Source organism: Gobius niger (assembly GCF_951799975.1).
Source record: "Gobius niger genome assembly, chromosome: 2".
NCBI classification, from domain to species: Eukaryota; Metazoa; Chordata; class Actinopteri; order Gobiiformes; family Gobiidae; genus Gobius; species Gobius niger.
The window spans coordinates 31,336,763-31,480,941 of record NC_136853.1 but is presented as its reverse complement, the minus strand read 5'-3'; the positions used below and the strand labels follow the sequence as shown (position 1 = coordinate 31,480,941).

Sequence of the window (144,179 nt, the reverse complement as noted above, 5' to 3'; positions counted from 1 at the left end):
AGATGCAAAAAGCCACACAATCCACCATGGGCCACCCTAAAAGAGCTACTGTTTAGCATTAATTTTGCACTTGGTTAATAGTGCCTTGTGGTTTTTGGGAAGAGCCGTAGATGGACGAGGCAGAGACGGGGTGGAGGTGGGTCGCAGCCCAGCTGGGAAGCTGACGAGCCATGAACACTGGAGCTTAAACGCAGGGCCACAGGCGATGATTGGCTGCGACAAAGGTGTTAGGATAGGTGATAGGCTGAGGCAGAGGTGTGACCCGTAGACCCGATCATTGGCCGGAGGTGATGCTGATATCAAACTCATGTTGAATTTGTGCTGTGGTCAGGCTTTAGCACCACATTTGTAGCTCTTTCCAGCTTTTGTTTTATCCAGAATTAATCAAGTGTAGTCTTCGAATATCTCTCTCCCTGTGTGAGAGCAGCAGGCATGAGATGGGAGTAGACGCTGTTTTATGGTGTTTATGGTGTAAATTAATGGCTGGGTTTGGAGGCCTCACCACTGAAATGCTGATGTTGTGTGTACAAATGCTTTTGTTCCCTTCTGTGTTCTCTCTAAGCACACTGATACTGTTCAGAGAGAAATAACTGTGTTTCATAAGCAGAGGTGCTGACTAATGAAGTAAATGTACTACTCTTCTAGTTAAGCAGAGTTTTAAAGGATTTGTACTTTACTGGAGTAGTTTTTTTGTTGTTGTTATTGCTTTCACTCCACAATACTATAGTACTTTCACTTAGGCATAAAATTGACCGAGCAAGTTTTATTTTATTGGAGTAATGTTTGACAAATGGTATCTGTACTTTTACTGAAGTAATACAATGCAGTACTTTGTCCACCACTGATCACACGTGAAAGATTGTGGGGGAAAAAACGTGTCGGTGTAAATATGGGAGTACAAAGGCTCCCAATACAACAGAATTTGGACCATACTGCTGAGCGACACAGACGATACAGAATAAAACAAATATGCTGTACATATGGAGGCACAAGGACATTAGATACAGTTTGGATCAAAAGGCTTGAGACTGATGCAATACACTGGTTTGCAAAACAATATTTAAAAACAGCATGTTCCTTTTCTAATCTCTGATGACCGGGATTACAGCGTTTGACTCAATTTACAGAGTCACAATGGATTTACACAACATGAATAATTACTTCTTTGACTTGTTTGGCTTTTTGCATGGAAAAAGCAACTGTTTATAAGTAGCCCGAGGTCAGGTCACTGATTAAAAAACCCACCCTCGACCCAGCAGTTTTGTCCAATTTTAGAGCTGTGCACCATCTAACACCAATTTCTAGACCAGAAGAACATTTTTGAAAAATTCCAGTTGGGCTTCAGGACATGCCACAGCACTACTATAAGTGCAAAATGACATCCTGTTGTCTCCACAAACCACTCCATCCTCCTAACCCGCCTGGCACAGCGGGTGGGCGTTCATGGACCCGTGCTGCAGTGGTTCAAATTCTGCCAGACGGACAGGTCTTTTTCCGTGGTTATCAATGACATTTCCTCCTCCACAGCCTCTCTGTCCTCTGGTGTGCCACAGGGTTCCATTTTAGGTCCAGTTTTGTTTTCACTATACATGTTGCCCCTTCAATCATCTTTCGCCATAACGTGTCCTTTCACATCTATGCAGATGATCTACAAATCTACCTCCCGGTTTCGTCATACTCCTCAGACAAACCTCAGTCCATCCACAGGTGTCTGGACGACATTCAGCTCTGGCTCTCGAAGAACTTTTTGTGTTTAAATGAGGGCAAATCCACTCAGCACCACTGTTCCTGGTCTTCAGTCTCTCGTCCCCCACACTGTCATCAAAAATCAAGGTGTAAATTTGGATGCAAACCTTGACTTTCACAAGCAAATTAACGCTGTGGTTAAGGCAAGTTTTTTCCAGCTTCGACTTCCTGCAAAAAGTGAAGCCTTTCCTCAGCCGCTCCAACCTGTAAAAAAGTATTCACGCATTCATCAGCTCACGATTGGAGCCCGGTATATTGGACTCCATACACAGACTACAGCTAGTACAAAATGCTGCTCCTCACCAACTCTCACAAACATGACCAGATCACACCTGTCCTTTCATCCCTGCATTGGGTCCCGGTCCCTTTCAGAATCCAATACAAACTTTTGCTTTTCATTTTCAGTTCCATCCACGGCCTTACACCTGCGTATTTATGTGAGACTCTGACCCCTTACCAGCTTTGCAGAACCCTACGTTCTGCCCAACACCAGCTGCTGGAGGTGCCCAGGTCACGTTAAAAACAGTGAGGTGATCGTGCTTTTGCTGTGGCAGGTCAAAAACTCTCGAACTTGTTTCCGCTTGAGTTACGTGCTGTTTCAGACCTGCCCCTGTTCAAAGCAAAACTAAAGACTAACCTGTTTAAAAGGATATTCGACACATAGTTCTGTGGCAGCTGTTGTAAATGTGATAATGGTTTGTTTTTAACACAATTGTATTCCTTTTAGATTTCTTTTTTTTTTATTATTGTGTACATTACTTTGGTCAACTTTGGTTGTTGTAAAGCGCTTTAGAAATAAGCTATGAGTGAGAAGAAAAGCCCGGCAGCGCTTCTCAGGCAGCTATAGCACAACTGAATTAAATCACGTTTCTATGTGTTTCTATTTCTGTCTCAAGTCATATTCTTCAAGGATTTGAAAGATGTCACTCTGCCCACACGACAGCTTTAAGGGCTCGTGCTTCGGCTGTGCATCTGTGGTGCATTGGCAAAAGGAGTAAAAATAGAACTTGACGTTTCATTTCATTCATTGCCATTTGACTGATGAGAAAAGAAAGGTCAAGCTATTTATACAGAAAGGGCCTGATTTACTAAGCCAGGTGCTATCAATTGTAAGTAGTATTTAAAATTAGCAAAAGCTATTTTATGGGCGTGTTGCACCTGACATACTATTAGAAGCTGTGTATAGTTTAAGTGCCACAAACCTGGTACGTAAAGTTAAGGTAAGTTTATTGAATGAGTATTACGCAAAACTGCTGCTGCTCTTATTCCTGACTGAGAGCCTTTGAGGGAACATTTAAAAAGTTATGATGGATAAACTTGCAGGAAACAGTGATCAGCGCTACTGAATGTTTGTCCGAAGATTATGAGGTTTTTATCATAGACTCTTCAAAAGAAGAGAAATATCGATCCAGCAGGTGACCAGCAAAAATCTACGCCTCGTACCTCCTCATCAAAAGGCCGTCCTGCACAGACGCTGCGAGTTTCGTAAGGATTAAGGACTTTCAAACGACGTGGGACAGACTCCTGGAGCCGTTTGATGGACGCTGCTGTGAACTGCAGCTCAATGTGGGAGACTCAGGGGGAAAAGATTTGTTGCAGGATAAATGCTTATTATCATTATGCCATTGTGTCAGTGAAGTACAAATACTGTAAATTAGCACATGCCTTATCACCATGCTTCCCTCACACATACCTAACGTCCTCTTTCACAAAGTCCATAAATCTCTTTGGGCATCATATCGCCTTTTCCTTTAGAGGTAAAATCATCCCAATTCGCCCTCATTCACCTTTTATCCAAAACATGAACTACCCTCTCATGCCTCATTCATGTCACTGCAAGATGTAAGTCCACCCAATATTAATCATCAAAAAAATCCTTTGACTGCAGCGCAAAACAAGGTAAAAGTTTTGGCCAGTCACTTCCAAAGTTATGCCCATATGGAGAAGCATTTGCTGCTTGTTTTTTTGGCTCTTCCACCGTAGGACATGTTAGCATGAGCTAAACGTCTTGAAAATACTGACACCTCCCTGTAGTGGGCTCACAGATGTACCACAGAGAGATGCCAGCTGGATAGACAGACACATAGAGACTACAGGAGAGAGGACGACATTTTGCTGGGGCATTACTCATCTCAAACTTCATTGGGTACAAGAGTGTATTGAAATAAATAAATGAGTAGGCTTGTCTGAGCAGATGCGTTTCGATTTTGGATTTGAAATGGAATTGAGTCATTGTTACAGAGATTAGAAGTGAGAGAGTTCTGGAGCTGGCCGTACTTCCCATCATCCCATGATGACGAGGCGGACAGGAAGGACTGAGCGCCGCAGAGAGGAGGAGGAGCACAGTGAGCGGGCAATATGAAGGTCATTCAGGTATGGATGGGAACGGTTGGCGGCGGCTTTTAGGTTGGTCACAAACAATTCATGTTTGTTGGTTGGGCAGTGCTGGTGGAATTTTATGTTCTTGCGTGGTCACACTTCCGAACTTCCATCAGATAGTTCGGAAGTGTGACAAACGCACTTAACATTCTCTGTGAATTAGTACGTCGGATAAGGTATATCTGGTGGTATGTCATCGCCATTTTTAAATCTGAGACAACGTGACCGTCCCACCAGAACATCAAATGCGGATTTTAAGAAACTAGAAGCTTGTAAATGAGGTATCACACTGACATATTAGGCTGTGAACTCTTTTTAGCATTTGGATAGTTAGAGAAAATAACTCTTGCTCTAAATCTAACCCTAAACATAACCCTTAGACGCCAGACCACAGGTTGACATTGCATTAACTTTGAATGCTGTGTGAAGTCTGTATTCTCTTTGTGGTTCTGGTTCAGATCTTCCTCTCTCAAATTCACTTGAATATTTTTGATTGACACGTCGTTCTTTATTCTCAAAAGACCATTGTTCAGTTGTGCAGCGTTTTCTCCTCTGAACGGCTTGATTTCTTTGCTGTACATTGTCTTCAAAGATATGTGCCATAGCTATCCCACAGGCGAATACTCCACCTAACATCGACGGGCTGACAACAGACACAGGCTTGCCAATTTTGTAGCACTTCGAGAGGGGCCGACAGGTGGTTGGTCAGACGCCCTGCTCCAGCGCTACATATCCCCCCAACCTCTGAATTCTTGTCAGATATTTGGCAGCGCTGTATCCCCTTCCCCACAGCACATTTATATTCTCTATATGTTCCACTAACAGCTATATTTTGTACTGAGATTGGAGGCAGACAAGTGTTTACTTCTACGGGAAAATATCAATGAGATGATTTATTTTGCAAAAGAGTTTTCCAAGGTTGTCTCAAAAATAAGCAGTATAGTCTGTGCTTAACATTAAACTTTAAAAAAAATCAACAAACAAAAAAGATATACAAAGATACCACATTATGAAATACATTAATAAACTAATGAAAAAACAAACTAATTACTAAAATTAATAATGCATTTGTCGTCATATAACGACAACTGCGGATATGTATGTGAGAGCAACAGGACAGAGATAAAGAGGTGTGTCTGCTGCTGCTGCTACAGCATGAAGGTCCCTTCCATCAGATAGACAGTAAAAAGCATTAGTGGTCCAACGATGAGAGGAGGCAGAGGTGAAAAGGGGGTGTAGAGGTCAAAAGACTTGAGTGTAATGGAAAGTCACAGAGGAACTTGTGATAGGCCAGAAGTGAGCAGTGGGATGAAATAAAAATGAAAACAAGTTTCATGTTAGATACATCCTGCCAAAAGAAATGCCATTTTAGGAAGATAAAGTGAATAGAACACAACACATTGCAACTAAGAGCAAAATTCAAGCGTATCAAACTGGCTGTTAAAAAAGTAATTTAAAGATTGTTCTTTTTGTTTACCTGCTTTAGTAGTTCGGCTACTTCAGTCTATGGAACCACAGCTGCAGCTCACATCAGAACATATAAGTGGGACGTATAAGAATGTGAGCCCTTTGGAATTTCTTACATTTCTACCTAAATTGGTCATAAAATGAGGTCTGATCTTTACTAAAATCACAAGAATGAATAAACAGTGTCTGCTTGACATGTTTTTACTGGCCATGACATGTAAACATTCACAGGACAGGGAGGAAAAAGTAAGTGATTAAATAGCTGGGGTCAACCTTTGGCAGCAATAACTTCATCCAGACGTTTCCTGTAGTTGCAGATTAGACGTGCACAATAATCAGGATGAATCTTGGACCATTCCTCTTACAAAACTGTTGTTGTTCCGCGAGATTCCTCGGATGTCTGGTGTAAATGGCTTTCTTGAGGTCATGCCACAGCATCTCATTGGGGTTTAGGTCAGGACTTTGACTGGGCCATTCCAGAACGTGTATTTTATTCTTCTGAAACCATCTGAAGTGGATTTGCTTTTGTGCTTTGGGTCATGATAGCAAGTTGTCCAGGTCCTGGCAGCCCTTGGAGTCCTCCTTACAGGACGGCCACTCCTTGGAAGTGAAGCAACAGTGAAGCCAAATGTAAATTTTTCTAACCGTGGATTTATGAACATCAAAGACTTTTAGAGATAGTTTTGTAATCTCTTCCAGCTTTAAACAAATCAACAATTCTTGATCGTAGGTCTTCAGAGAGCTCCTTTGAGTGAGGAATGGTGCACAACAGACAATGCTTCTCAGCAAGAGACAATTCTTAACTACACCAGTTAAGAATTGTCTCTTGCTTTGAGCCACACCTCAGTGACTGGACTTCAGGTCGGCTCACAGCAGAGCATGACCAGCTGTACATCAAGGCAGTGTCACAAGGCAACCAAGGGGCATGGTCAAAATGGGACGCTGTTGCAAGCAGGAGCATCAGCTGGGCAGACATTTGGCATCTCCCACAGGCCCGCCTAAGCTTCCTACTGAGGGCAACGTACGACATGCTTCCATGCCCTCGGAACCTTGCCCTTTGGTTCGCATCAGAGAACAAGTGCCCTCTGTGTGGAAGTGGTAGTGCAGGCCTTCGGCACATTTTGTCAGGGTGCAAGGTGGCACTTTCCCAAGGTCGCTACAGGTGGAGACACAACCAAGTCCTGCGTAAACTGGCGGAGTTGCTGGAGACCTGTAGAGTAGCTGCAAGCAACACCAGGAGGATTCAGACACCATACCTTCAGTTTGTGAAACCAGGTCAAGGGCACCAGGGACAAGCAGCCAGAAGGCATGTTCTCACGCCAGGACAGGACTGGGAGATGACCGTGGATCTCGGCAAACAGCTGGTCTTCCCGTCGGAAATCACACAGACAACACTCAGGCCCGACACGGTGCTTTGGTCGAGGCAGCAGAAAAAGGTCTTCATCATAGAGCTAACTGTCCCGTGGGAGGAGGGAATCCAGGTGGCAAACGAGGTAGAGGTAGGCAGCAGGGGCTTTGTGGGGAAATCCATGCTGCGCTTGCTCAGAGATGTCGGGATCGCAGGAGCAAAGCTGAGGAGGACCATTAAGGAGTTGGCGAAAGAGATGGAGAAGGCAAGCTTCTGGTTGTGGGTGCATAGGAAGGAGGAGATCTGGGGGACAACACCAAAGTAGAGTTAGCTGCAGGGGGTGGCGGGGAGACGTCCCTATTCAGCCACTGCCCCCCCACCTGGAGATGTACTGGCTAGGGGGCGAAACATCAGTGAACGGTGGTACCAGCTGACAATCCTGCAGCTGACCTGAAAAGGCACCGTAGGAGGTGCATCAACCGAAAGGATGGAGCAGGAATAACATCACCTGTATACTCATAAGTATTCTTGTGATTTAAATAAAGATCCAACCACATTTTTTGACCAATTTATGCAGATATGTGAGAACTTCCAAAGGGTTCACATACAGAGACAAACAATAAGAAGCCTGAATCTGCCAGAACTGAGCGGAAGATTGAGACTACACATTTATATTCAAAGTTTTAATTCGTTTTCAATTACTTCTGACCTTCAGTAGTTACAGAGAAAGTTCAAAGCTGTGGGTTGATGTGTTTTGAAGGCCACTTTGTTTTGACTTAATGCTCTTAAAACATATAAAGAAATAGTATCATGCACATTGCCTGCACATTGCTGCAGGGGAGAAATGCAAATTTGTCATTATCTTGTTTTCCCAAACTTAAAGAGTTGTACCTTATGCCTCTTGCTCTCACCATATGTTCCCTTTGATCGGGATGGTCCTGCCGGAGCCCCAAGTCTGTACAGGAAGCAGGCAGAAGAGCCCAAAGTCACAAGTGACACAAAAACCCATATGCAGCACAAACTATGGCACATCTGCTAAATAAGTTTGTTTATGGACTGTTTTCTAACTTGATCTCTGCAGCAGATTTAGTATTGTTTTATTGAAAGTGTTTTTATATCATCCATAGAGAAATCACCCTAACAATGGGCTCATTTTTAGCCATGAACCTTTTTTCAGAAGGAGTTCATCCCATCCAAATGATTTGTAAATGCAAGTTAGACATCTAGGGCCCGATCTTCCACCTAGCGGAAAATCTGAGCTGTTAGTGCTTTGCTGCTTGTATATTGTGTATACGTGTATATATATATATATGTGTTTTTGTACTGTAGACCTTTTGTGAAGCACTTTGGTCAACAACTGTTGCTTTTAAATGTGCTATATAAATACATTTGATTTGGCACAGCAAGGACAGTGTTGGTCGAGGTGAGGCTGCTATCTTGCGCACACACACCGATACCTTCGCCGGTAGCCTGAGGGCGTTGCTTAGGGGGAAAAAATGGGTCTGCGGAGGCATGCGCTACAAGCAGTGATGCCTTCAATAAGCGCTTGCTGCATTACCATCGCTCAATCTCTTCTTACATTAAACGCGCAGAACGTGCATGGTATTAAGCTTTTGCAGGACAAACTACAAACCAATTCCACCACTGTGAGTTAAACACTGTCCATGTCGAGTGAGAGAGAGAAAGAGAGCAAGAGCGAGAGAGAGAGTGGCAAACTCCATTTAGCAGACACATGATCAAGCACCTAAAGCTGGCCTGGTCCGCCTCAGGATCCCCGAGAGCAGCCGGAGGAAGTGTGCGTGGATGTTCATACTGCTGCCTCCATGACAGTGAATAACAAGGATATTGTGACTATCAGTACATTTGGTATAAGGCCCATGGAAACTAGGATTCCAGCCCCTCACGCCCCTTAATAACCCCTAATTAAAAATAATGGGAGTGGAGAGAAGCCATTTACAAACACTGGAAACCATGATGTAGCTCAATCAATGGAAGCACTGAAGAGGAGCACCACCTCAGGGCCTAACTAGGTGCAGCAGTTAGCGCTCATGCTTCAGCTAAGGTCCCAAATTAATCCCAAAAGGAGTCGATTGGATAATTCAAACATACATTGCAACAAAGCATATCTCCAAAATATATATTTTTTTGTAATGGACTTGAACAACATTATACTTAATAGCTTAAAAAAGTCAGTCTTTAGTTTTTATGTATATCCTTTCTAAGGGAAACAGCAAACCCGGGCAGTGTAATAAGGGGATTACACAAACACAAGGGGGATAGCATTACCCCTGCATCATGGGTTCACTCTGTGGTGGCTCTGTAAAGTGCTACTGCTAAGTCCTCCGACAGACCAGACTACACAAACATATCGCACATCTGAGATGCCAGGACATATATAAAGGGCAGTGGATTGTGTTAACAGGAAGCTGACATTTTGTTTGACGTCAAAACGAGCCTGCAGCACAGTTTTCTGTAAGCGAGGGACACAAAGTTACAAAAATAAACAAAAACAAAACATTCAATACACAACTTTCATTTCACTGTTTCTTTGAAATAAACTTGTTGCCATTGTCAGCAGTAATTGAAAGATGAAGAGGCAAGTTTGAAATCAGTTTTATTTAATTTGTGAGCAGTAATGCAATCGTAAACTGAAAATTAGATTTTTCTTATTATTAAATCAATTGTTGTGCGCTTCTTCAAAACAATTAAGCCTATACAGACTATTAATACTGCTAGATTATATTGCTCCCTCAGGGATGTTTCCTTATTTCATAAAAATCCATTAATTTAACCCAACAGGAGTGAGATGAGTTTCTGCGGTGAGTTTCATAGTGCTCGACCAGATAATATCAAAGGGAAATGGGATCACTTTCAATATATTACTAGATCAATACAATCCTCCACAAAGTATGTCTCAGACAATTGTCAGCAGGATGTTCATATACTGCATGTGAGCTTGGACATTTGTGTATTGATCTCCTCTGAATGAGAGCATTCACTTTGTCAGCAATTTGATTTGCATCAGAACCTAAAGGGGATCAGTACAGATAGTAAAGACAGACTTCTTGTAAAGAAGAACTCCTCGCCATCACATCTTTATCTCCCAGATCTGCCCTTTTGAAGATGCTCTTCCCTTATTTATCTATAACATGATTCAAAGCAAAAAAGGCAAGGCAACTTTAGTTACAGTATACCGCATATTTCATACACAAGGCAACTCAAGGCCTAAATAAACAAGATTAGTCTTGGTGAATCTTTAGGTCAAAGTCATTCCTTTGCTGCTTTTGTATTTCAGCTGCAGTTGGATTTTTTTAAACAATGACCAATAATTATCACAGTCGTTGATCTGAGTTCTGCTTGTATAAGAACAGAACTGACTGGCCAGACTATATGTAATGACAGGGGAAGGAGCAGAGTTGTAAACTGTACTGTATGTCTAGTGCAGTGATTTGAGTTTTATGACTGACAACATAAAACCTCCCCCGTGTCCAGCTCCTTAACTGTGTCTTTTATCTGCCCTCTGAGAGCAGTCCAGCTCCTGACCTGCACTCAAAACCTTTTTATAACCAAGTTACTGCCCACTGTGGTCAAAATATCAAAGACGTGCCAGTGGCAGAGTGAGTAATGCTTTTGCTTTTATGTGAGAACCATGCTGAATCAATGCCTGCCAAGCCTCACACCAAAGAACTGTATGTATTAAGGCCTTATATCTGACCTTTAAGAGCTTCCCGCTGAAGATAGGTGAATGTGGTTACAGGAAGAACTTACTGTGATTGACTCAAAGTAATACAGTGCTTGTGGTGGGTTTTAGGAAGTGGTTCTAAAAGCTTGAAATGCAATGTTGAAAAAATATAATATAATGCAATTTAGGTTCACAGGAAAACTGCTAATGGTCTAAGTGCAGCATAGGGATATCACCAGGCACCTGTTTTCATTTATTTTGGTTTGGGACTTGAATCATAATGAACCTGCTTTACTTCCTTTGTCAGGTCAGAGGTCAGAATATCATAACAGATCAGTATCCCAGCTGTTGCTAAAACAATATCTCAAGAATATTCCACCAAGCCAGAAGCAGAATTATTTTACGAGCTTTAGATGTAGGTATTTTTTTTTTTCCTTGCACGGAGGCCAGGTGGCAGATTGCTGGAGTTCTGAGATGAAAGCAGGAGCGGACCACTGATCTGCTGCACGGAACATGGCTGTGGGAGATGGAGAGCGCTATTTTCTCTCCTTGTGTTGTTGTGCGCTCGATGCCTGTGAGCCAGTGATGCATCAGGGTCAGGTGTGGCTGGCGGTTGGGGGATCACAGCAGCTGGAACCCACTCAGGAGGTCACTGAAGGGCCTGTCAAGCTCCTGTAAAAAAAAAATATATACATACACAAGTCCCAAAAGTGTCTGTTGCTGATGTGTTTTTAGCTGGTGGTTTTGAATATGGTAAAATTCAGGGTGTTGAATCATGTGCTGATGGCAAAACACACTGAACTTTAACCAGATACAAAATAACTAAATATACAACCAACCTCTGTCCAATAATAGCACTTCTCCCTTGGATTCATATGATATTCAAGACAAACATGCATTGAATGTTTTATTAATTTGATGCAGCAAAGTTTTATAAAAAAGTTGAGACATATGTGGTTCTCACAGTGTTATAGCATTGATATATAGTGAGGTATGTAAAGATAAAGATAAAGTTAAGCAATATCCATTAATGCATTCATTTGCATTTTATAGCTGTAATCTCATTGCATAGAAGGCGTGTATACCTTTTCTCGTCAAAGAAAGTCCTGTATGAATTGCCTTTTATGATGAGCTGTAGGCCATGGGACCAAACCGATAATTCATATAATTCAATGCATGGAATGGAATCCAGCAGCAGCATGTGTATTATTTCTAGGGGTGTAATGGTTCAGCAATCTCACGGTGCAAAAATAATATGTTGCTTTTGAAATAAAACAGCCGAAATGTTCATCATTAGGCGGCAGTATTTATATTGTCAGAATAAAATTGGCAATGCTATATCATTTTTCAAAGATGCTTTATGATAAAAATGCGCCCCTGGGCTCACAATGCTAAACAAAATTGTAGTGCTCTAAAGTGTTAACCTCTTAACCCCCGCCTGAACCGAGCACATTTTCTCTCCAGTTTGGCTTAACCCAAAACTAAAAGCTTCGTGAAAACAGCGACAAAAAATGAGGATGAAAATGCAACAAAAAAAGTGACCCAAAAAAAAAGGGCAACAAAAGAGCGACAAAAACACAATGAACAAGTGAATGAAAAAGTGATGAAAAAGCAACAAAAAAAAGCGCCACAAAAACACAACCAAAAGTTGCCAGAAAAGCAACAATAACACGAGTAAAAAGCAACAAAAACATGACAAAAAAACAAAGAAAAAAGATATGTGGCACGGTGCATTGTTACACCCCTAATTATTTCTAAGCTCTGGTATGGTTTATCATTTATCATCGTATGTACTCAACATTCTAATTGGGTACATAATAATAATCATCAACAGCCAATTTTCACACGTTGACATGCATCTCTGTTATCTCAACTGCTTATTTCTAGTTGTGGGCAGTACTTTCAAGCTCCTCCAGTTAAAAGGAGGTCAGCACATGTGACAACTTGATCATCTTACAATGGAAAACTCCTGCACGATTGGGAGCTTGTAAAATTTCACACATAATGCTCTGATTTAAAACAATAAGAACACCGCCATCGCCGTCTAGAAATTCCAGTGCGTTAAAGGGACTATACAGAGTTTAAAAATGTTAAAATTATGTATTTTCCTCCCCCTACATGTTCCAACAATGCCCTAATGTGTAGAATGAGCCCAGGTCTGCTCGCACCACAACTGCTGCTAAAATCCTGCACTGTTACTCAAAACTGTATTACATCGGGTTCGAATTGCCGTCATGCACGAGCTTAATATAAAAGGTGCAGTTACATGTATGACCTGAGGTGGCAGTAGTGAATATAAAAAGGCTAACTTGCCTCTAGCCCCTTTAAAGCAACTGCAACCAATCAAAACTAGGCGATACTAAACCTTTCAGTTCCAAACATATATTAGCACATACGGTAACTCTTCTATTGTATATATCTTATCTTATAGTTTAGGATAGTAATGTGACAACCTTTGCTAATTTGAGTTTTGAAGTGTTGTCAACAACGGCAGTCCGAATAAATAGATACAAATAAAAATGACTAATTAAGGTCCCACAGGATTGATGACAGTCACATGTTCATGTCACATTTATTTTACAGAGAATTTATGTTCAATTGATTGATTCATTTTCCCCTTTGTTGCCTTTTTGTTTCCAGTTACAATATAAGTACATCCACAAACACAATGGGCTCGATTTTGTGTTAGCGCAGATGGGTGGTGCTATGTGCAATCACAGCTTCATACCGGGCGCAGTAAGTGGGCTGGACACACTCCCATGGTGATGTTATGCACAGCAGCAGCCCCTCCCCATGCTTCTCCTCCAACAGACTGTAATATTTTCTGCTACTGTGGGTGGCGGTGGGGGGATCGCACGTACTGGTGTTTTGATGACATTTCTGTTGCAAGGAGTTTGCCTCGCGCTTTTGAATACTAGCACTAGAGCTAGAGCGGGACCCATCCATATCTCTTTCTCTCTCTGGACAGTGTTTAACTCACAGTGGGAGGAATAGTTTGTCCTGCAAAAGCTTAATAATATGCACAAGGCTACACACGATGTTGATGTAAGAAAAGAACAGAGGAAGCACTTGTCATAGTCAGCGCTGCTTGTGGCACACACCTCAGCTGACCCCTTTGTTCTCTAAGCGACGCCCTCAGGTTACCAGCGAAACAATTGACTCTTCAAAGATTAGTGCACCTTAATGAAATAAATGCAAAAGCAGAATAAAACCAGAGCAGAGTTTAGCAACAACAGCTTCTCGCAGTGCCTCTGGCTCCCAGGACCCGGGGTACCATACAATCTGCCTTGGCACACAACCCAAAACAAGCACACAGCCCAAACAGCCACAACATTACAGAGGGGCGCCAGAAGGGGATTTTCTACACAGGCACTGAGAGCGCAGGGTCTAGACCTTTGACTCCTGCTGCTGCTGGCCGGCCACAGGGGACGCAACAGGCATCACGGTACATGTGCATCACAATGAAATACAGAAGGGTGAATTAAGATTAAGATTAATTATTGCAATGACAATATAATGGGCAGATACTTTACGAAGTGAGGTGAGCGCAAGTGCAAATCACTGTCACTCTATACACACTGTGTGAAACTTTTTATCCCATTGTGTTCAAGTTTGCACTAATACATTTTATTATAAAAACACTGCACTATCTACTATCTGGTACTATTTTTGTAATCTTAAATGTAGTAAGGAAGATCCTGCGACCCCTATCGCTTGTGACAAGATTGGGCCTAAACACTAATCTCGTGTGAGCCCCCTCACTATTGTTAATTCATTGTTGGCGATCAAAGTAGCTCTGAGTTACTGTCAGTCACAGGAACAAATTTGATCTCCCATATTACTATAACAATAGTATTTGATTCATTATTTAGTAATAACTGCGCACTTTGAGACAACTTAAAACATCACACCTCGTAATTACCTTGATAATTTGTATTTGTTTTCAGCTATGTGAGCCAGTTTCTTTTTCACACAGGCAGCTCTGAAATAGCTGCCGGTTGTTTTTTTATATGGGGTGATGAAATGCATATCTCCCTGCCTCACTGCTCATGGTCCTCAGGGTTATGGCTTGTCTTTGCGGATTACATCACACCGTAGCAGACAGAGAAAAAAGTCTGGAATAGATTTAGCTGGGGAGATTAAAATCTGTGAGGGGCGATGGAAAAACGACCTGAGGGAGACTTTATTGTTCTTTTTTTATATATATATATATATACAGTATATATATATATATTAATGATGGGCCTTTTTTTTATCTCAACATATAGCCTGACCTGGGAAACAAATAAGAATCACTTTATCATCTGATTTTGTAAATAGAACAAAAACAGTGTCATTGGATGTATGATATTAGCCTCTGATTTATTAATATCTATTTAACTGCTATATTACTATTTTTGCTTTAACTATTTTCAATTAGTAAATTCAAATATTTATAGATGATTAACATCCGCCTTGTTTATAGCTCATAAAAATACAGCGCCCAAGACTCTGTGAGCTGAAAAGGCAGTCATATATTTCACTGGAGGACACAGCACTGAAATATATATGATAATATGATGCTGCACATCACAAATGATGATCATCATTGGTGTGTCACAGCTATTGTCAACAGTCACTAATTAGTAAATAAAGGCTGTTGACACAATGCTGCACAGTGTAATGAACACAAGAAGTGTTAAGCCACGGGAGGGACATTCACACATATATTGTGGAGGTGGGTGGTGAAACAAAATGGCTAGGCTGTTCAATGTGTTTGAAGCCTTAACAAATACGTAAATACCTCCAATGCTGATTGGATGCAACCACAATGGCCCATCTAATGTAGTACATATATGAAAAGCCATCAGAGAGATAAGTGTGCTCTCGCTGGTTCATGGAGGCTGCTTCCCATGTGGACACAGTGAAAAGAGCACTGATTGAGATTGTACATTGGAGCAGAACGTGTTGGGAAAGGGAAGCAACAAATACCACTCAAGGAATAAATGTGTGATATAGGAGAAAGTAGACGCAAGCAGAGAGATAATGTGCCATGTATAAGGATGAAAAAACAAACAAACAATAGTGGCAAATGAGGAAGAGGGCTGCCTTGGAGCTCACTTCTCTCTGACAATGACTGAAGGCTTCATCAGGAAGCACTGTCTGCAGGGAAAGAACAGTGGAGGGGCCTTGGACAGTATGGTATTCCACCTCCACCTTAATACCGCTGACAGACCCAGTGCTAAACCACGCAGATGCACATCTAATCAATTCATAGGGAAATTTAAATGTTTAATATCTGTATATGTTTCACTTAACATTAAAAAAAAAAAAAATTACAGCCCGTTTTATAGACCAGAGCATGTAGATTAGATTCCCAGAATCTCACCAGTGTTGGGATTTTCAGCTCTTTTTGGTGAACAGGAACATTTGAATTGGCTCATCAAAAAGTTCACCTTTTACCCCATGGCTCGCCCCTTGTTGTTACCTACGGCTCTTTGCACCAACTCGTTTGCGACTGACCCAGCACTAATTCTCATTCATGTACCCACAGTATGTACAGCATCTGGCCATATGAGCTGTGTAATGGTCCTGCGCCTGCCAGGTGAGGAGGAGCGCGAGGAGGAGCGCGAGGGGGAGCGCGAGGAGGAGCGCGAGGAGGAGCGCTCCAAGAAACAGGTAGGGGGAGGGCAGATGCCCTCCACACTGCCACATACCCTTGGAATGCATGTATCTATTTATGTACGAAATGGAAGCATAAATGAGCCTTTAGCCGTGTTCAGCCACTATAGCCTATTGTTCATCCGGATTTCTGACAGCCTGGTGTTAATGTATCGGAGTGCTATGGAAGGATTATGGAAATGTATTATTACTACATTAAATAATAGTTCTTTGTTTTAACTTGAAGTTCATGTTTTATTAACAGATATTAATTCCCTGTTATGAGCACAGAAAGCAGTCCACTTTGAACTGTTGTGTAACAGCCAAAGAGCAAGAAGGAAAGAAGGAAAGCAAGGCGGCTGCGTACTGCCAGGTGAATTAGTGACGTTAATAACTTTTATTTGAAACCATTGAGAAGCACGTAGCTAACGTGACCTACCACTTTATGAGCTGGGAGATCACGCAATTTTAATGAACAACTGTGCACTGTCGGGCCCAAATGACACACTAGTGACCCAATGCAGGACAGCAGACTCCCAGCCAAACCAGAGCCACTGCACACCACGGCGCAACAGGAAAACATTATAGTTATATAGTTATAATTTCTACCTGCATCAAGACAGATGGCCCTCATGAACAGAGACAGAAGTGTGCAAATCAGGGAATGAATCAAGAGAAACCTTGGGCTTTTATTATCTAAGACTGGCGCCACCTGCTGATGACTCCATCCTACTACCTTCAGGTGGTTTAGATCAAGGCAAGGTGTGTAGGTAAATACTAAAGACTTATGTAGTGCACCTATAAAAAGTGTACCTATAAACCTGAGTTCATAGTTCTAATGTGGTGCTGCTGTGGGTCCGGGGAGTGCTTCAGGCTCGTTGCTAAATGGTTGTACTGTAGGTGGGATGTGTGGTCCCCCACAGGCCTGTACAAAGAGCATGATTTCCCCTACGTGTTGAACGGAAGATCCAAAAGTGCTATGCGCGTTGAATCGTAGCGCACACTCAACCGAGTGCAGGGTTTTAACAATTTATTAATTTTCGGAAGCTGCATCTGACAGTGGGGGTTGTACCAGCTAACCATGCTGCTCTGTCTACACACTGAAGCTGCAACGGCTGTAACAGAGTTTGTCTTCACATGTTTCCCAAACGCATTGCCTTTCCTTTGAAGGAAGTGCCTCCAAACTAATTTTCTTCCATTCCAAGACAAGTCTCCTGCTGTTAATGGACCGCAGTTCACTACAGAAGACGGTATGTGATCAATGCATGCTCTGTTTTTCCTCAATCCATTCTGGTCATACGCCAGTATTTGATTAATTTCTATAAGTTCACCGAGCCGGTTATTCAGGATAGCAGAGAACACCTTGTAAACTGTACTTAACAAACTTATGCCTCTATTATTGAGAGGGACTTTAGAGTCAGTTTGCAAGGACTTCGAGATAGGATTGATAATAGATTTATACTGTATCCTCCTGATGATGATAATACCACCCCTAAAGATATGTTTAAACAAAATGGGCAGAGGATACAACAACTTTGGACTTTTAATCTCAGTAGACAATCGATCCACACCCAAAGCTTTCTGTGGCTTAGTAGTATTTAGTATTTTCAGTGACTTTCTGCGCCTCCTCCACAGTAATGTCTACTGAATAAATCACATGACAGATAGAGATTTTCTTCAAGTATAGGACTTTTACACTACCGATATCAGTTAGAGACTGGACATCAAACTGGTAGGAGCTATTACAGGCAAATAGGTTTCTGTAATCTGTTTCCCACCGGTTCAAAGCCTGGTCTGAAATACAGTAAAGGTTACCCACTTTCAGTGACTATTTCAAATGTAATTGTCTTATTGATATTCCTCTCCAGAACTGTTGTGAATTGTAAGTGTTCCAACTGGAGCGCTCTTATTACAAGTTTTTTATCCAAATTAAATGGGCAGCTTTTAACAGTATTGTACAACTCTCTTCCATAAATCTTCTCTTTACATTTCAGAGTAAACCCCATAGTCTGTTATTCATCATTCGATACGGCTGTTTGACTTTGGGTTTCCTTTGATTCCCTGTTTGTATCAACTCATTTCCTTATCCAATGGTGTACAAAGACATCATAGCAGTAGTTCATATAAGTCTGTACCATTATTACTGCTGTATGTGCTCATTTTTTTTCTGCGTTCTAATTGTTCTGTAATATTCTTAAGAGCTGTACAACCTCAGAATCAAGAAAAAATCTTCAGAATTCCTTAGGAGTGAAGATATTACTGCGCGAATGGCAAAGTGCTCCTAAGGTGTTATTACGCCTTACATTATAGTACCCCTTTTTATCGGCATTTTGTTTGTTTCATTTTGTGTAACTAGACTTGGATCGTGTAGCTACTAATGCAACCGTAATTAAATAGGGGAAACATGGAAGAGCTTGGTCGCTTCTAACTTCAGCGTAAATACCAGACAGGTACGCATCAACTCGTCTAAGCTCAGGTAAGAACATATCTCAGTATGGAGAAACGGTGGCCTGTTCCTTCAATGGTCTTTTATTTTACAAAACAAAACCAGTCCAGTTTCCTGGTCATATCTCCTCTGTCTGAAACCGAAGATAAAGCACAGAATGCTCAGTAGGAGTCTGCTGCTCTGACTCAATTTCTGTTCAAGGGCCAAGATAAGCCCTGCACAACGTGGAGCAGGGCTGACTCATACCTTCTACTGTAAAACAATACAGTTTAGATAAATATTGTTACAAATGCAGGGGGTTGGGGGGTGTCACTTAGCCAAAGGATCTGTCTGATGGTGATTTGGCAGAAAACAAATAAATGTTTCAAGAAACAGGTAATTGATCAAGTGGCCAAGTTTAATTAAGAACAAGTGACTCACAGGGGACAGGTATCGATACCAATTTATTTTGACAAAAATTGGCAAAAGCGATTGTGGTGGAGTCTCAGCGAGCTCGTGTCCAGCGTGCCCTTCTAACAATCAACGGTGCTGCAGTGGAGAGGGTGACAGCACTAAGTTCCTGGGTGTTCACATCACAGGGAAGCTCTCCTGGACCATGCACACTACATCACTGGTCAAGATAAGTAATCAGCGTCTCTACTTTATCCGTAAGTTGACAAGAGCCAGAGTTACAGCCTCCGATATGTGCAACTTCTACAGAGGAACTATAGAGACTGCGGAATCCACGGGCCAGGTCCAGTTGACTGTTGTCAATTGTCACCCGAATAAAAATGCTTCTGCTGAGAAACTGTATTGGATGAGGTGCTTTTGACTGTGTTTTGATTATATTGTTTCTTGTGTGTCATACACAATTATTTGCTGGTGGCTCACGTGATTTCTTCACACTATGTCCACCGGGTATTTAAACACACCCGTTTTTCCCTTGTTATATTACTAGCACTGATGAAGATCGAAACACATTGGCATCCCTACTAATAAAGGACCTTTACAATCAGAGTGCCTCAGACCTTCTATTGCCTTCCTGCTGATGTTTGTTACCCTCACAGGACTTCTGTGTCTTCCAAACTATTTTTTATTTAAATTTATTTTTCTACAATACAATGCATAGAAAGGTTTGATTGGAATGTTAGAGGCAGACATTTCTTACCGCTTTGAGCTGAAATGCAGCTCCCACTGGGGAGAGGTTTGGTTGGAGAGGTACGCGTCGCCTACAGCAATAATAGAGAGAATAAGTTAGTGCTAACAGCTAAGTGAGCCCTGAAGACCAAGAAAAAGAAGATAATCTACCATCAACTGACTGTCATGACTGTCCGGGATAAAAATATGATTTATGATTAGCGAACGAATACCAGACTTTTGGGCAGAGTGCGGGTCAACACGGAAGTGAAATGCCAGAAGGCGGGCAGAAGTGCAAGTGACAAATGAGATCATGGATCAAGGGAAAAGTTCTTCTTCAACCATGTTTTATGACCACCGGCTGGTGAGGCCGCCACCAAGAAAAGGGCAGATCACAGACGAAGTTTAAGCCCTTATTTGGGCAGTTATTTAAAAAAATAAAAATAAAATCAGAATAGTTTTTATTGCCATTGTTTGTAAACAGGTTCACAAACTAGGAATATTTCTTTGTGAGACGTGCAACCTGTGTTGGGAAAGTTCATTTTCTACATTAACTAGTTCAAAGTTCAGTTCACAAACTTCAAAATTAACTAGTTCGTTCATAGTTCATAACTGTTTATAGGTTATAGTTCGTTCATAGTTCCAAAAATGAACTAGTTCATAGTTTTGTTTTGTTTTTTGCTGCGAGCTATTATTCAGGCATGAAAACAGATCAGGGGTGAAAAAGGTGAGAAGTATATTTCTCCTCTCAGGGAAATACTTTTAAATTCCATATATTAAAGTTTAGAGCCGCTGGTAAACTCTGACGTTTTATAATTATATTCACTGATCCGCGGTCTTAAATCACAGATATAAGAAATCTGGCACCACATTGAACGAACGTAAAAAGAACGGGAAATGCCGTTCACAGACACCAGAATGAACGCGTTCATGGTTTCGTTCATCAGGCAGTAACACTGTGCGTTCAGTTCACGTTCGCCCAAAATATGAACGCGTTCAGGTACATCACTGCGTGCAACATTAAACAAAAAAAACATATAACACAGAGTAAAATAGATAAAAATAAGCTAGAAACTTTAAACTATAAGGCTTTAGGGGCATGCAGAAGAATATTAAATTAAATAAGATAAAAATAAGAGGTAAAATATGGTAGACGACAACAATTGACATAGAACAACAGGATTGGATTTACATATGGTGCATAAAGTGATAAAGTGATATAAAGTGATACAGTGAAAAGTGGTGCAGTGGATCAAAGTGCGGACAGACCACATAGTGCAATAGAGCAGATTACAGTCTGTACTGAGTTATTAGGTCTCTTTATCGTTCCTGAGTCTGATGGCTGTGGGTAAAAAAATGCTCAAGTGGCGGGATCTATGGGTCTTGATAGACCGTAGCCTCCTGCCTGAGGGGAGATAGGTGAATAGTCCGTGTCCAGGGTGAGAAGGGTCAGCAGTGATCCAACCCACATGCCTCCGTGTCCTGGAGGTGAACAGGACTTGGAGAGATGGGAGCTTACAGCCAATCATCCTCTCAGCAGCAGCACAATGCGCTGCAGTCGGTGCTTGTTCCGGTCTGTAGCGCCGGGGTACCACACGGTGATGGAGGAGGAGATCATGTGCTGTGGGTGCTGGGGCGTGATGCGAATGAGAATTAGTCTGACAACATTTGTGTGTTGAGAGTACGGTGTTGAAGTGCATGTGAGTGCAAAAAAACAAAAACAAACAAAGGTTAGCGTGGTGGAGGTGTGGCTGGACGCCGTTTGGTGTATATTCTCCCATAAGTGACCATTCCTTATACACGTGTATTTACACCATGTTATAATTGAAAATATAAAAGGGAAAGAAAAAAAAATGGTGCCTGAACTGTGCCTTGAGGTGCTCCAGTGCTGCTCAGTACTATATTTCACACAGCTGCCCAACCTGGCAGACATACAGTATCCATAGTTAGTTACTCTAAAGCAGTGGTTCTCAACCTTTTGGAGCCACGACCCCCATTATAACAGTTTAAGGGTTTAAGGGATTAGCTTACATAATTCTTAAAAAACAAAGAAAAAAACAAATGGTTAAAATAAAGTTAATCAAATTACGAACATATAATGGCACTCTGGTAAAATAGCACACACATGCGACAGTAAAATGTTATAATATACGTTAATAAAAATATGTATATTTTATCTACATGATCTTGCGACCCCCCAAATTTGTCTTGCGACCCCCTTGGGGGTCCCGACCCCCAGGTTGAGAACCACTGCTCTAAAGCATCATATTTATATCATTGGTAATTCTGTTTTTGTGATTATACCATATATGGCACAACTAGGTGTTACACTTGTTTAGTTTAGTTGCATTTTTCAAGTCATCTAAGCCCCAATGCTTTAGTTTGAGGGGCACATTCATAATGAACTCATGAAGAAATAATGATAATTTTTGCTTAAGTTTATACAAAGCTTGGTCCTTGTACCCGTCTCTTTCTTCTGCACAAATTCCTCAGGATCATTAATAATTATTATCATTTTTCAATTTAATTCAAAACTTTATTAGGTCCCCGAGGGGCAATTTGTGTGCAACCAGCAGGAACATACAGAGACACAAATGGTCGACAAATGGAAACAATAAAATACAAAATGTATAAATAAAACACTACCAAAAGTGAGAGTAAGCAAGTGCGGAGAGTACATTATGATTCATATAGTGTAGCTACCAGGAGGAAAAAGGTACAAATATCTATAACTTATTAAAAAAAAACAGTAACAGTGTGATAAAAGAGTTCTTTACTCTATTGGTACCCCGGAGCAATCGGTGTCTCCTGCCTGAGGGTAGGAACTCAAACTGCTTATGCAGGGGGTGTGAAGGGTCAGCAAGGATTTTCTTTACTTTGTTTCCTGACAAAGACTTAAAAATGACAGGTCAGTCGCTTGATTGAGTTCCAACAATTTTGCCACATTCTTTTACAATGCTGTGCAGACAAAACCGATGTTTAAAATGTATCACGCCAAACCAGCAAAGACAAGATAAAGTAAGGACTGACAACAAAACAATTAGAAAACATCCTCATAAAAACATGGATTGTCCAGTGTGACATGTGTTGACAGCAGATGGAAATTAAGACTCTGGTACAAAGCCTCTTTTTACGTGCTGATTAATGCTCCTGCACATGGTCCCTGTCAAATACATTAAATTGGGGGTATTATGCTTTTTTCGATCACATAGCACCAGTCTATAGCACACTACAATGATGACGAAACCTTCTGTTGGTCTCTAAATGCAGTAAATTAGAATAACTGCCTTGTATAAAATTGCTCTCTCAAAATGGCTGTAGCGAATGTCTTGAAATAGGCCTCTGTCTCTTTACGACCCTCTGACCCTTTCAGACACGCCCCCTCCACACGCTGTCTGTGGCATCAGTGGGGAGGGGGCTCTGCTGAGGAGCAGTGGTTGGTTACTCGGCTGGTGATGAAAGCTCGGAGGCGTGACAAACAGCAACCCTGCAGTGCTCCAGTAGAAGCCAGAGAGTCAGACAGAGTGCCATGTACATTAATTTGTTCTGTTTGTTAAAAAGTAGTGATGGCCAAAAAACTCGACACTCCGGAGCTTGTATCGCTCTCCCTTAAGCAGATTGCTTCGAAACACTGCGTCGGAGCCTCTTTCAGTAACATCTGGTCACGTGACTGTCTCGAAAACTGCTTCATTCTGTGAGTTGCGTATCACTGTGCTGCCTTTAGCAGCGAGGCGCTAAACAACAGATGTTTTCTCGTCCAAATAGTGATGTAAAATCATTAGTGATAGATAAATAAATGAGCTGTATTTCACCCATTTCCCATTTAACCGCGTTCATGTGGAGAAAGTGGCCAGAATACAATTTATATGTTGTATATTTTCTTATTTTTTACAAAGTCCTGCTTTTGAACAGATACAAAAGCAGATGTGGATGGCTGATCAGGAAACATAAGGAGCGCCATCTACAGCAAATTGTGCCAAAATTAGCTCTGACTGAACTAACTAAAAAGATCGCACATTAATGTCCTGCCTTTTGCAGCAGAGCCGTCTTATTAACATGAATTTAGGACGGCAAAAATAACGCAGCTTTAATCGAACTATAAGCGCCGGAAATGCAGTGTTCCATTTATAGCATTGTGAATGCTGTTTTTATGGCAGGTTTTCCCTGCCAAAAACGGCACTACAAAAATAGCACTATATTTTTTACAGCGTGATTTCTGAATTAAAAGCATTGGTGCAGTGTTTTTTATTTACAGTCATGTCAAGGAGGGCATCTCCAAGTGTCCGAAGGCAGAAGGAAGCTTTTGCGTTGAGTGTCGGAGGAAGGTAGTACAACTATTCTACGATCATCAAAGCACAATCAACTTAGTGCACAAGAACAACGTATGGGCAAAACCCATTGGTTTTGTCAGAATCAGGCAGCAGCAGTAGTGCCTCCTGAAGTGAACAGATCACCCTTTGGAAAAAACAGCATGTAAATGGTTAGAGGTGGAGAGCTGCTGTCACAAGTCCACCGCCTCTACAAATGTGTGAAAGCTAATGTGATTACTGCAAGCCTGTTTCTCCCTTTTAATCTTCTGTACAGTATTTGCCATGCACAGCCATCTACTGTATGTATGTCACAGAGAAGTATATGAAAAGTACTTACCTGGCCAGAAACAAACATTTAATTATCCAGAGCTTCAATCAATCAATCAACCAATCAATCCAATCAACCAATCAATCCAATCAATCAATCAATCCAATCAATCCAATCCAATCAATCCAATCAATCCAATCAATCAATCAATCAATCAATCAATCAATCAATCAATCAATCAATCAATCAATCGTTTTGTATAGCCCAATATTACAACGGGGCTGCACCAAACATTAAAGCAATGAAACAATAAAAACGACAATGTAAAGTTCAGGTGAATGAAGTGTCCAGGCAAACATAATCCAAATAAAGGTTGGCAGCAGGTGGTGACGAGCCGCGCGTGGATGCCCCCTGTCCTTCTCCGACACGGCGAGGAAAAACTCCAAAACCCAGTGGCAGAAAAAATAAACCTCGGGGAGAACCACAGAAAGAGAGGTCCACTCCCATTGACGGACAGGCTATAGAGACCCTGGGCCGATGGGAGACCCTCAGCAGACGGGCCAAGACCACAGAACGTCCGTTCCGGACAGGGCTGAAGACCATGACATCAATGTCCCAACTGAAACAGATACTCCCAAGTGGAGTTCCATTACTATTCACACCATGTTAATAGTAATGGTGTCCCATGTCCGTGAATATTGTTTCATAATAAGACAATGTCTACAGTACGAGTACCGTACTTCCAACAGCAGTGTTTCTCCTAAGGCAGCTTTGATTTATGACGGGTGTACACTGTGCGATTTTGGCTGTCTGTGACAAAAATCTTAGTTCGTAGCTGAAAATCGCAGGTCATAGGCCGTACAATGAGACAGGGACAAAGATTGGGAAAAGGACCGCCGTACGACCAAAAATGAGCTACGACTGACATCAAGCAGTGTCTGATGTTTTGGAACACTCGTCGTAGAGTGAGCCTCCTCTCACTGCAACGAGGATCTCTGTCAGTTTCCCGTCAACACATCAGTGCACAGGATGCCAGAGTCAAAGCAACAGAGGCCAGGCATGAGCGGGTCTGACTACGCATTTTACAGGACTTTCCCTGCACTTTTCCTCAAAAATGAACCCCGCTAGCATGCAGCACTTGTCTCAGTTAAACGCACGCCTTCTGAAGCCTGAAACTGGAGACAAGTGCAGCTCACGTCGTGCAATGTTACATCTAAAAATCTTATAAGACAAAAATCAATCGCACAGTGTACACCAGCCATTAGCCTGTGGGTTAGAGCTTTACCTAACAGACCAGATCATAAGCTAATTCGAAGAGGTGCGTTTTGAGCCTAGTCCTAAATGTAGAGACTGTGGGCCCGATCTTGTGTCTCAAAACACAGATGATAGCGTGATATTTTGCGCTCAGTAGGAGCCACTCGAGAGTTATCGCATTTAAGTGGGTGGAGACACACATTTTCCTCCAACCAGATCGACACCGCGTCCAGGTGAGTGGTTGTGTGGTTGTGTGGGGTGAACATGTGCTTTTGTTTTGTTCACGCCAAGCGCGGGCCGATCCGCGCAACAGCGGACGCTGTAGCTCTTTTTCTCTCGAGACGTGAACATCGTTTAGCTCACGATGGGGTAAATAAAGTTTTTAGTTTGACCTGTGAGAGCCTAAGGCTTAAGAAAGAACGCAAGACAGCGCAATGTAAACGAGGAAGTGAATGTCAGCCGTGTTTCCATCAGTGCAGTCACCACCTCTTGTGACGCCCCCTCACAGATGGCGGAGGCGAATGGCACATATAGCGCCGCCACTCGGAAAATAATTCGCCAAGAGCCTGCGCCCCTCCGTGCGCCGCCACAAGATCTGGCCCTGTGTCTGCTTCTTTAACATGAGCTGGAAGTTTATTCTATATAACCCGAGCTTGGTAGCCAGGGTTGCCAGGTATGGGCAGCCAAACCCGCCCAAAAATATCTGAAAACCGTGGAAAACCCGTGGACATACGGCGCGGCTAGAATTTTCAATATTGTTTACTAGTTAACAGAGCCCATGTGCTCCTACGATGATGAGAAACCGCCCCTACTCCCCTCCCTTATTGAAAAAGCAGCTTACAGAGCCTTTTATTTGCCTTCGAAATAGTGATTTTGATCAATTCAACATTGATTACAGCAAGGCAAAAAAACGTGGACAGTTTTTTTCACCCGCGGCCCAATTCCGCGGTTTAACCGCGGACCTGGCAACCCTGTTGGTAGCTAAAGGCTCTACCTCCGACAGTGATTTTGGAGACTCGAGGAACCACTAGTAGCCCTGAGTTTTGAGAGCGGAGTGCTCTGGTTGGCTGATATGGAAACTACTTATATTGTCATTCATTTGTTCCCACAGATATTCGTTTTTGTCATTCACTTACATCATACAGTGACGTTTTATGATTGTCAAGACAACAGTAAATAACCAAATGCAGTTTCTGTCCAAACATGTTTAGTAAGACGTTTGTTTTTGTAGAAAAAGCACAAAAAAAACGACAAAAGACAATTGAACAGACTGTGAGGTTAGTAAAATTTGACGCATTACACTACGATCCTGAAACCTTTGCTCTTTCAGTTCCATTTCCAGCTTCGAAGATATGATGGAATGAATGGACAGATACACATTTGAACATGAAAGTGGTGTCACACTACATCATAGGGATACAGGGGTGTGCATAATATTTAAACACAAAAAGAGTTTGGCCTTAAGGTGAGCGTGCAGATAGGGCTCAGCAGAACAAGCAGACTAAACTACCCACAATGCTTTTCTCACTTCAAAGAGACATTTCTTTTGTTTGCCCAGTTGGATGCAATCATTTATATTGTCAGAAAGACTGCCACCTGTCCTGCTTCTGGACTTACGTTGTTGCAAAAAAAAAATATGAATGAATCGTGTAATAGAAAAAGTAATTTTAACAAGTTCTAAAGAAAGTGAAATAAAGAAAAAGAAGAATGACGTGTCTTTGATGTCTATAGCTTCTCAGCCAAGGACAAACCTCTTACACCATGTAATTAGTGCTTGTGGTCCCCGCAGTGCTGACTGAGAGGTCATCGCGCCGTTCATTTAAGCAGAATGACACTGGACTTTACTGAAAAACTAGTATATGTATGTATTTGCTGATGACACCACCATTCTTTGTAGTGGGAAGGAGTTACAGCAATTAATAGTCGAAGTAACTTCTGAAATGGGAACTATTGCTCCTTGGTATTGCTGTACATTACCTACTGCCTTGAAGTCTGGGGGAATACTTAGAAGTATGAACATACTGCAAAAAAGAGCTATTCACACTGTACATAATGTAGGAATATAGAAACCACACAGGCTCACTGTTTCTGAAATCTAAAATCAACCAACATTGAAAACAAATTATCAAATATCGATCAGATCAAATATAATCTTAGTGGAAAAAATACTTTCACAAAGCAATATGTCCGAACCACAGAAAAGTAAACGTTTACCACACGGTGTGGAGTCAATCTACCTCCTTGGAGCAATTCAAACTCAGGTTCAAGCAGCGCAAACTGCATCGTTATGCTGAAAATGACAGTGAATTGATACTCAAGATCAAGAAGAAGAAAAAAAAAAGAGAAAATGAAATAATAGATAAATAAATTCTTGTTAGTGTATTTTGAAGGGCTGTGCACATTAATTATATTTATATTGTTGTATGTATGTATACTGTATAAGCTTATGAATATGTAAACAATATGTGCATATATAGACTCAATATTTTTCCAACTTTATAAAGGACTGTCTAATACATTTATTTATGGTCATGGACTGATAGGAGTAATGGTATTGTCTATGTTCTCCTCATGTCATGATGATCGTGTATGAAATGGTACTGGATGTACTTTGATTGACACACATTTGAAACGTTATAGCATATGGTAACTGACAGTAAACTTTCACTTTCAAATATGTCAAGTTGCATTGGTCATATTATAGCCTACTCCTTTTGGCCGTCATACCTGTTATTTGTGTATGTCATGTCATCTGTGGATTACTCAGCTGCTCAAATAAAAAAGATGAATGAATGACGTACAAACCTGGGGCTAATGTAACATCTGGTACAGATGAGGTAAACTGCTTAAGATGTGTGTTGGATGATGTAATCGAGTGCTTTCGTAGGTCAGTCATTTGTAAAAATGATGCCACCCAACATTAATTACTGAAATCAAATGATTTAGGCCACAAGATCATCTAAGGCTGAAACAGGTTCACTGCAGATGACAAGAGACTTAACGAGAGAAAAGGCTTCGGTAACGCATTATATTAAGGGTCATCATGAATTCATCATGAATTAGTTTATTGCCTTAATTAACGGTGTGAATTCATGAGTATTTTATCATTAATCATCATGACCTCCCATGAATTGATAATGAATTGAGTCATGAATTATGATGAATTCATCCTGAATTAGGATGAATTCATGCATGAATTCATGTACCCCTATTATAAAGCGTTACCAAGGATTCAGTCTACCGCCATGATCAGGCCTGATGAAGGCTGTGGCACCAAAACGGTGAATTAATGTCATTATAAAATTAAATGAAATTAAAAATTTTTTTTTTTTTTTTTTTTTGCAAGTTTTGGCAGTGTGCAGGATTATTCCTGATAGAAGAGACTTAACTGCAAAAGTGACAATTAATTGTAACATTAGGCATGAAATATTGCGATAATCCTGTTTGAATAATAACGCAAAAAACGCTAATAATGCTGCTGACTGCCCTTCCCTGATTGGTTAACTTTGCTTCCTGTTTGCTTGCATATGCTCCGCTGTAGAAATCAAGTTGATGCGGACTCTTACCAGACTCTTATCCCATGCACCCATTAAATAGCGTCTTTAGTTATCTGTCATCAGGGAGGAGACAGGTCCAGCCGACTGAAGGACAGCTTCATCCATCAGGTTGTGAGATGAAATCTGTATTTGTGATTCTGCTCTGTATAGCAACTTTTGTTGTTTTCACAGTAACACTAACTTCATTATTTGTATGTGCTTTCCAGGTAGAATTAACAATACAGTGAACTGAAGTTATTATTGTGATTTCCAATCTAAATTGGCCAAGAGGAACACAATTTATGAAACATTTATGTCCATAAGCACATTAAAAGCTTTCACAAGCTTGCAAAGGTCTTAGCCGTAAAAGTGCTTGGCTCTTGCATTCCGCTTTACAAATCTGCTAGAATTTTATATGAGACACTGCAAATAACAAAAATTTCCCCCAACTTCCTCTAGTTCTCAGTCAGCCGTGTGTGAGCCATAATGGATAGATAAGCACTGAGAGAACAGTGGCTGAACATCTATCTTGAGTGTAATTTAGGAATAAATCTGGTTTATGTGCCGCATAAAAGGGAGTTTGCTCGGCCAGATTTTAGGCCCGTATCTGATTCTGTGGAGCGAAGACTGAGCTGGAGGGCCTGTGCACGCTCACATTGCCAAGAAACCGGGGTAGGACAGCTGTAAAATGATAAAAGTGGAAAAAATGCTGATGTGGAGGCTTTCAGATGTGATACAGACTGTCCAGAAACACTTCAGGGCATAATTGCTGAAGAATAGTATAAGGTAAATGATATAGCAATACTTAAGAAGTAGCCTCAAGTTGCACTCTATAATGTGTGGGGATCAGTGCTGTTACCGGAGGCGGGGCTCAAAACAAAGTGGAAAACAGGGAGCAAGAGCTGGGACTTATACCTTTAGAGACCTTACATCGAAATGGAGAGGAGTAAGTTGAGTACTACTCAATTTTTTATGACATTTTATGAAGAAATATCTTGTGTAAGACCACAGTGAAAGAAGGGAAAGAATTATTCAATTTATTAAGTTAAAAGACTTTTGATCTTAGACTTATCAATATAAAAGGTTTTATTTTCTCAAAGACATTTACTTGAAAGGTTGCATTTTTATCATTTCCATATCTGTGATATGTCAGGCATCAACAATCAACCACCCAGCACAGCTGCAATTTTCCAACTCAAGACAATGAAAATATGACGTTGCATCTGATTAATTGCTCTATAATTTCTGTTTTGAATGTGTCTTTCTTCAACCACTGTTTGTGATTGTGAGGCAGTTTTTTGGAGTGAGAAAAAAGGATGGGGAGCAGATGGTATTTTTGCATGCTGGGTATTGTGCATGTGTGGAAATGTGTGAAAGAAAAAAGTTGGGGAATGTCCCAGATTTGTCCAATGCATTATTAAAAATGCGTTGCGTTAACACCTGTCACAGAGCTACAGTGATGCTACTCGGGGCATCTGGGTTCGAATCCCCACTGGGGCAAAATGAGCAAATACCAACTTCCAATGTGTGTCCTCAGGCAAGAACCTTCATGCTACTGCCTACCTCACGCAAGGATGAGAGACAGTGAAACATGTGAGATGCCGGCTCAGACGTCGCCCAGCCAAACCAGGTCTGCGTGTAGTACAGGGGAAGAAGAAGACCCTGATGCTACTGGAATAACAAGGTTCTTCACTAATCCAATCTCTCAGCTCTCACATTCACAGCCATCTCAGTCTCTGCACCCATTCGCTCCCTCTGTTTCACGGCACCGGTCAAACCTCCCCTTTCTACAACAGCAATTACTTTAGACAGCCATGGCAGCAACACCAAAGTCTGTGTCGCAGCAGGAGGCTTGTTTTTAAACTTAGAATAGAATCTCATGCACGTGCAGGTGGCATGGAGTTAACTAGCGCTATAGCAGGACCCATCTATACATTCTCTCTCTCTCTCTCTCTCTCTCTCTCTCTCTCTCTCTCTCTCTCTCTCTCTCTCTCTCTCTCTCTCTCTCTCTCTCTCTCTCTCTCTCTCTCTCTCTCTCTCTCTCTCTCTCTCTTGACATGGACAGTGTTTAACTCACAGTGGGAGAAATCAGAATTATATTATTGATGGCCACACCACAGAGTCGGTATAGCACATCATGGTCACATCTCCTGTGGCTGTCACATTCATACAGATGGACAGACAATAACAGATTTAAATAATGGTTACTTTCACACTGAATTGGTTGACAAAGACCATTAGCGCCTCCTGGTGGGCAAGAGTGTAAACAGTGATTTTCAATGCTCGCTGTGTGACGCATCTTTGATACAGTGTCTATGGATGGGAGTGTGTGGTCAGTGATTTTGGATGATTTGTTTCTTTACACGTTGTATTTTCCTGACTGTTCAAGTTTCCGTATCGGACTATTATTGATAATGTGAGGATACTTTCGATTATGGCTGTGTAAAACTCAAGGAGGATGTTAAAATTTTTGAACTGCCGCAAGAGAAGCAATCATTAATGTCTTTTTTCAGGGTTCCTTATGCATGCTCCTTTCATTTCAATGTGTTATTTATGTGTGTCCCGAGGAATTTGAAAGAGTCCGTGATGGCTGTGGCTTCAGGGCTGATGGAGAGGGCTGTTTCGGATGTGGGTGTGAAGTCTATTATGAGTTCCTTTGTTTTTGATGTGTTGAGCTGTGCACGATAGTGGTTATTATTATTAGTGATGAGTCCATTATTGTTGCGTCGTCTGCGTATTTAAGGGTAGGTTTACACATAACAATGAACAGTCACGAACACCACAATCCACGTTGATGATTGAGGATCATGAACGTTATTTGATGATTCAGGGCAGAGAGTTCATGCGCCGTTACAAACTGTTACCACATGTTACAATTGATGGCACAAATTAATATTCATTTCCACAAATATTGTCCTGACACTGTTGGCCTCTGCCGAGCGCTTTGGAAATAGTCGCGTCCTGTCAGGAATCTGTAAAGAATGTCAAGAATCGGGCGGATGTGGTACCTATAAGTATAAATAAATACAAAATAACATCGCTCCCATTCTTGTTTCCAGTATTTAGTCAGAGTTCATGCAAATTAGCCATGCGGACATGCGTTTATAAGCGAAAACAAAAGGCCATTTGTTTAAGCAAAGGCCTTTGCTTCTGATTTGTTCTATTTCACCAGCGCCTCTGCTACACACCGTGCTGCACGCTCCCTCCATCGCCTTTTGCTGCTCCGTGCCTTCTCCATCGGCGCAACGTGGGTTTCTATCAATTCTGAGCGCAAGCGTGAGAGAAAACAGTGATTCCTACACTACAAATGCTGTAAGAATGCTATCACGCTGAATTAGGAATCACCTCTAACCATCACGGAAGGACACGATCTGTTGTGACCTCCACGAATTGAGGATGAAGGAGGGTGAAAGATTTTTTGGCTGAAAAAAACATTCCTACATGAACATCACGAATGTCAGGAGCCGATGCACTCTGTTTAGAACCCTATTAAGATGCATTAGGTAATGTTATGAATGTCATGAATGACGGTGTCAGCAGCCAGTACTAACCTGAGCTTACTTGGGGACAACTGGTTCCCATACAGATGGAAAAATGTCATTGTAGCACATCGTTCCCATGTGTAAACCTAGCATTAGGATGGATACTGCGTTGTGTGAAGATGTGATAGTGTTTGTATGAAGCAGACCTGGGCAAACCCTGGCCCAGCCCGCCATGCACGTTAATCCGGCCCACTGCTTAATATCCATGAAATTATATTTTTTTGCTGCATTTTCTGCACTGCTTTTAAGACACAACCTGCTTTGAGTATCGCTGTGTTGGCGGCGTGATCATCAATTGCCAAATTAAAACATGGTCTTTGGTCTTTAAAGTGGTTCTCACCTCCTCCTCCAGGATGTAGAATGGAGGTGATGTAAGGGGAGGTAGGAGGTAGAGGGCAGCTGCTCGAACCTCCCATAGAATGTGTTTAATTCATCAGGGAGGCCTTTGTCAGTGTCAGGTGAGGGAGCAGTACTGCTTTTGTAGTTGGTCATTATTATCAGTTTTCTCCAGATAGCCCGGGTGTCATTTCTACTGTCCTAGACTGTGTGCACAACAAAGTTTTTTCTTTTCTAATAGCAGCCCTCAGTGTCACCCTCAGTAAAGGCCGGGCACTTTTTCCTGCATGTGGTTTGAATATCTTTTGTGAACCACGGCTTATGGTTGCCGTGGATTTTCACAGTTTTGGTGGGGATGCACACTTCGACGCAGAAATTAATGTATGACGTCACCGTATCCGTCATCTCGTCGAGAGTAGCCGCAGCTGCGCTAAACACCTCCAAATCAGTGATTTTGAAGCAGCCTCTCAACGTGTCGATGGCAGCACTTGACCAGCACTGGACAACTTTTGATTTTACACAGTTGGATTTTATTTTTTGCCTGTATTTTGGGACGAGAAGAAGCACATCTGACCTGCCCAGTGGTGCCCTCGGAAAGGACCGATACGGGACGCTAATGGGGGCGTAGCAGTGGTCAAGGATGTTTCATGCACTAAAGACACCTGTAAACTGAGTTGATTTGTTTATTTACTGGTTCTGATTTGTTTTTAGAAAACACACTTTCGCCTTAAATGTTACCTGCCATGTTTATGTCACACACAGCATTGACTTGGGAGATAATGGAATGCTGTGGGGTTCAAAAGTTAAGCCTGTGTGTTTTGAAACAGGATGCTACATGATTAAGGTCACGTCACCCTCTGTACCTTGCAAAATACTGGATGTTATCTCATTTCTATGGGCTGCTGTGAACTAAATGGAACTGTATATTTCTGATGTCTATTGGACCAAAATACGATGTTATATACAAAAGAACAGACATTCTTAAGATATTTTTTAATAATCTATAACCCATACCCTGACCATAAGGTCTCCATATCACCTTAATATTCATAGTAAAGCGCTGAGGAACAGGCTACATTTGAATTTCACCAGGGCAAGTCGCACCGGCCCATGCATGCTCAGACGCCTTTTCACTGTGTCCCTGCACCCTTGGGTAAAGGCAAAACTCTATGATCACCACGGCCTATGAATGATTCAATAGCTCACACTGATTTAGATCTCTCAAGACTTCGGCTATACTGTACTGCCCTAGGAAAGAATCGGTCAAATGAAGACATGTGACCAACGACTCCGCTGGAGGTCGTCATTTCGGCTGCGTGTCATATGACACCTGTCAATTGTTGTGTTGATTGGTTTGCAGCACGGAGACAAGAAATCATTGCACCCCACGGCTGAGATCCAGGCTAACTGGCGTCCTCTGCTAATTTGCTCAACCTGCCCTCCATGCCATCTTTTCCACCTAGGAAACCTATAGAAACGTAGGTTTCGGTGTATTTTTTGATCCGAATTGCCATAGCAACCTTTCACACCGCAACTGTTCACCATTGTTTTACCGCTCTCTCTATCTCTTCTGTTTAGCGGTAGCTAATGTCTACCCTCCACAATGGCGCACTCCTGAGCCGAATGCAACGTGACCATTTTTTACCGATGGTCGCCAACACATCTTTTTCGTTATATAAATTATGGATAAGTTCACATTAAAAATATATATCAAAAATGCAATAAACTTCAGAATAATGTCAATGTAGAGTACTGAGGACTTTGTTCTACCAAGGAGGATAATCTCTTCAAATAAGTTAGTCCCCCAAAGGTATTGTCCATGAAAATTATTATGATTATCCGGGGATGGAGGAAACATGAATTATTACTATGGAGACCAACTGCCGGGACTGGCCATCTCCGCTAAGACTTTGACAAAAATGCACATCATTGAAACATCACTCTGGCAGGCTTGACTAAAGGTGCATTCAGAAGTAACGCGGATCCCGCGGCAGGTGCGGGATCCACGTTAGTTCTGAATGCAGAACTAACATTCTGCATTCGATGTGAAAGGCTCGCCGTTCAATGTGTATTGTCAATATGAAAGGCGCGCATGGCACTAAAGCACAAGCAAAGAATCAGAGAACATCTTTCATTCACATCTTAGTGCATTGCAGCAACAGTACAGAGGTTTTTTCCAGAATTGTGCAGCAGCAGCGGCTCCGCCTGAAGTGGACACACATGAGCGACTGTGTTTCAAGCGACCAAATAGAAGCGGCAGCGTGATTCATGCGAGAGACTGGGAAAGCTGTTCTTTCATATGTTTATGCTTTATTTATTTTAGTTTTGCAATGTTAAAGGTGCATTATGTAACTTGACATGTGGAAAAAAAAAAAATAATGGATAGCATATTTTATCTTTTAGTGACCCAGAGGCTGTATGGGTGGTTTGCATGGCGCCTTTACTTTCCACCATGATGCATTTATATCAAGTTTGTTTTTCGCAGAAACAGTTCCTTAATGCACCTTTATTGGTTATAAATACATTGATATTTAAGCTTGACAGTTCTTATGGTGTACACATACCGGGTCGTCGAGGCACCTGTGGGCAGAAGCCCGGCCACCAGGCACTCGCAAGTGAGCCCCAACCCCAGGCCTGGCTCCAGAGTGGGGCCTCGGCTGCGCCACACCGGGCAACGCCATGGTCCTTGATCTGTCACTATCCATTGGGTTTCTGAACTGCTCTTAGTCTGACCCATCACCTAGGCCCCTACCAGGGGCATAAAGCCCCAGACAACATAGCTTCGAGGATCAAGGCACTCAAGCAACCCCACCATGTTAAGGAGGCAGTTCCTGGGAAAGACTACATTATGTCTCTGAGCTGGCCTGGTGTCGCCTCGGGGTCCCCCCAGAACAGCTGGAGGAGGTGTGCATGGATCGAGAAGCCTGGGCATTTCTGCTCAGACTGATGCCTCCGTGACATAGTGCGACAGGAAATGGATGGATGGACTTCTCATAGTGCTCTGCTGTTGTCATTGTTCACTCACTCCATAATCTGTGGTGGTGAACTACAAGTAATAATAATAATAATGGCTTGCACTTGTATTGCACTTTTCAAGCCTGTATTATCAAAGCGTTGTTCCCGCAACGACCAGGAATAGAACCTGGGACCTGTAGATGCGAAGCACAAAGCTAACCGCTGCTCCACTGTGCTGCCCATCACCATAGCTGTCCCTGTTGACCACCAAATGGCCCGCTGTACCACATGGCTAGTTGCGTGGTTGTTTCACTGTGACATACATACAGACATAGAGGGCTGCACCCTGCAGGGCTTACCCTGGGTTCTACAGCTCAACCTCTGATTGGCTTTGTGCACATGACATCACAACATTCTAAACAGCCTATTGAGGTGGAGGGCAGCTGAGAATGCTATTGTGGTCACCATGGCAACTGTTGAACTGCTGATTTTTTTGTCTTAGTTTTTCAAAGTTCAGCTCATCTTGAGCTTAATGTGAAGCTAATGAGTTGGGGCAGTTTTCTATTCACATTTGAAATGGTAAAAATAAACACAAAATACAATAATGCACTCATTTGTGAAGTGCTTTTCTTATCTGTATGATATTTATTTGGCATTTTTGTAGATATATAGTTTAATATATGGAAAGGGAAACTGCTAAAGCTCAAGACTGTCATATTACTTTGTTCCTTATCATGTCAGCTTTCTTTGTTCTAAATTTCATTAATCTGTGACTCTGTATGTGACCACAGCACTACTTTGGAGAGGATCACAAAGTTCTGTCTGAAGCCTGTCCCATTAAAGTGGTTTTTGGGGTCCCACAGCCGAACGGGGCCGAGTTGCAATGGGGGATCCCCACTGGTAATGACCCAGGGTATACTCTAATGAAAGATACTAGTTTGGAGAAGGTAGCAAAAATATGCCTGGGGAGGTGTCTGGCTCCCGGACTACAATGTCTCCTCTGTCAGCACGTATAAACTAACGTCCAACCAGCAACGACCTTAATTTGGGTCGGGGTGTCTTGACGGACAGCCAGTCGGATCCTCCGGCTCAGGGCTGGTGACATTTTTTGGGTCTTCCACATAACTTTTTTGTTCAATAACCCTCAGGATTTTTTAAGAAATTCAAAATGACTTACTGCGTCCGACCTCAGCAGTGATGGTGCACTGCTAGAGGCCCTGCTTATGCAGCTCAATAACCCGGCCACGTTCAAAACAAGAACGTTTTTTGCCTTCAACCTAAGGACGTCGTGACAGTGTGAGTACCTCACAGAAAATGACACGGAATGCACATTTCTGCACAGTTCAAGTGTTTTAAAGGGATTTGGTCATTTCTGTTCAATTGTTTTTTAATAAAGTTTACTCTTTTTTTCTCTCTCTCTCTTTCTCCCATTTCTTCTTGTTGCACATTGAAGTTCTACTTGGAATCTTAATGAAATAACAGATTGATATTATCATTGAATCGTACGGGGAGAGGTCGGCCGTTTCAAGCTTTTGCTGTTGATTGGATGAGGAACAACGTTCAATGTTTAGTTTTGAAAAAAAACTTTTGTGTGTTTCTGTTATTTGTTGCAGCATACCTCGTGTTTGTCTTTTTTGCCAGAATCAATTTTGATCCCTGTTCCGGGAGCGGTTCAAGAGTGTGTTTGTAAACTCAATACAGCAAGAATTCAACTTGCTGGCAAGGTAATCGAAAAGATCCAACTATGCAAAATGTTGATTTCTCCATCTTCCAACTGGTCTTATACTTTGACTGGGACTATATTAACTGTTTGACTGCCAGTGGTGGAAATTTCCATAATTTAAACTTTTTAATGTGAACAATAGCTTGTGATCTGCTGTTGGCTTCTGACAATAGAAAGTGGAGTTCTAGATCAGACTTCACTATAGCATAGCATGTGTTACCAGCATAGTGCAACATTTTATGTGGGACAGCCAAAACAGTTGAACAAAATCCCAAATTCTACGAGTTCAATCTCGTAGGACACGCCTGTTTTAGTGAGGGCCGTATGGCCATATGATAAATCTAAGGCCAGCGATTTCTTCACGTCATGTAAGTATCAGTTCAAAACCTGTACCTGGCTCACACTGGTTGACCCTGGTCTGACCGGTGGACACACATGGGTAGACTTGGCACTTGGCTGGGTAGGAAGTGCCAGTGGAAGAACGGCAATACTGTGCCAGTCTCTGCCCGTCCTGCTCTAATGTTAGGTCTGTGTTACTCTGCATCCAGCCTGTGTTGTTGAAAGTCTTGACAGAGCCCGTAAGGTGCCCAGGGAAAGTCAACCCTGCCTCCCATCAAAGAGTGAGTGTGTTTAAGGCTGGATAAAAAGATAAGCAGGAAGAGCTTTTCAGATTAGAGAAGAGGGAGCAGAGTGTTTAAAGGTTTAGGGCTGCTTTATATTTGTGTGCCCAAGAAAGCTCTGTATTTGAGAGAGAGATCTGTGGAGCAAGGCAGATTCCAAAATAAATACCAAGTACATGTCAGTTGTGCTGCATTTGCTCTTGACTGTGGTAGGACTAGATTAACCTTTGATGATACACATAGATTGGTAATGGTGTTGGTGGTCGGAGCAACAGTCTTTGTGTTGGTTTATCAGTGTCATGTTTAAACTAGTAGTTGTAGTTTTGTGCTTTGAGTGTTGGAAATGCATTATTTTCTTGAACCTAAAGCCCTCAAATCGAATCAAACCCTTTTCAATTCAATAAAAGATTGTAGATGACAGTATTTGATAGTAATTTTAGCAGTTTCCCTTATGTGTTCAACTTCCCACTGAGAGGCATGACACACAGCCGCCTCTGAGCTCGCTGCCTGTGAGAATCTCCTCCCTGCAAACACCGACGTCCCCCGCCTGATCTGTCTGGAAGACAGAGAAAAGCCTGCGCTTGCTGCTGTTGTTTCTAAAGCAGACGAGACTGACACAGGGCCAACAACTAGAACTTGTATTTCTTGTTCAACACATTAAATGTATCAAATCAAATAAAAATTGTGACCTTGAAATGATAAAACATAGATGCAAGTATTTTGTGTGCCAGGTTGAAGCTGTCACACACATGTGTTGATTCATGTGTGCAGTGAAAAAAATCTCACCTAATGGGCCCTCTCATGTGTGAACGAAGCACTGTGGAGAGTTTTTGTACCAGGTTTATATTTGCAGCCCCCCACTGTCAAACTAATGGATGAGACAGTTTCTGGTTCTGCTTGACCTAAAGACTATTTAGAAAGAATCGGCTCAGCGGACTTAGCCAGCGGGATAGTGAAATAAAGATAATGACCATTATCTCCTCTCCGCTTGCAGTAATGGGCAGATGCCCGATGGAACTCTGACAGGTGTAGACTGGCTGCCCTCCCCTGCTGCTCCCGCTTCACTGCAAAACCTTTTTTTATTGGGGTATGAAGTGTCTAAGTAATGATTTGATGCTATACCTCCTACAAACTCCATAGATAAAACCATAGTGAAAAGTCAAATTTCACTTCAGACTTTGTTGCTGTCTATTGACGCCTGTACCCAGTGAACAACTTTTTGGTGAGCAGCAGATGTCAAAGTACCTTTCAGCCCGTTGGGCCCACCCAGGGGCCCAAACTCCGCCCCCTGATTTTTATTGTTGTGTACATGGCAGATAATAGTAATAATGCTTTACACTTGTATTGCGCTTTACAAGGCTGTGTTACCAAGCTCTCAAAGCGCTACACTGTCGTCATTATTCATCCATGCTCGCTGGTGGTAAGCTATAGCTGCCCTGGGGTAGACTGACGGAAACAAGGCAACCAATCTGTGCCATCAGCCCCTCTGACCACCACCAAACGGTCTCCCATCAAGCCAGGCTACTAGCCAGGCTAATTCAGGGCTACTAGTGATTTGTTGAGTCTCCAAAATCACTGTAGGAGGTAGAGCTACCAAGCTCCGGTTTTATAGAAAACTCCCAGCTCACATTAAAGAAGCAGACACAGTCTCTACATTTAAGACAAGGCTCAAAATGTACCTCTTCGAATTAGCTTATGATCTGGTCTGCTAGGTAAAGCTCTAACCCACAGCCGGAAGTAAAGCTGCCTTAGGAGAAACACTGCTGTGGGAAGTACGGGACACTGACCTCTAGTTCTTCTTACTGCAGACTTTGTTTTATTATGATACAGTATTTGTTTTATCTGAAGTCGGTTCATTACTATTCACATGGTGTCTCCTGTTCCAATCCCCTTTGGGAGTGCCTATTTCAGATGGTGGGTCGTTGGTGTCCAAAGAGGAGCAGAGGAACGGAGGGATCCCCCCTACTGTGATTGGACAAGACGAACTGAAGCTCCAACATGGACTGGAGGTTCTGTGGTCTTGGCCCGTCTGCTGAGGGACTCCCATCAGCTCTGGGTCTATCTAGTTATAGCCTGTCCGTCCATGGGACTGGATCTCTCCGTTTGTGGTTCTCCCCGAGGTTTCTCTTTTATCCCACTGGGTTTTTGAGTTTCTCCTCGCCATATCGGAGAGTCTAAGGACAGGGGGGGCCACCATGCGGCTCATCACTACCCGCTGCCAACGCTTATTTGGACATAACATTTGCCTGAACTTTACATTGTCTTATTTACTGTTTTATTGTCTTAATGTTTGGTGCAGCCCTGTGAGGCAACTCCTGTTGTGATATCGGGCTATACAAAAACATAGATTGATTTTTATTCCAAGTAATAATTGTTCATGCATTGTTCAGTTGTGTGCGTCTGAACAATGCATGTACATGCAGTTCACTTTTGCCTGATCCACTTCTGCAGACAGATAGGAAAACTGCAGACTTGCAAAAAATGTGCAAATGTCAGAGAGTCCCCAGATACTGGCAGATTTACCAGGGGGAAAACAACCTGAGAGGTACTGAGCAGTGCACAAGGAATATATTTCAATCCCTATGCTCACAGCCCTGTCACGGGAGGTTAAGCTGTTCAGTAATTACCAGAGCTCAAATGTTGTGTTGTATCAAAAACACTCGGGCCCCTCAAGTGGAAAGTCCGCTTCCAGACATGCAGTGCCACATTAAGTTCAGCAAAAAGGCAAAGTGCGGCTTGTGTTTTACACACAAAACATGTAAAATGCGTGGAGATTCAAAAGGACTATGGCTTTTATGCACTATCAGCTGGCAGAGTGCAGCGGGCTGGTCAGCGCAAGGTTGGAGTCCATCAACCACAAAATGTCTTATGTAAAGCACTTTGTGACTGACTATGTGAAAGGCGCTATACAAATAAAGTTCTTCCTTCCTTCCTTTTTCCACCCCAGTTGCAGCCAATTAAAAAACATCTCTTTCAGTCACGGAGCCTTCCAGATGAAGAATGAGCCTTCAAGAGTTTAGTTCAGAGTGAGACCAAATCTCATCTGTCACTGCCCCATAATATTTATAATTATCATGTAACATCATGACTATGAACGATGAATTGGATGAGCAATATATATTGCACGTTGTTAATTATTGGCAGTGAATTCTGTCTGTAGGATCCTTTAAGACATTTCCAACGGTGTGTGTCTAAATTATGTCCGGGTGCACCTAAGTGAAAATATTTGTGTGTAATATTGCATACAATACTATATAACCCTGTCAAAACACTCCAAAGCACAGTATATAAAGAGTTTATAATAAATGTCATGGAGAGGTTTGTTTTGCTTCAAACATAAGTCCACATGTGTTCATTCATAAATCAATGTCTTCAGTGAGAAGCTACAATGTAAATGGTCTTGGAACATAATACATCAACGTTTCCAAACTTTCGACCAGTACTAATCCTTATGTTAATTGTTCTAGGCAGGGCAGACGACAGACTTGCTGAGGCCCGGGACAAGAAGATGTCATATGGGGCCCTCACCTGAGACTACGCTACCACGTCATCCATCCAGTCATAAAATCAAACAATCGTACACGCTCCAAAAATATTGTAAACGGTAAAAAAAAAACAAGTATAGCAATAACAACACTATCAGATGAGTCGTGCTCTGATAGCAAATCTAAACCCCTGCAGTCTTAGCGGCTGTACCTTGTTTATTTACCACCAATGCCATCATTGGGCTCCACAGCCAAGTGAAGCGCCGGTGGTGCTGTCACTTCTTGGACTTCTCTCATATTCTCTTGTTCTCCTCTATGATCTCCCTCTCTTTTTTTCTGCACACCTGATTTGTGTCGACTACAGCCATGTTTTTTTCTGTCAATATGCCTAACATCAACAACAACAGTAAGCGAGATTGACATATGCAAATGCCACGTGGGTGCTGGGCCAAACCATTTTCTTCTCGAGCGGGGGGAGGTGAAAAAAGGGAAACCATTTATATTCGCAAAAATAAGGGTGGTTTAGCAGAGTGTTCTCAGTAACTGAACCAGTTGTGACCTCTAGTGTGGTCATTAAAAAGCATCTCCCAGTATAGACATGCATTGTATATAGTAAATGCCACAACGGTAATGGTGTTATTTGTCATGCCAGTTCCTCTAAAGTAACTTCAGAAGAAGAGATTCAGTCTGAATGCTGAATCAGTGGGAAGATGTTATCACCTTAGATAAGAGCTCTCTGTTGTGTCTGCAAAGTGGTAAAAGTGTGACTCTTTTATGCAGTCTAAAATTTGTTTGACTGTCCATGAGTTCTTAGCTTCCTAAGCTCATAAGATCTGCAAATAAAGTGAAGAAGAAATTTCCTGAGATTGCAGTAATTTATATTAACATAACATTCATGACAATGTCAGCATTTCTTGCACAATTTGATATAATGGCATCCCTGATCATCAGCCCGTCCAGTGTGAGCGAATAAATGGTGCAGTACACACTTGACCTTCAGTAATGAAGAAGGCTTGATTGTCACACAACATATTTTAAGTTGGCATCTACAGTGGCGTGGTCTTTAATGGCTAAATCGAATCATTGTGATCAAGAAAGACAAGCAATTTATGTCCACCCAGTACCAGTAGTCATGTGTAGGAGATAATGAGTGTAATGTATGGGTGCCCTGGTGGGCCTGGGTAAGACCTTGGACTATATCTTTCAGCTCGGCAGGAAACACCTTGGGAAACACTGGGTACATTATAGAAAGTGTTTTGAATAAATAAAACATTCTTTCTGCCTAAATGCATATGTTATGTACATATTTTTCAACATATTGCAATGTTACTGTCATCATCTAAACAATGCCTATAGTTGCTCCTCCAAATACTGTAAGTTACAGTGTTTAAAGTCTTGCTCCTGTCATTATGTGTTAATAAATCAGATTATATAGCGAATGTAAAAGCCAACTGGAGGGCGATCCGCAGCTGTCTTTCACCTGTCACCCAGGTTTCCCTCAAGTAACTTACTCCATTATAATCACTCATTTTAAATTAACTGTAATTTAGCACCAGAGTGCACCTTTATTTAGAATTTCATTTACATATCTGCCTCCATTGCACTATACCACCTGCCAGTTTGATGATGTGCCATTTAAGGCCTTCCCCGCTGATACCTGACACACATAACACAGCAGTGCAATGTAAAACTTTCTCATGCCCCCATCACACACACTTTATTACTTTTAACTTAAGGGAAATGAGATTGGAGTGAGCTACTTTCAGAAAAGTGGAAAGTGTAATGGCAAGAAAGATGCTTTTTTGGCCTTTACTAATCACTAGAGAAAAGATAATGAATCCTAACCTAAACATAATCTCTTGTCTAGGGGTGCCCAAAGTGGGGCCCGAAAAATTTCTGTTGGCCCGCCTGTGTGAGTGACGTACTTTTGCGCTGCATCTGGTTAATACTAACTCTCTTCCATTCATTCTCAATGGTAAATATGGGTACAGTACACTTTTTGACCACCAGCGTCAAATTGGGGGCGCTGTTTAAGGTTGTGGTGTTGTGGTGTCTTTGTATTATCAATGGCTAGGCTTTTGCCATAGTTGCCATTTGTTTTAATATAGCTTGTTATTTGCATGGATACAATTAAATGCAAATGTCGGCTATGGAAAAAATAAAAAGTAAATAAAATAAAGTAACTATTATTATTTGCAGTTATATGTGTTTCGTGCTTGACATTGCTGTGTTTGGCCCGCGACTCACAGGCACTTTTTCATTTTGGCCCTCGGAGACAACAAGTTTGGGCACCCCTGCTCTAGTCTGAAATGGTGCAATTTTGCCGATGCATCTAGCTTGCCATCAAAAACAGTTTATGGCTTAAGTCAAAGTTCACATGCCAATATTAGCATCTATATTTACTAGCTGAGACCCGGCCTTCGGCCGGGCCTCGCTAGTCTCCACATGTGATATTCAGAGATTAAATGTCCAGTATAGTCCCTATAACCCATCAGTCAGAATAGCTGTAGACCCGCAGTAAGTAGACCAGTGGTTCCCAACCCATTCCTAAAACTATGGCCACTACAAATGTGTAAAATAATGAATGCTAAAAATAATTTCAAACAAACTGCAATTGGAGTGTTTGATGCACCTGTACTCCTTTCGTATATACTACAACGACAATATGTTCCATAAACTCAGGGAATAGAATTCAAGAGACAGTGGAACATGTAGGCCTATGGATTAATATTAGGGGTTCAGCTGTTACGGTTCGGTTGACGGTGCAGGAGACGTGGTTTGGTGCATCACGGTGTAAGTGCAATCTAAAAAAGAATACGTTGTTTTTTATTAGACAGTATTTATATCCTTAGAATACAATAGGCAATGCTTGCAAAGGCGCTTTATAGAATGTAAAGGAGGGAAGGAAAAATAGAAATGAAATGGTACAGCAGCAAAGTAAAAAAAAATAAAAAATTAAAAAAAAACGCTACAGTGCAGGCCATGCGCTCGTTAAGTGGTAGTTTCACTTTCGCTTTCTGCAAACGGAGGCTGAAGCTCTCGGAGCAGCGCGTTTCATTTGAAGCTCGTGTTTCTGCGTGTACTTTTTGTTGGAGACATAACTTTGGAGACCGAATATGGCCAGGATTGGATCTTACGCATTTGTGTGCGCTCTGACATGACGCAGCACTGGATCTATAATGAACCACAGCCTCGGTCACTGCAGGAGAGACGTAAACAAAGAGACGCAGATGTGTTGTGGAGGAGGTAACTGTACCTGTGCGGAGCGTCTGCAGCTGCAGTTTAGCGGTGAGTGACGATGACACACATCGCCCTGTTTGGATGTGCGCACACAGGCACGGCAGTCAGATCTCGTGCACTCGCGTTGTTGTGACGGCGGGTTGTCCTCGGCCAGCAGCACCACGGTCCATATGGACCCGTGTCCAATGCCCGCGGCGGACGGTCACGTGGTGGCCTCTGGCCAAAGCCCGCGAGCGGAGGGACCGCCACGTGGGGGCCGGCCGCGGATTTTTGGGAAATGAACATGGGAGGTCTTATATAGCGCTTTTCCAGACGCTCGTCGGTGTACAATTGGTTGCAGTATTCATTCAGGCCACTGCGCTCCTCAGCCCCCACCACCAACCACGCACACAGTCAGTACTGTCGCCAGGCTTCCTGGTGTTCCCAAACGGTCTCCCATCCCAGTCCTAACCAGGCCCTTCCCTGCTTAGCATCCGAGGAACGGTCTCCCATCCCAGTTTTAACCAGGCACTTCCCTGCTTAGCTTCAAAGTCGGTATGGGAAATAAACATGGCGGCGCCCAGGCGGCGGCCATTGAGATAGCGTTTTCTATAATAGACTAGCTGAGACCCGGCCTTCGGCCGGGCCTCGCTAGTTTCGACATTTGATATTCTGAGATTATGAGTTATTACAAAGAAACGTCCAACCCGTCACACAGTTCAGCTGTAGACCAGTGGTTCCCAACCCAGTCCAAAAACTATGGCCACTACAAATGTGTAAAATAATTAATGCTAAAAATAATTTCAAACAAACTGCAATTTGAGTGTTTGATGCACCCGTACTCCTTTCTTATTAACTACAACGACAATATGTTGGCTAAAAGGGAATAGAATTCAAGAGACAGTGGAATAATTATGGATAAATATTAGGGGTTCAGCTCTAACGGTTCGGTTCACGGTGCAGGGCCCGTGGTTTGGTGCATCACGGTAGTGTACAATGTTAAAAAAAAATAAGTTGGTTTAGAAATGAAATAGCCTAATGATCGTTGTTAGACAGTATTTATAACCGTACAATAAAATTCGCAATGCTTTCAAAGCTGCTTTAGAATAAAATGTACCTCTGGGCTCACAATACGTGAAAGCAAATGACACACATCGCCCTGTTTCGATGCGCGCGCGCACACATACGCACACACGCACGCGCGCACGCACACGCCGCCCTGTTTTGATGCACACGCGCACACATACGCACACGCGCACGCGCACGCGCACACCGCCCTGTTGTGATGCACGCGCGCACACATACACGCACCGACGCACACACAATCGCGCGCACGCGCGCACACACGCATCGCCCTCTGTGGATGCGCGCACACGCACGGCAGTCAGATCTCGTGCACTCGCGTTGTTGTGACGGCGGGTTGTCCTCGGACAGCAGCACCGCGGTCCATATGGACCCGTGGTCAATGCCCGCGGGCGGCGGGACCGCAACGTGGGGGCCGGCACCACGCACACACTCAGTACTGTCGCCAGGCTTCCTGATGTTCCCAAACGGTCTCCCATCCCAGTCCTAACCAGGCCCTTCCCTGCTTAGCTTCGGAGGAACGGTCTCCCATCCCAGTCCTAACCAGGCCCGTCCCTGCTTAGCTTCAAAGTCGGTATGGGAAATAAACATGGCGGCGCCCAGGCGGCGGCCATTGAAATAGCGTTTTCTATTATAGATGTCTTCCAGGTACTTTTCATTTTTTATCTTCAGTGGGTTGTATAGAGCTGAGTACATTCTATTGTGCAGGCAGAAGAGCTCAAGAAGTCTAATGAGAGAGTATGAGAGACGAAAATCTAAACAACACAGTCCAAATAACAGGGCTGCATAGAAAAATATCATAATCACAATTATTTTAGTAATAGTTGAAATCATGATTATTCGATTATATGTTGCATTTAAAAAAAATAACTTTATTATATCTTTTCATTTTTTTAACAAAAAAACAACTATGCAAAACATTTTCTTTCGACAATATATATATGTATTTTTTTTTAGTATGCTCAGGTTTCTAAACTAATCCTCTATTGAGAGATACCTGCCCCCTGCTGGCCAGCCCTCACACCTGTCCAAGCAAACAGAGCGACACACTGTGTGACATCATCACACAGTGCTAATGTTTATATGTCTGAGCAAAGTATGAGCCTTTAGCGCGTGAAACGCGAAGGGAACAGAAACAATCATCACAGCAGCATGAAATGATAAGAGCTTGCTTTGAGCTCCGTTGAGATCTGCTCCTGAAGAAGAGTTTTAGATGCTTCTACTAGACAAAACCAAAGGGCAAAGGATATCAAGGCTTCTTAACAGCAGTTCTCCTTTCAGCACAAGGTGAGCACTGAACACTGGCGATATCTCAAGAGCTATAAAAAATATTAGTACGTTATTAACAGTTCTATCATGCTGCGCGGGTATTTCAACTGAGCAGACGCGCTCACACAAGCACGGACTTTCTGCACTTTGGTTGGACAAGCGGGAGGGCTTCTTCAGTAATCATTTTTTGATTCTGATCGTGCAATAATTGAAATCGTAATTGAATTTCGATTAATTGCACAGCCCTATTTTGAAACTTTCTTTCCTAATCCTTCACAATCTTGGGCGCAAAAACTGAAAATATGAACTGATGTCAGTCAACTGGCAAATACATATTGTTTACGACTGTGAATTTCAACAACCTCCACCGTTTCCTTCTGACTGAATCATAATTCTTTCGTGCAGATACTATTATTTATACATTTCGCCTTACTGTGAAACACGATGTACGATCAACTTGAACTCATCATATATCTCCTTAACGTCCTTCAGATAAACTGCACTGGGGGATTTGTAAGGGTGCTGTACGCAAAGTAGCTTTCCATGATGCCTCTGAAAGGACAAAGCTAGAGCTACACTGATAAGAAAAGGGACGGTGGATGCTTTTTATCAGTATTTACCAAAGGAAGTACATGGTGCGGGGAGAGATGAACATATAGATGCATTTCTAATTGGCTGAACTGTCAGCATGTTGCGCCAGAGCTATTCAGAGCCGGTGACATCGAAATGATGGATGCTGAAGCTGGAAGCGAAGATAAAAAATGCAACACAAAGACGCAGGTGAGAAACAGAGCGGAAAGTCAGCAGAGGCAATGTAATGATAGGCACTGTTTTGGGTGAGGAACCAAGATAAGGCGATGGATTCATATCGCCAGGAACACATTTAACCGTGAGGAATAAGTAACAAAACTTACTTTGCTTTCTAAAATCACTGGTTCAGTTTCAAGTGTGACTGCGTAGTTGGGTGTGAAAAAGCCTCATTTACAATTATTAGGTGCAAATTTAAAGAGACATATTAAACAGCCTGAATTTTCCCTGTATGGGTGCAATGCTATGCAGCTCTGTCCATAAGTTAAAAGACTTCCATATTATGTAAAAGACGCACAGCAGCAGGTGAGAACGTGCTGTGCAATAACCAAAGACTTAATTCAGAGAAATTCTGTGACAGCCCATCAGCAATTTCCATTGAGTGCATATAGAAGTTAAAGCAGCAATTAAAAGTACTTATTTATCTTAATAAATCCTTTTCGTAGTCCCTCTGGTAGTAATACAAGTGTTGATGGAGTGATTGGGGGGGTCTTTCATCTCCCCCTGGTGTCTCTGGCCAGAAAACCACAATTGCAACTTTCCTGTCACCGGGTAGGAGTCACCAATACACACAAATGGAATCACGAAAAAAATGATCTCCATTGTGTAATTGGATGTACAATATCCCTCTCTCCATTTGTCTTTTCTGTCAGTGTAGTTTTTACTTTCACAGACAATTAATGAGTAAAAAAACGTAACATGCTACGACACCTGCAGTGGCGCTTACGGCCTCTTGGTACATAAGTTACTTAGTACTGTTTTAAGGCTTCGGACTGGGGCTTTTTGACTTTATTTTATGCCCCAAGTGAGACCTTTGGTACAGCTTTGACACCAGCCTACTGTACATGGTGCTGATGCTAATAGGTTCTAGAAAATCATTAGTGTACTCATAGATCATAGAGAAAAGAGTGCTTTGAGGTTGTGGTTTGTGTTAATTTTTGTATACTGGTGAATGTGCCTAATACTGCAGGCAATCAGATAATTTGACTCATTATTTGAGCTTATTAGAGCGAGGGATTTATAGAGTGGTTTTATAGAGGGTCTGAAATATCTAAACTCTTTACTGCTTGAAGTGTGAGGGTATGAGGTTCACACTAACAGCCACAGACTGGACAATTACAGGAAAAGACTAACTTTGTAATAATAATAATGATATCATCATCATAGTGAAGTTGAAATCGTCGACTGGCCTGCGTTGATGATCCGGTCGACGATTTAAGCTTTTTTTGTTGAATGCCTCCTAGACAACTGAAAAGCTGCAAAACATGATCATTCTCTGCAGACACGGCTCGGTCAGTGAACCTTGTAAAAGAACTCTATTGTCTTCATGTTGTGCACGACAGCATGAGATAGTGAAGAACTGAGAAAGAGTCAATGCGTAAAATCAGTTTTATTGTGCAATCATCAATAAAAAGCCCAGTGGTTGCTCTCTTGGGACAGCAGCCACAAAACCTTTAAATCTCCCATAGTGTGCATTTTATGCGATTTTTTCCCCACCACAACACCATTTATTTCCATCATAATGAGAAAAAGTATGGGGTGTGATGCTCATAAAGAAGATTGGGGGGGAAATAAAACTCTGACTCAATAAAAAGACAAAAATATTTTAATTCAGAGGAACAGATGGTGCTCAAAATAAACGTCAGTCCAAAGATTTGAACGTGTTTTTGCTTCAGTCAATAAAAAAAAAAGCACAGCAGAGACAATCTACAAAGAAAATCTGGTCGAAGAAGTAGTTTTCACTTCAAAAGTATTGACCTTGACCTTGACCTATAATCTGATAAATGTGAATGTGATTCAACTGAAATGCTGTGCATAATATAATGTCTTCTTTTATCTCTCTCAGAGCCTTACAATACTACTTTAGTGCACTGGTCATTTTCAGCAAACCACCCAAAGGTGGTAAGACGTTCTACATATTTAAAGAGGGGGATCTGACTTTGAAAATCAGATTTATAACAGATTTATGGGGGGAAAAAGTGGGGTATGAATTTGATTATGAAAGTCAAAAGCCACTTTATTCTAAAAAAAAAACTACGATTTTGGTAACTACTAATTTAGTTTTGTTTTTAGTTTAGTTTAGCTTATTTGAGCTGTTTACATTCATTCAGTTACAGACGTCATATCATTTCACAGTAATGGAAGCTCCAAAGGAGAAGCTGAAGCGTACTAGCTGCGGCTACCTCAATAAACAATACTCTCAGTACTCGTGCATTTCACATTCGTATTCCCATTACTACTATTACTACTTTTGTTACTGAGGATTTTATGATTCACTTCAATAGAAAGGGGATACAGTAGCACAGGACTGCACAAGACACTCCCCTGACGTTCAGTATGTGCTGTATCTGGCTTCACTTCTGTGAGACAGACTGATAAGCAATGTCTATTAATACAACTGATTGAAGTAAAACTGTTGAAAACATAATCTCGATACCAAGATCTAATCAAAATAATACTTTAAATATTTAATTTCTCATTGGCCCTGTAGAACATTTTAATTTACAGCCAAATTAGAATTTATGTATTAATCTCAGCCAATCAACAATCAACAATGAAATATTGCACTAAATTCTATATTTCCTTTCATGAGCCTTATTAACTTCTTGCATATTTTATTCTCCTGGTTCGGAGTGAGTGTCTGCTGTAATAAATCCTTCAATTAACATGAGCAGGTACAGTTTACATGCATCTGTGAAATATTGGCACAGCATTATTATGTTGTATATGCTCCAACACTCTCTTTTGATGTTTGCTAATAAGAATACATATGCATGGAATTAGAATGAATGAAGACACATTACGGGAGCTGTCAGACAACAAAACAGGCGTACAAGAGGGATAGGATGTTTCTCTATAGCAAAAAAATGCAAAATGAATTGGAATATGGTATCAGTGATCATAGACAATTAAGGGAGGCGAACTTCATCTAAAGACAATGTGATTCCATACATTATTAGACCTTTTTGAAGGGCTAAAATGAGTTTAGTATCCATCATTCATTCATTCATTCATTCATTTCAAGTCTAGATCCGTACAGGCACTTTTTAAGAATACACAATTTATTTCACACTACCTTGATACACTGTACCTACGGTAACTAAATGTAGTACAGTGGTGATGTGCTTTGTAGCAATCTGTAATAACTTGACAACTTGTACCTGTAGTACACAATGGCACAATGGAATAGTCAGTCCCTTCAGGGTTTCGCGAGCATTTTTAGTGATTGTTGCAGGCTTGACTGTTTTTCCAAAAGTTCCAATAAAAAGTTACAGATTTTTTTTCTGCTTAAACTTATATTTTTACATCAAAATCTAGCTCTTTTTTCCCCTTTTTTTTGCATTAACATCAGTTTTAACCAAAGACACTATGAAGAATAAGAAAAGACTTCAGATTCAGTGTATTGGCCATTTGCAGTGTAAAACTATATAGGAGCTCAAAGTGCAATGTCAACAACACATAAAAGGATACAACATAAAAACAAACAAACAAATGCCCCATAAAAAGCTCAAGGGTAAAATGCTGCACAATAAAAGCCCTTACAAAAAGTTAAAGAGCCTTGTTTAAAGGGATCACAGCTTGGGGAAAGAAACTTTTAAAATGGTGATCAGTAGAACATTTGACAGAGCGAAACCTTTTCCCCGAGGGAAGCATCTCAGAAAAGGCCCTTGCAGGGTGGCCTGAGGCATCATTAGCCGAGTCGAGCTTCATATGGTGAAAGTCTCAGGTTATCCTTGTGTTGGAACATTATCCAAATGTTCATCTTATTGGAAAGAGTGCAGCATAACTTAAATGATTCAAGATCCAACCTTTATGTTTTATGCTCCCTGCAGCTGTTTTAGTGTTATGCTGATACTCTCATAAAGCAGGTGATTACGCAAGTTATTGGTAATAGAAAGAATGGAGGTTTTTGGAAGTGTTTAGAGCCTAAGGTCATTTGTAACTGATCCAATAAAGCTTTCCTCATGCATGAGCCTGTTACTGCTTTACTACTCCGACCTCATAAAAGCAGCATACACACTTTATGGCCTGTGACATTGTAATGTCCGGCTACATTAGAGGATCATATCACATACTGTAGTTGCAATGCATTTATTATGGCATCCATTATTATTTATGCGTTTCATGCCTTGTTTTATTTTCCACCAACACTGCGTAGGAGTCAAAACTGATTAATTACACATCGCCTCATCCCTTTGGCAACTAATCATATGTGATTAGTGGGCTGTTTCACAGATTTAGAATAATATGTATACAATTTCAAATGCCACTGCGGTCTTTTTTAACTCCATTATGTGTGTCTTTCTGGAGAATTTTGCCAGCATATGTATATGTAAGCTCTGGATGGCCTTTTAAATAGTAATCAACCATTTAAATCGGTTCATTAAATTGGCCTGTATATTAAAACAAGGTAATGTGATTTATCAGGCAAGCCATTTATTTGTGTCCAAGGTCATGTCATCCGTAAAGTGTCTTCTGATACCAGACTCACCTGTCAGAGACTGCGTTGGGAATAACATAGCAATCTCAGGGAATGCTCCTTTTTCTGCAGCGCACACGTGAAGCGCATACTTCCCTATGGCCTGGGTGAGGTCGCCCCAGTATAATTTGACTGCTGAATGTGCATGCCCTATCGAACGGGCCTTGCCACTTTACCGCTGAGAGATTACAAGTAGCCCTGAGACGCAGATCAATGTTAAGCAGCATTCGATCCCCACCGCTTCATAATTTGATACCAAGTGATCAGGGGAAGTGATGCGAAACATTATCATGGTTTTATGTTTGGAAAAGGAATTCAGTATTGATTTGGATCATGGTACCGTCCCTGAATGTTGTGTGGTATTCCTCTTGGTATCAGCCCTTTAAAAGACTGTGTGTATCGACTTGTATAACACTGGTATTATGATTTACTGGTGAGCAGCACAAAATCTATCAAAACTATAAACATAACGACACAATATTAATTCCCTTCCCTGCTCTACTTCTTCACGTCTTCCACAAAGCTGTAAAGTGCTTATCTCAGTCAATGCGTACTGGGTAATGGACAAACGCTTTCAAGATGTTTATTGAGTTATCCTTTCCATGACTTTTCGATGAAATGTTTTGCACTTTTTTGAGTTAAAATTTATGTTCTCCAATAACTACACTAATTACATTACTTCCAGTGTATTACTCATATTTATACGAGTAATGTACTTGTATAAATGTATAAAAAGTATAAAAGCGGCTTTGATTCAGATGGACATCTCACAGTAAAACTTCAAAACTAACGAAATGAAACTCATGTATGCAAAAGGAGAATGATTTTTTTTTTTTGTGAAAATGTGAAAAAAAATATGTATTTTCTTTTTTTAAATGTTCTTATTTTTCTTCCCTTGCTCATTTGCATTTTAGAAATTTCACTCTTTATCGATTTCCATAAGTCCCTTGACGATATGCCCTTTATGTACAGAGCAAAAAAGTATACATCATTAATCACTGACTCAGATCTTGTGTTCCTCCCTAACAGCTTGTGCTATAGTCGCCAGCGCCTCTCGGAGAAGCTGTCGCCATGGGACAGTATGCATGAGTGGGTTTTCATCAGCCTCCTTGGTAAGTTCCCCCCATGAACCTCATTTTCAGAAACAGGGGGTAACATACTGGGATGTACAATAAAAAAAGTGTCATGGTGCCTTGTGCTGGATGGTGCCTTGGATTCTGTTGTGGTAGTTTTGGATGGGCCTCTTTATTTCCTCAGATGGTAAAACATGGAGGTGCGGCTTGAGCTGGGTCTGTGATTGGATGATTGGAAGGGCTGCCGGTGATGAGGCGATGAATGAATGCAGCTGGTATGTCTTCCAGGTTGAATTTGCGCAAAAGCTTCATCAGGCTCTGACAGCCCTTTACATCAAGGAACCACTCACCCATTCCACTCCCATTCATACACCTGCGTCAGACACTGGAGGCATGGTGGGTGAAGCGTCTTGCCCAAGGACACAACAAAGGTGTGCACCTGCGGGATTCGACATAATGTTCCATAGAACATAATAGATCTAAATCATACACATTTAAGGAGTAACAAATGAGCAAAATTTGAAGCACAGTCATATGGATTGATTGATTCATCCATCCATCCATCCATCCATCCATCCATCCATCCATCCATCCATCCATCCTTCCATCCATCCATCCATCCATCCATCCATCCATCCATTCATCCATCCATCCATCCATTCATCCATCCATCCATCCATTTTCTTCCACTTTTCCGTTGTTGGATCGTGGGGGCTTTTGGAGCTGCCCAAATCACATTACCAGCCCCTTATGGCTCCTCCTGCAGGTGGTGGGTCCACAGAAGGACGGCCTCACGATAAAAACCAGGCCTGTTGGTCTCTCATAAGGGGCTTCTGAACCGCTCTTTGTCTGACCCGTCACTTAGGACCTATTTGCCATGGGAGACCCTACCAGGGGCACGAAGCCCCCGACAACAAAGCTCCCAGGATCATTCGGGTGCTCAAACCCCTCCACCACGTGAGGGATGGATTGTGATTTATTAATAAGTAATGTTCACTGATGGCCTCACATGAAGAGTTTGAGATCTATAGCGTTTCATTTACTCAGGGGACTCTTTTCCCTATATTTCATAAAATTAATTTAGTCTGAGTTTCCATGTAGACCTCAGAGAGAGTGAAACATTGGTTGGTGGAAATATAAATTATAAATATTGACTAGTTTAGCTTATTTCCCCAAGCTCTCTGACAATAACTGTGAGTTAGAGCTCTTAAATGGACTTGTCGACTTATTATTTTCCACTGCAAAGCTTTAGGCGTTTAGCATGAACTGATTGATAAATGCTGTAAGTTTTTTGTTCATTTTCTAGTTCCTTTTGCCTTGTGTCTGCAGCTACCAGGGTCTTATGCTGGGTTTACACATAACGACGACAAGTCACGAATGCCATGAATCCACATTTGTGGCCCAGGATCACAAATGATCACGAATGTGAGTGGAAACCGTTGCGACTACGTGTTTTGATTAATACCACAAATTATTACGCATGGTCATGTATATGTGTCCTGCTCTGCTGCGGGCTGTTGCGGGTCATTGGGAATTGTTTCGTTTTGTCAGGCGGCTTGGTGATCTTGTTCCGCCGGGTTGGAGGTGGAGCAGAGACGTCTTGGTCCGCCATGCTCTCCCCTGACTCATTGAGCTCTTCTGACTCTGACTCCCGAACATCAGGAAGAAGCTGGAGGAACAACTTCAGCACCCTGAGGAGCGGCTGGTGCTGTCCATGGCTGTCCATGGAGTGTTGATTGGCCGAGTTTGTGTGTCTTTTCTTTGGCATAGCTAGTTACTGCAGGTCCGAAAATTTTACAAATGCTGTACGAATGCTGTACGAATGCTGTACGAATGCTCTCACGCTGTGTTATGAAGTGCCACTACTCACCACGAAAGGAGAGAGGGTGCATCGTGTCATTTTTGGCAGCCAAAAACTTTCTCCAAAAATACCACGAATGTCACGAGCTGCTCTGTTAAGAATATCATTAAGATGCGAATGTCTCGAATGACGGAAAATTGCCATTGGTAACGCATCGCCTATGTGTAAACCGGGCATTACATTGAATTGTGTGTCTACTGGTTTCAATTATTTGACTCAGTGTTAATTCTTAGAAAGAATCCACCAATCCTTATTTGTCAGACATTGTTCAATCATTGAAACAGACAATTCAGTGTAATTTCCAAGTGTGGCATAGGGATGGGCAGATCAATACCAGATCAATACATCAATACATCAATGCCAAACGGTTACTTTTTAAGTATTAATACGTGGTAAAAAGCATTGATGCTAATTCGTGATTTTAAAAAGTAGCAATTCTAAACACAAAACACGATTGTTCTGCGCCAAAACAAGTGCTGAACCGAGCCCTAAATTCACATTGACGTTGTTTAATTATCCTGTTAATGTAATATAATTTTAATTTACATATTAATAATATAAAATAACAGTTTTCTAAATGTATTTTAATGTAAATGCATTCACTCATATGAATCCAATCCACTTTATTTTTAACGCACTATTGAAAACAACAAAGTTGCGCCGTACAAAAAAGGCAACGTATATACAAATACAATCCTAAATACACATGTACAATGGCATAAGAGGACAATCTGAAAGTCAACTTCCAAACTAGTTAAATGCCAGAGAACATATGCGTCTAGGATTTAAAAACAGGAAGGGAGTCAGCCTGTCGAATGTACAGAGGCAACTTATTCCACAGTTTGGGACCAACAACAGAAAACTTTATCACTAGTGCGGCAAGGGTGTTAACTTAAGCTTTTGATGTTCAAAAGAATCCCTATAACCATTGACATTCACTATTTTTAAGGTCACAAAAGTATGTTCAATGAGTTTTGATTTAGGAGCACTTCGAGAAATGTCCATTCCACGATAAAGACCCTTGATTATGCTGTAATTTCCGAGCGAAATTTCTAAATAAATAATACAAAATGTGCTTTTTACATTTCCTTGCTTTACAGACACAACTCTAAATTATTCATGAGCAGCACTGACAATGTGTTTTGAGGCGTACGGCAAAAAGTGGAGACATTGTGCATTTTCTTCAGCGCGTAAGATCCGGCCTAAGAAACACCAAGGTATATCTAAGTATAGAGACACAGATGGGACAGACACTTTGCCAAGGGCTGTTCTTGGAAGCTAATTGTCTCTGAAGATCACAACAATTTTGCTTTTCTAACTTGTTAAATGAGACCTGAGAGAGATGACGGGTGGGAGTAAAACAAGGAGTGCATATTTCACATTTAGACACGGCTGACGGTTAACTTGTGTTGTTGTTTAGTGAGAACATTAACTCACCAAAGATATGCAGCTTGTGTTTTTATTCTTTTTATCAAATAAGGATATATTTATCAGGGAGCGTTGCTCAAGTGTGGAGAAATCATTGTCTTTATTATTTTATTAGTATTTTTTGCAGACTTTGTAGTTTCATACAGAACACATTGATTTCACAGTGTTTCATTGTGTGCTGTTTCCCTCATCTACTCAAAAGTCTAAACCCATTCAACAAACGATTTTACATTGAGATAAAGACGTTGTTTAACCTACAATGGATCAAATAATCGTAAATAAATATATACTTAAGGCGAGACACTGCAGGTGAATAGGGAAAAAATGTATATTTACAGATATCAATTTGAAACTTTTGCTGTAGATTACTGGCATAAATGTGAGAAAAAAAATACATGGCAAGTTTTCTGTCATTTTATCTTTTCATATAAGAACAAGGTGTTTTATGCCTAAAAATGCCACAAATTTCCCATCTTTTCGGCGACGAAATCTGAATAATGGATAGAGCTACATTCAAATGTATGGTTTCATTTTATTGATGAATGAGTTACCAAGACTTTCTCAGAGGGGATTTTGGATATCTTGTTTAGTTTTAAAATAAGCTGTTTTTTAGTGGAAAAATTTGTAAAAATTCAATTTCCGCCTTATTTTTTAACATTCAAAACTCAATAAATGGGGCTAGGGATTAAATAATAAAAAATCCCTCTGAAAATATCTTCCAAATATTTTTCAGTCCAAGACTGGAAAATGTGAAGTCTTTAGGTCCTTCTGACGTGGACATAGTGCCGCCACAATGACAGAAAAATGTGTTTTGAGAAAAAGGTCCTTGGAATTGCATTGTCCCATATAAGTCTATGGGCAAACTTTGAATCAGCGCAATATTTAAACATGTTATTGTGAAGATTTGGTATATTTTCTGTTTCCGGGTGAAAGCCTATATGTTCAGAGACCAATTTGGCCCAAAACATGAAAACTGAAAAAATTGAGTTTTGCCTGTAGTGTCTCCCCTTAAAGGAATAGGCCACCGTTTTTACATACTAAGATATGTTCTTAGCTCACTTTAGTCGAGTTAATATATCCCCGTCTGGTCTTTGTCCGTGCGCTCTGCCAGGCAAACGGAGCACATACGCAGCCTCTCCCACATGTCACATAGCTCCGAAAAAGCTCACGATAGAAGCTACCAAGCTCTTCCACGTGTTCCCTATTTAAATAAAGTTACGTGAAGTGTTTTCATGCGAAGTATATTTACACAGAAATGTAACATGTCGATTTTATAAGCAAATAAAGAGGGGGACTATATTGTGAGGCGTAATGATACGAGGAGTAAAACGTCCGCGCAGTAACTCCTAAAGGTTATTGACGGAAGTGAGCGGGGGAAGTCTTTAGGAGTTACTACGCGGACGCTGTGCTCCTCGTATCATTACGCCTCACAATATAGTCCCCCTTTTTATTTGCTTATAAAATCGACATGTTACATTTCTGTGTAAATATACTTCGCATGAAAACACTTCACGTAACTTTATTTAAATAGGGAACAAGTGGAAGAGCTTGGTAGCTTCTATCGTGAGCTTTTTCGGAGCTATGTGACATATGGGAGAGGCTGCGTATGTGCTCCGTTTGCGTGACAGAGCGCACGGACAAAGACCAGACGGGGATATATTAACACGTCTAAAGTGAGGTAAGAGCATATCTCAGTATGTAAAACGGTGGCCTATTCCTTTAAGATCAGTGGAATGGGTGACCAGTCACCCACACACACCAATGTATGCAGACACTGGAGGCAGGTAGGGTGAAGTGTCTTGCCCAAGGACACAACATGCATTAGAACCCCTGACCTTATGATCACGAGACGACCAACTGTGCCACCGTCGCCGAGAGCAGCTTTTTGCCTGATCCTCGCAACTCTAAGGTCCCATGGGCCAAATAAAACCTTGTGAAGGGAGTTATAGCTTTTGGGAATCCCGACTCACAACTTTCTTTTGTTCTAAATCAAACAATTTTACCTTTGGAAGCATTGCCACAACAAATGTATAAAACAATTGTGTAGTGTACTGTAGTGTACTGTTGAATCAGTTCCATATAAAACACAAAGAGGGGACAGTGTTTTGCTGTGCAGTGTCTTTCTTCTGCTCTGTGTGGTTTTGGTCAAGGTCAACTTTATTTCTATAGCAAACGGCTGCCCAAAGTGCTTCACATAAAATAGATAGTAGGACAGAAATACAAAAATAAGGCATCCTGAAAACTATAACATCAAGAACAAGCAAACAGAGAATACATGCAAAGGCAGCTCAATTTTTATAACTAACTGCACTTTTGTACAAACACGCAGAGCTTTGTGAACTGAGACCTGACTAGCTTCGATATAATGATCATATTTCTAAAGATTACGTGATGGACAGCAAATTGGTAGATACGATAAGATCTTTATTGTCTGTCTCATGCAGAAATTAATCTTTGACATGCACGGCTTAAAAGGCATTTAATCACATACTTAAAGGGGCTATATCATGCTATTTTAGCCATTCCAAAGTTAAGTATAGGCATTTATATGATATATTGTACCTCTACCATTATGGAGCACTCATTTTTGTGATAAATATAAGTGTTTTCTGGAGGTATTTTTCAAACCCGGAAGACACAACGCTTCGATTCAGTTAACTCCGCCCCCTCTCTCCGCACTTACTTTACCGTAATATAAATAAACAGCAATAAGTGAAGTTACTTCACGATGCAGTTATACGGAGTTGACATCTGCAACACAGCTTCATAAATGGCTAACACACATGCTAATATGCTAACACACAAGCTAACCCGTGTTTGGATTGACTCACCGCTCTGGTCCATCGCTGTTTACATTGTGGGACTCGCGTTGGTTATAAAAGTTAATCCACTTTGATTCTGGCGAAGGTTCACCAAACATCCATCAGTGACAGTCACAGAAAAACAATATTTTGGCTGATAGTCGCTGTTTCCCGGAGAAAAAAACAGCTGAGTGGCCTCTTCTTGAAAAGGGTTGAATATAAACTCCTCGTCCTCGTAGCCAAACGCGCTTCTTTTTCTCCGTCCGTGACATGATCGTTAGTTAAGAATAAAAAACAGATGTGTCAAGAGTAGGTAACGAGCTCCTTCATCAGCTGCAGCGCAAACATGACTGATCTGTTCAGACGCGATGTGTTTGTTTTGGCCTCAGCTGACCTGGAAGCACCTCGGGCACATCCTTTTTTTTTTTTTTTTCTATTTTTTTCTTCTTTTTTTTTAAACATTTTTTACTCTTTGTTTCTCTCTTACGACAGAAATAATGAAAAAGCTGTTTTACAAATTAAAATCAGGCCGTAAGCATAGAATTAAGACATTACATTACAGACGTCGAGCACTTCCGTTCCGTTGTTACGACACAACTGAACACTCAGTCGTTCACGAGGAGAGGGAGGAGCAGCTGCTCAGAGAGCAGGATTCAGGAGGATTACTGAGAGCTGCGTGAATGAAGCCACAAACCACTCTGGGGGTGTTTTTGATAAGGAAATAGCATAACAACATGGCTAAAAGCTCCAAAAAGTCGATTTTGCATGATATAGGACCTTTAATGTTAGAAATTGACGCAAGATGTAAATATTTCAGCGGAGGAGCCGTCTATCTTTAGAAAGGTTAGCAAGTTTGTCTTGAAACTAAAGGCTAACATGCAATAAGTAAGTAACTATAATGGTAACTATAGACAAGATGAATGTTTTTTTGTCCATATTTGCAGCACTATTTAAAATGGTATAATTCATCAAATTAAAGTGAGCCTTTCGCTTCAAGACAAACAGAGACGGTTGATTTAAGCATTTGGATGTAATAATTCATTTTTCTGAGATCATATTTGGTGACTTTAAGAATGCGCGTGAGCTGTTTTGCAAATGTTGTTTCGGTTTTGAGAAATGTGTCAAAGCGATTGAGAAAAAACTGTAACTGTGCTGCGGAAACTTCTTCAACAGAGGTGATTTTACAAAAATCTCATTCAGTTTGGCCTTAAAACGCTGTGAGAAGCTGAAATTGATGCTCAGTAAACAAATATGGAGGCACCACTAGCAACCCAGCATGCAAACAGACCCAGCACGCAATCAGGGAGCAGTTACCCTATTACCAGGACACTCACACGGTGAAACGTGGGACATGGAAATGCCCGATGTTGTGAGTCAAGCAATCCAGAATGTCTGTGCATGAAATCCAATTAATTAGGCAGAAAATAATTCCAAACTTATTTTGAATTCACCATTTTCACTTACATGACAGTGTATAAGAATAGAATTGTAAAGTTGGGTCATTATTACGTGCCATTCTCTTTATTCTGATGAGGCCACATCCAGCTCAGTAATCCAACTGAATCTCCACTTCTTGCTTAGTTTCTGTCTCACACAAAACTTCCTGATTTCACACTCTGGTGTTTTTCACTAATAAGCCCAAGTCTTTGATGTTGTTGGTTCTTCAAAAGTTGTGAATGTTTGACCTCTACTGGAACATCCCCAAAAGTCACAATTTTTCAGTCATGCGTGCTATTTAGCTGCTATCAAAGCAGTCACATTTTAAATAGGTTTTGATCAAAATTAATGAGTTTCAGAAAAGTCATTTTATTTTTTAATTGTTTGTAACTACAATCTGCTGAGCAGTGCTTTGAACAATTAAGTATCTAATTAGAATGATAATTGATAATTATTTGCGATGCAGCCTGCGTTTCACTAAAATGAAAATATATGCTCCCCCACCCTCATCCCATCTCCATGGCAGCAGCGTTCATCAGCCGCCTCAGTCTAATCATCTCCTTCCCTTATACGGTACCTTAGCTAACCTATCACACACATACTTATATCTAGATTCATTTATATTATGAATGTTGATGAAAAATAATGGCTTCAGTTGTACAGTTGAAGCTTTTACTATCCAACCACACAGTCACATCAATGACCAGTGACGTGGGGTAAAATGTCCATGCATTTAGCCAATTTAGGGGCGCAATGAGTTCAGCCCTTGTTCGCCTTACCCGCTCTCTCCTCTCTCTCTGTCACGTCTGCTGGTGTAGGATTCAGTATAGTTGTTTGTTGTTGTTCGTTGTGAGGGCATTATGTCACCAAGAAAGGTTAAAGAAGAACTAAGTGACTTGTTTATCTTAATAAATCGTTTCCGTAGTCCCTCTGGGAGTAATAGCAACAAGCGTTAATGGTATGATTGATCCCCCTGGTGTCTCTGGCCAGAAAACTACCCTTGCAACTTTCCCTCCCCCAGGTCGGAGGCCCCAATACACACTAATGGAATCACGGTGAAGAAGCTAACAGGCTAACGGGCAAAGCTAACTGAAGGCTAGCGCCACTTAAACAGTATTTACAGCCAAGTTTGAGTGAAAAAAAAAAAACATCTCCATTGTGTAATTTAGTTGTGGCACAATGTACAATATCCCTCTCTCCTTTTGTCTTTTCTGTCAGCGTCGTGTTTACTCTCACGGACAATTAATGAGTAAAAAAAAACGCAACATGCTATGATAGCTGCAGTGGCACTTATGGCCTGTAGGGGCACGAGTTACTAGTTCTGCTTAAAACGAACTATTTATAATTGTTTTAAATCAATTGCCTCTGCCAGGACTTTTAACAAACTTTTGCACCTTGAAGGCTAGCTTAACTTTATTCACTCTTAGACTGGCACTGTTGCAGCTATCTCCAAGTTAATATGAATACTGGGCTTTTAAATTAAAAATATAGCCCCCTGACCCCTCGCTCTGCTACTCAAGCCAGAATTTACTGACAACTCAGCACTGGCCATTGACCAATAAACATAAACAATTTGCCGTATGTTACTAACTAATTAAATGGAGAAATTGTGAATAATTCGATGCAAGTATGCGGGAAAACAGTTTTTTTTATTACATGTTGAACAGGAAATATTTATGCTGACCACCAGAGCTGTATCTTCGACATGTATTCACCGAGTAATATCGACGTCTTGGTGTCAGAAAGGCATGCTGTTATTGAGGTGTGGGCTGTTTTGCGCTGCCAATAAAAAGTGTGAACTCAATTGATCTGTGTTACCTGTTCCAAGTGTCTCTTTATTATTGATCGGTTGGACTTATCCCTACTCCCACTGACAGGACCGTCTCATTTCTCCTTGGCGCCCAAATGCTAACCAAAGTCTTGTATAAGTTTATAGCTGCTTTAAACATTGATATATGGTCACAGCATTCTCTTATTTATTCAGCAGTGTCTATACAAGCTCATTAAGAGGCAACGTGGCTGGTTTTATGACAGCTAGAGTTGTTACAGTTCCCCGGTAGGCATTAGAGGTCCGCGCGCAGTGCCAGGGTTCAATAAAAACAACCCTGATTATGGCTGAAGCTAAGATAAATAAGCACGGGTAAATAAAAGAAATAGGGAAAAGAAAGAACAAGAACGAAAAAAGGAAATTAACCGCTGACTGAGGCGGTGCCAAGAGACAACAGGAAGTACCAATTAACTCACAATGAGACTTAAGATTGTCTTCTATGCCCCAGTGTCAGTTTCAACCTTTTGACCGCTCATCTATAACATCCACACCATTAAGCGGCACACTAAAGTAAAGCCTTTCATTTTAATTGCTTTAAATATTCATGTTGCTGCAATCAGCCAGTGAAAAGTCTGTCTGAAAAGTGTAGGGGTCTATGTGCAGGTGTTTGTCACTATATCGACATTAATCGGCTAATTAGCTGGCAGCGCCGGGCGGACACAGAGAGGCACACTGATCTTAAAAGCAAAACACGCTGAGTGTAATTTGAGTAAATTATCATGTTTTTACATTGAGAACAGCAGCTGTGGTCATTGTAAATCCTCGTCTGTTATGATATGAAAAAGCAGATCAGCATTGCAGTTGGGAAACTCAAATTTAGTGTTCAGGTGATAGTCCCGAGCCGCTGCGACTGAGCCACGTCACCACTTTGGGCCAACCTGACCAGCATGTTTTTGGAGGTAGAGGAAACCACAGTACCTGGAGGAAACCTGGCTGGCTGCCTTCAGTCTCCTCTGATCCTCTGAAACAGTGCAGCGCCTTCTGGGTTTGTCCCTGTTTCAGAGCGTGGTGTCCTGCACTGGTCAGCTCCACCTCCTCCTTCCTCTTCCTCCTGCGCAGCTCCCTCCGCTCCACAACAGTCTTTTACCGTCTTCTGGGAAGAGCTTAGAAGTTTGTTGTTTTATACTCCAGTGAACGCCTATAAGCCATTAGCTGTGAGTCTTGCCCGGATACCTCCTCGTTTGTCCCTTTTTTGTGTCCTGTAGCGCCTCTTGTGCTGCCTCCACTGTGCTGCCTCCACTGTGCTGCAGGTGTCGGAGGCTCATAGTGCCTCTTCAGTGTTTCTGAAGAAGAATTGTGTCTTTAGCTCATAAGCTAGCTGTTTGTTTACTTTGTTATGCTGTGGCGATAGAATTACTATAGCAACAACACATCATCAGTATGGTAAAGCTAACCTGCCTCAAACCCGGCTCACGTTCCTTTTAAGTTTCCTTTTAAGTGGGGGAACAATCCAACCCTTGATGAATTCTATTTCACAAGCTGATATACAAGGATGAAAATGTTGCTGATTGATTAAAGGTCCTATATCATGCAAAATCGACTTTTTGGAGCTTTTAGCCATGTTGTTATGCTATTTCCTTATCAAAAACACCCCCAGAGTGGTTTGTGGCTTCATTCACGCAGCTCTCAGTAATCCTCCTGAATCCTGCTCTCTGAGCAGCTGCTCCTCCCTCTCCTGGTGAACGACTGAGTGTTCAGTTGTGTCGTAACAGCGGAACGGAAGTGCTCGACGTCTGTAATGTAATGTCTTAATGCTGCAGCTGTGAAGATGGAGCTCGTTACTTACTCTGGACATCTGTTCTTCATTCTTAACTAACGATAATGTCACGGAGAAAAAGAAGCGCGTTTGGCTACGAGGACGAGGAGTTTATTCAACCTTTTTCAAGAAGAGGCCACTCAGTTGTTTTTTTCTCCGGGATTCAGCGACTATCACCAAAATATTGTTTTTCTGTGACTGTCTCTGATGGATGTTTGGTGAACCTTCGCCAGAATCAAAGTGGATTAACTTTTATAACCAACGTGAGTCCCACATTGTAAACAGCGATGGAGCAGAGCGGTGAGTCAGTCCAAACGCGGGTTAGCTTGTGTGTTAGCATATTAGCATGTGTGTTAGCCATTTATGAAGCTGTGTTGCAGATGTCAACTCCTTATAACTGCATCGTGAAGTGACTTCACTTATTGCTGTTTATTTATATTACGGTAAAGTTGTATGTGCGGAGAGAGGGGGCGGAGTTAACTGAATCGAAGAGTTGTGTCTTCCGGGTTCGAAAAATACCTCCAGAAAACACTTATATTTATCACAAAAATGAGTGCTCCATAGTGGTAGAGGTACAAGATATCATATAAATGCCTATACTTAACTTTGGAATGGCTAAAATAGCATGATATAGCTCCTTTAAGTTACTGAATGTGGTGGTTCACACATCCACTGATAAACCAATCACTGAACTGACTCTATAATAGGGGCACATGTCACTTCCTCCACCGTACGTAAAGTGCTGCAAGCGGTCATATTGTGAGTCGACCTGGCGATCAGCCAGTAATTCCCGAGTCCTGTTGCTTCCCTTTTGTCTGCAGGTCGCTTGCAGGCAAAGCGCCGACCCAATGAAAAAGTTAAAGGCTTTCCCACAAACTGAACTAATTTGACCACGGCCTGAGGGCCCCTCGGTCTCATGAGCTGATTGCTCCACAAACAAGGTAACATGGCTATTAGCCTGGCAAGTCCACAATGATACCACTCTGTATTTTTTATACCAGGGTGAAGTGTTACTTCATCATGTCTTATTTTACAATGATTATCTATTATTGTTATCTTATTATTATTATGCTTAAACAGAGAAGGATGGTCTAAGGATAGGGACAGTCACAATTTTCCCGGGCAGCTTGCGGTCATGTGACTTCAAACATTCTAAAGAGCCTATAGCTTATGATTTCTTTCAGAAACTGTCTCTCTCATATTGAGTTGAATCGGCCCATGCCCTCCACCTGACATTATGACTTCATCACTTTCTAGAACTTGAACACAACCTGCACCACCTCAAATGATTTATAAAAAGGTACAACCACTTAATTTAAGTCAAGTTTTTAATTAAAATCTTTCATTCGGTCAATCATTTCATTCAGTTTTGGGTTCTAATTAAAGGTCCAGAGGGTGTCATGCAGGGCTCAAATTTGGAGCATCAATGGCAGTAACATTAAAAAATAAACAGGAACAGGGTAGGCATGGTGGTGCTGGCAGGATTCTGTAAATAATACATTTAAGCATTTATGCACATTGAAAAAGGTATATAACAGTTAACCGGGAGCAGATGTTTGCAACTCAGAGTCTACTGTAAGGATTATAACGGGCTTCTATTTGAAAATAGCAAGACGAAAGCTTGACACTGTATGCAACCTTTGACCCCATCTAGCTATCGGTCAACATCACAAAACGTCACATACGTCCAACTGGGCGATGCCATACCAGGGGTCCCAGTATGGGACTGGATACAACCGTGGCACTAATCCTTGTGATATAGGTGTCCCACACAGACCAGCATCTACATTATATGAATTGCAGGAAATTAGGAGTGCACAAACTTGACTCTATTCAAAATATACAGCTCACCAACAAGGCCTGGACGGTGCATGCAAAGTCACTGCCTCAAGCCTCACGTCGCCAGCTTGACGCTCCCAACACGACAGAACAACAAGACAAATTCTGACAAGCCGGTTGCCAGGCCGAGCCCTGCAGCAGGTGTTACGTCAGAGGTAAAAGAGCATGTAAAGCGGAATAGGCTTGTTTTTATCGCGCGACACTTTCTCACACAGGATGATTTAGTCCACCTCACTGCACAACATATGACATTAGATTCTGTGTCAAACCATGCATGTAGTTATAAAAACAGATTTCATGTATTTTTGCTGGTTAATTATGTTATACTAATATAAGGGGAGGGTTGTGTTATAGCTCTGGCCGTGGTTAACAGACATTTGTCACAAGTTTTGACGCTCTGCCCACAAAGTCTATTCTTGTTTCATATAATTGCCCCATGTGGAAGTCGTCTTAATCTGAATAATCAGACCAGTAATAAACCTCTCTCCTCCTGACATGATGGTCTCCACCCAACACTTATGGCTTCCGACATTTCATACTTATGCAAAACTATAAATAGCTCTAATTAATTATGAAAAAAACAGTGCAGCGGAATACATTTTCCTGGTCAAATGTTTAAACTGCAACTGCTCTTGTGAGAGGACTTTTGCGCAAGATTTTACAATAAAACCCATATTTGCCAGTGCTTCTTCTCGAGGCCCTCACACTTTCTTGTTTTTTCCCTGTCAGGGAGCAGTGCTCCGTGAGAGCAGGTAAAGACTAGCCACCGTTTTCCTGCATTGTAATTTGTCTGTCCTCGTGATAACTGAGCTTCAACTTTTTAAACCAAGCACAGAGTTCAAAGAATGGTGGACCTCTGTCCACACCCCCACGCACCAACTCATCCGGACCGAACCTAGATCTGAACTTTGGACCCGACCATAGACGCGTGGTCTGTCTCTCGTGGAGCGGTAACTACTGCCCAGCTGAACAGAAGGAAAAGAAAGTCCATGGATCCCCCAAACTTTTTTTTCTTTTAAACAGCCAACAAATGACGTCTTTAATATCCGATAAGACCCTAATTATCTAATTAAATATGCACGCAAATTAAAGTGATAGTCTGGAAGTCTCAATGTTTTGCAAATTTTATAAAATATGTAAAATCGACCACCTGGTTTTGCATTTTGATGTAAAGTAAGTACAAATATACCTAAATTGTTTTTGTAAAGTCCCTCCTTCCCCAATTTCTTCAGCTAATCAGAGTCTAGAATACTAACGCCTTGACCAATGTCAATGAGACGAGCTTTTCCTGTGAACCAGCCTGTCAGATCCAATCAGGAGGGGAGGGGGAGGAGCTTGATCGTTTACTTTCAAAATTCTGTTCCTGCTCTCCTCATTTTGCAAACTAAAAAAGGGCTTTCTGGTCCAAGAGGGGAAGAGTTTACTTTCACATTTCACCCTATCACTCCTCACTTTGCAAACTACCAGACTATCACTTTAACCGCAAACAGCAGGGAAAATAAAATAATAAAGATGCAGTGAGCAGGTCTGAACCAGGACTAAACCAGGTCTAAGTAGGGTCTCAGTGTTAATTCACTGATTGTGGGAACATATAGACTATGAAGCTCATTTTAATCATGAAATACTTTGTGAATTGTTTTACAACAGAAACAAGAACAACATATAATATAACACATAATAATATAAACCACGCAGAGTAAAATACAGTGATGGATTTAGCCTATTGAGAGAGACCAAAACAAGTTGATTATTGAGAGCCCTCCATAAGCAGCTCAAGACTGTAAATGCCATGCTTCTTTTTATCGCAAGATGGATTCCTTGTGGATTTTTACAATTGACTTGAGTGCAGACAAGGTTAATAAATTAAATTCATTACCAAATTTAGCTCCTTTATGTTCTGTCATTCAACTGATGCGTCACTGGCATCTGCTAAAAACACAAGCAGCTCTTGGCCCCACAGCTGAAGAGGGGCTGTGTGCCAGACTGCTCCTCTCTCCCCTCACTGATCATAGCTGGGTGCACTGATGAGCTGTGAAACTGCATAGCTGGACTCCTACAGTGCACCTTTCACGTCTCAGGGAAATATGTAATCACGTTTTTTGCTTCAGAGTCAAGCATTTTCAGAGCTCAACAAATTCCATCCTCTCACCGTTGCTTAAACTCAAATCACAAAATCGTCTAAACTGATGAGCCAGAATGAATCAGAATGAATGAGAGAGTGAGTGAGTGATTGGTGGTGGTCGGAGAAACCGATGGCGCAGATTGGCAGCCTCGTTTCCGTCAGTCTACCCCAACGGGGCGGCCGTGGCAATAATAGAAGCTTACAACCACTGAGTATGGTGTGAATGAATAATGACTACAGTTTGGCTCTGGGAAACTTGGTAACAGTCACAGGGGTAATCATCACGTCCATTTGAATGAATACCTACTCAAATATAAGAATAATAGTTCAATAAATCAGTTGTTACTGTCCTGAGTTGAGTTGCCTTGTGTATGAAATGCTCGGTATAAATAAAGTTGCCTTGCCTTTGCCTTTAGATGTGTTTGATGATACTTACTGATTCACACACGTACGTTTACAGTATAATTAGGTGCTTTCATTTCTCATTCTTCCCATTGTCCTTTTATGACCCGCACCTCATGACTTATTTCTGGTAAAGAACCATAGTTCTTCATCAGCCACGTTTGTACTGTGTGCCAGTCCCTCCAGGATTTCGCAGACACCTGATTTCACAAGCCATATTTACAAAACTCATGATGAAAAAAATTATGTTTTTCCTATACAATATATTTTTAGGTTAAAATAACACTTTTTTCTGAATGTATACAAAAAGTCAAAATACATAGCCATCATATTCATGCTTGTTCAAATCAAATATCTCACATGATTAAGACACATTAATTGATATTAGATACAGTAGATAGTCTCATAGATATTTAAACTATAAGACTAATGGATAAGCGGGCACACTGATTAATACATGAGCACAGCTCACAAAAGGAATTGTCAAAAATACCAGAGGAGCTACACACCAGCTCCTGGTTGACAGAAGTCGTTCGAGACTGCAGAACCCTAGTTCCTGCATTTACTCCAAAGTTAGTCCAGTCCGTGCTCACACACGCCCGCACCAAACGTCGCACCATCATCAACGCAAAAACGATCAGCTGTTCGCTGAATTTATTCCAATGACAACGGGCATCAGCCTGTCAATGCACAGACACGTGCGCACACGTGCACTGCCCTGATGTTGCTCGGTGCTCACTCCTCTCCCTCATGGTTAAATACAGTGAGGCTGATATATGCGAAGCGAGGAGAAATGCACTTTAATCGGCTCATGAAGCGTTACCAAAGTTTTACTGCAGCAGGAAGGGAAAAACGGGAAGAGATATGTAAATTGATGATTTAAAGATGATTCATTTTGCCTTGTCAGGGCAGGATTCCAAACATCCTCATGCAGCACGTACGTTCATTCTTTCTTCACGCAGAAAAGAGCCGTCAAAACGAGTGTAGTTTGGCCCGAAGACAGGCGCATTCACATAACACCCGCTGCAACCCAGAGTGAAGCCGCTTGGAGCTCACCTGCCCATAGGGCGCTATCACACAGGCTGTAGTTAGGTCGACCCCAAAGGGGCTTTCGACCTGACTGCGGTACTTTTGGGTCAGTGTGAATCCAGCAGCACTTTACGCCAGTCTAAACAGCCACTCTGAGCTAAACAGGTGATCTCTGCACTGTGGGTCACACAGGTGTGTAGCTCCTCTGGTATTTTTGACAATTCCTTTTGTGAGCTGGACTCATGTATTAATCAGTGTGCCCGCTTATCCATTAGTCTTATAGTTTAAATATCTATGAGACTATCTACTGTGGTGTGAATATGGCCGACCTCATGGCCGAACTACTCTCGCTTTCATGCCTCTCTTTTGCGTGAAGAAATAATGAATATGCGCCGTGTGAGGATGTTTGGATTACTGCTCTGAAGAGGCAAAATGGACCATCTTTAAATCATCAAGGTACGTCTCTTTCCCGTCTTTTCTTCCGGCTGCAGTAAAACTTTCCTCTTCATGTGTCGATTAAAGTGCATTCCTCCCTGCTTCGCATATATCAGCCTGACTGTATTTAAGCATGAGGAGAGGAGCGACCATAGCGTAACATCGGGGTCGTGTGCACGTATGTCCATGCGTGTCGGTGGATTGACAGGTCGATGCCCGTTGTCATGGGATTAAGTCTGTTGAACAGCTGATCGTTGAATGCAGTTGAATGTGCGAGCAAGTGTGAAACTAAGGCGGTCTCGGCTCGACCAATAAGGCGCTCCAACATATGTGAAAATGGCCTAAGAGCCTTTATTGCAAACTCAACGGGGTTGTGGAAAACAAGCCACCTGCACAAGTCTCCATTAAGTGTGGCATATACCAAGAAGCCGCTCTGTCCCCACTGCTGTTCTGCATCTGAATCAGCAAGACCGGTTATGGATACAGACTCAGGAACGGAGTCGCCATCAGTCACCTCCACTACATCCAGCTGTACGCTAAGAGTGAGACATCAAACCACTGATCCATTTGCCAGGAAACCAGACTCACCAATGTATCAGCGATCTGTTTCATGGGATGAGGGCAAGCCCGTCTGAAGGCCATGGCTACAAATGCTCTACTGAAGGACCTACTCCCTGGTTGGCTAGTAGAATCCACTCTGCTCCTCATCACCTGCAGTATTTAAGCATGAGCCTTCACATCTCTGCCAAATCGTCAGTCTGTTCAGTGCCATTCTGCCAAGTACTCACCTGCTCCACTCCGGAAACCAGCCTCTTCCAGCTGCCCCTGCCTTTACCGTGGCCCACTCCAGATTCTTCCCTCGTGCCTCCACCATCTTGCCTGCTCCAAACTACGTCCTCAACCCCCGCTCAATCAGCCTGCTTCCATTTCCTTACAAATTGTCAAATAAATATCAGTCTGCTCAGTATGGTTTCAAAACTCAGGACAAACCCTAAATGTCAGTAAGACAGTGTCAGTTTGTTTTGCTTTCAGATCACGTCCCTTGGAAGAACTGCATCGGACAATCAATGGCCAAGACATCGCATAAGTCAAAGAAGTGAAACATTTGGGCCTTATCTTGGATTCCCATTTATCATTTGAAAGGCATATTAAAAAGATCAGTAGAACAGCAAAGGCGAATTTGTACAGCTTTAGAATCATAAAAGACTGTTAACCATTCCACACGGCAAATGTGTTTATGCGTGCAATCATTTTCTCTCATTGCAGTTACTGTATAACCCCCTGGTCGCAGGCAACAACCACAACAATTAGGCCATTAAGAATGATTTACAACAGAGCATTGGCAAAAGATTAGCCTTCTGTCAGAACGCACCATTGTGGAGTATTGCAGAGGTTAAACTTCCTTAAAGCTCCCCTCATCTATGTCAGTAGATGGAGTGGTGACCCCTGCTCTGTTTAGAAACAGAATACTTCCATTTAGAACTAGGTTTACAGTGCAGAGCTTTTTTTTTTTCACCACAACCCTTGAACGCCTTTGTGATAACAAGGAGGAAAATGACCTGACGGCTCCCTGTTGGATTATTAAACAAACTGACATTTCATGAGGTTTTCAGCTGCATTAGGTGGGTCAGATGTTTATCACTTCACGATCTTTTGTAAACTTCTGTCATATTGCTAAAATCCTAGCCGCTAACTGTTGCTGCTTCTGCTGCTTCACACATTTGCGCTCTCTGCACATGTTTGTGTTTACATGGTGAGGGGGCAGGTGAGGGTGAGGGGTGTGTTGAGGAGCAGCCAATGTAAATGTGAAAGTGCCCCATAGAAAAAAACCTTTGGAGTGTGTTTTAATAAAGAGAGCAAGTGTGCAATCATTTTTAGATTGCATTCACTATCATTGTAAAATGTCAGAATTAATGTTACTGTGTTTTCTAAGTGTATTGTATTCTAGGGAAAACAATAAATGATTCTTCAAAAAACATCTTAATACGTTTCTTCTTTACACATTGCATGGAGAGGCCTAGGTAATGGGCTTGTCACATTACAGAGAGCTAAAATATGAATTATGCACGCAATAAGCAGCAAAACAGAAATAAAAAACAGATCAGCAGTCTGTACTGAAGTGTTCACAGGTGAGTGTTGGGATTGCCTGGTTGAGGTTAATAAACAATGTCCTTCCTTAAACACTGTCTTCTCAGCAGCTGAGCTCAAAGGTTAGAATTAAAGAGCTGCATGATTCAATTAGTGTTTTAACTCATTCAGTGACCCTTCCAATATGGCGGCCTGTTTTGACCGCTGTTCATCACCTCCTGGCACATCACACTTTTCATTTACAGATAATATGATGCATGATGTACAGTACACGTGTGGTTGTTTGAACTCATAAATGTATGCCACCAATACAATACATGGCATGTCTGTTGTGTGTCAACTTGACCACCAGCCAAGGTCATTGCTTCAATATTATTTGTTTGTGTTGTGTTGATTTTCATAATAATCATTTTTACATTAGTTAGCTTCACTATTTTTAATTTTCATGGGTGAAAACAAACAAAAAAACATTCTCGAAGTGACATGTATGAGTCCATCAGCTCTGTCACTGGTGGCCACTGGTTGTCCATTCAGCTCTCAACATCTCAGCACATCTTGATTTTGCATTTCACACAAGCACAGTACACGGACACACTCCATTTTGCCTTATTATGTACAAATGTTGTGTTTCAGATGAACGCGCACATAGCTCATATGAAGCTCGCACAATTAGAGGTTGTTAGGTTGATCCTTGAGTGTCACCCTTAATGACATATTCATGTGTGCCAGCCCCTTAAATGCGTTTTGATGCTTTGTCCAGCACTCCACTAATGCCATCACTTCACTTAATTACCCTCAATTACGAAACTATAAAAGATTTGCAAAGAATTGCTAATGAACTGATTTAGACTCGTGGAAACATTCAAAAGGAGATCCTGGGTTGAGGGCAATTAACCTAAGCCTCCCTCTTCCCACTATTATGAAGCGAGGGAGAAGATTGGCCTTTAACAGAGTACTTTAATTGGTAATTCCACATTCTAATTTTTCCTTTTTAAATCAATGCAATTTTCTCCATATTGTTGTTGTCACTACATCAACTCACTTCATCATCTCCTTTTTTAGAATTTGTCCTTTGCTAATAGAAAATGTGTGTGTATTTTCCAGACTAGAAGTCGCACCAGCCAAAAGATGCGTAATGAAGAATAAAAATATATATATATATAAGTCGCTCTGGAGTATAAGTCGCACCAGCCAAAATATGCGTAATGAAGAATTAAAAAAATATATATAAGTCGCTCTGGAGTATAAGTCGCACCAGCCAAAAGATGCATAATGAAGAAGAAAAAAACATATATAAGTCGCTCTGGAGTATAAGTCGCACCAGCCAAAAGATGCATAATGAAGAAGAAAAAAACATATATGAGTCCCTCTGGAGCATAAGTCGCACCAGCCAAAAGATGCATAATGAAGAAGAAAAAAACATATATAAGTCGGCACCGTTGACAAGCCTCTCCCGGCAGCGTGTAGTTCAAGCACCCATTTGCGAACTTGTCCCTCTCGCTATGGCCATCAAGCTTTTAGCCTGCGTATAGCCTTTTTTTTTTTGATTCATTGCGGTAAGAGTAACCTCTTTTTCGGGCATTTGTGTTCAGTCTTAGAAGATACTAGTGAACTAGTGAAATTATATATTTTGATTTCTAAGTCGCAAGTGAGTATAAGTCGCGCTCCCACCCAAACGATAAAAAAAGTGTTGCTTATAGTCGGGAAAATACAGTACAATATAATCGTAAACCCTGTCTGGTTAAATGGCATAAAAACAGACTGGGCGGGGAGATATATAAAGTTACGTTGGACATGCAGCTTGCACTTACTACTAAGCTAATAAAAGGAGTATAAAAAGTACTGGCAAAGCGCACTCCCATGGCGTCCCTGTGCGAATTGTGAATTAGGCTGAAGTCATGTATTTACAATGCTAATGGCAATGCCAAAGCTCACACTCAGCAGAACACAGTTAAAAGCAGAGGGTCACCTGACTGAAAGATGATTCAAAACGCTGATGCTTCAGAACGGCGACGGCACCACTTTGAAGCTCAAAGCGTTGTACAAAGTAGGTAGAAGTGGGCCGCCTCTTCACATTTTGACCCAATAACACATACGCAATGGGATGTACACACACTAGAGAGAGAACATCCTCAGAAGTCACATCCATTTTACACATATTACAATTCTTCTATTCCTACTAATAACTGCTTCTAGTGCCATTGCAAAAAAAGAAAAAGGATGCAGTCACTATCCACCTCTGAAAACGCGACCGTAGGTTTACCGTGACAGTTTCATTGCATACTTACATACTTGAAATATTGGGAAGAAAAACTATATCCCCCCGTTTTTTATTGCCTGAGTTAAGACTTGTCATGTGTGCTTTTACTCATGCATGAGCCTTTACTGAAATCAGGATAAAACTCAATGTTTTTATTGTATTAATTGGGCTCAACTTTGGCTTGAGCATAGCTCCCCATAATAACCCTTTCAATATCCTGTCCTCATCTTACTCTTCTCTTTCCTTTCACAGTGATGAAAGAAACAACTTTGTGCGTGCGTTCATGGCTCTTCAGGCACAGTGGCTCTAGAAACTTGGAGTAGTTCGAAGGCACCTGCCGGATTATCTCACCCTTGTGTCTAATAAAGAGGTATGCTTTGGGGTTTCTGGAGTGGCCAGGCTGCGCTCTCTCAGCAGCTGTTAAAACCCACTGGAGCTCTAACGATCTCTGGAGTCAGAACTGTCACTCATGGTGTAATTGACTGAGAGAGATGCGGAAAATCACATTAGACATGCTTTGCTTATTCAATTAGATGCATTTCATATCAATGATTGATTTTCCTTTTTTTCATAATAGGGTAAAGGTGAGGAATGGACATGTCAATTCATGCTCACCTCAGCAACTTTTAAACCTCAACATGCAATAATTAACTATTCAATGTACAGAATTATCTATTTTACCATTTTTTTCATGTATTTTTTCAAGCATCTGTGATATTCAATTTTTTTTTATTTAACTCAGCAATTGCTCTTTTGAACGTTGGGCTATGCATTTGGTCTTCACTGGAACAGACAAAACGCATTTGTAAAAATAAACAAACATCTATGAAAAAAAGAAAATGTTAGTAACATTGATTGATTGAATTAAATCGTACTACTATGCACCCACTATTAAAAGCAAATGTACATGAGGTGCCTATATCACACATCTGCCTGTTAAGAGGCCTTTGTTCACTTACTTTGGCAGTCCATTAAAGCTGAGGTTTTCCCCCAACTAATTACACCCAATAGCACTCAGGGGCCTTTGAGGCTGTCCGTGCATTTGTTCACTGTTCTCTGCGAAGGCCCCGGCCCGCTTCCATGTGAGACAATATTTATTTACATGCAGCAACACACACACTTTGGTTGAAACCAAAGTGTGATCAGCAAAGCGTGACCACATGACCGTATGAGAGGAAGGGAAAGTTTGATGCACTGAGGCAAAAACCAGGCACACGTAATTCTCATCATAAAGTTTTCTTGACTTTCAAAACGGCATGTAAATACCTAATACATAATATGGATTTGTGCCAAATAATGGATTGTGGTGATTGTGATTGATAAAGTGACAGGGGAGGTATTTACAAACCTAGAGGTTATTGCACAGGAATTACTATACAGTAATGTTGTGCTGTCTATAGCAGTAGCGCTCCTTCTATAAGTACACTGTTGCTCGTGGACTTAGACTTTTTTTTTCTTCACTTTAGCCTGATGGAAAGTCACTCTGTAGTTCATTTCTCGCTTCTCTGATTTCTTCTCCAGTAGATGTCACTAAAACATACCCAGCCAGCAGCTTATAGGGAGAACTTCGGATAATAAAGTTAGGCCAAATGCAGTGACATTAAATGAGTCCAACACGTCCAACAACTTACTTTTCACTGTAGACCTTAGACCTTCAGACAGATCTTACACCAATAATTTCACATACGTTCAAATGGACAAATAAATAAAGGATGTTACTTAAAGACACGTTCTGGTCAAGGTCAGCCTCACAACGTGTATAGGCAACAATTCCCCTGTGAAAGATAGAGCACGTTCTATCTACTTATTGGTTTTGTTCTATTCCTTTGACCCATCAATGGAAGTAAAGCTGCCAAAATGTGAGAATGAGCAAGAATGCGTCAAGAAAAGTATCAACGCGCGCTCATGATGTGGGCTTAGCAATTCTAATGTTATGAAGGTATTATGAGAGCTGAGTTTTTCACTAGGCTATCAATGTTGAGCACCCCCTCTCTCCCTCTCTCTTTCTCCCTTTCTCTTTTCGTGGTCATCCACACACACACACACACACGCGCGCGCCAGCCCCCTCCACCGCCTCCCACTTTCCGTTCCGAAGCCGAGGCGCTCTCGCGTTCAAAGCCCGCTCCTCTCACAAGCATGTCCTCAGACGTGGAGCGGACGCAGAGCGATGAAGCGGACCGGAACGCACCACCAGCATGACGGCACCAGCAACGGTAAGCTCGAACTATATAGGACCTTTTTTTTTTAAGCCATCTCAGATCAATTGCATTTTTTTTTTTTTCAAGTGTGGTTGCGCGCTGTTTTTCCCCTTCAAATATCCCGCGCCGTCAAAAAGCGAACACCTGTGTAACATATAGTCGGCATGTATAGGCGACTGAAAACTTGTTTGAGTCAGTCATTCTGGACTCGGAGACGCATTCTCAAAGTGCACCCCTACACCTGTTATAAAGTGGATGATTTCTCGTCATGTGGGACAGGTTTTTGCAGGCGTCTAGGATGATGGAAAAAGCAGGATTTTTGGAATCATCAACATGGAGAAGATGTCCCTTAACGGAACGCGCTGTGAACTGGGCTTCCACGAGCTTTTGTGCGAAATCTGTGCAGAGCTGGGAAAAAAACAGTCACTTTTACGCTTGATCCGTTGCTGCTTGTGCCAAATGGCGCACAGATGATGAGCACCTCGGCCGTCCCATCAGTTGTTAAACGTAATCATCATGTTTGCTTTGTCGTATATGCCCCTGTACATTATCACTCGAGGGACAATATTTAGGCATCTTTTTTTTCTTTTTTTTTGTAGGCTGCCGGCAATTCTCATTATAATGTCAATGATTCGGTTAAGTGCGCACTGCCTCAAAGATGTTCAACTGCGTCCGTTTCAACTAGTTCAGTGGGATTTGACACAACTGAATATGGACAACGACAAAATAAAGAAAATGACTACATTTTACCTTGATGTTCAATCAGCTCTAACCCTTGTATAGGCTGTTGGTTTGAATTTGGGCTGTTTTTTTTTTTTTTTTTGGTCGTGCCCTCAATTATGAATCAAACAGAAATCCTAATTGCACCTAACTGTGGAAAAGCGGTAAACGTACAGGCGCGACATTGTTCATGTGTAAGACAGCGGCTTTTCAGACATGTGAAATAACCGTCTACTGAGGTACAGTGAGATAAATATTCTCACACACAAATGGCCTTTGTACAAACGCAAAGTACGCATAGTTAGACATTTCCATATTATTAAAGGTGCTGGCTGAACCCATGATTGCCTGTTGTCATCGTAATCTGTGGTGTCATTTAGCGGGCTCAGATGATGTGTGGATAATGTTTTGTGAATGAAGAGCTCTGGCTGATATATAGCTGCAAAGTCACCTGTGGCCCTGACCCCTGACCGTTGACCAGGCGCCGACGAAGAGTGTGGCTTTGTGAGTGTTTCTGCCAATGTGAAATGCTTTTTTAAAACATTTTCGACTTGTTGTGCCTTTGACCACGTGCTAAGGATTTATTGTGCTGTAAATGTAGCCATCGCCATTTTGCGTTTGGTGTTTCGTCTGAAAGATACATCATGGTCCAAAAGAATTAAACCGTTATTGTTATTATTATCATTATTTCCGCGCTTTCTGGTTCATTTTCTGTCAAACTCACTGTGTGGAACAAGTTGTGACGTGGGAAAGCAACTCGTAAGCCTGTTTGGATTTATACATTTACTGATTTACTGGACTCCTTCAGCTTCACTATTCAGTTTATTACGGAAGTTTGGCGCCGCCATGAATTGTGCCCGCCCCTTTTCTCCAATCAGTTTACATAGGATAAGATAAAATCTACAGGAACACTAAGCGGATTTCAGGCCGCGCAGAGAAACGGTGCAGTGTTGACTTGTTGGTGCAAAAGAACATTGGACGTTTTACACAAATCAATCGACTAAACATCAGGGTTTAGCGGCCAACATTTTCCCTCGTTCTCGGCTTTGTGAACGGGCTCTACCGGAAGAGTCAAGACAACAAAGTGCAGAGACAGGGCAAAAAAGGGGCAAAAGTGGGCGGGGCAGAATACGATGAATAGCTACTGGTGTACCGTCAAAACACAGTACTTGTCGATTGGCACTGCTTCTCGTTAACAATCTAGCAATTTTACATTCAGCTATCGAGTTCTGCTTTTTCGGCAACTAACATGATTTCATACATTTAACTGTCGAATTAGGCTGTCTATTCTACATGCAATTAGTAAATGACGTAGCTGCTAAAGCAATTTACCTTTAAAGCCACACTGTGTAGAATTTTACCCACTAAATAAAATTGAAATACAATCATTTATTTTATGACAGATATTTTCATAATTGAAAAATACCTCCTAAATGTACAAACAAATAATTATGAGGCTCACCCCTCCTAAGATGTAACGGTAAACTTTACTGGGAGGGGGTACGTCTCCAGCTCGTTTCCATGGAGATGTGACGAAAGGCAGTAGAATTTGAGATTTAAACAGGTTAGTTTCGCATCCAAATCCATTCTTTTATTACACACTGCAGTAACAGCATTTTCTGTGTCATTAGGAGCATGTTCTGTTTTGCCGCAACAGTAGAGTCAAAAATGTTACGCAGTGTACCTTTAAAGCAGTGCTAAGTAACTCTTTCCCCTAGAGGCCATAAGCGCAACTGCAGGTGTAGTAGCAAGTTACGATGTTTTAACTTATTAATTGTCTTGGAGAGTAAATACTACGCTGACAGTAAAGGCGAAGGGAGAGAGGGATATTGTGCATCCAATTATACAATGGAAATATTTATTTTTCACTCAAACTTGGCTGTAAATACTGTTTAAAGTGACGTTAGCCCGCCGTTAGCTTTGCCCGTTAGCATGTTAGCGTCTTCTTCGTGATTCCATTAGTGTGTATTGCTTTCTCCGGACCGGTGGCAGTCAAGTTGCAAACATGGTTTTCTGTCCAGAGACACCAGGGGGAGATGAAAGACCCTCCAATCATCCCATAAACACTTGTATTACCCCCACAGGGACTACGGAAAGGATTTATTAAGGTAAACACGTTACTTAGTACTGCTTTAAATACCGGACTGTTGAAAATATAGGCTTTAAAAGCTAAAAAAAAAAGTAGGCGTACAAGTTTTGTCAATAATCATAAAGCATGCGCGTGTAATTGTCATAAAAGTTGCTGACGAAAGATTGTTCTACTCTTTAGTTACGCAATATTATGCAAGACCAAGTTTCCCAGCTGTCACGCAAGTACCTTCATTTAGTCATGATAGTAGGTTGAGCTCCATCTTACACTCGGAATTTCAATATATGTTTTTTATTTATTTCTTCCGTTTGGTATTGGTATTGGTAAGAATTAGGTTGTATCACTGTGACATATTTGACACGTATAAATACATGTGTTTTTGCTCACGGGTCCGTTCGAAAGGTTCACTTTTCAGCATTATACTATACATTAATAAGGGTTGTTTACCGCCCCTTGTGGTCCAACTATTTAACTGCAGTTCAGCTTTTTTTTTTCCAAGAATGTGAACTGTGCTGCATGAAAATACACTGCACAACCGTGGCTCTAAAATCTATGTTTTTGGCAGCTGTGGAAAACAAGGTTCTTTTTGTCAAGAGTTAAATTTAGACAGTGGGGCGCCTCATTCTGTAGCCATAAGCTTCTTGCTGGTTGGAGTGGCTGCTCGGTGCACATTAGTGAATCTGTGTAGCTGGCACACACAAAAAGGAATGTCTAATTATCACGCTTTCAACCGCACCAGGCTTCTCTATTTGCACTGTGCTCATGCTATAATCGCTTTCTTTTTCTATCATTACACCCTTATTTATTTTATTTTACGCAATTTAAGGGTTATTTCTGCTCTGCGTATGAGCTGGGAAGTAAGTGCGGCATGGTCGGGTTGTTGGAGGAAGGTCTAATTGAACAGAATAGGGATGTTAATGTGTGAAAATTGAGCTGAGGAGATAAAAAGGAGATATATATCAAGCTGTGTTATTGTATTGTTTTTTTATTGACTCAGCTGTGAAGGCATTCAGTTACTTTGTGTATATTAACAGGTACACTCCCTTTCCTAAAGCATGTCAAATCCTCCTGTGATCTTCATCATGGTGCACACATAGTGTAGCATCAGGTTGTGCGACATGAAGTGCCACTAAAGCACTGCATGGAGTGGCATTGATTGGATAGGAAGAAGCAGAAACCTCCTTAAGGTCGTTATCTCAAAGACAAAGAGACTTAGATAAAACAAACCCGTGTAATTATATTTGAAACAAAGGACTCCGAATAATGGACTGAGATGGTAGCACTCTGTCAGCACATTTTATAGGGATAAAAAATAACCTTGTGTATCTTCAAATGTCAAATGTGTATATGTGAGATGAGTGACTGTTCCCCAGGTCTTAGGTGATGTGCTTTTCTGTATAAGGATTTTTTCCCCCCAATCTTTCTCTACCAATAACACAGTTACTGTCGTAATATATTCCCCTCTCTGTGTTTTCAAGCCTCCTTCATCTGCTGAGTCTCTTTTTAAGATCTTCGCAGTCTGCAAACTCTATTACAGTAATAAGATTTTGTTCAATATTTAACAATTTGTTCCCATTTTGCCACTGGGAAGTTTGGGCTGATGCCATGTGTATGTTGAATCCAAATTGCTGATAATCGATCACATCTGTCAAATTCTGTGTAAATCTACTTGATGCCCGTGTTCGTGCAGTGATGTGATGAAACAAAAAACATCTTAACCCAATATTAATTTTTGGCCAAAGGTGCTTTTTTGTGTCGCAAATAACCAAAGGCTTTGCTGATTCTTACACATTACAACCTCAGGCCTTGCCTCCATCTCCTGCTCTTAATCACTCTCGGCACCACACAATAGCAGCTTGATACTTGAAGCGCGGGCCATGTTGTTCTCACTGACTTTATAAAACATTCAGCATCCTGGTCTTCTCTCACATCACGCCTTGGCAGCAAAGGGCTGTTGTAATTGCCTGCAGGTGTAATCTGCCCACTAACAGGAAACACAAAGACTTTGTATATGATCAAGTTATACCCAAACATGGAAACGGTGTACGTACTGATGCCACAAAGCGTCATGGTTGGATGTGGAAAGTAGCATGAAAAATATTGCTTGGTTACTTCCTACCTAGCAGTGAGTGGGTTACTCATGGGTGAAGTTTTTAAAGACAGTGTGAACATTACAGGGGTCCGGCGTGCCTGGTCGCGCTGTGGCACATGCAGTGTGTGGGTGTGTTTTGAAGTAGCCCCGTGTGTCTTTTTCTAGGAGCGGGCCAGAAACAATAACAAGCAATTAGCCAACAGAAGGAAGAAGTGCCATGATTTTTCGACACAACAAGAAGGTGCATAGATGTATTTTTAAACTTGATCAGGATGTTGGGACCTGTGGAAGCAAAGGCTGTAGTTGTGAGTGGTGGCTATATACAGAAGTGTGGCCACAGTCTGTTATGGTTGTCTGATATTTATTGATTGCCGGTTGATCCCTGCGGTAAACATGAGTAAAATGTCCCCTAAAAGCTGTCGTGCAGTACCGTGGAATGTGGTAAAATAATGCCTGGTCATCTATCTTCTTGTAGTAGAGTAAACATCTTTTGACACCATTGTAAACTCAGCATTTGTGACAGAAAAGTGACCCCATGTGCTGTTGTGTGTCTAAATATAGCACATTTTTCTCCAGCACAAATGAGGAAGTCTGAGGCTAAATTAGCACAGTGCTAGCATGTGCCCGGATCACGTCTCACTATGACTCCGACTGGAACGTGCTTCTTATTAACGTCACTGAACAATTTGGAATATGCAGGACGGTCTGTGAGATTTAGAAATGCATTTAGGCAACAGCTGAGGGATGTCATCTACTACCTCTTCTTTCACAGTTTGATTATGGACTTCTTCAGCAGCTCAAGGATAGTTCGATCCTCTGCTCTGTTGTCACTTGTCCAGCTGCAAGTGCAAAGAATAATACTCAGAAAGGAAAAAGCCAGAAGGAAAAAAATTAAACGTACTATGTTAACGAAACGATAATGTGTGAATTGTAGCAGCAGTTAAAGTCGAGTCCCGGGAGGTCTGTCTGTCTGTCTGTCCTAATTACAGATCTGCCCTGAGCTAAGATCACAAAGTTATATCAAATGGAGGCAGCATGGACTCAATGACAGTAGTGAGTCACTGTCCTTTACAGACTGTCATCCTGTTGTTCTGTCACAAGTTGTCACAATCTCTTTTATGCTTCTCCGAGTTGTCTGAAAAGCTGTTGTGTGCATTGTGTAATCCAATGACTGCACAACCGAAGCACTGTCTGGAGCTTGAATAGTCAGATATACATTTGACTTTACTTTGACATCAGTGCGTTAGGCCACCAGCGCAAGCATGCAGCTAGGAAATAAAATTAAAAAACACAATTAAAATCAATCAGTGCGAGATACTTATGATTTTCTATAGGTAAATTTGACCCATCATTCAGAAGAGGACTCAAGACTTTTCTGTACCCTTTTTAACATTTTTATCCTCAACTGTTGTGTGCTTTTATTATGCTTTTATTATTTTATTATTGTCAGTTTTTACTTGTGCTGTAGCACTTTGAGATTCCATGTAAAGTGCTTTACAAATTAAAGGTATTATTATTATTATTATTATTGAATCCTGCAAGTGTAGCATCACACAGGCAGTTGTGTGCATGTTTTTGGTCAGTGGGGGGAATCAAAGTACCCAGAAGAAAACATCCCAGACACTGGAGGTGAATCCAATTTACAAACTTCATAGGTTTGATTCAGGAGCTTATGCATTGTGTGCATAGATTTTGATTTAAGTTATTTGTGACGCCAGATGCCTTTCTCATAGAAGTTTTGAAATGGCTTTTGAAAATTTATGGTTGGATGTGAAAGGTAATTAAAAATATTCAAAAAGGCATTGAATTTAGTAGAATTTCTAGTTATTACTGTGTCATTGCAATGCTCCCGTCATTGCTATCTCTCCCTTGGTGTCTTTCACAAGCCCATTAACCAAAAAGATAAGTGTGACTGTGCAATGCCAGATATACTTTCGGATTAATCAAGAAGAAATCTTTGTAGGGATTTGAATAGAGACTCCTCAAAGGACAATAACCCATAATTACCAAGAGGAAATAATTATCAGTTTTATGAGTTCAATCATTCATCTTTCTGTTTTTATTTAAGTGACAATTGGAGACAAGCATGCCCATGCCGCCCTCCGAATCCGTGAGTGAATGTTCAGATAAAATTAGTGAGAATTAGAGACACTTCTTCGTCACGATTTTGGCAGAAAGCCCAAACTAGTAAGTACTCGGGACAAAGACACATTGGACTTGACCCTTGATAGAGAAGCTCTCAGAAGGATAAACATTCATATCCTGCTTGAAAGACTTGAATTACTTCATAACACCGCAAAGCATCCTTTTTGGATCTAACAGTGTCCAGTGGCAATAATTGACAGTTATTGGTGTAATATTATGTACTGGGTCTTTCCTCTATTAAAGGCTGTTTTATTGTTGCAGGTGAAACTGGGTTCATCCTGTCTGCCTTTCATTGCCCTGAGGTATTGTAAACTCTACAATGTGGTCAGCGAATACAATTTATTGATGGTGTCTGCCTTGTCTTTTTCTAAGTAAACATAAGACGAAGCCCAGATAATGGTAGTAAATACCGCTGTCTCATTTGATGGCCTTCTGTGGGATGTTTTTCTTCTGAAAGAGAAAAGGCAAGTGTCCTGTTTTTTTTTTCCCCCACCGTGCCTTAGGGGAAAGAGAGAGTAGAAAATGACTGGCCATGCTGGCTTATAGTGTTACAGCAGATTGGACAAGAAACAAGGTCAAGAGATGGTTCCCCCAGATAAGCAGTGGTTATTTAAGACATAACATGAGAATCACATGGGTTCTGTGATACCATCAAGTCTCACACCAATGGCAGGGAGTGTGAGTAAAGTAAAGCAAAAGCGTTTATAATGTCCTACAATGCTTTACAGTGTGTGTTCGTGTTGATTTTTTGCACAGCAGTCAATGAAAGATAAAAATGCATTTGCTGTATCGACTAATGAAACCATTCATTATAAACAGGGTTTCATTGCACACGTAACCATTTTAATTGGACCATTTACAACTTGTGCAATTATGATTAACTGCTAGTTTATCACCTACTTGAAAAGCTTTCCGATATTTGTTTGCCTCCATTTTTGACAAACCTTGTTAAGACTCTCTTCACATTTGAATGGAAACTATGTTAAGTGCCGTGCGACTAAATTGTGTGAGACCTAGATGCCTTCACTCACTGTTAAGAGGCCAGTGGTCCAATCTGGACTATATCCAAAGCTTTGTACTGATTCCTGGTTTGGTTTGACATTCTCAAAGAAGATCCCTGAAGGTCTGCTTTACTCGTTCCAGGTGAATGATTTGACATTTGCACAGAAATGCCAGTGGGAGAGGAAAAGTGGGCACTCCAAAAGTTCTTGGAGCTCAGTCGTGCTATGTATGCTGTGCAAACTTGTAGGTATTCCTCAAGTCGTGTGTATGTGTTTGGTAGGGATAGCTCGGGAGCCCATGGAGGCAGTTTGCGGTGTCAGAGCGCGGAGCCCATTTGAAATGCTGTTATTTGACTTGACAGAAACAGGACTGCCGACAGAGTCCAGAGACCACAGTGTGTCAGTGGAGCACAAACAGACAGTGGGAGAGAAAGGCACACCCCCGCTCCTGTGTTCACACTCTCTGATGGCCTTTTTGACAAGATCCTGGCAAAGCAGTCATCGTCACCAAAGGGCATGTCTGATCATACAGAAGAGACAGGCAGAGTCAGAAAGCATTTTCCCCATTCCAAATCTGCTTCTACAGCCAAACTTTTTGAATAGCCTTTGACTTTCTTCTGAAGTTTGGAGGTCTGGTCTGGAGTTGGCCTGTGGCTGTGTATTTGCGTTCACTCACAACTGTGTTGATATATGCCGACAGTCCTTGAAGTTAAAGCGGAACTAAGTAACTCATGCCCCTAGAGGCCATAAGCGCCACTGCAGGTGTCGTAGCAGATTTTTACACATTAATTGTCATTGAGAGTAAATACTACGCCGACAGAAAAGACAAAGGGAGAGAGGGATATTGTACATTGTGCCACAGTCCAGGTACACAATGGAGATCATTTTTGTCACTCAAACTTGGCTGTAAATACTGTTTAACTGGTGCTAGCTTTGCTCGTTAGCCTGTTAGCTTCTTCTTCGTGATTCTATTAGTGTGTATTGCGCCTTCGGGGCGGAGCAGGGAAAGTTGCAAGGGAGATTTTCTGGCCAGAGACAGCGGGGGAGATGAAAGACCCTCAATCACCCCTTAAACACTTGTATTACCTCCAGTGGGACTACTTTTTTATTAATGTAAACATGTTACTTAGTGCTGCTTTAAGGGCTGGCTAGTGCCATACCACCCTACCACACAATGAGATTTTTATTTTTTGTCTGGCAATGCATGTATAGCAGTAAATGTATTTCTACTGGCGAAACGTGTATTGAATATCACTTTGGTAAATGCCTTCAAATTAGAAAGCCTTATTTTTGCACAGAAAAGCTTTTAAGTGAATACTCCTCAAACACATCTCTGTGGCTGTGTGTCGCTACTGTCAGTCAGGAACAGAAAGAGACAAGGTCATCCCACTTCTCTCCAATTCCTCTTTATTCTAGCCACACAATAGCCCCCTTTTATGGCCAAATCAGGCGAATCCTCTTCCTGAACTGCCAGGTAATAAAAATCGCTAGCCTGTTACATATGTTAAATCACTAATATAATATGTAACATGGTAGCAATTTTGGCCGTGTAGTGTGCATAATCATGGGTAAAGATTCCTCCTTGCGATCAATACAGTCAGTGATGGTGCGTCAATACAGGCGGTAGCGACAATAATGATGTTATAATGATTGGCTTGTTTTAATGTACACTTGTGGCTGAAAATGTGCTCTTCTGTCTGGAAGAATAGTTTGTCATTCATGTCAGCTGAAGACATAGTAAACCAATGCTGGCGGCAGCCATCGCACTTGATATTATAAAGGACATTCCCGGGAAAAGCCTCTCGACAAACATGAGATGTCTCTGTGGTTTTGTAAAGCCATCACTCAAACTCGGGTCCCTGTAGTCCGAGGATTCTCCCTTAGAGGACATCCACTCGCTCCAGCATGTCTGTAAGTCCACTGCATAACCAGCAAAAGCCGAACACGGGGCACACAATTCCAGTTCTACTATGCTATTGCAAGAAAATAAGTCGTATTTACTCTTATATCTATTGTAAGTGAATAGAGTGAATATAACAGTTATTTTATCAATAACAATTATCCGAGTGGTTTGTAATTAATGACAGTATAGTAAAGGTAAGATGTTCTTCCATCAAAATATTTTTTGGGGTATATTTTAAAAGATACATGTATTTTGCATTAGGTGACCTTGGCAACTTCCCTAAAGAACTCATGGAGCATCTGTCTGTACCTGCATTACCATATCTGCAGTCTCCTTTATTTGTACAGGCTCTCATTAACGTAAAAGAACTGCATCAATTAGGTTGTTCCTTCTATAAGTGATACGTCCTTGACATTTTATTCAATAATCATCAGCTTCATATAAGGTTATCTTGCCGTAGAGTACCTTTGTAGCAGCACTTACACACATTTTCTCATCTTGAATAAATATAACATTGTACTAAATGAAAAAAATAAAATTTCAAATGTTTATCTTAATTTCCAGTTGCCTGCGGAGCACAGCTAGCATAAAATGGGACTTTAAAACATTGTTTACGCTGCCTTCTTTTGTCGTCCTCGTTTGTCATTTGATTCACCTCTTTCTCTAATTTGCTGTTTTCTGCCCTTTCAGATTGGTGCTTGAGTTCCCATTAGATCGGTGCCATCATACAAGTTAACTGATAAAAATGATTCGTGCAGCCTAACAGATTCATTATAGTGACCATCATGTCAGGTATCGCGTTCCTGGAACTAAACCAAAGGGAACTCAAATCCCCATTCGTTCTCTCGGAGTTAATTGCAAATCACGGTGTCACTTTTCATGGTGCAGCATCGGTCCCTGGAGTGCGTGCTCGTCCAATTATCTGTTGGCTGCTGATTTATTTGGTCACATCTTTTCTCCTTTCCTAGCATCCTTCATTCACACTCTCCTATTCCAGTAAACTTCCCTCACTTAATTCCGTTCATCCTACATCCTTCTCTGATCTCCCTATCTCCTCCGCTCCTCACTTCCTGCGGATTGCTCCTTCCATCCAGAGCAGTAATGGTCCCTCCCGCATATTCCAGCAGCTCAATAATAAAGGCCCAGCCGTAGAAAAAAGCAATGTTAATGTTGACTCTAGGAGAGAATCCTGCTCAACTTCCTGTTGCGACACACGAATGTGCGATGGTTTTTGGCACAGGGAAAATACTGTTTGAAGTCTATCTGAGTGAGTGGAATTACTTATGTGCAATATTGTCTGACGCTACAACCGAAACGAGTTGTTACTTTTTAGTATTATGTGCACCCCATTACTTTAATAAGATTTCTGATAACCACTAGGAGGCAATATTTCAACCAACACTCCATTATAATGCAAATGTTTCCAGAACCAGTGGACTGGGAAGATGAAAGAGAGTGGAAGCAAAAGGAAAAAAAATGAAAGGGCTATTCTTTACTGGCATTTCTCTTCTTTCATTATTCTAAAAGTCAAATAAATTTGCCTAAATTGCAAATAAACCAGACTCCTTTAAATAGCAAAAAGTGTAACAATAATTATATTAGTAAACTATTCAAATGTAAACTATTTCATGATTTTGACCAAAATGCAAAAATAAGGCACTATGATGACAAAATAACAAATAAATACATCAAATTCATGAAATGGCCAATTCCTCCTAAAACCAAAGAAATGCAATTCAAAATTATAAATGGATATTATCCAGCAGCTGCAATGCTTAAAAAGAGGTTTGGTTTTGAGGTGGAGCCATGTGTGTTCTGTTCCCAGGAAGATGAAACTATTGAACATTTGTTTTTCTCTTGTCCAGTGATAAAAAGTTTCTGGCAAGACGTCATGAATTGGCTGAAAACAGAAATGGAAAAAATTACACAATTAAAGTTAGAACAAATTCTTTTTGGGAATGACAACCTGCCGAAGGAACTTTTTAGAATTTATAATATTATAATAATTATGGGTAAATACCACATACATAAAAGTAAATGGCAAAACAAGAATCCATCCCTATTGGTTTTTTAAAATTGAATTGAAGGAGTTCTTCGCTTCTTTGAATCTTCTGAAAGACTCATGCGATAATATTTACTCTCTATGTGAAGATGTCTCTGAATATTTGTCGCTCTAATTTGTGGGGCTTCCATGTGACTCTGTCCTACAAGATTGAGGAAAATGTATGTGTGTGAATTGCCTTGACATGCCTAATGGACTGAAGTGCCATCGCTTAATTCATTTTAATTTTCGTTTTCTATTTTCTTATAGAATGTTGTTTTATTTAAATTGTATATGTTCTGCACTTTTATCTCCCAACGAGAGTTTTTTGTAAATAATATTAAAAAATAAATAAAAAAAACAAGAAAGAAAAAAACAAGAAAAAAAATAAATTCTCTTCTTTCATTTCGGATCTCAAAAAGCTCGTATTTTTGTTTGAGAATCGAGAAGATTGTGTGAGGAAGTGCATTCTTGCTGATGTTTTGTATACTCATTTTAGTTTACTTTATTGTTTTGCCTCCACTCTGATCTTAGATCAGAGGTGTCCAGCTCGCTTGGGTCGTGGTCCGAAATTCAGGCCCCACGGCGGGTCACGGAACGCATATATTGTAAAGGACTGTGGCCTAATAAACAGCTTACACTTATTGCACTTTATCAGCCTGTGCCGCACGTCTCTCAAAGTGCTACATAAAGTCATTATTCACTCTCTTTGCACTCGATTGCAGTGAGTTACTATTGTGGCCACAGCCGCCCTGGGGCAGACTGACCATAATAAGCTGTCTTTATCCTGATCTCTTATTATGTCAGTTCCCTCTGCTGGACACGTGTGTTAATTTAAGCTGCCCCCTAGTGGCTGGAGTGTGCAGTTGGCTATTTATTTTAAAAATCATAGCTCAGAACAGGAATGGGCTGGAGAAATACTTTTTTTTTTACATACCCAGAAATTCTTGCTCCACAAGGGTCTGGACTATATCATTTTATGTCTTAAATAGTCTCAAGCTGCTAACCTAGGCCTCCTCCGGTGGCATCAACTGCAATTTTAGACTTCATTCATATAAATGATTGAATGAATAATTAGATTCATTCTTGAGTTATGCATTTAAGTTTGGTGTTTTTTCTGGGTCAGACATGATTGACACCATTTTGGACCATTTTTTTTATCTGGAGGAGTCCTGATTTGATCTAGGCCTGGTGGTACTTAGAGGGTGAAATATGTCATGATGTTGTTCTTGGAAGGTAAAATATTTAAAGATGCTGTACTCGGTGTGGACATTTTGAGAATCACTGGCCAACTCATGACGATGAACTTACTTTTGGGACATTTATGGGGTCTTAACATTGCATCCATTGCTGTTATTGTGTGCTAATAAAGAGGACAGTGTTTCTCTCACATAATGTTTCATACATCTGGTTGTCAGCGGCACTGACAGGCCGTCTGACTGAGGCGGCTCAGCCTCAATGACCTCCAGTGACCTCGATGGTCCACTCTGACAGCTCGAGATGTGGCAGGCTGCTGCAGAGTTGTGCGCATCTGTCTGTCTAACGTTTGTCGGCCACTGTGGTCGGCTACGTTTACGTGGGCAGACTGGGGCAGATTGAGGCAGATTGGGGCAGTCTGTGGTGACGGTGACCTCCATGCATGTATATACGAGGCAGAGTGCGGGAGTTTCCTGTCATCTCCTGCTTTCTTGTGGCTTATCCTGTCAGTCTCTGTCAGGGACCTGTTGAGCAGTCATGCGTGTTGTTCTGTCACAAAGCCCACACTTCTGTAGCCTCAATAAACCATCTAACCATGAATATTATGAAGGCAGATCAAATGTTAATTGACCTGTCTGGCTTCAAAAGTAATCCCTATAGATAGATAGATAGATAGATAGATAGATAGATAGATAGATAGATAGATTGATTTACAAATGATTCCCTTAAAGGGACTATACAAGTATTTTCCTCCCCCTACATGTTCCAGCCATGTCCTGAGGTGTAGTATGAACCCAGACCTGTTCACCACAACTGCCTCTAAAATCCTGCGCTGTCACTCAAAAAGGTGTCACTTCGGTCCGAATTGCCATCATGCATGAGCTGAATATAGAAGGTGCAGTTACAAGTATGACCTGAGGTGGCAGTAGTGAGTATAAAATGGCCAACTTGCCTCTAGCCCCTTAAAGTATGAAATAGGATTTAGTGTAAAGATTTTTTTTCCTATTAAACCTAATTGAGCTGATAAATTAGTATACAGAAAATACTATCCTTAATACATGCTTGATACGATTTGACTCACAAAACCGGCATGACCATGGGAACATGATGACTGTGAGACCTTGCGCATGCCTGTGTAACACATACCACATAGCAGCCAATCCACTTGACTCAATGTTGTTCTCTCCTGTCCTGATTTAAATTTCTTTTCTATCACAATTGTTTTTTCCTTTGAGTATACCCCTTCCAGGGTCGACCATCTGCCTCCCACTGGGCTGTTTTTGTGTGCTCCAACAACAACATTTTGTGCTTTTGAATACTATTTCTCGTTATTATAAAAAAAAAAGTATGACAACCCTTTTTATTCTCCAGATCTTTGTATTTGTAAATTTCTTTGTTCATGGGTAGTGAAACGTGTCCTTTACCTTTGACACAAAGCCGGGTACAGCCTTTCAGGAGCACTGGGTGATCACAGTGCTGCAAAGAAAAAGTCCTTCAACTAAAATATGCCTTCCCTTGGTGCACTTTTCTTCCCGTGGTTTATTGATTGACTGTGGAATGTATTCCATAATTATTATAATGAATTCAATAATTAGTTTCCATGTTATTTATTATTCCGCATCCATCTTTTTCCGGATTTTTTGCAGCTTTCACAGCTTTCAGATTTCAGCAAGTTATGCATCAAAACGTGTGCACGTTAACAAGAATCCTGCTAATACTTTTGGGACTTCTGTGATTTTTTGGGATTTTTTTTACCTTTTCAGTTTTCAGGAAAAATTCCGCCTACTGCAGTTTTCCAGTTTTTTTCTGTGGGATCGGGAAATTTTCCCATTTGTGTGTATGGGGAATCTGGCCCATGCATTTTAAAAGGATTTCAGGGACTCCACTTCTTGCAGCCTTTTGTGCCGCTTCTGTAATTTCGGCAGTTCAGTGGTTCTAACAGTTGACCAGTTTATGGAATTTAAACAGTTTATGCAAATTTGATTATGCAAATAAACCAATTCATGCAATTTCAACAGTTTATGCATTTTTTGCATTTGCCTGCATTACCGCAGTCAGTCACAATGAAGCAGCCATTGCAAAAGTTTCTAGCTATTATTATTATTATTATTATTATTATTATTATTATTATTATTATTATTATTATTATTATTATTATTATTATTATTATTATTATTATTATTCAGCATTTCTTTTCACACCACTTTCAGTTCACAAGACGACACCCGGCATCATCCATGTCGGGTGCACACTGCGTTCCTTCTGTCTTATTCCAACCTGTGTTTTTGTTTCTGTTTCTGGCAGTGTAATGGCGCGAGAGGCTTTTCCATACGTGTGGTTCCATTCTCAGCATTCACAGGCAGCAAATCTTCATCCGTCATGGAAAGATCATCCCCGCCCCATCGCTTTGAAGTGATGGCACGTATCTGGTGAGTTCCCACACACCATCACTAGTATGCAAAGGGCCTGTTGAAAAATGCATAGCCCAATAATACACAGCCTGGGCATGAGGCATGAAGGGCGTCATGGAACCAGGTGTACCATGGCCAAGTCAATTCATTTCCAATCAAGCTACGATCCTCAGTCATATCTGCTCACGGAGAGGTTTTTATTTTTATTTCATGCCACACCACTGCTTCCTTTACAACCATTGTTTAACTTGATGGTAGGTCTCGACTTCCACGTCATTATTACCTCAATTCCATTTGTGGCAGAGTGGTTAGAGAATCCATCGAAAGGTTTGCATACCATTATCATGCTCTTGTTAGGCAAGACGCTGTTCTCACCTGCCTTACATACGCCTGAATGTGCCGTGGGAGTTGTAATTCAGCGGCTATGGCACAGACCGCCAGCCATTTCAATCCCTCCCGGAGAAACTGTGGCTACATACATTGCTAACTACCACTGAGCATCGGGTGAAAATGAATAATGAACCTCTGTATCGCTTTGAGACAACTGTAAAGCTTAGGAGGCGCAATACAAAAGAAAGCCCTTTGTACTATTATGGGTTATGTATACCCTCATCTGCTTTCATTTTGGTTCTGCAAATACTATTATTGCTACTATGACTGTGGCTGACTACCATTTGTTACAATAACTACCACTGATACTTCTACCAAAGGTTAATATTTCCTTAAAAGATTGCCTGACACTTATATTCCGCCTTTAAGATACCCCTAGCATTACATTATTTATTCACTTGGCACACTCGCTGGTGCATGCCCTGTAGGTAGACTGGTGGAAAGACGCCACTAAAAGAAGAAATGTGTTAGAGAATGGGTACTTGGGCTATACATGCATTTCAGTCACGTGACTTCTGTAGTTCTAGCCGCCATTTTGAACACCTCTGGCTAATGCAACAGTATATACCCTTATCAACTGTCTGGAGATTTTTTCAACGCCACTTAAAACCAGTGACAGTTCGCGCGCATCTAACATTTGCGGACATCTATCTACATTTATGTGGTCCACAATCCCTCTCCATACACTGGTGAAGCCGGACTTTATCTCAGGATGGGTTGCGGATGCCAAGATACATCAGAATACATCAAAATGTTCTTGGTCACAGCAAAGGCAAGTAATAAACAAATAAACGTATCTGGTTGCCTTTTGCGAACGTTTGCATGTGTCGGCACTCATCTCTCTCAAACAGTAAAGCTATGAGCGTTGTTATTTTGTTTTAGTCTACTATGAGTTGTGTTTAATCGATAGTTTATGGTTTTATCAGCCATGGATCGGGGTAACCTGTGTTTACGTTGCTCTCCCCAACGGGCAGTTCACACGGGTCAGTGGGCTACATTTCCTCCAGTGTGGCATTACCCAAAGCTTTTGGACTGGAGCTTACAGCCTAGGCCAGGGTATATTCATGTAGATAAACAGACAGTCTAGCGTTTGTTTGTAGCCTAGCCTCGTTTGGGTTACAATGTTGCCTCGTCGCTCACTTACCTGTACCAAAGTGCTCACTGCACAGCTTGGACTCGGCTGTGTGAGTCCAGTGGTCTCTCCTGATGGCAGTTATCCATTTCTGTCGACGAACTGGGTCTTTAGGAAACTTGTAGAAAGGGAATCCCTTTTTTGAGACAGGGTAGTGCACATCCCACAGCGCAACAGGTGAATGGCATAACAGCCGTGTTCAGTGCTTTGGTATTCAAAATGGCGGCCACAACAATGCGTGACATCACAGGAAACGCGTGTATAGAAGTCCCGCCCACTGCCAGTCATCACGTAAAATATCTAGTAGTAAGCACATAGCAGATCAGCATGTGTTGTGCTTTTAAACTCTTAATATTTGCATTTTTCAAAAGGATAATGCATTAAATGAGTAGGATTTTTATTTCCTACACCCACTGAATGTCCTGAAGTGTGCAGGACTGGTGAGCTCTATTCTCTGTAAAATACAAAATTCCGCTCTTGCTACCATTGTTACTTCGCAGTGCTGCTCACTATCTTTACTGGTTGAAACGTAGTAATTATAGGTCCACAGTTAGACAGTGAAGCATTGCTCATGTCTAGAGAGACGGCTTCAGAGTTGGACCTGTCAGGTTCCTCAGTACGCTCGGTTTGACTGAACATGTTCTACCTGTGCCTCGCCATCTTCCCTGATATTGCAATTGATTAAGTCGTCTCTTTTGGCTTGTAGTTTGACGCTGTGCCCAAAAACACACGCACACGCACACACACACACACACACACCCAAGGCCTGTCAGACGCCTAAGTTATGACATCACAAGCACCCTCATAAGGCACCTCTATTGTTTTGAAATGAAGGCACATCAATTTCACGGGCTTCACCGGCCAGAGGATGATTTGTGACTGCTATTATCCCATGAAATCACTGCGGAAAATAGCAGAGGTGTGAAGTCAGAAATTGGCAATGGGGGTTACAGGCATGGGCTCGATGTTGTATGGTAATGCTTCATTGATTGTGTATGTAACAAGTGCAAGTCATAATGTCGGCCAAAACGTTGCTTCCTTCTGGAAAATGTGATAAAACAAAAGAAGAAAGATAAGAAAATCAAGATTACTAATACATAGCCACATACTTCAATGGCACTTGTATACTACAGTATACTAAATTTACTCCTACTGCTTTCCGCATAAAACATTCATCAAAAACAAATCTGAACATCATGAATGAATCAATCATGAAACATGCACAACAGATACAGCATATTGGAGAAGGAATCGGTACTTCTGAAGTAAATTTACAATTTTTTTTTTACGCAAGAGGGGAAGGAAGAGGGGGGTTGTTTGAAAGCTTGAACATTTCTAGTTTCCGACACAAAAGACCGCAAGTCTCTATCACTTTCTCTTCCAAAGACCGAAAATCGGCCATGTTGTAAATGGCGGGAGCAGGGACCTCATGGGGTTCAAAAATCAAAGCGCCGGGGGGTTTGTTATTGGTTTATTTGATGTGTCGTGCAAAGGTACATCGGGGGCTAAACGAAGCTAAAAGGCATAGTCTCCATCACGTTTTTTTTTCACCAGAGAATTACATAACGCTAAGCTTGACAAGTGTAACCCATTATTATGATTATGATTATTATGATTTATGATTATTATTAGAAAATGTCAACAGGGGACAATGGTATAGGGCACTAAAAAGACTGGAGCGTGGGAGAACTGACTATAACCTAGTTACAAATCGACATTCAGGAAGGCCAATCTTTTCTTTTAACAAGTCTGGCCACCGTTCATGCCGAGAGTGAAAGCACTTTTCAAGCTTCACTAATTCATTATAGAGCCATTTAAAACCATTTTGCTTTGTTGAATCTCAAATTCGAAGTGCTGACGATTTGAAAAATGAAATTCAAACTTGACTGAAGTGCACATCTTGCATAAAGCATCTCATTAGAAATTCCCTGGACATGGTTCAATTTGTCAGCGCAAAATAAGCAGATTGGCGATAAGAAAAGACTTATTAATCTCGTCTGAAGCTATACGCAACTTCTCATTTCCATTTTGCCCGGCTTTACAGAGGTCTAAAGTCACGCGAGAACAAAATGTATTTATAGGCAAGCGCAGCCGCGTGCTTTCACAGGGAGTACAATACACGGTCAAATGCTGAAGTTATCAGGGGAGAGCAGAAGTGAAGGAGGCCTCTTCAGCACTCCAGCCCTCAACACCTGAAGCATTTCAATTGAGGCTGACAACACACAGCCATTCTGCTGAGCCAAGATAAAAACATAACAGTAAAAGAAGTGAAATAATCAATTCAGAAGAAGTAGGTCTATTAATCTTAAGCAAGACTAGGCTCCTGTCCAAGGGGTGAGATGATGTGCAAAAGTTTATGAAAATGTATGTATAGTTCTCTTTAAAAAAAAAAAAAAAGGAAATTATGAGCATAAATTTGATCATGTTTGTGTAAATAAAGTGTAAAATGTGGGTGCACAGCTTTGAAAATGAGTTCATAATATACAGTTTTCTGCAACTTGTAAATGAGAAGAATTGAAGCTACATCTAGCCCTCCTCCTACAACTACCTCCATTAGAAAAAGACAAGCATTAAAGGAACAGGCCACCGTTTTTCCATACTGAGATATGTTCTTACTTGAGCTTAGACAAGTTCATGCGTACCTGTCTGGTCTTTGTGCGTGCGCTCAGTCACGCAAAAAGACCAAAGATGTCGTTAGCATTTAGCCTCACTCACTCTCCTCTATGGGGCCAAACGGGGGTGAAGTAAGAAGCGACCAAGCTCTTCCACGTTTCCCCTATTTAAATACAGTCACACAGTTACAGCTACACAATCCAAGTATAGTTGCACAAAATTAAACATGTCGACTTTCTAAGTGGATAAAAAGAGGCACTATATTGTGAGGCGAAGTAACACCTCGGGGCACTTCAACGTCCGCGCAGTAAAGTGAAGATATTCATTTTGTGTAATAATCAACAAGAAGAAGTCCAAGTTTATGAAACATGAAGTCGTGGAATAATTGCTAAATCTGTTACTCAAAAATAACTCTAATTTGCATATACTGTATCAAGAACATGAAGAAAATTACTTGCTGCGAACTTCATAAAAAAAAAAAAAAAAAAATGTCCATGACTGCCACTGCCTTTTTTACTGCACTGTACAGGAAAAAAAGCACACAGTTCAAACCTGCTTCAAATCCATTTCAACATAAAGAAAACAGAGTGTGCTTCATAAATGGCCCCAGTGAGGTCCACCACGCCGCGGGTGCTGTCTTTATGGCAGACCACATGAGATAAAGTGTCCCATTATTGCCTTTGTAGCATGAATGTGTCTGAGGCGCGGATTATTCTTTATCTCTGTTTATTCAACATGTCGTGTGAGCCAGCGCGTCCACTTCTAAACTGCTTGCCGCCCTCCCCCATGGGCTATGTACATGCAGTAAATAGCAGAGAAGAGAGCAAGCGTAGCATTGTGGGATTCATTGCATATGGAGTAGATCCCGTATTCCCTCCCCACAAAGGATATTAGAATTTATATGACCTGCTTGGAAGGTACGGCATGCAAATCCAAGCATGCTGCATGTAAGACAATGTCTGCTGTAAGGAAACAACAATCTGCAAACTGAGAAAACTGTCTTTGAGACAAACTAGAACACAAGGTGGTGGCAGATGGCAAGCACAGTTGTCTTCCTGCATTCTCCACTGTGTGATCAATAAAGTCATATCTTATAATTGTCCTTTTGATATTCCTCTGAAGAGCAAAGTAAGATGCAACTGCGACAGATGTATTAGCAGTTTGGTCCATTGGCTTTTGACAAACTCACTCAAATCCACGCTGAACTCGCCTGTTTTTTCTTTTTCTCCTCCTTCGAGCACATCAAAGATCGAAATGAAATGCCGCCTCTGAAAACTGGTCATGCGGCAGAAAACCCATGGGAACATAAAGGATTTTCCCATAGAGTACCATGTAAAAACAAACAGCTTGTGTTCGGCTGACAGGTTGCCTGGCCAGCCATTTACTCCTGCCTTTTGTATCTGTTTGAAAGCAGGACCGTCGGGAACTTTGCTGACAGCCAATCAAATCTCAAAAAGTTGATATCAATCCAATCACAGAGCACGTTGTCATGACAGGAAGACTGAATTAACCACAAGTAAAATATTTTCTTCATGTTGCAGTCGATCCAAAGTACAGTGGGAGGAAAAAGTATGTGAACCCTTTGGAATTCCTCCAACATGTAATTGTTTGGGTGGCATTAGTTTAAGCAGACACTGTTTACTCGTTGTTGTGATTTTAATAAAGATCAGATCACATTTTATGACCAATTTAGCAGGAAATGTACTGTGAGAAATTCCAAAGGGTTCACATACGTTTTTCCTCCCACTGTATTTTTATCCCATTCCAAAAGGGGAAATGACTCCTCGTATCCTTAGGCTTTCGTCTACCATATTCACAAAGATCAAATTTTGTCGCGATTATTGTCTCTTTTTACATCATGTTCTTTTTCTCCCTTCAAAATCTTAGTATCAGCTAAAAGAATACTTTTTTTAAGATTTGGGCTAGTCTCGGTCTTGCCCCGCTCTCCATCAGAACGGATCACGTGGTACGGACAGCAGCACCTCTGGCCTGGTAAACCACACCCACTTCTTTTCTGCACGAAAGAAGGTGGGTCTGGACATACACGGTAAACAAGTGGCTGATTGGCTGAACTAATCACAACCATCACAGGTAGTTATATCAGCAGTGACACGCGCAGAAGTTATTCATCAAAACTAACCATGGATGAAGAACTCAAGGATTTTGCCTCGGCGTTCTCTGGAATTGGACTACAGCTGTCGTCATGTCCGCTAAATTGCTGATTGGTTTATTTCACTGACAATCTGTGCGCGTTAGGCCCGCCCCTTTGCACTATTCCAATTGCTCCGTTACCAGACGAACTACTCTGCATGGAATGGACAGGGAATAGTGTAGCAGAGCCAGGCAACAGCACCTCTGCTTCGGCAATCACTGTTCCTATGAACGCAGAAGAACACGGCCATCTCTCATTACCGGGGCTTGACGTCACCTGTCAGGGGTTGTATTGTTCTGCCTGATTGCAAGTGTGTCTTTTATTCATACTTCAGCAGAATTCTTTTGAAGAGATACCCCACTATTGTACATCTTGTAAAAAGAATATTAAAATAAGTCCATCTCCTGAGACAGAAAAAAGCTGCTGTAACTTACCTCTTTGTAGTTGTCTAGCACTCAAGCCTTTTCCTTCCCTTTTCATCTAATGACCAAAAGAGCCTAAAGAAATATCTCTGTGCTTTTAACAACTATTAAAAATTCTATCTGGGAAATTCCACATTGCAAAACCACTTATTATTTGAATTGTCTATACGGCGTAAGAGCATCAAAGCGATTGCATTCATTTGAGGTTGTTTATCTTTTAAATAAGTGGTATTTTTCTGAGTCAAGATTAATTAGACATTTGTTCTGGCTTTGAGTTTACACCTTTTGTGCAGAAGAGAACAGACACAGCACCGAATGTTCCGAATCAGAGGATAAAAGAAAGTGAAACAATAGGAATGAATGAGCAAACCAAGGAGGGAGAATCTGTCTATACTTGTGTTCTGAATGTAGTGTGACTCATTGTATTCACAAGCAACTAACAAAAAAATGCAGTTTGTATTCTGGTGCCTGCAAGCTGTATTAACTGTATTTAATCAAACTGCTGGATTAAAGAAAAGAAAGAAAGAAATGTACAGTCTAAATGGTGTTGATATTGCGATATACTTTACGCGACGTGTGAAGACTTTAGCGATGTTGCGATATATTGTAGCTTCTTGTGATACGGATATTGCACCATCCAATATCGCAATATTTTTGTGCGATATATATTGTGCAGCCTTAGTACATTACATGCAGTATGAATGTGGCTGAAATTGTCTCAGACTGGCCTCAAAATGTTAAACATATCCTCAAAATCAACATATTAGACCAGTGGTTCTCAAGCTTTTCCCATCGAGTACCATCTAATAAAATATTTGTCATTCCAAGTACCGTCTCATGCGATAGTGGACTGTCCAAGTACCACCAGAAGCAGATTCATTTCAAATCAGGTGGTTGTAGAAAGGGGTGTAACACTGGCTATGTTGCAAGACGGTGATGACAAAGCAAAGCTGAAGCACGTCGGAAAGATGAAAAGAGCTAGTGACTGGAAGGGAGGAAACTACTCAGCAAAAAAGCAAATAAGGCTCACGAGGAGATCTGATCTGAAGCACTGATAGTGTAGCAGTGCAGTCTGACTCGAGGCAAACTGGCTGTGTCCCATTCATCACACAGCATGGGTGCACAGAAGGAAGAGTTGAGTGACAAGATACTGCTGGTGAATTAATGAACATAATGTCACAAACGCCCCCCCGTGAACTTGATCAAAAACACACTTGTTAGTACTGTTGCCAAAAAATCCTCTGTTGATTTCAGGAAATGGTGAAATAGATTCTTCAAAATAGCTGCCTTTCGCTTTGATTACTGCTACGCACAATTATGACATCTTGTTATTGAGCTCCTTGATGTCGTCACCAGAAATGGTTCTGACGCTTAAGATGAAGCTCTTTGAGAAAATGGCAAGAAATATAGGACATATTTTGAGTTATTTCACCCTTCTTTGTATAATCCCATTCTACAATTTCATATACATATACTGCATATACAGCGGGAACCAGCTGTTTACACTTTATAAAAGTGTAAGCGAGTTCTGTGTACCAGAGATGAACATGCTGTGTTCTGAAATGTGAATATCAACCCAAGAACAAAGACCTGGTGAAGATGCTGTTTCTGCTAAGAGCTTGTCGTTATCCAGAGTGAAACAAGTTCTGTACTGACATGGGCTGAGAGGGAACTCTGCCAGGAAGAAGCCCTTACTCCAAAAGAAACATAAAAAGCCAGTTTGGAGTTTGCAAATAATAAAAGGAAATACACACTAAAGATAAAAAGATAAAGACTAATTTTTGGAGACATATCCTGTGGTCTGTGGCCATAATGACCAGAATCTTGCGAGCCTGAGTACACCATCCCAACTGTGAAATACGGGGGTGGCAGCATCATGCTGTGGGGTTGTTTTGCTGTGGGAGGGACTGGTGCACTTCACAAAATAGATGACATCATGAAGAAAGAGCACTGTGTGGAAATATTGGAGCAACATCTCAAGACATCAGCCCGGAAGCTAAAGCTTGGGTGCTGATGCTTCTTCCAAATGGACAATGACCCAAAGCATATACTGCCAGTACTGGTTAAAAAGTGGCTTAAGGATCAAGACAATGTTTTGAAGTGGTCATCACAAAGTCCTGATCTCAATCCAGTTGAACATGTATGAGCTGAAAAGGCATGCGCACCAAGGTGGCTACAAATGTGTCTCAGTTACACCAGCTCTGTTTGGAGGAATGAACCAAAGTTCCTGCCAACTTTTGTGAGAAGCTTGTGGAAGGAAATCCAAAATGTTTGACTCATGTTATACAGTTTAAAGGTAATTCTACCAAATATTAATGAAATGTATGTGAACCTTTGTTTTTGCATAAAGTAATATAAACCCATATAGAAAATTATATCTGTCATTCTTCTGGCATTTAGCATGACATGTCAGACAGTGAAAAAATAATCCATGTGAGTCTTTTTATAAAGTGTATGTAAACATCAGGTTCCCACTGTATACTGTATAGGTGGAAGATCGTCTTGTTGGCAGTTTGCACCAGTTATGGTCTATGAGGTCCATCCAGGAAAAACAGAAACAGCAGCATTAAAGTAAAGCCACAGAGAGCATATGCGTAATGTCATGAGTCAATCTTGATGAATGCTAGTGCTTGGCCATGTATGTTCATTGCCTTATTAGAAAATATTCTTAATCAATCAGTGCACACAGTCAAAGGGAAAACGTTTACCGCCTGCATAAAGATCTATCATTACCATTGAAAGCTGAAGCACCATATATAGAAAAGAAATGCTGCGTCGGCGTAAGATTGATGCGTTGGCATGTACAGTAAATAGGCTGACGGGCATATGCTCAGACACTTACATAATCAGGGCTTTTCATCCAGACTTGTGCCCCCCAATGGGCCGGCCCACAGCCTCCAAACACATAATGAAGAGCCTGTGGAGATGTCCGTCGAGATCTATGACCGGGATCACACAGAGGCAACCCCTCCCACTCACAGTCAAGATGCAGATCAACTAAGCACTCTGAGGACAGCCCCTGCATCCAGGGAACACCAAGTACGAGGAAACTGCATTACAGATGTCCTCTTCAGACTGTTTAAAAATGGAAACAGTAGGGGATGGTTTTATTGCTCGCGCCCCTGAGAATAATCTATCCAAAGCGCCCCACAGTTCATAGCAGTGTGAAAATGTTTTTGTTTTAAGACAGTTGAAACCACTCACACAGGGAGATGCAGAAGTCAGCCAACATAAAACAGCTATTTCACCATATCCATATTAACTAGGAAGGCTTGTCTAATGGATTTAGTCGGACTTTTCGCCTCTATTTAGTTTCTATGGCAGCCACAATTTCCTTGCTACTTGGCCTCACTTAAATGTTTTGACATAATGCTGTATATCATAATTAGTAAATCAAGATGTTGTGTGATTAAGTTGTGAGGTCTTCTGACTGCATGTTTTCAATTATGTGGGAATGCCCTGTGGCAGTTAGCCTTCTACCTACGGAAATCAATTAAAATTACTCGAAACGAAGTTTGAAGGGTTTTGATCTTTATTAGAGACATGTAGTTATTTTATTGAATAAAAGTTTGCACGTCCTGGAGGCTCAGGTAATTGAGGAGTTTAAGAGGAGAGACAACTGTCTTAGTACTGGGAGTGCACTGCTCTAATGCACTCTTAAACCCTAGGCTCCTTTAAAACGTGCACAGAAAGCTTATGTGAGGTCATTCCATCAGCTCATAGCTAATCAGAGCAGTGAACACTCATGAGGGAATTAACTGGCCATAAGCACAAGAAGATTGCGATCCTCATGAAGGGATGCCAAGATATGTTAAAGCCTCATCATCATAATAATCTCATGAATAATTTCCATCAACTTAATGTAGAACGTGTGACAGCTCTTTAAATTCTCTTCCCACATAATAGGAGATCAGGCTACATGTGACGCTTAGATGGCTAATACACAAACTGGGAACTGAGTGCAAAATCACAATGACAAACAGTGATGCAAAGTGCAAAGTATACACATTTACCAAGACAATGTAAAAACAAAAAATTTGTGTATAGAGTTTCAGGGTTTTTTGCTTATCAGCTTCATGGCGCATGCCATACTTGTATCCGTGCACACAACAGAGTGTAAGTTTGTCATTGTACACTCTGTTGAAGACACTCAAGACCTGCAAAGTTACATCCTCCATAAATGAGGATGAATGATACATCCAGTACATTGCATGATGTCAGAGGCATTGTGAGCCCGGAGGCACATTTTATTACAAAGCAGCTTTGAAAAATCTTAGTAATGAATATTTGAGCTATTTGATTTAAAAACAAATGTATTATTTATATTGCACATGCATCATGATGCACCAAACCGTGGGTCCTGCACTGTGGAGCGAAGCGAACACCCCTACTCTTTCCATTTACGAATGACCAGAATTTTACAATACAAAAATAATTTTAAAATTAACAGAGAAATTATGATGTTGCACCACAAAGTGTTATTTTCGAGGCTCCATTGCTCACTGTTGCTATCAGTTGTTTTCTCAACAGTGCATCTCCTAAGCAGCCAGACTGACTTGTGTGTAGCACACAGTACAACCGCAGGGCTTATCCTTTTATCTGCTCTCCTGTCACCTTCTCAACTTTTACAGCTCACTTCTGTGCCTTCTGTTAAAAACCAAGGTAGAATTGTTCTGTTTGTGATTTATTTATGAATGTACTAAAACATCTTTAACAATACCTGTGTACTTATTGATATAATATTTGAAATTCCCTTTACTAATATATATATAGATATATAGATCAATAAATCAAACCAAAAATTCATCATACATGAGATGACCTAGATATGGTCGCTAACACTTGTAATTTTGGCTCCTCAAGGTGGTGGTTTGCAGATATTTGCATTGGGAGTAGACATGATTGAATTTCTCATTATATTTTACCCTGAGGGCTACAGGTCTTTAGAGACAGAGCCCTGAATACTTTCTATGAATATAGGTCCTTAGTAAACGTTATGCGGATTTTTACTCCTGATCATGTGACCGAAGACGATTGGTGCAAATGGTGTAAATGTACAGTGTATTAATATCATGCAAAAATCACATTAGGATAAAAAAAAAAATACTAGGGATACTTGGATTTTGGCTTGATTGTGATTGAATTTAATGAATACAGAATAAAGGCAAAGTCTGAAGTTTAAATCAATGACAGTAAATATACACATGCACAACTCAACGAGACAACTGAGAAACCAAGATTGAAAAACAGTTAATTTGTTTAATTGCTTAATACACAGGCTGTAAATTCAATATTTATTCACTCTTATACACATCCCTCTTTCAGCAGACATGGCAATGGTGCATGAGACTCGAGCCAGACGCCTATCTCCCCTCAGTCCAGAGAGGCTCCCTGTTGCTACAGTAAACACAGACTCACAAAATATGTCAGAGCTCTGCAACCACAGCGCTTGAGGACTGCTCCACAGCTTGTAAGTACCAATACATTTTCTTCTTTTTCCTGTTAAATGGGCTACATGAATACATTGGATTTGATAATAAAAAACAAAAACAGGCTGTAGTTTGAATTGTCAGTGTGAAATCCAGTTGACCTTTGTTTTTTGCAATCACAAACTAGCGCATAAACTTGAGTGTGTTTGGGTGATACTAAATGTGAAATGATCAGAATAATAAATAGATAGATTAATAAATAAATAGGATAAAGCAGATCTCCGACAAGGTAAGTTCGCTCGATGATTGTTGGTGCATAAAGATAAGCAGCCTGTGAAAATATGCACTCAGACTTTACAGAGTTTAGTGCAAATTCTGCCCTTAAGTGCCACTTGAATGTTTAGTTTCCACGTTTCAGCCTCAGCTCTTCGTTTTGTGGCCAGGTTGTAAAGTTTACAATAGCGGCCCACTCACGGGGCATATAGTCACTCGAGGCGTCAGTTCTGTGTATATTCATTTTGATGAAGCATGATTGGGCACAGCGCCTCATCTGACTTTTATATTGGACAAGAACACTTTCCAGAGACTGTGTCCAAAAGCTCATATCAGGTGTCACACAGGCATGGCACCAAACGCAGCGAGACAAGAGCGATGTTGTGTAGCACTTTGTATCAACAGGCTCACAACTCACTCTGGGAACGCACGCACAGTTTATCAGCAGACATGACACACATACAAGCAGGCGGGTTTGATGATGTCCATGGGTCCGGAGGTCCTCCTCTTCATCATAGCGCTGACGCCAGAGGCTTATCGCAGATGAAGAGGCAGCTATCTAAGGTTGTCCATTGTGGATTTCATGGTATAAAAAATGCTTCCGACAGTAAACTCTATATCATGATTTTTATTCTAAATTTGCAGACATCAAATCTGTTACAAATAATATTAATATTTCCTATTCACTTACTTCTAAAGTATTACTCAATGGCCGCTGGCTGCTCTGCTTTATGCCCACGACACTGGAGACCGTTATTGCTCCGCCATTGCTGTAGTACCTCCATATCGCCGCTAGTTCCCCATTGAAAAGCATTGGAGTTTAGACACCTTAAAAATAAACTTTAACGCCTGATTTAAATTTTTTCAACACTAGACTAGGCTAGATATTCCTCCTGAGATAACGCTGGGTTAGTAACAATTTATGAAACCAGGCTGGTTTTCGTAAGAAGAATTTTAGAAATCTCGTACTTAATGAGGGTCGGACTGTTAGCGTTGGAGCAGCGCGAGCTACACGTCACGCAAGGGCCGAGTCTACAGTGAAGATCCCGACCGTATGCCCTTTTTAGGAACATGCTTCATCAGAGCTGGGGAGGGGGAGTCTGTAAATCCACCATGAATTCCCCCACGACCGTAGTCATTATGGTAAACGGGGAGGAGTGAGCAGAAGCTGTCCATTATATATATACAGTCTATGGTATTACCACTATAGGTTCTTCCATGTGTATTGCTAGCATTACTATTTCCATTACAACCAATCAACTTGTACATAACGAGATTCACTTGTAATTTTTATTTGCTTATACATGCATTTCCAATGACATCACGCAGAGTTCCGGCGGCCATTTTGAATACTGAAGACGCATTATGCAATACTACAACATGTAACAATATCTCTACTCAGGATGAAAATGAAACACAAATGATGGACAGTGGCATTTTTATGTACTCGTAATCATTGCTCAAGAAGATAACAGTTAAACCAGAGACGCACGTTTACGTGATATAACCTGCAAATGTGGCGCAGACATAGCAGCTCTGTCTGTCGAGCTACAGCAGGATTTACTAAAGTACTGCTTCACTCCTCAGACTAACTGAACACATCAAAGAGGAAACAGAAAACCTTTCTCTGTGATTTTTACAGTTTGTCTTGTCAACAGAGTCTCAGTCTGAGTCAGTGTTTAAGATGCTCAAGACGTCAATGGCTTCAACACGAGAAATACATGTGTGGCTCACATTCTACAGTAACAGCTCAGCTCTGACCTCTGTCCCATGTTGTAGCCAAGGTTTGGAGTTTGGTTCAGGGCTTTCTTTTGGAGAGGTCGGAGCTGAGCTGTTGAAGCTAAATGCTAACCGGTAGCATGCTAACGTCTACAACACTGACACACTGGTTTCTTCACATAAACGTGCGCTCTCTGGGGCCGTGTTTTCACTGGGGGCCGTTATCTTTTTGATCAATAATTACGAGTACATAAAAATCAGTTGTCTTCTTTTATATCCCGAGTAGAGATATTGTTACATGTTGTAGTACTTCATAATTCTACTTCGGTTTTCAAAATGGCCCCCATTACAACAAGAGTCACATGACTGAAAGGCATGTATTTGTTTTGTACGTTATTGCATTCATATCATTGCATCACACTGGTCAAAAAGTCGGCACAGTTTGTTTGAGGGAGAAATCTCCCCAATTAGGAAGCTGCAGCTTGACCGCCCAGCCTCACATTTACCCCTCTGCTTCTTTATCAGAGCCAGACATGATAGGCACTCACGGGAACTGCCCACATGTGCACTCAGGAGTTAGCAGCTAATACATATGCATCGCAGGGCCAAACACCATCCATTAACTGCAATGGGAGCCCGCAAGTGGTACTTGTGTATGTCAAATATGCATGAAGGAAAGCAGGGGTATATATTTGATAATTCTCCAGGCAATTAAGGCAATCACTTCCTGGGCTAATCATCCAGATGCATGTATCAGGCTGCCGTGCAGGGTTGTTTAAATCTTAAGCAGACTAAAGCAAAAATGTGCAATTAGTCTTGCTAATGGCTGGAGTTTTTTTGTACGAAAAAGATCGAACTCAGCCCCAAAAGTCAATGGCAGGCCATGAGTTGTTCCTTATCAATGGGTTGTACATGAAAACAAAGTATCAACAAGATCAGCAGAATAAGAGTGTGGTCTGTATTCAGATCTTTTCCTGTTTGACCTTTATCCAAGCAGTCATTCGATGTGTGGGAATTTCTGTTGTTCCTGTTGAAAGCAATGACTAAAAGCACTTGAGTATCAACTTCTGCCAAATCCGTTATGGCTTGGCCCTGAGCCTGACCAAACATGAATAATGACTGACTGAATTAAAAGATTAGGTAAAACTTAGCAACATTGTAATTTGAGGAGTATTAAATGACTAAATCATGAGTCCATGCCTGACTGAGGTGGGCACAAAGCAGCACTCTTCTTGGTAAACCTGTGATGTGAAAGGGTGTGGGTTGTAATGTTTGTGTGTGTGAGAGAGAGAGAGAGAGAGAGAGAGAGAGAGAGAGAGAGAGAGAGAGAGAGAGAGAGAGAGAGAGAGAGAGAGAGAGAGAGAGAGAGAGAGAGAGAGAGAGAGAGAAAGAGACTTTTTGACTTTTACCACAACGTTTATTGAGACATCATTCACTCAATGTTAGTAAAAAAATCACACAACAACAATAACACTCAGGATCAACCCATAAAACACATCTTTGTGACCACACACAAGACCCCCCGTATGGTCCAGACCCCCTCGAAGTCCTCCAGTCCCCCCACCAAAGTACTATAGAGGTGCTCCACTCTGAGCCGCACTCCCACAAGCCTCCTCAGCATCAGCTCTGGGTCGGCGCATCCTGAGCCTCGCATCTGGTTCCTCCGCGTGATCCAGATGCTGAGCTTCGCTTGGCCCACCAGAAAGTTTGTTAGGTCGCCTACTCTTCGTTGAGCCACCGAGAACTTTGGGCCAAAAATGACTAGTTCCCTTGTAAACGGCAGGCCCAGTTCATCCACCCAACGCTTCAGTAGAGTGAAGAAAGGAGCGAGCCGGGAGCAAGACAGCCACAAATGCTCCAAGGTTTCCTCCTCTGGGCAAAAAACGCATTTGCTATTTGTCCCGGGGTCAAAGTGGGCCACATGTCTGTTCGTAGCCACAGCCCCGTGCACCACCCTCCACTGGAGATCCGCGCAGCGTTTCTCAATAGGAGGGCGGTACAGGGACCTCCAGCTGCCTTTGGGAGACGAGAGAGAGAGAGAGAGAGACAGAGAGAGAGCGAGAGAGAGAGAGAGAGAGAGAGAGAGCGAGAGAGAGAGAGAGAGCGAGAGAGAGAGAGAGACAGAGAGAGAGAGAGATCTGTGGCTACTTGCTTCTGTTTTAGCTGACTCTAATACATGGATGTTATTGTCCAATGATTTACTACTGATTCGAGGTAAATGGAACTGGTAGTAATGTCGAATACTAATATTGACCATGAAAATCACATGTCCATATGTAATCCCCATCATAATAGGTCACAGGCTATTTTGCTTTGAAGTCTTAAGAAAAAGATAATGAGTCAACATCAGTGGTAATGCTATTACATCATTATATTACCATCTTGCCATCATATCTTGAAGAACACAATCGATCAGACGAGACCTTGTGTTTTATTCGAAACGTCCAAATGCTCCTGCTGTGTGTGTTTTCTATATTGTGAGCATTTCATTTCCCTCTCAGTTTTGTCATTGTCTCTGCTGATGTTTGGAGCCTCCAGTCAGATATTGATTAAATCGTGGTGGCTTGTGCGAGAGAGGGGCTGAGGCTGGGGCTGGTATTCAGAGGTGTGCGTGATGGTTGAGGCAAAAGTATTGATTGCACTTAAAGTGACAAGATGGAGGAGACATGCTACCCCTATTGCCGCTGATAGACAAAGTGTGGGACGGGCAAGTGAAGCGCATTGATTTCTATGATCACCAACCTATGAATCACAGGTGAACCTTAAAAATTTATCTCAGCCATTTCTTACGGCATTGTAATGTATAGATGGACAATTTAGTTGATTTAAGGTGACAAGTAAATGCGATAGAGAAACAAGAGCCTCGTGAAATCTTGATGGAAAGGCTCGACTGCTCTCTAAGGTAGGTCGATGGGCACTTGAGAAATCAGGTACTATATGGGAGCATCTGCAGGATTTCTTTGTGCATAATTCACCGCCGAGGCTCGAAGCTGATATAGCCTCTCAGCCTGTTATGATCATCCATCAGACGGAATTGCTTTCGTCTAACATTTGGTTGTCGACGAGAAATAACAAATGTAGCAGTACGCAACAACACATGATTACAGGGTAATAATGGCCTGGGGTCAGGGGAATGTGACCTCATTCCGAGAGCCTCGTTGAAGAGCGTAATTCAAAAACGAGTTGCTTTAGATGAGAGAGTGAATATAGGGTGGGGCTTCTTCATAATGCTGCTGAACTGACTAACACTGAGGCTGTGGTGATCTCTGTCATTAACTGCACATCTCCTTTACAATAATGTGCAAGCCATGTGGCAAATGGTGCGGTCATGAGAACAGGGCTATTTGTTGATTTTAAGATGTTATATTTGCCTTTATTGATAGCTTTTTAGTTTGTATGAACCATTTCAATCCAGATTGAGTTTCGGTTTGTTTGTGTGTATGTACAATACTATTATATATCTGTCCATTTTTCAGAAACTGTCACAGCACAGTATTCTATGTGATAACGTGTTTATGAGAAAACATGCTTACTGGACTGGAACTGCTTGATTACAAAAAAAAACACGCTTCACCCTTATCTCATTGACCACCAAGACACACAAACATAGTGTGGGGAGGCCATTTCAAGCCCCCACATTTGCTGTGATTGATGTTGCAGAAATCCAACGCTACATTCTTCTAGGAAATTGCACAAGTATTTCAAGAGGGCTTATTGAAATACAGCACACTTTTGTTGGCTGTGCAGTAACACCAGTGAGAGAGAAAATTAAGTGAAGGTGTCATACTGAATAAAGAACTTCAAAAAAAGGCATTGTAGCAAAAGTACAGTAATTGGATAAAGGGAAAATGTGCTTCAGTGATTTTTCATCGTCTTCGTGTTGTCATTTCTAATATGTCACCTGGTATTGTGCTGACAATTACCCATTGCACTGGATGCAGTTACAGTATATGAGACACGGGAGCTAATATGGGTTTATTTGATGTGTGACTGGCATGTCTTGGAATCCTAATTTTGACCTCCAGGGCTCCTGCAAAGAAATAAACATGGCTAAAACATTTTCCTTTTGTATCTTTTGTTTTTCAACTGAAGACGATTCATATATATTTTTAAACCTGATATATTATCACTGCTGACTTTCCTGCAAGTCATTATTCAACTTTTGAAACTTTTTTAATGAAATATGCTGTGAGTAATGGAGAAAGTTGTGATGTTTTCCTGTGGGTCACTGAAGTTTTGAAAATAACATTCATTACCAAAAGACTTATGTACTCATCATAATCTGACCATTTTGACCTTTGTGTAACAAAAGCTTATCATCACCTAGATGAACTGCAATTGGGTGAAAAGCTGGTTGCCCTGGCCTGTTTGTGATGAAGATGTTTGGACGGTTTACATTAAGAAGTGTGATTGCCATCATCTGCTTTTCTTTAAGGAGAGTGAAGTCATCAAGGCTAAAGACCCCCAGAGATACCAGAGATGACGTCTCATTGCTGATATTCCTTGAGGTCATACCATAGGCTCAGATCATTACGTGTTACAGCTACAGACAATGGGGCACTCACAAAGAATCGTCCATACAAGCAAATGGTAAATCCCACAACACCAAAATGTCCTTATAAATAATCATACATTTTTGCAAGCGCTATTTTTCCTGATCGATGTACCATGGGTTTCTCTCTCGTCTCCTATGCCTCTCTACTGACGTGCGAAGTCTCCTTCTCAATTCAACTAAAAATTACCATATTTACGCTATACATTTTAATATAGTAAAACTACAAATGCAGTGGGCGACCCCTGCCAAAAATTGTGACTTGGTGAATATGTGACTTTCTACCCCAAAGGAACACACATATCCACTTGGGGAGGCTGCATTTTCAAAAAAGAAATTATTTTGACCCATCCCAACATGATGACATCAAAACACTGATGCCAAATTGGTGTTGCAGAAAAATGTTCTCCAGGATTAGAGTGTAGAGTGTAGAGAGCATCCTGACCAGCTCCATCACTGTGTGGCATGGTGCCAGCGCTGCCTCCTGCTGCAGGAGCCTCCAGCGTATCCTGAGAGCAGCAGAGAAGATCTGCGGAGCCCCTCTCCCCTCCATTAAGGACATGTACTCCACCCGTCTCACCCGCAAAGCCATCAGAATCACCAGGGACCCTATGCACCCTTCACACAGTCTCTTCAAGGCAATTCCTTCAGGGAGGAGACTGCAGCCAGGTCCAGTCGACTGAAGAACAGTTTCATCCACCAGGCTATCAGGAAGCTGAACTCACTCCCTTCCCTTCCAACCCTCACTCACCGCCCCCCACCCCACACCAAGGACTTCAGAGAAATTCATATTTCGATTCTGATGAGAATTGACAATAAATATTTTGAATTGAATGGAATTGTTTAAGTGCATTTCCCCCAAGGCTGCAAACACATCCAACACCTGTCACATCCAACTGATCAATTAAGAATTCAGCTTTCAGTATCCTGAAACCAACAAACTATACTATTTTGTAATATATTCCATTACTTATAACATGTTAATGGTTTTAGCACTTTACACTTTACATCACTTTTTGAAGTTATGCACAATTTAAATTTGACAAATAACAAATGAACAATTTCAGGTTATTTTGCAATCAAGTGTTTGCTGATTCAAATCAGGTTCTAGTCAGCTGGTATCAGCACTGCTCCGTTAAAAATGCACTTGGCAAAATGGGTGTAACATGTGTTCTGCTCGCATCTACCTACCTAATGAATAGCTGACCCTGTGTGGATCACATCTTGCCAGTGTCTTTTTAATTAGGTTGTAAATGTCAACATATGAGGAACGCCTCTCCATTATCAAGCATCTTGTCACTTGGACAATTTATGATATTGAATGAGCCTGAAACACAAGAGAGGATTTCACCTCCTGACTAGTGTTGGGCAGAGGCAGATTACTTTATAAAAGGGATCCAACTACTGATTACTCCTTGGGACCAGTGCAGGACACCACGCTCTGAAACAGGGACAGACCCAGGAGGCGGTGCACTGTTTCAGAGGAGACTGAAGGCATCCAGCTGGGTTTCCTCCAGGTGCTCTGGTTTCCCCTACCTCCAAAACATGCTGGTCAGGTTGGTCCACTATGGTGGCGTGCTCGGTCACAGCGGCTAAAGACTAACTCAACACCTGAACGCAATTTCAAAAATTTCAAAAAGTATTACAGAAAAGTACTGGATAGTTACTTGCTTTCCACCTCTGCTATCATAACGCGTCACAGTACTGCATAACTTATAGTGCCTTATTGCTAACACATTACTGCCCGACACTGGTCTTGACCCCCAATTATTTCTAGCCAGCATGCATTACAGCACACAATATAAGCACCATGGCAATCACCAATTAAGGCCACCTATCCTTCAAACAGGGGCTTAATCCTTCATCAAAGCTTTGAGAATAATGAGCTAAAGTAAGCAGTATTTACTTGAAGCATCATGACATTGATGTTATGTCTCCAGACAGGTCCTCCGGGAATTTGACATTATGAAACATCTTTGATTCCTGACTGCTGTTTGATAGCAACATCTGACCGTAAGCTATGCGATAAAGTCATCAATCCCGCTGAAAGGCCATTAATGGTTCCCAACCTTCTTTCATTGAATTTACAGCACCAATGGCCACATTCACATCTATATATGTCAAGCCCCCATTACTATGAAACGAGTATCCATCCATATGTATCGCCTGTTAATACATTCATGGGTTGCCCTAAATATTGAATTATGCATGATTTATAGATCTATCTTCTGAAATATGACTGCCAAGCACACTGGCAACACATCATAAGATTAGTGTAGAGAAGAGTAGTCACATGCCATTTAAATATAGAAACATAAAGCTAGCGTTGCTAAAGGAATCAATCAGTTAAAATGGCATATTTTTTACTGGAACTGATGGTTGGAAATTAGGTCATAAATGTGCCTGAATCCTAATCTTTACCGGTGCTACTATGTTACTGTATATTTCATAGTTGTGAAATGTGGGGTCATTAAAATACAAAGGACTAAACAAGTGTCTATCATAATGTCTCATACTAAATACTCATATACTCAATACCAAATGAATCCATACTCTCTTCTAAATGCTTGATTGTGTCTCTTCTCACAATTAAAAGTGTTTTCTTCTTCATGTGAGATGCTTCAAGTCAAATTGCTGAGATCACAAGAACAACCAAAGTGTCAATTTTAGTACTGTAGCTTAGCGCTTGTGCTACACAGTTACCTGGGCGGGACCTTTCTGTGTGGAGTTTGCATGTTCTCCCCGTGTCTGCGTAGGTTTTCTCCAGGTACTTCGGTTTCCCCAACCACTAAAAACATGTACAATAGGCCAGGATGAATGAAATGTGCACGTGAATGCATGGTGGTAGTTAGAGGGACTGTTGCTGCAGATGTGTGCACTGTGCAGCCACCATAGCTTACCATCACCGAGTATGGAGTGAGTGTAAAATTGTCTCATGTTAAGCATTTTGTGCTATACAAATAAAGCTCTTCTTCTTCTTCTTCTTCTTCTTCTTCTTCTTCTTCTTCTTCTTCTTCTTCTTCTTCTTCTTCTTCTTCTTCTTCTTCTTCTTCTTCTTCTTCTTCTTCTTCTGAGAAGATCCCACATCCGATCCCTAGACAGGGCCTCTCGGTGTGGAGTTTTGCATGTTCTTTCCATTACCACTGACATAATGTACAATGGGCCATTTTACATGTTGTGTCTTTTAGCATGCATTGACTGTTTACAAGTTTCAATTGCATAGCTGCACTCAAGAATGAGTGTGCACCACACAGTGTACTTTTCATAGTACTTCAGCAGCACTAAACTCATAGTGGTAAGTTAACATTTTACTTTTCTTTTACCCTTTGACAATTTTTTGTAGCCAACTTACAGAACAACATTTAATATCTGTTTAAGTGTATTGGTTGATCATGTATCCTCATGGCATTTATTTACTTTGGCCTTTGAATTAAACTTTATTACCTGTTTCTACAAAGTGTCTCACCGTTTGTTATGAACCTTGGGCACCGGTATTTAAAGAATAGGACACTAGAAGGAACTGCATAATTTAGCAGCTGCCATATCAGTGTAACCTTAAATTGACCTGTTAAATGTTAATGTTAAAGCCACTGTGCTCTGCATCAGTCAAAAAATAATTCTGTTGTTTCTTGTGGTGTATCATCATGTGCTCTAATGGATCACCTGCTGTGTAGAAGCGCTGGAGGTGGCTGTCTGAACATTAGTCGCTGGAGCACACTGCAGCATTCTTCTGACCATTACCATTCAGGTGTGTAGGTGTGAAACTGTACCCATGCTACCCCTTAAAGGAATTTTCAAAATGAGTTACTAGTTAGTTACAATCTTTCAGAAAGTAAAACGTGCATACAATGACCACTCAGTGAGAGCCTTAAAGAAGAACTAAGTAACCTGTTTACCTTAATAAATCCTTTTTGTAGTCCCTCTGGGGGAAACACAAGTGTTAATGGGATGATTGGAGGGTCTTTCATCTCCCCCTGGTGTCTCTGGCCAGAAAACCACAATTGCAGCTTCGTTGCCTACGGGTCGGAGGCACAATACACGTTAATAGAATCACGAAGAACAAGCTAACAGGTAAAGCTAACTGCAACCTTAAACAGTATTTACAGCCAAGTTTGAGTGAAAAAAAAAAATCTCCATTGTGTAATTGGATGTACAGTACACCTCTCTCCCTTTGTCTTTTCTGTCAGCGTAGTATTTACTCTCACGGACAATTGTGTAAAATACTGCAACATGCTACGACACCTGCAGTGGTGCTTATGGCCTCTAGGGGCATGAGTTACTTAGTTCTGCTTTAAGGGCCGCTCATGCTATAAGTGTGTCAGGAGTGTGGCAAATATAATTTTGGCACTAGCGACATTTCTTATGGCTTGACATATCATCAGTGTAATATTTCACAAATTTGACAATTTTGCAAAGAGTAACCTCAAAGCAAAGGTAATATTTTGTAAGGAATGCACAATAATAAAAGGCTTTACAAACTGAAGTAAAATGAGTTTGAATGAACTGTGAAGAAGTTATTCCCAGGTGTTGAAAGGTTCTTCTCCAACTGAGCAAAAAATGAAAGCATTTGGACTAAAAGTACATCTCACTTCTCTGACAGCAACTGAATTAACAAAGGGATGTGCTCCAAGGTTGCGTCTGGCGTTTCTCTTTTCTCAACCCTGTTATTCAGCCATGTGAGAGGATACAACTCTCAAGTTTAAATAAAATAACTAAAAGTACTCTCTGTACCTGAACTAAATACTTCCATCTGTGGCAGTTTTCCTGCGGTTATCATATGACAGTGTTTCGATGTGAACAGAGGACCATCAACAAGGTCTAGGTGATGTTCTACCTATCTCCTATTAGGATCCCAACTGAGAACATCAATACTGCTCAGTAATAGCAACAGGACTAAAGTGGTCAGTGGGGAGTCTCAGAGAGAAGAGACAGCCAGGTACGACATTCTCATCTGTGCTGTTGTGCTTTTAATCATATTGACAGGTTGTTATGCAAACAGTTGGCTACACTCCATCATAAGATATAAAGTAAGGCCTCGAAATATCATTTATGACCAATTATGAGCAGAGAATCATAAGCTCAAGAAGTTTCATTCACTAATTGGCAAGATGGTGACTGTTCCCTTGAGCAAGACAACGACATTGCGTCCAGGATCTTTGTTTGTGTGAATAGGCAGATGGACACATTATCGTGCAGGCTTTTTCAGAACGCCATTATGGTTCATGTCCACAGACGCACACCTTGGGCAGGACAGTGACCAGCTATGGGCAGCCTGAAAGGCCACATGTCTATCTGTGAATGCAAGTTGTCAGCGTTTGATTAATGCCTGACATCATTGTGCGTCGGGGCTTGGGCAGGCTGATAAACTGTGTGAAATTGCTGATGGATGGCCACTTTCTTTCTGAGATAAGGCTCATTTCTCTCCTCGGGATATAGGCAATAGTGGAAGAGGTTTTTTGTAACAGCATCAAAGAGCATGTATCAGGTTATGGCTGTGTAAGTTGTTGGTCCGGCTGAAGAACGCAGCCTTGACTGACAGGGGAGTCTAGTTCTAGTATGTGATAGTACAAGAAATGGTCCTTTTGGTGACCTTTTTGAATTTTAGTGTGAAATACAGTACGTAAAGGTATATTTTTTTGAGTCAGTGTTAATCAAGGTGCAGATGACATGGAGACAATTGAATGTTCTCACTCTATCACTCTACTGTCGATCACATTGCAAAAGGACCAGACGTTGATCCTAAAAACACAACTACACCTGGGATCAAATCAAACAAAAAGTATATATCAAGCCGTGTATGACATTGTGTCATATTGCGGCTTGTCAGTGAGCACCCTTCCATTCGACACAATCCTTGACATCCTTGACTTTGTTCAGACTTTCACAAATTGAGAAGTGAAGTATCCAGGAGTTCTTACAAGGGATATGGAGGAATGCCAACAGAACAGGTGATGCCTCATTAAGGTGCCAGCCCCGTGTGCAGTGTCTCCTCACTGCCATATGGGCACATCAAAGATTAATTGCCTGTTAAACCATAACACATTGAAGCTTCTAATGTGGACATATTTGCTGTGGGTTTTCTAGACATGGGTTACTCCATAAGAACTGGGAACCCAGAGTGCTAAGGATGTTGCAGCACCCCCTGGTGGATGGATAAGTACAGAACAAGCATTTGTGGAGCCGACCAACCGAAATCTCTTCCCACGGCTCTGGTACTCCACATGTTACAGTTGTCAGTTCATAAAAGAAAATCTATACTTTAGATGGATGATGATTAAGACAGGCTGGGAATTTTTTTATTTTTTTATTTTTTTAAGTCACTATATTACGACAGTGTTAATGGATCAAGAAATAAGATTTGATGGTGATATTCAATTATATGTAAATATGTATAGATTTTGTACAAAAAGTGACATTCTTAACCATTTTAGGACGACACGTAAGATTCATTAATAAACAATCGAACTCCCCAGCATCAAAGTGGAAAGCAGCCGCCGCACAATTAAACACTTTGGTTTTATCCATCAATGGTTTTATCCATCATGTTCATATTACAAATAGGTAAAACTGTTGTGGTATCGTCAGTGTATTCCTCGATTCTGTTTTCTTGCTGCACTCATTAAGTGCACCGTAAATTTGCAAAGGACATAACACTTAGTTGATTTAGCCTGAGGGGCAGCCAGTTAGGAAGATTTACCAGGTCGTTGAGGTGCCGGCCATTGATTCTGGGTAATTCCTCGACAAGTGGGGGAAATGAAATGTCAACTTGTGTGTGGCGTGTGATGAAAATTAATGTCGGGCCTGTTCGGGAGAAGACAGCGTAAGGTGCAAAGTAACTGTGAGGGCTCGGACACTTGTCATATTTAGGGCGACAGGAACTTACTCATGTTAGTCACATCTGCTGTTCCATCTTAGCTATCCCATTATAATCCAAAGTGTACACCTGCAATCCAGTGGTTCTCTTGGTCTATATTGAACTCAAGTAATTTTTTTTTTTAGTTTTGAAGATTCAATTCAAATTCAATAAAAATGGTGGTCAGCAGGAGATGTAGAGTTACTTTTATTTTGGTACATGGCACAGTTATCTGAGGAAAAGGGGGTTCACATAGGAAGTAGAGGCAAGAGGAGTTAGTGCTCAATAATAGTCGTATGTTATATACTGTACATATAATTAATACAATTGTTTAGAGAACCAATTTTGCTTTAAGTCTATTTGTGCAGGTGCTTATCACACAAGCTGCATGTTTTGAGCCTTGTTTAGATAAACAACAATTTCTAACTTCGTCTCATCCCCTGTGAACCCACACATTGTGTTTGAGTGGCAGATTCATCAGGGCTTACTGAAGTTTACACTTGTTAATCTCTACCTAATGCGGCCCCCTCATTCTCTAAGTAATTAAGGCTTATATTTACATGGTTAATTTTACAGCTTCAATAATCAAATGAAGTTGTCCCATGACCAAAACCTTCAACGCACATAGGTTTTAACGGCTTCATGGCATCCATTAGTCTGGAGATTATATATTTGAGCGAGAAAATAAAATAATGTGTGATGTTTTACAGGTTAAAATATAATGAAATACAAAAATAAATGTACAAATACAATTACAAAGTACTCTAGACAAGCTTTGGGGGTTCCCTGCACTCCATTTGAGGCCCCCCTGGGAGTCCGACAGCCCCGGACCCTGCTTTGGCAAGTGTTGCTTGAGTGAACAACCTGAAAAGGTATGCAGTCAATGTTGTAATAAATGCTTCAATTTAATGATTTTAAATTTCAGATTTTTATTTTTATTTTAGACACTTGCATGTGAAAATGGAAGAACGGTCACTTGTCATATATATATATATATATATATATATATATATATATATATATATATATATATATATATATATATATATATATATATATATATATATATATATATATATAATAAAACTGACGAGCTGAAATTCTTTAATATTTATAAGATAATCTAGTATGAGCTGTAATCTGTCACGCCATTGCATTATTTTCTGCATAGCTTTGTGATTGGCCACAGCCTAAAGTAAAGCCTAGTGATTTGGATCAACATCAGACAGAATGTGAGCGAGAAGAAAGAAACTTAAGAAGGCCAATTATTACACAAAAATTGTCTCAAGAACAGCTGTGCTTTTCCCAACAGAAATAATTGAATAAGAGTTTAAGTAAGAAAAGTTTTTGAAGAGCAAATGAACGGCCCTTTGTTAACAGTGTGCATTGACCCTTTGCAGAAGTGTGACCTCTGACTTCAGAGCCTCTGCACTGCAACCTCTTTGGTAGAGTTAACAATAATTGTCTCGCCACGGACAGCTTAGTTTGGTTTTTACGAAATGCTCAAATGACAAACGTAATAGCTGGCCATAACCACACTTTTGAAATGTAGCATCAAGTTGTGTTTGTAATACACAGCATCACCAAAAAATGAAAGTCTGCAGCCTACCAAACAGCTGGGAATCTTGGATTATTAATCAGAATGGCCATGCTAGCACTCTTCTTTAGTCACATAAAGGCAGAGCGCTCAGTGTAGCCCTGATCCAGCCTCTGGAGTCCAGCGGCGCCTCTCCAGCTGGACACTCGCCTGCTGCTGATGCCACTTCCTGCCATCACAGGCACACGGAGCTTAGCAGTGCTTTATCACACCCAGTGTGCTGTGGAAGAGCGACAGCATGAGGCCAGCTGATTAAAACCACTCAGGACTCTGCCACGAGGAACACTGTGAACAATACATCTGACAAAAGACAAAACACGAGGATGTCACCAAAATATCATGTAGATTCAGATGCCCTTGTTGAGGAAAACAAACTGGCAAACAATTACTGGTACAAAAGTATTCAGCAAGATTTAAAGATGCACATTTTATTTTATCATGCAAAATACACACAAAAAAACATATGTATAGAAATAAATAAGATGATCAGACATACTGGATTTATTTCACTGACATTTTTTAAAAATAATGGCATCAACAATAGTCCATGTCCTGCTTCTCAAAGTACACGAGGACAATGGTGTCAGCTCCTAAGCCGCAAAAAGTGCTAATTCTTCCCAGTGGAGCCGAAGTGAAGACTTTACTCAACAGCCCTTTAGAATAAGACCTCACTAGCCTTTAACTCCTAACTCTGAAGTCCCCGCAGCTCATGAGGGAGTAAACAGATCGATGCGCTCACCTGAGAGATGGATTCGCTGCTGCCCCTGAGGTACACTGATCAGGCACATTTCACAAAGCCCCTCTTTCAGCTGCGCCACTAATGACTGTAATGGGCTGCAATGCTCTCTGAGACCCTTTATTACACTGATTAGACCAACAACCTCAAACATAATCTGATTAGGAGATGGACACAGCTGAGTGGGAGACAGGCTGTAAGAAAAAAGAGGAAGGGGAAGGCCTAATGTAAGAGTGCATGTAAAGACCATACCAGGATATCGGATAAATATTGAGTTAGTGGAACTTGACACATATCTAAATTATTAAGGTTAAAGCAGTACTAAGTGACTCTTGCCCCATAGAGGCCAAAAGCGCAACTGCAGGTGTCGTAGCAAGTTACGAATTTTTAACTTATTAATTGTCTTGGAGAGTAAATACTACGCTGACAGGAAAGGCGAAGGGAGAGAGGGATATTGTACATCCAATTTATACAATGGAAATTATTTTTTTCACTCAAACTTGGCTGTAAATACTGTTTAAAGTGACGTTAGCCCGCCCTCTGACCAGAGACACCAGGGGGAGATGAAAGACCCTCCAATCATCCCATAAACACTTGTATTACTCCCAGATGGACTACGAAAAGGATTTATTATGGTAAACACGTTACTTAGTACTGCTTTAACACTTGTGGATTATTCTGTTGGATATTTCAAATGAAAATACCTCACATTTAATTCATGTAAATGGTTCAATACCCACATCAAAGTCAATGTAGATCTATAGACATATGCATATAATGGTAAATTTGCTTTGACCGTGCACAGAACTGACCTCTGATTTTGTTCGCCTCCAGTCTGTTACACCGCAAGCACTGTCTATTTTAAAATGCCTCAGTGCTGGCCACAGACAGCTTAGTTTGCCATTTAAGAAATGCACAAATGACCTTTTAGCAACACTATCAAACTTGACTGTGACTGCACTTTTGAAGTGTAACATCAAGTGATTTATTGTAACATATCCCACATACCCATCAAACAGTCTGTGTGCTGAACAGTAGCAGTGGCACAAGTTAAATATAATTGTATTTGTGTGTGTTTGTTTACTACAGCCGTGCCGTTCCAGTTACACTCAGCAAATCAGCAACACGTACTCTGGTTTTGGGGCTTTCTGAAAATGTCCACAGTTCGAACGGACGAGTGTGAGTGCAGGGACCAGCTAATTTGTATGCACGTTCTACAACTTTCAGACTGTAAAGCAAGTTTATTATCCCAGCAACAACTTTTAGGTAGCAATAAAATACTCTATGGGGTCATTTATCAAGGCACGTGCTATTATAGTGATAGAGTTAGGGCCTCAAATCTGATGTGTCGTAAATAAGACAATGCTGTAAAAACATGCATTTATGGCACAGCTGCTGATCCACTGTCTTTTTTAAGTGCTTTACACATTCTGGTAATAGACCCCCTATGGGTTTTAGCTCAACTACAAGGGGGAAAAAAAAAGGTTTGAGGCCTTTGAAACATTATTCATATTTGGTAACGTATTGCCTAAAGCATTTCGCACAGAATAGGGAATCTTTCATTCACTCCATGCGGTGGTACATGTGAATACAATCGCCCATTTACCAGTCCAACAAAGTCCAATTCAAGACACAATCACACTCATCAGATGTGTGATAATGTAGGCCTAATTTAGGACAAACTGAATCAGTCATTCTTTTTTTATTTTTTTTGAGAGATGGTTTCCATGGAGACTAATCCCAACCCCCTCCTTGTATTTTGGGTTTCGTAGTTCACACTTCATTTAGTAGTGCACGGCAGGGGAGGCTCAAGGAATCACACAGAGAAAGAATAAACAAACCAATCAGACAGCTTAAACTAAACAAACATGGCATAAAAAGCTTTGTTAAGGACCATTAAACCTCTCAATTTATTTTCTTTGGTAGAACCTTTTCACTCTAAAGAGAGGTTGTAGACATTGTAAAGCTGAAAGAGAAGGAAAGCAAACACTACGTTTATATGTAAAGTCTAGTCCAACTGGGCTTAAGATTCGACTCTGTCGCATTTTTCCGAAAGAACCAGTAAAACCAGTCTTTGTTACATGACAGCCACTGATCCAAATATCCTTTTGGAGCAGGAGGGGGGTTGAAGCATAGAAATCACAGAAATATCTTTAGCTATCTGAACCTGTTCCAACAAATGTGCACATGCCCGGACTAGACTTAAATTGAACGTTCTATCCCATACAAATGAATAGGGAGCCCAGCAAAATCTCCAAAAGGTGTGTACATTCATTCACATTTCTAACTAGGCTTTGACCTCATCTAAATGTGGTCGATGTGTTTGACAACAGCTGAAAACACCTGGATTGTTCATAATTTGCAATTGCAATTTTTTATGCTTTTAATGCTAAGGGCTATAGGAAAAGTTTTTAACTATAGACATACGCCAGGGTCTCCCCCAGAGTTTAAGCTCAAATCCACTCTAAACTTTTAAACAGAGTTATATGATACTATGGTATGCTCTTTGTTGATGAGGAGTGTGTAATAAACTCAATTCAACATGCACAACACAGTTTTAAATTACACCTGATGGTTTTAGTGACTTTACTAGTGTTTATTTCTTGTTTTCATATATCGATCACGTTTGCTGTCAATGAGAATGTGCTGTTTGTCTCATGACTAGACATCCCAGTTTTGAACCCTCTGTCCCATGTCCCCATAGAGCTCCACTAAACCATTGATTTTTTCCCCCCTAATAGAAATGCCTTTAGCTATCTGAGCCTGTTCTTACAAATCCCTGACCCATTTAAATTATGCAGTCTATCCCCATACAAATGAATAGGGAAGCCAGGCGCAATACTAAAGTATGGTGATGTTTTGTCTATTTCATGGCATTCATATAATTTCTGTGGTTTCTTTATCATTAGCAATATCTTATAAGATGATGCTTTATGCGTCCAGGAGGAGATATTACAACTGATCTGACTGATTGCTGAATCCGTCCAGTTCCCTGAGGTATATGAAAACCAAAATGTGTTTTTTGTTTTGTTTTTTTAACAGAGGCCTAGTTCTTGCTTATAGATAGTTTTGTTTTGTTTATTAGGCAAACTAAACACCATGATTAAGAATTTGTAATTTATAAAATACAATTTTCATAAGTAAAAATTGTCCAACAACAGGTATGTTCACCAATAATGCAATATTTGCTCTATAACTTGTGGTATTCTTGTATTGTGAACGTCTTTGAGGGCAGTCTTTGAGTAGAAATGAGGAGCAATATTTCAGGTTGACATTTGGATTGAATAGGTAAAATGGCTATAGAAATTGTGAAGGTTAGAGATCTAAAAATAGATAAATGCCCTCTCTGCATTCATTGTAGCGTTGAAGGAGTCATTACAACGGACACACTAAAATTGCTTGTTGTATAGATCATGACAGAGTTAGAGACATGCTGAAGTACTGAAATCATCTGGCTCTTCGCTGTTATTTCTGACACTTTGCTCATTCTGAAACAGAAACTACAGTGAATATCAGGCCGTGGATTTAACCCAGTGGATATCAAATGGTGGGTTTTGTAATCGTCATAAAATGTGATCCACACAACTATTGGGAAACTAACACAATACATTGGTTTGTAAAAATCCAATGATACTGGTTGTACAAACAGCACTTACACTAGATTATCAGAAGCAAAAAGCAAGATCGATTTTTTGCTCCTCCCAACCTGGAGATTTTTATCAGAAAGGAAATTGTAAAACATACCAAATCAAAAGGTTTAACTTAGAGTTCACAACGGCATGGTATGGTGGCAATGACAAGTAATGGAAAGCTAAGCATAAGAACGACTGGTTCAACTCTGCTATATTGATGGCTTTTGCTCTAATTGTTTCCACACAATTACTTTAATGTCTTCATTAAAAAGTTTTATTTCACATCCAAGAAGAATTGCTGTTTAATTGAGCGTTAAATAGCTTGTTGTTCCTGCGTTCCACAGAAATTATTAATTGATGAGTAAGATTGTTGTAAGTTTGATAATTTGCACTTTAAAGGAGGCTTAGTCTAAACACTGTAGAGCAGGTATAGTAATAATTACTGAGTCACTGACCATCAGCTATTGTCTCTGATGACATTTAAGACAGAACAGCTCAGTATCTCAGGGATTTACTTGCAGCTTAATCTCTCATCTGGTCTGGCACAATATGATTTTAATTATTCAGGGACTGTGTAGTGAGCAAACAATATTTCACTGATCAAAACAGGACAGATACACCATACTAGATTATAGCAAAAAGGCACTTCCCACCTGTAGCAAATTACATCTATCTGTTGTTATCCGGAAACAGCAACAACAAAATAATAAAACTAATCTGAAGATGACAAAACGCTGTGACAGAACATTTGCCAGTTTATGGGTTCAAACAAGAGAAATACTGCTCTTGAAAAAGGTCAACATCTCATTGTTGTCTTCTGTTGTTCATCAAACCTCTAAAAGCAGCAACTTCCACAACTTGTCATGTCTATTTTTAAATGTGACTTTATCTACTTCATCCACAATGGTCAATTTGAATGAACTGGTACTAGTTAGCGGTAAAAGTAGGCCTATAGGATGTCCAAAATACTTTGTGTGTTGCATGTTGTTGCCTGATTATTAATCCGATGAGTGACGTGTAGCACATAAGGACCAAGACACAGGGAGGGACAGGAGGGACGGATATTGTCACTGCTCACTGAAAGTAGCAAGTGCTACAGTAGCGCTAAAGTAACTTCAGTAAAAAATCGAAGTTTTACAAAGGAAAAATAGGGGGGAAATGCTAATAAATGTACAGACAATAAATATCAAGCCCAAAAATATCGTTTATTTATTGAATGATAAGTCGATATAGTAATTATCGTGACAGCCCTAAGCACAACAATGAAATATCCACCTTTTCTCTTTTCATTTCACTATAAACCAGGCCGTACTAGATTTTTACTGTGAAGACCAAAGCTAATTTGTGACTTACACTTGTTGAGATGTGCCTACAAGACAATCTAAGAACTCTGAGCAGTGTGAGCAGTGTGAATGGATATAGCTGCTTACAACAAGAGGGTTTACTGTGAACAAAATGCTGCTACTGGACTTTCAATCAATCATTCAAACTTTATTTATAAAGCGCTTTTCATACCGAAAGGTATCACAAATCGCTTTACAGATTACAACATTTAAAACAATATGCCTGGCACAACCTCCCATATATATATTCTATATATTAGGATTATAAATAGATTAGTCAGTTAAAAGGTAATTATAAGTAGATTAGCTAATAGCTAATTATAAATAGATTAGTCAGTTAAAAGCTAAGCTAAAAAGGTGGGTCTCGAGCCTGCTCTTAAAAATATGAACGTTCTCTGCAGCCCTGAGCTCCTCCTCAGGTCGTTCCAGAGGCGAGGGCCGTAATATTGGAGAGAGTCTTTTTGTTGACTTTAGGAATAACTAGGAGACCCCTGCCGGAGGAGCGAAGGGGCCGTGAAGGTTCGTAAGGTAAAAGCAGTTCTGAAAGATAAGAAGGACCAAGACCATTAAGACATTTAAAAACCATTAAAAGAACTTTGAAATCGATCCTGAAACACATGGGGAGCCAAAACCGGTGTAATGTAATTGTTTCTGCCTGGTGATCCCTCAGCCATCAAAAAATTAATTAATCAGACAATCAATCCAAGAAAATTCATTAAAAAAGCACATTTCATACAAAGGAAAGTGCTTTAGTGATTATAAGGTCTCTGAAGCACATATTCACTGATAATGATTTTAATATCACATATTGTAATTATATATTCTTAAAGGCTTGTGAAGTGTGATGCAAGCAACTACTTCACTAATAAAATTACATCTTAACTTAAATGTGAGTTTGCATTCAGTCCTGAAATCATTGCAACGTCACAGTGATTTGGTGTTGAGGATAGAGCTTAAGATCAGCAATCCAAAAACGTAAAGTCCTTTGATAGACTGTTATTTTACAACAGGCTATCCACCTTATTCCTGGGGTCGCTCATGCCGGAAGTTGCACGTTTCACATAGTCCAGGGGTTTATTTAAACATTTCACATAGTTTTCTAAACAATCATCCCCCTTAACATTTATAAAGATGTCCTGGGGGGAATAAGGTGGGTATAGTGTGTGGCACATAAGAAAATCCACATTTCTGTATTCATCAATGCATTGGAAATATCCAGCCAGCCACTGCCACTGCTGGATGATACGACAATAAAAATCCAATCATGACGATGATGAAGAGCTCGTCATATTGTGATTCACTTCTTTGTTTAATTAAACTTAAGCTCCAACACATTTCCTCACCTACTTCTTCTATTGGTCAGATTGATCTTTCAGAAACAGCAGAAGTTAATTGACCTTTCAGGAAATCCCGCCCCAAACCGGTCAGTGTCCATTCATACCTCATAGCAACTGTTGCTATACCAGACATTCTTCCACAGAAAGTAATGGCACACCTGTTTCTCCTGGAAAAAACAGTATTATGAGCAAACCTGCTTTTTTTAAGCCATGGTAAGACTCATTAAGCGTCCATCTTGTTGTTTGCCAAAAGTGTCAAGATCTGGAGAATTATGACTAAAATGATACCTTGCGGAATAAGATGCTGGGGAGACTGTAGTCTGTAGCAGTGGGTTTAACTAACATAACAATAACGCTCATATTTGTTCAATACCAGACTAACATAAGAAGAGAACTTACCCTCGCATTTAAGGCAGCTCCAGGGATTTTTTTTTTTTCAATTTCACATGAGGCCTGTGTTTTAGCCTCAATAGTTGCAGTGTCCTCTTCGTTGCATATTTTTAATGTATTCCTCCACTGCACATTGCAACCCATTTTGCTTCCATCTAGAGAATATTGCGCTGACAGTGTTAGCAGTAGTCTACTCCAGGGAGCGGGGCTTTTGCAAAAGGTCGATAAAAAATATTTTTTTTAAATCTGATATAGAATGTTTTTCCATAATTCTAACCCCTATTTTCCTATATATATGGACATTAGCTGACGGATCAGGCGGCATGTTACAATGTATTAAACATATCAAAATAATGGGAGTAAAGCATTGAGAGTCTAGATGTTAGCATATTACATAATCAAATAGCTGTACAGAAGATTAACTGCCAAGGGGCGCTCCTCATACTCATGTTTTAAATATGCAATTGCCACTTTAAAGAAAAGGTCAGTGAAGGATACCCTCCCTGGTAAGAAGTGGGTCAAAGACTGGCCTTTTCATAATGTTCGCCTTTGGGGTGAATCGCATCAAAATTCTCCAATTAACAGAATTAGAGCTGACAGAACATTTCCTCTGGCAGCATTTCTTTGCATGCTCGACAAACTATCTGTCATCTGTCAGGTCCACTAATGAATGCGTTGTCCGAGCAATATGACAGCTTTAGGCGAGTTGTGCCGGGGTGCTCGGCGCTGTTGTAATTCCAGATATAAGGAAAAACACCACTTAGCAGAATTTTAGTGCCGAAGGTTTTTGAGCGTAAAAATCCAGTCATAATATTATGAAGCTGTCAGTCAGACGCACAAGTAATTGAGATACAGCGACTTTATTACACAAAGGACACACTTAGCCTTGATGACACAGTGGATGGACAGTGGATAGATTTATTTGTCTGGCGTATGATATGAGAGACAATAGAGAGATGCAGTGCAGGTGTGACAGAGGAGTTCAAGGTGGAGGTGGGGGACTGCATCAAGAATGGGCTTCCTATTTGCAATGATGATAAGCCGGCTGGCAGATGAGGCCAGACATAAACTCCTTGGACTATGATGTTTGTGAAAGGTTTGGAGGAGTGCTGCCCAATATGAGAAAAAGAAATCTGACATTTAATATGAGTATAACAATATTTACTAGAAAACCGTTGCAATACCGTATGCTGCATTAAATTTTATGCAATGATCATTTATTCATTTTAATTTCATTGTGTTTAAACTCGAAGAAAGTTCTGGTAAATAAGCGCCACTGCAGGTGTTGTAGCATGTTGTGTTTGTTGTTTTTACTCATTAATTGTCATAAATACTGCACTGACAGAAAACACAAAGGGAGAGAGCGATATTACACATCACATTAGCTTTGCCCATTAGCCTGTTAGCTTCTTCTTGTTCGTGATTCTATTAGTGTGTATTGCGCCTCTGGGTCGGAGCAGGGAAAGTTGGAATTGTGGTTTTATGAAAGACCCCCCCCCCAATCATCCCATTAACACTTGTATTACCCCCAGAGGGACCATGAAAAGGATTTATTAAGGTAAACAAGTTACTTAGCTCTACTTTAAGCGTTATAGGATTGACTGAACTGACGGAAATGTCTTCTGATAAATGCTAAAAGAACTCAGTAATTTTGAGATTCACTGTGTGTTCTAAAATCTCAGACATTGATTTAAACTAATATGATAACTATCTTGTATTTGCCATATGTGATCAATATAACTTGGCAATTTCTTGTGCAGCCCTAGTTTGGAGACAGTGTCACTGGTAAAAGAAAAGAAATCTGAAGGTGCCAGGATTGTCTTCAGCGGTGCGGTTACGTTCAGGGATAAGAACATGTGCAGCACAGTGGTTAGCGTTCTCACCTCGCAGCAAAAAGGCCCTGGGTTCAATCAGGTGGAGCCTTTCTGTGTGGAGTTTTTGTGTTTTCCCCGTGTCTGCGGATGCTCCAGTTTCCACTACAACTAAAACATGTACAATAGGTTCGCCTCTGGGGCCAGGACTCCCCTGATTCTTAAATCTCAGTGGGACTTTCCTGGTTGAATAAAGGTCAAATAAATGAAACATGAGATGAGAGTGAAAGCCTACAAAATGATTTGAAAATACAATCCATATGGTATGATTAAGATGCTTGATGCATTCAGGAGCAGAAGGCTCCTTATGGTTCTCCATCTACCCAGCAGCTATTTTTGTGCAGTCTTTTATTTCATTAAATTAACTCCAATAATCAGTATTTAGAGTTTTAACTTTGCAAACATTATTTTTCTAAAGACTAAGAATTATGGATGCTTATTCCAGGCGGGACAGACTCTTGAGGCGATGCAAATAAGAAGAGGGCAGATTGCAAATTACACAACATGTATAATTGATGATAAGGCAAAGAAATATAGAAGAGATTCTGAAATTTGCAGGCTGTTATCATTCATTGCACTCAAACGCAGCAGAAGCAGGGAACCATCGTAAAATGCATTTATTCTAAATTAAAATGGAAAACACACTTTTATATATACTATACACTATTAAACGTATTTTACTTAGACCAAATAGTCTTAGACTTACTAAGTAGTCAAATAACAGTAACCTGTCTACAAAGGGCCTTAGTAACAGCACACACAGTATTAGAACGTTTGTTTTGTTTTGAACCCAATCAGCCTTTAATAGCAGATCAATGCCGCTCACTCATGGCCACTTTTCATTGACTTTTTCAGACTTAAGTGTTGAAGCAAAATGAGGCTCTGTAAAGGTTATGGCCTGTCTTATGTGCAAATTCATGACATATTCTTACACACAAATCTGTTCTTAATGCCTTCTTAGGGAGATTTTTGACATTCACAAAATGAGTTATTTGCTGAAAACATTCCTCTGGAAGAACAAATCCTAAGAACAGTCAGGGCACAAAAAAACTATACATGATCATGCTCATGATGGAACCCCAAATTCTTCTTTTTGTACATATTTAATCTCATCTATTGATAGGAAAGGTGCACTGTTTTGATTAATCGAAATGCCATTATAATAAATGGCAAGTAAAGCACTAATGTACTACTGATCAACTTTATCGATTTGTATTTATTGCCGCGGCTTATAAATAGGATTAAATGCACACTGCTTGGTGATATGGGCGAACGTCGGCCTGGATCTCGCTTGTGTCTGAAAGTCGGACGGTCCCCTTTTTTAGCCACACAGGCGGAGAATTTTAAATGGTCAAAAAACAAATGGTCACATTTATATAGCGCCTTTCTACCTACTTTAGGCACTGAAAGCGCTTTACATCAAGGAACCAGTCACCCATTCATACACGAGTGTGCGCAGACACTGGAGGCAAGGCGGGTGAAGTAAAGGCAAGTGGGCAACAGTGGGCACCTGCGGGAATGGTCTTGCCGCTGCACCTATTTAGTGTAAGCGCTCACATGTGAGAAGAGAAGGAAAACGCTTTCATGGTTTACATGTTAAATCTATGGAATCATTTTGTAATGAGGGCAAATTCACCTGGTTTCACAAAGATTTGGGTGGGTGCTTGAGCCCCGCAGCACCCACAGGATCGACGCCTACTTGAGTGTTTTTTATTTAGGGGTTCTCTTTATTATTTTCTGACAGTGCCTTCTTAAAGGGACTATAGGGTGTTTAAAAATGTCAATATTATGTATTTTCCGTCCCCTACATGTTCCAACAATGTCCTAATGTGTAGAATGAGCTCAGACCTGTTCACCACAACTGCCTCTAAAATCCTGCACTGTCACTCAAAAAGGTGTTAAGTCGGGTCCGAAGTGCCGTGATGCACAAGCTTAATATAGTAGGTGCAGTTACACGTATGACCTGAGGTGGCAGTAGTGAGTATAAAATGGCTAACTTGCATCTAGCCCCTTTAAGTACTGATTTTAAGGATTGTTTTTGGATGAGGTCCAATATTCTGGTATATTAATACCTTTAGTACTTGTGAAGATATAAGTACTCAAGTACACTTCATTCTGAATGCATTTGTGAATTTATAGTATTTTTTAGTTTATACATGTACAGTGGGGCAAAAAAGTATTTGGTCAGTTCCCCTAGACTTCCTATTGGATTTCAGCCAAATACTTTTGTACCCCACTGTAAGTCATTTGAAGGGTTTCAATTGTAGTCAATGATTTCTTGTAGTTAATGGAGCATTGCATGTGTGCGGGTGGCGAATATAAAAGCTTTTATCCAAAGTGAAAATATAATAGGTGCTGTAAATAGAACTGCTTGTCCAAGGGCACCATAATTCTGCTGCTTTTTATCGCTAAACTTCAAATCTCCGAAGGAATCCTGCAGGGGGGTTGGGCACTGAAATCTAGAAACAATGAAGTGGAACAAATCCAGGCACCACATGCTTTATCTCAGTGCCTCTGCCTTCCACACCTTCTTTTCATTTTTGCTATCTGTCTCTATCTTAATGAGCCCCACAGCTTTGTGTGGAGGGACAGTGCCAATGTGATACATCACAAGCAGGACGCACAGGACAGTCAAAGGGCGACAGTGATGCTGGCACAGCGAAGAGCTCAGATAGGTTTGATTATTCACAGCAGGAAGCAAAAGAGCACTATTATGTTCTGGAATGTGTGCCTCTTATGCACCCCTCATTCTACAAAATATGACATTCACTAGCTGAAGGAACTAAATTATGGTATTAATCGCCCTGCAGACATCTCTCTCTGGACTCCTGTATCCTAATCATTTCTCGCTCGTTTTTTCAATATACATTGTACAACGTATATATTTAGTTCAAACCTTATGCACAGGATTCAAACAAAATGTATATGACAATGAGACTGTGTTCTTTGATTTAAGCCAGTATATGGTGGGATCACTCAATATGTTTAGATTAGAGACGGTCAAGTAAAAGGTTTGGTCTTGTCCGAGTTAACTGGATTCCTTAAACTCATTTAAACCTAAGAAGTTCAATTGGAAAGTCTTTGTTCAATTTTCTCTAATCAGTTAATCACAACCGAGGCGCACTGATTCTGCTCCTTGTAGAGCAGCATATGTCTATTTTAAGTATGCTAGGATATGGATCCAACTGCACTCGTGCAGCCAGACTCCGGTTCTCTTTCTATTTTGCACCGAGTAACTATAAAACAAGGAGTCTGGTTTTGCCAAGCAAGAATTTCATTGAGCAGGGCAGAAAATATTGTACAGGTGTTAAGAATTATACTCACTCACGCATTTTACACCATTAGACACCAGTGATGGCAGTGGTTGTAAAGCATTACTATAATCAAAATCAGAATGGATTTTATTGCCATTGTCAGTGAACAGGATCACAAAGAAGGAATTTACTTTGGCGCAAACGTGCAACATGAAACATAAAACTTGAGATAGAGATAAATAGTATCTATAAAAACTTTAACGCGCGGCAGTCGATGCGTGTCTTGAGCTGTGGTGCCGCGGTTCCACACGGTGATGGAGGAGGTGAGGATGGACTCAATGATGACTGTGTAGCTGAAGTTTCCTTAGCAGCCGCAGGATGAACATCCTCTGCTGGGCCGTCTTGATGAGGGAGTTGATGGTTGGCTCCTATTTGAGGTCCTGGATGATGGTGGTGTCCAGGAAGCAGAAAGAGATGGGAGTTGGAGAGTCTGTCAGGGCGAGGGGAAACGGTAGGTCAGCAACTTTCCTGAAGTCCACTATCATCTCAACCTGGACCTGAAAGTCTTGGCGTTCAGGTCCAGATTGTTGTGGCTGAATATAGTCTCTCCAGGAAGCAGCGTTAGCAAGTGTGTCATTATTTTGATACACAATGCTCAAAGGTGATTTGTACAGACTGCTGTATAGATTGCTGTAGCTTGGAGCAGCGCGAGAGGCAACTTCACAAAATGGCTCCTGATCTGGACCACACCATCAAATGAAAATGCAGTGGTACACTAAACTAGGCCCTCGTGGACGGACTAATGCATTGCATTGGTCACACTGACAGTCACTTGACTAAGTCAGTACCTTGCTAATCATGGTTAAATGATAAGCCTACATTATACGTGTTTTTTAATGGTTGTGAGAGTATGGTAATGGTTGTGATGGTGAAGGGTTTCACATTATTGTAAAGATGAAAACTGTAATTGTAGCAATTCAAGATTGAAAACTAGATATTCTATCTTTTGAATGGTGAAAGACTCAGTGTAGGGAATCCACATGGAAATTGGCGAACTTTCAAAACTGACAAGGGCTCAAGTTCATTTTCACATTGTTGTGGGGTGGCAAAGTACAGATTCAAAATGTATTGTGATGCTCTAGATAATTTAGACTGATGGGTCTAAACACTGTACCAAGAAAGCAGAATGCTATGACAAATCTGATATACAGTAAAATAGCTCTTTATCCTCTGTGGCCCTGTAAGAGCAGGGTTTAATTGAACAAAGCTTGTGAGAGCAGGCCCAAGCAGCACTGTGGGGCTCTCCTCCACCTGCGTGAGGCGATTACCAAGCCTGCATAAATGAAGAGGATTGGTGGAGAGTGCATCCATGCACGGGCTTCATGTGAAATCGGTAATGAGCCAGCGCTCGTCTAGAGGCCAGCTCATTGCCATGCATAGTATGGGGAAGCAGGGACAGCAGGGGAGTCCCGGAGGCAAAATGGTAAAGGAAATGCACTAGCCATTCTCAAAGGGGATACTCCAATAGGGTATAACAATCAGGTACAGTCAGCTACAGGCCAAGTATTTTCTGCATTTGTTTATGTGGAGCTTTTGTAATATGCCTTATCATAAACATATTTTGTCCATAGAATGGCAATTTAATGTAGACAACTCAAGCTGATTAGTTACACGCAAAAATGTAGCCCTCGGTGCTTTGTTTGTTGTTGTTGTTCAGATTACATTGGTCAAAGGTGAAAGCGCATTGGGAATAGCTGGACAAATCAACCAACAAATCAGTAATAAAAGGCATTTATAAGCTGTATGAATTTATAATCAAATATAGCAGAGAGATGCGCTGTCACTGTATCGGACTGTTGTGGTGAAGAGGGAGCTGAGCCGCGGGGCAAAGCTCTCGATTTACCGATTGATCTATGTTCCCACCCTCACCTATGGTCATGAGATTTTGGTAAAGACCGAAAGGACAAGATGGCGAATACAAGTGGCCGAAATAAGTTTCCTTCGCAGGGTGGCTGGGCGCACCCTTCGAGATCGGGTGAGGAGCTCAGTTACCCGGAAGGAGCTCGGAGTAGAGTCGCTGCTCCTTCACGTCGAAAGGAGCCAGCTGAGGTGGCTAGGGCATCTATTTTGGATGCCTCCTGGTCGCCTCCCGCGGGAGGTGTTCCAAGCATGTCCTATTGGGTCATGGCCTCGTGGAAGGCCCAGGACACGCTGGTGGGACTATGGGCCAGATCTTGTGGCGGCGCACAGAGGGGCACAGGCTCTTGGCGAATTATTTTCCGAGTGGCGGAGCTATATGTGCCATTCGCCTCCGCCACCTGTGAGGGGGCGTCACATGAGGTGGTGACTGCACTGATGGAAACACGGCTGACATTCACTTCCTCGTTTACATTGCGCTGTCTTGCATTCTTTCTTAAGCCTTAGGCTCTTACAGGTCAAACTAAAAACTTTATTTACCCCATCGTGAGCTAAACGATGTTCACGTCTCAAGAGAAAAAGAGCTACAGTGTCCGCTGTGGCGCGGATCGGCCCGCGAACGCGAAGCAAAACAAAAGCACATGTTCACCCCACACAACCACTCTCCTGGACGCGGAGTCGATCTGGTTGGAGGAAAATGTGTGTCTCCACCCACTTAAATGCGCTAAGTCTGGAGTGGCAAGATCACAAAGTGCGCTCCTACTAAGCGCAAAATGTCACGCTATCGTCTGCGTTTTGAGACACAAGATCGGGCCCTATGTCTCCGAGCTGCCCTGGTGTCGCCTCGGGTTCCCTCCAGAGCAGCTAGGGGAGGTGTGCGTGGATCGGGAAGTCTGGGCATCTTTGCTGAGACAGCTGCCCCCGCGACCAGGCCCCGCATGGATGGACAAAGCAGAGAGATGACAGTGGTGACACTCAGGACTAATGAGTATACAGGTGATGTTATTCCTGCTCCATCCTTTCGGTTGATGCACCTCCTACGGTGCCTTTTCAGGTCAGCTGCAGGATCGTCAGCTGGTACCACCGTTCACTGATGTTTCGCCCCCTAGCCAGTACATCTCCCGGTGGGGGGGCAGTGGCTGAATAGGGACGTCTCCCCGCCACCCCCTGCAGCTAACCCTACTTTGGTGTTGTCCCCCAGATCTCCTCCTTCCTACGCACCCACAACCAGAAGCTTGCCTCTTCCGCCAACTCCTTAATGGCCCTCCTCAGCTTTGCTCCTGCGATCCCGACATCTCTGAGCAAGCGCAGCATGGATTTCCCCACAAAGCCCTTGCTGTCTACCTCTACAGGGTAGATAGCAGCCGCCCACGCAGCCTCTGCATTCTGCTGCAAGCTCCGTGCAGTTAGCTCTATGATGAAGGCCTTTTTCTGCTGCCTCGACCAAAGCACTGTGTCGGGCCTGAGTGTTGTCTGTGTGATTTCCGACGGGAAGACCAGCTGTTTGCCGAGATCCACGGTCATCTCCCAGTCCTGTCCTGGCGTGAGAACATGCCTTCTGCTTGTCCCTGGTGCCCTTGACCTGGTTTCACGAACTGAAGGTATGGTGTCTGAATCCTCCTGGTGTTGTTTGCAGCTACTCTACAGGTCTCCAGCAACTCCGCCAGTTTACGCAGGACTTGGTTGTGTCTCCACCTGTAGCGACCTTGGGAAAGTGCCACTTTGCACCCTGACAAAATGTGCCGAAGGCCTGCACTACCGCTTCCACACAGAGGGCACTTGTTCTCTGATGCGAACCAAAGGGCAAGGTTCCGAGGGCATGGAAGCGTGTCGTACGTTGCCCTCAGTAGGAAGCTTAGGCGGGCCTGTGGGAGATGCCAAATGTCTGCCCAGCTGATGCTCCTGCTTGCGACAGCGTCCCATTTTGACCATGCCCCTTGGTTGCCTTGTGACACTGCCTTGATGTACAGCTGGTCATGCTCTGCTTGCGTGACTTCTTCGGCCACCATAGTCTTCCTTTGCTCCCTTGTGGCTTTAGACCAAAAAAGTGTCTTGCCCCGGAACCCAGCAGTGTGCAGCATAGTTTAAAAGCATCAAAGTACTTCTTTATCATGCTTGAGACCTCTTTGGGGATGTGAAAGAAGTCTAGGGCGAACTCGATCAACTTATGTGGCACAGACCCATAAGCGTTAGCCATGTCAAGCCATACTACATGCCAGTCTGCCTACTCCCTTTTCGCTCGCTGGATTTGCTCCCAGATCATTGTTGCATGCTCTATGCAACCTGGAAAGCCTGGGAGCCCTGCTTTCTGGCAACTTGTGTCTATGTAGTTGTCCAATGTAAGGAAGCCTGCCATCCTTTTGGCCAGAACTGAGAAAAACACTTTCCCTTCAACGTTCAAGAGGGCAATGTTCCTAAACTGACTAATGTCCACGGAATCTTGCTCCTTTGGTATAAAGACACCAATCGCCCGCTGCCACTCTGATGGAATCACCCCATTCTTCCATGCTACCCCTCATGAGCTTCCAAAAAATCCTCACGACCTGGGGACAGTTCTTGTACATTTTGTATGGTAGCCCATTGGGACCCGGGGCTGAGGCCGACCTAGCTCGCCTAATCACTTCTCTGACTACGCTTAGTCTTGGACATGCTAAGTCGAATGGGGTAGCGGGCGCCGCTGGGCGAGGAACATAACCTGGCGATCCTAGTGATGTTTCTCTGGCTGAGTCTGAGTGTACCATTCTCATATGTCGTTCTAGCTTCTCTCTTGAGACGTTCAGTGAACCGCTTTGCTTCTCATCCAGCAACTGGCGAGCATACACAACCCAACAGAGGATGTCATAGCAGGAGTGAAAGTCTCCCAGTCATTACCCGGCCCAGTGCCTGGTCCAGGTGAGCGTCCCCACTGCCCAGGACAGGCAGGTCATACAAGATTTAATATTTCACATCATACCCCTGTTGAAAAGGGTGATTTTGCCAATGATAGCTTTCAGCCGCTGTTAGCACAACTTTAGCTGATGTTAGCATAGCATCTGTATGTAGCCTTCTCTTCATGGCTCGTCTTTTAGCTGCTGTTTTCCTCCAGTATTTGCCTTGGCAACTCTGAATAATTGCATAAATCCCACCAAAAGGCATGATTTGTCCACATTGCTCTCATCGCCATTCTCTGTATTCTAGCGTGCACATCTGTGGGAGCGCCGACAACAACAACTGCGGACCATGTGCAATGGGAATGCTACATGTGAAAAAAGGTACCGTGTTGCATATTGCAGCCAAAAAGTGCTCGGGAGAAGCGTACTACAAAGCCCTATATTTCTCGCGTGTGAATGAGGAGAAGACTGCTACAGTGAGAATAGGAAGAATATCAAAGGCTTATCTGACTGGGCTCCGACAGATGGAGAGTTGGGGGAGGGGCAGTACAAAAGAGGACGTTTAATGTGACATTTTTGTTATAGCTGATTATAATTAGTGGTAAATTGAAAATACAATCAAAATGTTAAGAAGGATGTAAAGGGTGTAGTGAAAGCGTAGGAACCAATAATGTGAATAAACCCTGTTTTTTCTACATATATATTCTTCATGAGAGGTCTCTTCGCATGGCAGAGAATATACTTACTTTATATATAGTACATTTGTTGTAAGCATATTTCATTTGATGGAAATCAGGTCAAATCTCATTTCCTGCTCATGCAGCATATTTTAGCTGAATTTAAGACTCATTCAACCTATTTCCATATGAAATAATTTTTGACAAAGTGTAAAAGCGGTTGAACGCCAGAGACTTAAAGCAACAACGCATAAAATTTCACCCAATACATAATCCCATGTATTCATTCATAGTTTAATGCCTTCAATGAGAATAATGTACACACGCATGCGCACACGCACGTATACACGCACACACGCACAATCTTGTACTTCTGTCTTAGTGAGGACACTCATAGACATAATGTATTACTCAGACTCTAAACCTGAAGCCTAAGACTCTAACCCTAACCTTTATCCTAACCTGATTCTTAACCCAATTCTAACCCTAACCCTAAAACCACATCTTGACCCTCAGACAGTCCTTCGAGGACCACCCAAAAATGACCTCACTCTGTTGGTCTACAACTTGTTGATGTCCTCACTTTGTGGGTCTATAAGTACACACACGCACATGCACATGCACACGCACACACACACACACACACACACACACACACACACACACACACACACACACGCACATGCACACGCACACACGCACGTGCACGCGCACGCGCACGCACACGCACACACACACGCACACGCACTCACACACACACATATATATACAGTATATAGAGAGGTAGGTAGGTGTAGTTAAAGCTTTGCCGCCCAGGCCTGTTTATATTCAGTTCAGGCTTTGGCACAAACAGCAATAAACGATGGTTCAACCCTCACGCTGCTGTGGAGAAGCCAGTCAAGAAATGCGTGTAATCATTGAAAGCAAGGGGCCAAGTGCCCTGGGCTTTGCCTCAGATCAATGCTCAAAGAGCGGAAAAGTGAGCTGGACTCCAGAGTCAAATGGCTTTAAGTGCAGCATCATGTGGCTGCATCACTTTTATTTTTTTGTCCAAAAGCCTCATTATTTTAAAAAGTGAAAAGTCTAAACAAGTCATGGTAATTTCCCCCATAGACATTACCTGGAGTTCTGTTTCGTTTGTTTTACATGTAATTCTGCATATTTAGCCTCGCCCATCTCATAGTCTTCAAAGAAGTTCCTCTGTGTTTTCACACAATCTGTGAGTGATTAGCTTTATGCTCTCAGTTCGCTGTGTATGTAGACATTTAATGAGGGTTAGGTAGCTCTTTTTCACAAACTCATATGCATATTTTAAATTATAAAGTATATGAAACACAGTGGGTTTAGAACAATAAAAATCTAATCCCTTTGCAACAAGCCAGTATTCTGTGTTTGTAATTAATTTAATGCAAATGAATAAAGGTACTGAACAAACACTTTCAGTGGAGTCGTGATTCAACCAGGAGCGAACACATGGGATCAAGTGAGGACAAAGTTTGGGGAAAAGAGTGAATTTTGCCCCATTGGTTCCCAAAGGGCACACGCAATTTTCTGCCTGTGAGTCAGCTCCTTGAATACATAAGTAATACAAGGCCATTCCCAGTCTCATTTGTTCTCGTCCGCTCAGCAACTATGGTCTCAATGCTATCCACCAGGATATACAAGCGGGTTAATGCACAATTAACCCTCCCATCTGAGGATAACACACATTGGACCAGTGCCCCAGCCAGACATGTATCCAAATGTCGAGCGTTAATCGAAAAGGATTCACTCTGCGTACACCGCTGTCACTGTAAGAAAAAACAACAGTTTAATTGAACAATTATACAAATAATAGCTTTAATCTGTGTCTGTCTTTGTGTCAAAACTAAATACATGAAGAGAGATCTTTGCCACGGCTCGGCACTTTTGCATTGACACTTCCAGTGGAGCGCAAAGTCCGTTCACTTTGTGGAGAACGAGGGGAAAAGTTTGTACAATATTGATGTAAAATGACCAATGCTCAAGTCAACACTGCACTGTTTCTCTGGGCGGCCCGAAAATGGCTTTGTGTCTGTCTCCGGTCCTATGTACACTAACAAGAGTGAAAGGGTGGGCACAATTCATGGCGGCACCTACGGGACCTCCGGGACCACCCTGGAAAAAAGGTGAATAATTCGGGCCAGGGCCTGTCAAACTGTTTCCACTTGCCAGTTACGAATCTACTGTACTTTCCACTGGTCTCAAGTCAGCCACAATAGTTTCCCATTAATGATTGTTGGTCAACTTAGACATTTGAACAGTGATTATCTCAGCTTAGCTTCAATGATTAGGGATTTCTGCACCATTAGCTGAGTCAATGTTCACTGGTTACTCGGCGCCTGAGGACAGATGTTAGGGATGGAGCGCTTAGGGAGAATAACTAAGGCAGAATTTGAATATGTTGGTTAAGATTAGCATTTTCTAACCTACAAAGTGAAAGTGATTTAGATGTGTCTGAGATTATTATCAAAATACCCTCCCTTTAATGAGTAATAAATATGATCATGTTAATTTAATTACGTGACTAAACAGATGCAAATTTTGACTGTATATCAATTTATATAACAGTGCCGAGTGTTTGGAAGAGATTCATGAAATAGATCTTATTTCAGCAGATCATCACTTGAAAATGACTACGGCCAAGGCAAAGCAGTGTATAAATCAAAGCGAGCCTCTACAAAGTGTTGTTTAGCCAGTTAGGGTTAAAAAGGAGAAGTGTAGGGTCACTTAAGGATTTAAAGAGTCGCATGAAAGGAATTTGTAAGTGCTTGAACCTTTGAAGATAAAATGTTGGTTTCAATTTTCAGTAATTCCTTTAATGTTTCCATTGAACTTGGAGCGGCTGTTGTATAATTAAAACGTTTCCTTTAAGGAATACATAATTATTCACAGACATGATCTGAAAATGTCAAACATACATATTTTTTCTGTCACATATTTTGTTCATGCCCCTCGTCGCCAAATAGCCACCAATAGCACTTTCCTTCTTCCTCTGCTGATGACACAGTCCCCTGTTCATCTTGCTCCAACCTCAGCACAACTTCAATTTACTTCAGCATCCATTTTATAAACTCCAGCCAAACCTGTGTTTTTCAATAGAATCCTCCCTCTGTGGTTATAATGTTATCTTTGACTCCTCACTCTTTCAAAACTCATATAAATTCTCTACTCGTCAAATACAACGTCAAATGCAGAATTTGATTCTTATATCGTAATAATACTCACATACAACCAAACTACTCTAGGTCAAAACTACAGTTCTCCTGATCTTGAACTACGGCGACATAGCCTGAAGATCAGCATCCAAAACATTCTTCCATAAACTTGATGTTGTTGTACAGGAGCTCACAGTTAAACATTCATAAACCCAGCCGTTTGCTGTGCTCCAGTAGTTACATAAACCTCTAAAAGTCATTTAGTTTGCAGCAGTTGCATCCTTCAAAGATTTTTGCAATACCTTAATATCAGTGCACATGAATATGAATGCTATGAACGGTGTGTGTGAATGAGTTTTTGTGTGTGCTTTTATATTATGAGTGTGCCTTATGACCTTGGTATGGTTTGTCTTTGTCAATGAGAATCGGTTCTCAATGGACTCACCTGGGAAAATAAATACCATTGACATGCACACGTTTGTGCCCTTTCCCTTTTCAGTTTTTTGCTGTTGTTTCTGCAATAATAACAATATCAAAAATCTGTATTCAATAAAATCATTATTTTAACTACCTTGCTTGGATTCCACGCCCCTCATGTCCACGATGCCATCAATACCCCAAAAAAAACAAAATACAATGTGTAATAAAGTGATATAACAAAGTGAAAAATAAACATAAATAGATGTAGACAAATCACATGTTCCAGTTCGGAATCAAACTCTGGCCGTTTGTGCAAAAAGTAGAATTTTAGTCATTGCACTGTGAACAAGTCCCCTTTACACCAACTGAGCAATAGTCAAATAAAAAGTCTGTGCACTGGTCAAATACATGAAATCTGAACTGTAAAAGGTCTACAAAATATCCATCTTATAATAATATTTGTTTTCATTAATCAAATATCATGCTCTGCTGTCTCTTTTCTTCTACAACGTGATTGTTTATTGTTGTTTTTCTCTTTGTGCAGGATCTAACTGAGCAGGAGGTGGCATCACAAGACCAGATGCCATGGATGTGCTCAACTTTACCTACTGGAACGCCTCAGAGGGCAATGACACTGAGGTCGTGGAGGAGAATGAGAGCCCCTACAAGACTGTGGAGGTGGTGTTCATCGTGCTGGTGGCCGGATCTCTCAGTTTGGTGACAGTAATTGGAAATATCTTGGTTATGCTTTCCATCAAAGTTAACAGGAACCTGCAGACTGTCAACAACTATTTTTTATTCAGTCTTGCATGTGCGGATCTCATCATCGGACTGTGCTCCATGAACTTGTATACAGTCTATATAGTGATAGGATACTGGCCTCTGGGACCAGTGGTGTGTGACCTCTGGTTAGCCTTGGACTATGTGGTCAGCAATGCCTCCGTCATGAACCTCCTCATTATAAGCTTTGATAGATACTTTTGTGTCACCAAACCGCTGAGCTACCCTGTCAAAAGGACCACTAAGATGGCGGGCATGATGATCGCAGCAGCATGGGTCCTCTCCTTTATCCTCTGGGCCCCAGCCATTCTCTTCTGGCAATTCATTGTTGGAGGACGAACAGTTCCTGAGAAGGAGTGCTACATCCAGTTCTTCTCCAACGCGGCTGTCACATTTGGCACAGCCATCGCAGCCTTTTACCTACCTGTCATTATAATGATTCAGCTTTACTGGCAGATTTCCAGAGCCAGCAAAAGTCGGGTGAAAAAGGACAACCGCAAAACATCAGCAAATACCCCTGAGCCCCTGTCACCTGGTCAAAGAAGAAACAATGCGCCCAAAACCACCAATAACAACGTTCCTGGGGAGGACACAGGCCACTGTCAGAGTCAGACCACAGACGATGGTAAACTGCAGAATGGCAAAGGCCCCTCTAGCACAGCGGAGGCGGAGCAGGTAGAGGGAGACGATTCTGCCCGTGAGAACTGTGCTCCTGCAGAGGAGAAAGAGAGCTCCAACGACTCCACCTCCGGCAGTGCAGCCGTCTCCAATCAGAAGGACGAGGAAGTGACGCCCTGTGCACCCAATTCCCCTGCTGCGCCCACCCAGGCTGCGCCACGTCAACATGCCAAAGCTGGGGGCTCCAAGCTGACATGCATTAAGATTAAAACAAAGTCGCCTAAGGGTGACTTCTACACTCCTACATCCAATGCCACAGTAGAGATCGTCCCTGCCACAGAGCGCCAGAACCATGTGGCGCGCAAGATTGTAAAGATGACAAAGCAGCCACCAAATAAGAAAAAAAAAGCTGCTCCATCACGAGAAAAGAAAGTCACTCGCACAATCATGGCCATCCTCGTGGCGTTTGTGGCCACCTGGACTCCTTACAACGTCATGGTGCTGATCAACACGTTCTGCTCCAGCTGCATCCCCAACACCGTGTGGACCATCGGGTACTGGCTGTGCTACATCAACAGCACCATCAACCCCGCCTGCTACGCCCTGTGCAACGCCACCTTCAAAAAGACATTCAAGCATCTTCTGCTCTGCCAATACAAAAACATTAGGTCAGCCAGATAAATGGGGGCCTTTGGGTGAATGGTTTAACTTTGGGCCTATGTGCGTGTGAGTGTGTGTTGTCCATGTTAGAATGAGGAGTGCGAGTTCATAAAAAAAAATATAATTGTTCCATCGTATTTGATTTGATATTCTCTATATTTTATTTCTCTCTCAGTAACTAGTTGTAGCACTTTACATATATTTAACCAATCATGTGGATGAAGCGTGTAGTGGGTAGTGTGGTATTTAAAGCTCCAAAATGTAGGACTGGGCAGAGGGAAGAGGGAGGAGTGTAGGGGAGACGATGTAGGAAGTTCAACCCAGTATTAAAAACACACAAAATCTTCGACACGGGAAAATAGGGCTGGCTGAATTCGACAAACCTAATGCGTTTGAAATTCAGTAAAGATACTGTACCTGTATATACTTGTACATATCATCTTTGTGTCTTCTCTGTGTGGGTGCACCCTCACCAATCTGGTCCTATCTGCTTTTTTGT

General features: G+C 41.3%; 1 protein-coding gene across 4 annotated transcripts; it reads left to right on the top strand.

Moving 5' to 3' along the window:
• The first annotated feature begins 77,127 nt into the window (after window positions 1-77,127).
• Window positions 77,128-143,958, top strand: chrm2a (cholinergic receptor, muscarinic 2a). Of its 4 annotated transcripts, none has more exons than XM_079582285.1 (4): window positions 77,128-77,283; window positions 92,761-92,885; window positions 104,905-105,046; window positions 142,167-143,958. In XM_079582285.1, the coding sequence occupies exon 4, from the start codon at window positions 142,208-142,210 to the stop codon at window positions 143,699-143,701; it is 1,494 nt and encodes a 497-aa protein (XP_079438411.1). In that variant the 5' UTR covers window positions 77,128-77,283; window positions 92,761-92,885; window positions 104,905-105,046; window positions 142,167-142,207; the 3' UTR covers window positions 143,702-143,958. The 4 variants fall into 4 exon arrangements, with proteins under 4 accessions (XP_079438411.1, XP_079438410.1, XP_079438413.1 ...); XM_079582284.1 differs by having other exon boundaries at window positions 104,902-105,046; XM_079582287.1 differs by lacking the exon at window positions 104,905-105,046.
• Window positions 143,959-144,179: the final 221 nt, after the last annotated feature.

Bases quoted from the DNA above. Each gene is read 5' to 3' on its own strand.
- chrm2a (XM_079582287.1), top strand. From the start codon at position 142,208: ATGGATGTGCTCAACTTTACCTACTGGAACGCCTCAGAGGGCAATGAC.